Here is a 104,127-nt window from a genome sequence, read left to right as displayed (position 1 = left end):
AGAATGACGTAATGTCGCGTAAAAATTTCGTATTGTCGCGTAAAAATGTAGTGATGTCGGGTTGTCGACTTTATTTATGAATGTTGAAGCGGCCATGAATAATAGAGTGCTGTCCCTTGTATGACACAATAACTGGAATTTCGTATTTCGCCCCACCCCCACCACTACCTTTAATTCAGCCAGTGAAGGCTACCAAACTTGTATCAATTTTAATTTAAAAAAGTATATATGCATTCCGCCGAAAATATAATAAATACATTTAAGAGAGGATTAACTTTAGGCCTACTTTTCAGTATAGATATACGGAATTTTTGATTGCCCCCCATTTTTATTTCAAATACCCCCCCCCCCCATTTCACTTTTCAAGGCGAGTAAATATAAATGTGCCAGAAAATTATTTATATATTTGAAAAGAGTTATAGTCTGGAGTTCTCTGTTATAGTCTGGGGTTCTCTAGTTCGGTCCTATGGCGTTGGCCGAGAAAGTTCCTCTGAATTTTCCAGGTTGGTTTCCTCTTGTCAGTGGGACAGGGCGGACTGCCTGACCACGACCGACAGCTGTCTAGTTGTTCGGATGGAAAAAAGCACGTGGTTTCAACGCCCTAATCATAATACTTATATAACCAGCGTCAAACATATATCCTGTTTCCCATATGCTACTAATCGACTGGGTTCCATACAACCCAAGATGTCTTGGCGGCCGTGGGAGAGATAAATATTGGGTCGTGTCCCCACGGGATCTGGCTTCTCGTGCAAAATCATAGTGATCAGTCTGTCCGTTTGCTTTCTATCCCGAAGGGAGAGAGAGAGAGAGAGAGAAATGGGGTTTAACGTCCACTCGACATATAAACTAGTTCGGGACTAATACATGGTTCAATTTTATTTCAATAATTCACTTGCGCGTAGGGGTCTTTAGCAGTGGGAAGAAACCGTAGTGTCGGGTGAAAATGTAGTGTCGGGTTAAAAATGTCGTGATGGCGTGATGTCGGGTTGTCGGGTTGTCGCCTTATGAAGGGCGACACCACGACATCACGACATGATACCAATCAGCCACCATAAAATATAGTAGAAACTGACAAGAAGAAATATTTAATTCATAGAGTGAATATAGAAAAGCCATTAGTGTTTCAATTCTTTTATGAATTTGAACCAGCGTACATGGTCCTTTCGTGTAATTATTTAATATGAACTCTTGTTGATTATACCTCTTTGATTGATGGTATCTGTGTTATATATATAATATATATAATTATGTGATCTATGAATTATGTGATAATATTTATGTTAGATATTAGTACAAATGTTAATTACAGAAAGAGAGAGAGAAATAGGGTTTAACATTCACTTTCCACAAACTAGGTCATTTCGGGACTAACATAATTATGGTTCAATTTTATTTTAATGATATTCGTTTGAAGATGTGTTATGTATTCTATGTAAATTATGTATTAAATCAATGTCCATATAAATTATGTATTAAATAAATGTCTAAATGTATATCAATATGCATTAAATAAATGTCTATATAAATTATGTCCATGCAAATGTTTGTGTAAATGTTTCTTTTTTGGCTGTTACGACCAAATTTGTTGGCCGATATGACCAAATTGTGTGGCCGTTATGATCAAAATGTTGGTCGTTATAACCAAATTTTTTTTTGACCGTTTTGGTTTTTGGCCGTTATGTCCATCATCCGGTGATTTCCCTTCTTTGAACTCATTCTACAAAAGTCCCTAAATGGTGGAAATTTCCAACAGGATTGGTAATAACTTCTGTGCGTATACTTAAAAGGTCCCTAAATGACGGAAATTTCCAGCGGGATGGATAATAACTTCGTAGTAGGCAGTTATTTTGGGTGAGTGTCACACAAAGGGTAGCTACGAGTACGTCGCTAAAAACGTTGTGAGGGTTGAGAAATGAGGTTTGTTATCTATGTGGGGAGTGTCTATGCTAAATAATAATAATAAGTTAGGCCTTATGATCCAAGATCCATTTATAATTTAATGACCAACAAAGGACCAAGGTAGGCCCAACACGGAAAAGAAAGTATAATCAATATTCAAAATAAAATAATCCCCATTAAAGGCTCAATACCACTCTTGGTGTAACTGAATAATATGACCCAATCTTTATTCTGGTCAACAAATTGTACTATTTTAGAATATTTCAATTAATTGATGATACAAATTTCATCTTAACACACCTTATTTAAAAATTTTGAAAAATTCAACATAATGGTTTGAAACGTCTAACGTAAACCTTTTCAAATGAAACTTCGATTTAAAAATATTTTCGAACCCTCTGGACAAGTAAAATAGGATGTAATGGATAATTTACACAACAGGTAGGACACTTAAACATCTAGTACTTAGATAGAGATATTATTTATTTTCTGGAGCTTTCAAGCCAGCAAGAGTGTTATTGTCCCTTTAAAGGAATGGAGTATACATACCAGATGGTGAATCTACCAAATATATCCTGTGAGCCTTATAAAGATTGTACCCTGGTGTTGTTGTAGCCCTATGAATATATAATAAAAATCTTTTTTGTTTTATTTCGAAGAAAGCAGAGAAGTATTAGAATTAGTTCATCTGTCAGTCTGTCTCACTACTTTGATGACTCTATCAAGTTTGATGATGAACATTTTCTCTGTAGGCCTATACTTGTAGAGTGATAAGCAATTTGATTGATAAAGACTTTGGGACACTTTAATTAGGGTTTCACACTGCGTAGCTTGTGTGAAACACTATTGTTTTTGTTAAGATTATTCTTATTATTATTATTTTTTTTTTTTTCCAATTTGATTGTATCTCAGAAACTACATGTCAAATCGATACGATTTCTCCGGTTTTATTGAGAGAGTGGGTGTGACTTAAAGATTAAAGGTATTTTGGGCATTCTGTGACAACGCGAAATGTCCGAAATCACCGAAGTTGTCGTTTTTTAAAAAAATGTCGTAGTATTAACAATAATTATCGAATTTTAACATATGATGCATTTTGACATAGCCGGAGACCAGGCACATAGCTGTGCTACTTTTGATTTTTGATATTAAGCGCCAAATTTCGAAAATTTAAAATTTTACAAAAAACTTTTTTATTTATGAATATTTTTATATGGCATTTTAACCAGGGTTGAACAGTTATCCGATTTGACTAAAAATGTCAAAAATTTTTGTGTCCGTAATTTTCCTTGGTCGCCATTGGCTAATTCAGTTTTTCAGTCCTAGATTAATTATTTATTATTCGATTTGTACAAAAGAAAGTTCATATGCTGCGTGGTCCAAAATGTCATTTTTTTTGTTACCGGTAAAGATTCGTGTCGGCACCGGAAGTGAAGTAAAATCAGCAAAAACTACAATTTTGACAGATTTTGACAGTTCGGTACAACTTTTTGAAAGGAAATATTATTTTTTCAAAATTTGATATTACCAAAAGTATACGCCATGCAAAGGCGCACAAATCATCGGACTCAGTTTTTTTAATTTTGATTTCGTTTTCCGGCTATTTCGATTTAAAGGTGAAAAAAGGTGTAAAATTAAGCTATTTACAACCCATCCACCGTCTTCATATTTCAAAATATTTCATCGTAACTTTCATAACCTCGTAGCAATAACCCATACAAAGAGAATGTATGTCAAAATTAGTTTGTAATATCAGCAGTTGTCGAGAAATAGGCAATTTTGCATGAGTCACATTTCGTGCTATTTTGCCTGTACAAGAATCAATTATTATTCAATTTTCAATTTTCTTTCACCATTTGATGCTGAATGCCACGTTTGACTAGATTAAACCATTTTAACACCTTTACTGTCACCGGAAATGACGTTGTTTTGGCAAAAACCAAATTTTAGCCTTCAAAACCAATATTGTTTTCAAATGAGTCGTATATGTTATTTGTTTAAAAGTATGATATTTAATTTCAATCAACAAATAGAATGAACCCATACGACCATATAGATACCACAAAATGGGTTCTAACTTGTAAGGTTTCAGAGAAATAGACGATTTTCTACTAGTCACATTTCAAGGTTTTTGGTCTATAACAGTGTCAAATATTATTCGATTTTCATAAAATTTTCACCATGTGATGCCTTATGCCATTTCTGATTTCATAAAACTAATTTAACATTTTCATTCTCACCGGAAGTAATGTCATTGTAGCAAAAACTGTATTTTTAGCCTTCAAAACAAATATTTTTTTGAAGTGAGTTATATTTAGTATTCGTTTACCATTATGATATTTCATTTCAATGGAAATATAGATTGGATCAATACGATCATAAATATGTCAAAAAATAGCTTCTAACATCTTCTTTTGCAAAGAAATAACCAATTTCGTCAGGATCACTTTTTAAGACTTTTGGCATTTTTATTACAGTTTATGGGTTCTAAATTAATTATTTATTGCCTGATTTGTATAAAACAAAAGCTCATATACTCCATGGTGCAAATTCTCAACTTGTTTCTACCTATAAAGTTTTATGTCGGCACCGGAAGTGACGCAATTTTGCCTAAAATTTAAATTTTGATGGGTTGGGAGGTCTTTTCCTAAGGAAAAATCTTGATTTCTACAAATCTTATCAATGAAGATGAATCCTCCTACTACAGGCGCAAAATATGTCGGACTTAGTTTTTTGGGGCTTTTTTTTTATATCAGTTTTGTATTTGCGCCATTTGGATTTAAGGTTGAAAAAAGGAGTAAAAATCAGCTATTTACAACCCATTCATCGTCTTCATATTTTAAATTATTTCTACGCAACTTTCATAATTTTGTAGCATTAATCCATACGAGGGCAATGTATGTCAAAATTAGATTGTAATATACGCAGTTGCAAAGAAATAGACAATTTTGCATGCGTCACTTTTCACGTTATTTTGCATGTAAAAGCGTCAATTATCGTTCGATTTTCAATTTTTGTTACCATGTGTTGCCTCATGCCACCTTTGACTAGGTCAATACAATTTAACATTTTCACTGTCACTGAAAATGACGACATTTGGGCAAAACCCCATACGACCATACAGATATCACAAAATGGTTTCTAATTTGTTCGGTTGCAGAGATATAGGTTTTGGTCTATAAAAGTGTCAATTATTATTCGATTATCATAAAATTTTCACCATGTGAGGCCTTATGCCGTTTATATTTTCATAGAATTAATGTAAAAATTTTATTATCACCGGAAGTAATGTAATTTTGGCAAAAACTGTATTATTAGCCTTCAAATTGTTTTGAAGTGAGTTATATTTATCATTCGTTTAACATTATGATATTTGATTCCAATGGACATATAGATTGGATCAATACGATCATATAGATGTCCAAAAATTTCTTCTAGCACCTTCCCTGGTCGAGAAATTCCCCATTAAAAAGTCAGCTAACTTAGCGGTAAGTTAGTAACAAATTTTGTAAGGGTCACTTTTTTGACATGTAACAAATGTATAAATGAAATTAATCTTGCTGGGTAACTGGCACCGGAAGTGACATAAGTTCAAGGGTAATGTGGCACCAGTGAAACCCGTCATTACTGCATCGCAGTTCTAGTTTTGATTGTAATTGAATTAGGGCGGTAAATGGTGTATTTGATGCCTAGCCTGTATTTTTATTACTTTTCAATATTGACAGATTTCGATGATGTGCAGTTTTTGCGTACGGTAGGCTAAAAAAGAGAGAGAGAGTGAAATGGGGTTTAACGTCCACTCGACACAAACTAGGTCATTTCGGGACTAACACATGGTTTAATTTTTTTATTTCAATAATTCGCTTGCGCGTACAACGTACAACCGGGGATTTGAAACCACGCCAGTTGACTCAATGACAGACTTTATGGTACAGCGCCACGTGCTAAGCTTTCAGCCACCCAACCCCCGGTTAGGCTAAAGAAGTGATAAGCAATTTGATTGGTGAACAAAATAAAAAGGATAAATCTAGTGATCGTCTCCATGCTTTCAGTCAATTTTGTCCAATTTCTAGTGGGGAATCACGGTGGCTAAGTGGGTAAAACGCTGACACGCTAGCCTGGAGGTCGGATGTTCGACCCCTGCATTGGCTGAGAAAGTTCACCCAGATTTTCCGCCGTGGTTCCCCCTTGTCAGTGGTGCAGGATGGAGGGCCTGACAAGGACAGCTGTCTAGTCATTCGGATGATACGAAAAATTGAGGTGCTGTGTACACATTGGCGTGCACTTAAAAGATCCCTTGACAGTTGGAATTCGATATAAGAGTAGGCCGTAGTGCTGCTGTATGGTGTATGCCCGTCTTCATTAGCCCAGTTCAAAGCAAAACAGTAGGACGTTAAACCCTATTTCATTTCATTTCATTTCCAATTTCTAGTAATTACTGTACTCCACACTACCGCAGACTATACATTTATCATCTGTTAAGGAGCCACAGTGAACAAGTGGGTAAGATCTTGTCTAGCTAACCTGGAGGTACTGTGTTGGCCGAGAAAGTCCATCAGGATTTTCCGGCGTTGTTCCTCATTGTCAGTGGTGCAGGACCGAGGGTCTGGCAAGGGACACTTATAGTCGTTGGGATGGGACGAAAAACCGAATAGGCTGTAGCGCCGGTATCCAGGCAAAATTTCTCTCATAGCGCACTGTATGATGCCTGTCTTAATTAGCCTAGTCGGCGCAAAACAGTAAGACGTTAACCCATTTTATTTCATTTCATTTTTATCATCTGATCAATTCAAAATTTATATATATGGCATTATGAGATGAATAATTAAAATGATTTCGTCTAACTTCTAGGGTTATTGCCCTTGTCCATTTCAGAATTTTCTTGTAATTAATTGAGACCAGAAGTAACAAAATTTATTTTCCAATCTTCTTGACATTTATGCATTGTTTCAATTTTAAATTAATGAAACACAGAATCCTTTTAATTACTTCTCTAGTTATGTCCCTTGTTCTCCTTGTAAACGCTTATTATTTCTCTATAGACAAAAGTTATTGTCAGATCTTCTTGGAATTTATATTCAATGTTAGCATTAGTGACAGTTAATTGAATCAAAGTAATGGCCTCTGTTCTCAAAATCCTGCACTTGTCTTCAAAAAAATGAACAATGTTGTATAGCCTATTTAATATAGTATTTTGAAAACTATGTCACGTTTGATTTTGTTTCCAATTTTAACACCCTGTCCAACCATTCAACCTGACGAAGAGCGAGTCGTTTATATCAACATAATGGTCCCGAGTGCCCAATCACCAAATTGAGCACGCAGTAGTGATACCAGTTGACTTCATAATGATGGTTGCTATGTAGAAGTGTCAAAATTCTAAATAGAAATAAGAGGCAATAGATTTAAAATTTATGCTGAACAAATTGGATTATTCATTGTCTTAATTTTGAAATTACATGAATAGAAGTTAGAAATTAGACGATAGCCCATTACCAAATTTAGAATTTTGAATCTGATATACCGCCATATCGATCTGCATATTAGTAGCGAAATGAACAAGTCTTATCAAAGTCATCCTCGGTTACCCAGTGTACTCATTCCGTTCTACTCCACTATACCCAGGGTTAATCCATAGGGTTTCCACGATTTCAAATTATCTGCCCTGGCCTAGAATGTAGCTATAGTCTACGAACCAATCAGAAAACAGTTTACAAACGCCTTCGTTTTTATACGCCCACATTGAAATGTGGACGTATATTGCCGTCGCCCCCGTCCGTCCGTCTGTCCGTCTGTCGGTTCGTCGGTCCGCCCGTCCGTCCATCGTCCACAATTTCTTGTGAACGCTCTAACGCCAAAAGTTATCATCCGATCTTTCTGAAATTTACATGCATTATTTAAATTAGTGAAACGAGGAAGCCTATTGAATTTCAGCGATTTCCATTTATTACGTCTAAAGTTATAGCCCTTGTTTCACTTTATTGAACCTTGTGAACGCTCTAACGCCAAAAGTTATCATTCGTTCTTTGTGAAATTTATATGCATTATTAAGATTACTGAAACGAAGAAGCCTATTGAATTTCGGCAATTTCCGTTTATTACGTCTTAGAGTTATGACCCTTGTTTCACTTTATTGATCCTTGTGAACACTCTCACGTCAAAAGTTATCATCCAATCTTTCTGAAATTTATATGCATTATTTAGATTGCTGAAACAAAGAAGCCTATTGAATTTCAGCAATTCCCGTTTATTACGTCTAGAGTTATGGCCCTTGTTTCACTTTATTGATCCTTGTGAACGCTCTCACGTCAAAAGTTATCATCCGATCTTTCTGAAATTTATATGCATTATTTAGATTGCTGAAACGAAGAAGCCTATTGAATTTCAGCAATTCCCGTTTATTACGTCTAGAGTTATGGCCCTTGTTTCACTTTATTGATCCTTGTGAACGCTCTAACTTCAAAAGTTATCATCCGATCTTTCTGAAATTTATATGCATTATTTAGGTTACTGAAACGAAGAATCCTATTGAATTTCAGCAATTTCCGTTTATTACGTCTAGAGTTATGGCCCTTGTTTCACTTTATTGATCATTGTGAACGCTCCAACGCCAAAAGTTATCATTCGATCTTTGTGAAATTTATATGCATTATTTAGATTAGTGAAACGGAGAAGCCTATTGAATTTCAGCAATTTCCGTTTATTACGTCTAGAGTTATGACCCTTGTTTCACTTTATTGATCCTTGTGAATGCTCTAACGCAAAAAGTTATCACCCGATCTTTGTGAAATTTATATGCATGATTTAAATTAGTGCAACGAAAAAGCCTATTGAATTTCAGCAATTTACAATAATTACTTCTAGAATTATTGCTCTTGTTTCACTTTGTTAAACCTTGTTAATGCTCGATTGATAATAGTTATCATCCGATATGTATGAAATTTATATGCATCATTTAAATTTGTGAAACAGGTCTATTGAATTTCAGCAATTTCCGTCAATAATTTCTAGAGTTATGGCAATTGTGAACGTTTGAATGACAAATGTGATCTGTATGAAATTTATATGCATTATTTAAATTAATAAAACGAAAAAGCCTGTCAAATTTCAACAATTTCTGTAGATTACTTCCAGAGTTAAGACCCTTGTTTCAGTTTGTAGAACCTTGTAAACCCTCAAACGACAAAATTTATAATCTGATCTGTATGGAACTGTCTTGTAAAGGCTCCCAATTACCTACAAAGGAATAAATATGCGACAACCCTTGACGACCGCTCGGACGATTTAGCTGCTGTGGGCGTGTGTTTTGTTGCCTGGCAACCTATCTTTATAAGGGTAGATAACAATATTTATGTCCATTTACTGAATGATTTATGTAAATAATGTATATATTTTATAATTTATTTATATTTAATTGTATTATCAAAATCTGTAGTATGTGTTGTTGATTTCATGTATAACATCTATATGTTTGACTTTTGTTATTATTATTATTATTCGTTCTTTGTCTGAAATATGTCATTCTGTTATGTTTATTATTATTGAAATCATACTTGGCAATTTGATTCACAATAACTTGACTACGATATCACGTGGACATAAAATTCCAGGAACGAACGAACGATTCTAAATAAAACTAATGACCCTACATTATTATATCAACGTCTGGTCTTCGTTAACATAACATATGCTTGGTTGTTAATAATTACGCATTTAGAATAGGCCGACTCCTAACATTGTCCGATGAGAGTTACTTACCTTTGCCAACTTCCTTTTCAAATAACAATTTATGGGATTGGTCGATAAAAATAGCACAATCATCAAGGGCGGATAACTTGAAAACATGTCTCCCCCATAGATTAACCCAGGGTATAGTGGAGTAGCACGGAATGAGTACACTGGGTAACCGAGGATGTATCAAAGTTCAATAATTTCCATTAATTTCTTTTAGGATAATTATTGCCATTGCTCAAAATGGAGAAACTTGTGAATTAAACACACAGAAGTGATCATTTGATCAACTTTAGATTCACATTTTATTTGTGGACAAATTTTGATGAAACTTGAAATATCCCAAAGATCTTATTTCCTTTCAATATTGGAATGTATTAGACTATAACTGCATAGATTATGGCCCCTGATTGTACGAAAGATCACGTTTTAAGCCTGTGGACACTCTGAACATTTTTATCCGATTTTGATGAAACTTAAATGTAGGTTTATAATCCAAAGATTTTGGTTCCTTTCACAGTTGGCATATATCGGACAGTAACTTCCTGGATTATGGCCCTTTATTGTAAGAAAAACCACTTTTTTAGCTTGTTTTCTATCCATCTCTTGTGAAATGTGGGCATATCTTGCATGGCAACCGCTTTTTTAAAAACTATTAAATCCCTAGATGTAACAAAATATGTAGTATGTTTGTTTTTTTTCAGATTGATTTTAACAAATATTTGATTGATATTTGATATGTTACGGACAAATGTTAGAAGAATATTTAAAGAAAACAAATATATGTCCCACTCACAAGGAAGAGATATCACGCCTGGAGAGGAGAGGCTAAATAACATTCATCATAGAAACAACAATGTGACTGATATAGACGATGATGGCGCTACAAGTCCTACAATACAGTCACAGTATGATGAAGTGACAAATAATGTTTTTCTTCCATCAGGAGGTCAAGGTCGTTATGTACGAGTTATAGGTGAAGACCGTCCTGTATGGATCGCTAACAATGGCCCAGCACTGGAACCTATGGATGAAAGTGGAGACAATGAATCTGAAAGTGTTCCCAGATACAGTCAATCCATCATAATGCATCCATATAATATAGAACAAAACCGATACGAAACTTTTCGTTCCCAGTGGCCAAGGTCGGCACCTGTCACTCCTGACGAACTAGCTAAAGCAGGATTTAAATATATTGGACCAGGTGATCGGGTCAAATGTGTATTTTGTCACGGTATTCTCTCCAATTGGGTTCCTGGGGACCGTCCATTCGAGGAACATAAAAAACATTTTCCGAACTGTGTTTTTGTTTGTGGAATGAATGTGAACAATGTTCCATATAATCGTCATGTAGCTACAATACAGAGATCAATACCAGCTAGAATAGAATCAACATTAGTACGACCTGCTACAACGTCGTCTGCTCAAAGCCCTAAACATCCTCAATATCGTATTAAATCAGACCGTTTAGTAACTTTTAATGAATGGCCATCACAAATACGACAAAAACCTGAAGATATGGCTGATGCAGGACTTTTTTACCTGGGTAAGTCATATTGATTGATCAAACTATTGACTGATCAAGTAATCAATGCAGAGTCGGATATATTATCTTTAAACCGGAGACTCAGTACGAGGGCATGTCCATCAAATGGGCACAAAACCAGACCCAACTTTGGTAAATAATAGGGTGTTGACAATATTAGTATCAGTTGGTAAATGAATTGTTGACAATATTAGTATCAGTTGTTAATTAAATTGTTGACAATAGTATCAGTTGTTAAGTAAATTGTTGACAATAGTATCAGTTGTTAACTAAATTGTTGACAATGTTAGTTAGTATCAGTTGTTAACTAAATTGTTGACAATGTTAGTATCAGTTGGTAAATAAAATGTTGACAATGTTAGTATCCATTATTAAATAAAAGGGTATTGACAATATAAGTATCAATTGGTAAATAAATTATCATTACTACTAAACTTCATTTGAGTAATTTTCGATTTCTGTTCCAGAACGCCAATTATAATAGAAAATTTCCAATATCAATTATACTTTTGTCTTTTTTTCAAGGTCAAGGTGATAAAGTGAAATGTTATTTTTGTGATGGTATGTTACACACCTGGGATCCAGACGATGAACCCTGGATAGAACATGCGAAATGGTTTCCTCATTGTGAATATATTAAATTGATAAAAGGAGAAGATTTTATCAAGGGAGTACAAAATGGAGAAATAACCTCAGTTAAGACACAATCACAACAGGTATATCTTTAATCATATGTAAATGGTACTCATTGTGTAGTCTAAATATTGTCAAGAAAATTTCCACCTGGGTGCCTGACTCTGCAAAAGTTTGTGCTGCACAGAAAACTCAACTTGATCATTTTCCACCAGGTTGAAATTTTATATGAAACCAGATATAGTCTCGATTGATTATACCAATTTTATTATGTTTTAAGTATCAAGGTCCTAACTTGTGGTCTGGGTGACTGAAGCTACATGTTTCCCAGGCATTAATTATCTTATTTTATTCAATGTATTAACATACATACCATGTTATGTATAATTTTATTGTCATTCGTCTTTTGTTGAAGACAGCAGGGGACTATGTAAATGGCTTATTCTGTCTGACTGTCAATTATCTATTCAAATACATTGTCTGCGATATCACTTCTGTAGAAGCAGATGTTGAATAAAGCTATTTCACACTCCGTTGCGCTTTTTGTAAAACAATAACTCTGTCTCTAATTGAGATAGTATGTTCAAACTTGGTCTAGGTGTTTGTTAGGTGAATACCTTGACCGAGTTCAATGATGAGCATTTTTCTGTTTAGGCTAAACATAGATATGCAATTCCTTGATCAATACCATAACACTGCTTCTAATTGAGGTAGAATGATAAGCAATTTGATTTGGAACAAAATTGCTCTAGATTCTAATTGAGGGAGTAATTTCAAACATTTTATAGATGGTCATTAGGTGAATGTCTTGACTGATTCTAAGTAGAGATAAGCAGAATGATGCTTTGCACAAAGGTAAATGAGAATATCAGATTTGTTGTTGGCATTGGATATTTAAATGAATTAAATATTCAGATAGCATTCTAATAATGATTTTGAATATTTGAATAGTAAAATCAGCAATTGATGTCACCACTTAAATAATTACCAAATAGATTTAATATTTAATTTATTATATTTTATATTTAGAATGTGGCAGGAAGTGGCAGTTCAACTCGACGCAGAGGTACGTCTGTTGTTTAAATATAGATAGTATTTAATCACATGATTTAATAGTGCAACTATACGTTATTTTATCGTTCTGTAAAACACCACGTATAACCAACTGCCATATATAACCCACATCTAATTTTGATCTCTAGAATTTAGGAAAAATTTAAATTTTTTATGAATTTCAACAACTACACTCAAAGCCATTGAAAACGCAATGCCAAATTCAAAGTTTATTTACTGCAACTTTTAACAAATGTAGATAACAATTGACAAAATCGAGATAACTGTGGATAATTTCATGAAAAAATTCACTACAAATGCAGAAAACCGAAGTGTCAGAGAACCATGAAACAAAGCAGGGGTCAGCTGAAGTCAATATTGGGTATGTCCACCCTGAACTCTTACACATGCCTGAAGTCGCCTTGGCATGGACTGGCACAGATGTCTCACTATAAGCTGTGGGATTTTTTGCCAATGATTTTGGAGTGCCTGTGCAAACTCTGCAATGGAAGCAACACTGGACGAAGGATGGCGTCAACATAATGTTGAGTGTTGAGATTGCCTTGGACCACCACCAACTGGGACCGGAAGTTGACGTTGATAGAGGCCCAAACCATGACGCCACCTCCCCCGAAACGCTCCCTTTCCAGCACGCAGTTACGAGCAAAGCGTTCATGTTGACGTCAGTAGATATGGTGACGGCCATCAGGAAAACTGAGGTTGAATCGGGATTTATCAGAGAAGATGACATTTCCCTATGGTGTGTTGTTCAGATTCCCCTGATTGGCGGCCCATTGATATCTGGCAAGTCGATTACGATGCAAAAGGATTTGACCTTGGTAAGGTAGACAGCAGTGTAACCCAAGAGCAGCCAGACGCCTTCGGACTGTTTGAAGGCTGATCTGACGTTGCCGTGTTACAACAGTTCCTCTGTCAGTAGCAGTAGCTGACTTGAACCTGTTGCTCAGATGCTGTAGTCGGATGTGACGATCTTGAGCAGCGGTTGTTACAGGTGGCGCTCCAGGTTGGGGTCGATCAGCAACTCATCCAGTGGTGTGGAAGCGTTGTCTGAGGAGAGCAATGGTCGATGGGTGGACATTAAAGTGTCTGGTGACGGCTGCCTGTAAAGCCCCCTGATCCAGCATGCCAATAGCTCTGTTCCTATTTTCTTGTGTAAGACGTGGCATTTTTCCGAAGTAATGAATGTTGAAATTTTGATCTGTATTTAAAGGGCCAGAGTGCTGGGAATGCACGTGCAAAATGTGTGACATAGGACTGCTTAAAATCGCGAAAAAAGACAAGTGTTGCGTTTGCATGAACAAAGTTCATTGCCGAGAACTGATATTGGGTTCAAACCCAGAATTCCACATAAAGAGACTCATCACAGGTTTCACCTATGTGCCATAAGTAGGAAAACCCAAGAAAATGTTTACCAGAAATATTTCACGAATTAGGCATTGCGTTTTTAATGGCTTTGAGTGTATATTTATTCGTATATCATGGTTTGAATTAAACAGTCAGCAACACTCAATAAGAAATCAACTATTTACAGCACATGTTTTGAACAAGGTCATCAATCTTTTCTTTGTATTGAAAGTGGTGGAAAAATATTATCTTAGAACATCATACTAGAATGGCAAATGGGATACTCTAATAAAACATTTTGAAAATGAAATTTGCACAGATGATATTAACTAGTCACTGCACAAAAATACAAATATTTTTAAAGTAAATGTAATTTGTTTCTTTGCATCATGATATTTATGTGTAGTTCATTAATTATTAGATTTGGAAAAGGAACCAGCAATACGGGCTGTTTTAGAGGATGGAAATACTATGGAACAAATCTTAAATGCTCTTGTTAAACTAGGGATACATTCAGATTCTGATACAGGTATAACCTTAATATATTCTATTAAAATATTCACTAATGTAATAAGGTTAAAATCAGATACAGCTATTAGTTTTTATACACCCACATTGAAATGTGGATGCTCTAGAGGCTAAAGTTAATATCCGATTGACTTTAAATTTATATACAGTGTTTAAGGCCATGAGACGAATAAGCCTATTGATTTTCAGCGATTTCCAATAATTACTGCCAGAGTTATGGCCCTTGATCACTTTGAAAAATCTTGTGGACGCACTAGAGGCTAAAGTTAATATCTGCTAAAGTTAATATCCGATTGACTTTAAATTTATACACAGTGTTTAAGGTCATGAGACGTAAAATTCTATTCATTTTCGATAATTACTACCAGAGTTATGGCCCTTGATCACTTCAAAATATCTTGTGGATGCTCTAGAGGCTAAGGTTAATATCCGATTGACTTTAAATTTATACACACTGTTTGAGGTCATAAGACGAAGTATCCTATTGATTTTCAACGATTTCTGATAATTACTGCCAAAGTTATGGTCCTTGATCACTTTGAAAAACTTGTTTACACTCTAGAGGCTAAAGTTATCATCCGATTGACTTCAGATTGATACACAGAGTTTAAGATCTTGAGACGAACAAGTATATTGATTTTCAATGAATTTTTATGACTTGAACAGCTAAATCCATGATATTAAAAGTTTCGTATACTAAATGTTAGCATGTGGCAGAACCTTATAAAAACCACATAAATTCTAATGGTTTTCTGATAATTACTTCATGAGTTGTTACTCTTAATCAGATTTTAGTGTATTATAAATGTTTCATTTCCCAAAAAAGTAAAAATATGCGACAACACTTGTTGACTGCCTGGACGATTTTGCTGCTGTGGGCGTATGTTTAGTTGCCTGGCAACCTATCTTTCATTGATTGAATTGTATTAACATTTGAAGAAAGAAATCCTCATTTTATGTTACATTATAGAACTACCTAATGCTGAAACCATCTTAAGAAAGATTATGCAAATAGAAGATAGGAAGAAAAATGAGAGAATGGATTCAATAAATTCACAAGATGATGAAGGTATGTAGATTTCAAGTCATTTACTAGTAGTAGTAGTAGTATGTAATTAGAGAGGTTGGTTATGGTAGTATGTATAGTGCCTTGTGCAATAGTGGAGCATGTATGGCCACATCTTCAAGGCTTTTACGTAATACTCTACATTTTTTGTCGCTAATTTTGATTGGTCTAGAAAATATCATAAACTTATGTACTGGTATTCCTTTTTTATACGCCCACATGGAAATGTGGTTGTATATTAAGAAGTCTGTTGAATTTCATCAATTTCTGTTAATTACCTCTAGAGTTATGACCCTTGTTTCACTATTTTGAACCCTGTGAATGCCAAAAGTTATTATCCGATCTGTATGAAATTGATTTGCATTATTTAAATAAGCGAAACGAAGAAGCCTATTGAATTTAAGCAATTTCTATTGATTATGTCTAGAGTTATGACCCTTGTTTCACTTTGTTGAACCTTGTGAAAGCTGAAACGACAAAAGTTAGTATTCGATATGTATGAAATTTATATTCCTTATTTAAATTAGTGAAACAAAGAATCCTAGTGAATTTCAACAAATTTCAGTTTGTAGAACCTTGTGAACCCTCAAAGGACGAAAATTATAATCTGATTTGCATGAAATTTGAAATTTTCTTATAAATGCCCCCCATTACTTACAAAAGATTAAATATGTGACAACTGCAGCCTGGACAACATTATTGTTTACATGTCTGTGATAAAGACAGATAACATGCCTAAATGTTCGATAATTTCAGACTATTCTAGCACCAACTAGATTTTGCAAAAGTCACGTTCTTTGCTTTAGGAACGTGGTATAGCCCATACTACAGTCTTTACTTTCTGATTGGCTGTAACTTTTAACAGAAAGTATAAAGATGCTGTACATAAACAGATGACAATACATTGTAAATGGGAATAACAAACATGCATGGAGTTAATTTAGAGGATTTAGAAGATATAATTTTAGATAAAGAAGAGGTTTCTGTTGCTTGTTGTTTGAGGGTAGTACCCTGAACTCTAATTCAGGTGCAAGTGATTATTCAATTATAGATTGACAACTTGCAACACATTTGAAATAGAACCAATGATTAAACTTTAGTTTCATTTGAAGGAAATCATTTTTTGGGGTTATGTTTTCAGAATACTCATCGTTGGTCGAAGAAAACAGAAATTTAAAAGAACAGAGATTGTGTAAAATATGTTTAGAAAAAGAAGTCAGTATAATATTTTTACCCTGTGGACATGTTTGCTGTTGTGGAGAGTGCTCATTGTCAGTTCAGCTATGTCCTATTTGTCGAAAAGAAATAGAGATGAGAAACAAAGCTTTTTTATCTTAAGCAAAAATTGAAGCAAACTTTTAGGGTTATTTGAAATACAATATATGATATTAGTTACATTTATTTTCTTCTTGAAATTTCCATCACCTCTTTATTTTAGTGAAGTATGCAAATAAGTGTATTATATGGATTGTTTAAGATAATATATTAATATTGTATTTTAGATGTATATTTCTTTAACCTAACAAGTGGAATGTTTTGACTTATGTTTTGATACATGTTACCTAGTGTAGGGTACTAACTGTTGTTTATTAATTAGTAGCAGGATACCCGGCTTCCCCCGGAGCCTAAATTCACATGCTGCCCAAATTCACATGGTACCCAAATTCGCACGGTGCCCAAATTTGCCTGGAGCCAAAATTCACCTGGGGCCCACATTCACCTGGGGCCCAGATTTGCAGGAGGCCCAAATTTGCCCTGAACTCAGTTTGCCCGGGACCCAAATTAGATAGCCTAAAACATTCACTGGGTCATGCTGGTTAATTTTATACGAGGCTACATGTGTAGGGGTGGAGCACGGCGACAAAACCTGATTCGTCTGGGGCCCAAATTCTATGGGCTAAATCATTTATAGGGTCATTCTGGTTAATTTGATGCCACGTATATGTAGGGGGTGGAGAGTAGCGACGAAGCGTGGCCATACACACATACATACATCTTTTTTTAAATTTATATATATGATAAGAAAACAAATTGTAATTTAATTGAAACCAGATGTCATTGACATTGCTATATTTTATTAGAAGTTGTGCAGATCCTGTGAACATATTAACCTATGGATTCAGTTTATAGGAATTTTACAGCGCCAGGCATATAAGAGGTGTTTTGTATTTATATAGTATCACTGGTTGATAGTAATGTCACTGCCAGAACATTGCTGTGCTAGAAAATATGTTAGATTACATAAATACAGAACATGAAAATGTAATCTAGAATAATTATGTATCATGAGACAAAAGTGCTTAGTGTGCTGAATCTGACCAACTTCATTCTAGATGAATGTCACATTGTAGCACTATCTATCTATGTAACTTTACACTTGTAACTCAGCATTTAGTTATAGAGTACCTGACAAGCAATGACACACCCTATAAACATTGATTTCAACAAACAGAGAGTGCTTGTTCATACAGTTAAGCTGCCAGATACTTCTTTCAATGATAATTTTCTTGAAATTCGGGAATGCATCAGTTTGGCTACAGTATGCATGAATTTCCTAAATTTGATTATCAGATTTCATGAATTATTCCTTTTATAGATATTTTATTATCTTACTGCTTAAATTTATGACCCTTACACAATATATTAAAGCTAGCAATTTTATAAAGCCTTCTTTTCCTCACTGTCTCTTAATCTATTTAGTATCCATTTGTGCTCAAAACAAGTATTAACAATGTCAAGGCTTTTTCCCCTTGTAAACTCACAATTACGTGTGTTATTTTTTATGTGTCATTGTTTTTAAAACCCACAATAGATGTTATGTTTTTGTGTAATTAGTTTTTATACACCCACATGGAAATGTGGTTGTATATTGTCGTCACCCCTGTATGTATGTCTGTAAGTCCGTAGTCCACAATTTCTTGTGAACACTCTGCAGACTGCATTTATCATTTGATTGTTTTGAAATTGATATAAATGTTGTTTACATTAATGAAATGAAGAATCATATTTAATTTCAATAATTTCTGTTAATTTCTTCTGGAGTTATTGTGGATTGTTTTGTGATCTGTATGAAATTTATATGTATCATTTAAATCCGTGAAACAAAGAAGCCTATTGAATTTCAGCAATTTCCGTTAATTACATCTCGAGTTATGGCTCTTGTTGAACCTTGTGAACACTTTTAAGGACAAAAGTTAACATTCGATCTGTATGAACTTTATATCCATCATTTAACGAAGAAGCCTATTGAATTTCTGTTAATTACTTCTAGATTTATGGCCATTGTTTCACTTTGTTGCACCTTGTGGACGCTTGATCGACAAAAATTATCTTCCGATATGTATGAAATTTATATGCATCATTTCAATTAGTGAACAAAGAAGCTTGTTGAATTTCAGCAATTCTAGAACTATGGTCCTTGTTTAACTCTGTGGAACCTTGTGAACGCTCGAACAACAAAAGTTATCATCTGATCTGTATGAAATTTATATGCATCATTTCAATTAGTGAAACGAAGAAGCAATTGAGTTTCAGCAATTTCTGTTAATTACTTCTAGAGTTATGACCCTTGTTTCACTTTGTTGGACCTTGTGATTACTTGATTGGCAAAAGTTATCATCTGATCTGTATGAAATTCATATGTGTCATTCGAATTGGTGAAATGAAGACGCTGGTGGAATTTCAGCAATTTCCAGTAATTACTTCTAGAGTTACGTTGAACCTTGTGAACACTCGAACATCAAAAGTCATCATCCGATCCATACGAAATTTATATACATCATTTAAATTGTTGAAATGAAGAATCTGATTGAATTTCAGCAATTTCCTTAATTATTTCTAGGATTATTGCCCTTGTTTCACTGTGTTGGACCTTGTGAATTCTCAAATGACAACAGTCGTCATCCAGTCTGCATGAAATTTATATGTGTCATTTAAATTAGTGAACGAAGAAGTTTTTTTGAATTTCATATATTTCCGTCAATTACCTCTAGAGTTATATGGCCCTTGTTATACTTTGTTGAACACTGTGATTGGTCGACCAACAAAAGTTAGTATTGGATCTGTATGAAAGTTATATGCATTATTTCAATTAGTTAAACGACTTTCAACAGTTTCTGTAAATTTCTTGCAGAGTTAAGGCCCTTGTTTCAGTTTGTAGAACCTTGAGAACCCTCAAATGACGAAAATTATAATCTGATCTGTATGAAATTGTTTTGTAAATTTCCTCAATTACCTACAAAGGAATAAATATGCGACAACCTTTGTTGACAGCTCGAACGATTTAGCTGCTGTGAGCATTTTTTTTTTTGCCTGGCAACCTATCTGTTATATTATTGGTAGATACTTACAGTGCTGGTCATTTTATTTTTTATAGGCTAACATTGATCGCGTAGTCCTAAGGAAGAATCTCTTCAAAATTCAAAGTTACACATTGATTTTGCGAAAAGCCTAAACACTACACTTAAGATTTTGGGGGATTTTTGTCAAACTTGCTAGGATTGTTTATTTAGTCCTGATATTCAGTGTTTTGCTACAGTTTTTTTTACAGAGCTATTTACTCTTTCACTGAGAACTTTAATACTCTGTAGACGTGAAAGTTTGAGAAACAAAAGAATTGACTTGCCTAGCAATTTTACACATGTTTATTGCCCCTGAGAACTTGAAAGCCACCCTTCAAAATTCTGCCTGTGTTGAATGGCAATACCATATTGTTGTTTGTTTTTTTTTTTAAAAAAGCAACATAAGGTTGTTGTTGTCATCGGAAACAATTTAATGGTTTTACCCTAAGAGTTCTTTAAGATAAGTTTTATAGAATTAGAAATGTAACTATGTAACTTTGAATAACAGGAATAAAGGTAGTACTGAATGAGCATCAAGGTAAGGTTAAATATAAATTTTATTCCAAACACAATTTTGTGGAATACCTTCAAAGTGTACTTTGTTTATGTGTACATTCACAATAATAAATTAGAGCACAGGGAAAATAGAGACAAAACATATGTACTTATACATGTTCTTCAAAAAAAAAAATGAAATAAATTCATTACAGACCAACGTGCCCATATCAGTATGGGCGACCCATAAAGCTGAGTGACATTGGTTGGGCTTGCCCTCCCCCCCCCCCGCGCTAGCTATGGGCCTAAGTAAGTTTATCCATGTGTATTTCAAATATAATGTAAACAATATATTAGTGTATATAGATTTAGTCGGAACACGCTTGATATGAATTTCTTAACAATATTGGAGTGATGTTTATTGTAGTCTTGATATTCCAGGTCTCTTGTTCAGCCAGCGAGAGATTGAAACAACTGATAAATTAAATTTGAATTCGTGCTTTGGGAGAGTTACAGCATGGATCAGTCGCAACAATTGGACGATTTCTATTGGACTTAATATCAAATCTTATCAGACTATTATGATGACAGTTAAAAGAATGGTTTATCTAGACTATTTTATTCATATCACTATATTGTTAATATTCATTTAAATAATCATTAACGGTCATATAATAATATTTTTACTGATATTAATAAATCTGAGATATTTTAAATATTTATAATTTGTTTTTGTAGCACTCTTTATTGCTATTTAACAGAGTTTTCTCTACCAAAATTTGTTCAAACATATTTCATTGCATGGACAATATATTGTACCGAGTACATATAAAAGGATTAGACAGACGTTATAACAACTTAAAGATTTTCTCTGTTAAAGATACATTATGGGAGGTTATGGCAGTTCTCACTATAATAGTTAAAAACTAGATAATGTAAAGGGAATTTGATGAAAATTTCAGTCAAATTCATACCCTGAACCGAGATTTTAGCCATTGAATTTTCGGCCTAGCCTCGATCATCGTTACTAAAAAACATAGTCTCAATTATCCATTTCATGATAAAATCGGGAATGGAAGTCGAACAGCAAATCGGAGCCTAATCCAATAAACATCGCAGGCTAGCGATGAAATCGAGAGTTGATTACGGTCTGGATAAGTTAATTAATGTCTAATTAATAATTTAGATAATATTTCAGGCCTAAAGAAAGATCTGCAATAAGCAGAGTTAGCTCTAGCTTAATGTATGTTTAATATAAAGATTTTAGTGTACTATAATAAACTACATGTATATTTACTTGTATGTACATGGTTTTTAAACTGTTATTTATTATTGGCAGCATACCTATACATAAGCATACAATTATGGTTTTATTGGTAGAATGTTAGCTTCGTTAAGTTTTATATTATGGTTGTGATATATGTTACTGCATGCACTGAATAACTGTAAAACAAGATACGAAGTAAATATCAGGAAGAAGATCATATGCTAGTTGTATTTATTTCCATATACATCTTCTTTGTTTTCTAACAGTAAATAGAATACAGAGTAGTTTTCTTGTATATCAATGATATTATGAAACACCCCTCACAACAGTTGATAACATTATAATGATGTCACTAATAATATAAGGTAAATGAGGTTTAATTTGTATGTTAATACAATAATAATCTCAAAACACATTTATTTACACCCCTTCAGGTCACATCAAATTTTATGACCGTTAATTTCATTGCTAACAGAACACTAGTCTCGGTCACCCAGAACCTCCTAGTCTTCAACATACGGAGGGTCTGGGAAGGTTGTCAATATTTGACGTAAAGTCCATTGCCCATGCGTAACCGGGAGTTTGGTTTTTAATGTGGTTGATTATCCAGTCTCTTTAGCCAAGTCAAGTAAGAGTTGCGCCCCTTCCCACAATAAATAGAGGATGCAATCAAATGGATTTTTTGAAATGACATTCTTAAATTAACATGGGCGTAAACATCTTGTTTTAAGAGGAGTTACCTCCCTTAGACATTGTTTACAATAATGTGAAAGACCGGATTATCTAGCCAATTTTTCTCAAATGTTGACAACCTGTCCAGACTAATATTCGTAGAATATTTTTCTGGATGATAGACTAACAGAACACCTCCAGTTTACTATTATATTGATGTAGCCTTTCTTCTAGTCGTCAATTAATGATAATTTATTAATAGTATACTAATGATTACCTAACTATAGTTTAGCAAGGGGATCACATTGGACCACACCTCCATTTTGCTATATTGATATTGAAATAGCATTTCGTCTGGGCATTAATTAATGATTGTAAGAAGATTAATAGTTATTATCTAATTATAGTGTAGCCGGAGGATTGTTTTTGCTATTCATATAGCATTTCATCTGGACATTAATTAATTACTATAAGATGACATATATGGGCATTAATTAATGATCGTAAGAAGATTAATAATTATTATCTAATTATAGTGTAGCCGGAGGATTGTTTTTGCTATTCATATAGCATTTCTTCTGGACATTAATTAATTACTATAAGATGACATTATAATTTTTACCTAATTATAGCACAGTGTATACATGTAACTTATTGTATAACCGATTTAAATATTTAATTGTTTTAATAAAGATAGGCCAGGGTCTAGTAATCTTTAAATCCTAATAAATAGTTGATGTGGAATATTGTTTTATTATACACCCACATTTGGTCATATATTGCAGTTATCGGTATGTGTTCAACATTTCTTGCTTGCACTCCCGAGACTACTTTAATCCATATATCTTTTAAAATTATTGATATGGGTTACCTATGCCATTAAAATGAAGCGGCCTATTAATTTTCAACATTTTTCAATATTCACCACCCAGAGTTACGTCCCTCGGTGACAAAATCAATTGTGATTGTGGCCGAAGAGCAAATACAAATTATTTTTGTTAATTTACTCATAAAATATTTTATTTGCACTAAACATTGACAGATTTTGAGCCAAGATTGAATGGTGTGGAAAATGGGGTTTTGTTGATGTTTCTTGATAAATTCAAAAGCAATCTTCAGTCATTATATTCATCTGCCGGGTGAACAACCTAAATATTTTGTGGCTCACATTAGAATTAGGAATGATATTGTTATTGTTATTACTATGTTTGCAAACCTGTTTAAATAAATGATCTAATATGATGGTAATATTCGACTTCCAGAGATAAGGATACTGGAACCTTACTTATACGGATGATGAATTTCAATTACACAAAGCTTGAGGAGAGATTGATTAAATAATTTTGTTGTTTATAAAATTTAGGTGTGTTTATAGACAACAAATATATAAACTTTATATACTCTTCTTCTGGGTTGGGACCTCTTTTGAAAAGCTATATATTTCTGGAACACAAAGACTTAGCCTGATTAGATTAAACAACCAGCGGTTGCCAGGCAAGATATGCCCACATTTTGCAAGAGATGGACAGAGAACAAGATAAAAACAAAAGCATTTTTTCGTACAATCAGGGGACATAATCCAGAATTTATGGTCTATAATGAGCAAATATCGAAAGGGACTTAAAAGATATTTGTTAAGTTTCATTAAAATCGGATAAAAATTGTGACCTGTAGAGGGTCCACAACCTTCGTATTACATACTATTACACAATTTGCGTACAAAGAGCGGCCATTTTGTCGGGCAGTTAGTTTCTATTATGGTGGAATAGTGATATATTTAAATTGTTTTTTAAATCGGATAAAAATTGTGACCCATAGAGAATCCACAAGCTAAAAAAACACGATTTTTCGTACAACCAGGGGCCATAATTCAGGATGTTAAAAAGACAATTTTTTCCTTAATTTTTTTCTCCCCTCTTCCTGCATTTTTGGGTTGAAATTTTGGTCTAGAATTTGAGAAAAGGTATCAAATTTGCAATTTCATAGCAGTTTTGGGTAATAATGATGATATTACAGCGGAGGGATAGGGGGTGTAAAATGTCTTTCTGCAGAGCAATCATTCTGTCGGAAGTGAGATTTTCACCCAGTATACATCAAATCCCCGTAGCAAAAAATCTAAACGGTCAACCCACTACAAAATTATGATGAGGATATTGCCAAATGTGGTCCCCATTGTGCCTATAAAGATTGGAACCAACGGAATGTTGAGCAAAAAGCTACAGCCTGTGATGTTACAGCCATTTAACATTGAAGTCAGTGGGTAAATAATTACTAGTCTGAGTCCATCTACGCGAATATCGAAAGGCAAGCTGATTAAAATACAGATCTATATTTCATTTCGTTTTTTATACTTTCGATAAGTAAAACGAAGTTTTGAACTATAAAAACGAAATAAAATAGGATCTGTGCTTTAATCAGATTGATCGAAATGAACCAAGTTTCGTCAAAATCGGATCAAAATTGTGGCCTCTATACAGAACCTTGATATACCATCATTTAGTCCAGCAGTTTTAGTCCGATTTTCACGAAATACGAACTCAACCATCATTAGGGTTTATGGTGATGAATTAAAATGTTTGGGTTTGTTTTAAATCTGATAAAAATTGTGATCTCTAGAGGGACCACAAGCTAAAAAAACATGATTTTTCGTACAATCAAGGGCCATAATTCAGGACGTTATATCCGATCCGATATTCGCGAATATCGAAAAGAACAAAGTTCTTTGGATAAACATGTATACTCTTCAAAAAAAAGTAGGGGATATTCAGAAACAATACAAAACTGCGGAAATGCACTGCTGTTTTTATTACAGGTAACCAGTGTATGTTAATAACAGGCCAATTGCCTACACATCGGCAATACTATATACCGGAAAACTACCGGAAAACACCATGTTATACTGAATAACGGAAAACACACTAAATACCGGGAAAACACACTAAATAGGTAACAAAGAGCCTGGTCCTCTGTTTGCGGGGAGTTAGGGCTAGGGTTAGGTTTTTCCGGTGGGTTAGGGTTAGGTTTTTCCGGTGTTTTTCAGAGGACCAGACTCCGAGTTACCTATTTAGGATATTTTCTGGTATTTAGTGGTTTTCCGGTATTCAGTATAACATGGTGTTTTCCGGTAATTTCCCGGCTGTTTTCCGGTGTTTTCCGGTATATAGTATAGCCCCCTACACATGAACATATACAGTTATTATTATTATTATTATTATTATTATTGTTCGATTTATATAGCGCTTCATTACACATGAGTGTTTCTAAGCGCATTCACAACAAAACAGTTCAAAAACATTTTTGAAATAAGTATGTTTTTAAGTTAGTCTTAAAGCTCTGGATGGAAGAGGACTCTCTAAGAGTTTTTGGAAGATCATTCCACAGTTCATATGGGCGGCTTATCTGACGGTCCCATTTCACTCGCAAAGAGATACACCGTCAAAAGTGAAAATGGACGTTTTTGATTTTTGTCTTAATAATGAGTAATTGCTCCACCAATTCTCAGACATTCAGCAATTCGTCGTGGCATGCTCCTTATCAACCGTCCAATCACGATTTGGGGCAATCTGACCCACTCCTCTTGCAGTTCCACGGCCAATTCTTGCAGTGTTGTCCGTTGACGTTGACGTCGACGAACACGTCTCCCGATCAAATTAAACGTAACACACTAAAAAAGCAAAGATACGCTAAACAGAACAGTAAAGCTTATGCAAGAACCGATAGGAAAGCAAACATGGATAGATAAACCAGCACACGGCAGTTTTCATCAACAGTGCAGCTCAGTGGTTCTGTTGGGGCGATAAGTTCTTCATCTGTGAACATACTCTCAATGCATGTCAAACGTCCATGACTATTTATCATATCGCAACCCGCATAGGTATTTGCATTTCAATATCCCCCACTTTTTTGAAGAGTATATTTAAAGTTTCATCAAAATCGGATCAAAATTGTCACCTCTAGAGAGTCCATAACCTTGATATACCATATTTTTTTACACTATTTGCGTACGATCAGGGGCGGTCATTTTGTCCAACAGTTTTGGTCCGATTTTCACGAAATTCTAACTCAACGGTGATATATTCAAACGTTTTTTTAAATCGGATAATAATTGTGACCTCTATAGAGGGACCACAAGCCGAAAACGCGATTTTTCGTACAATCAGAATTAGGGACCATAATTCAGGAAGTTGCATTCCGATATATGCCAATATCGAAAGGAACCAAGATATTTGGGTTATAAACAGGCATATCAAGTTTCGTCAAAATCGGATGAAAATTGTGACCTCAAATTATTTCTTGACAAGAGGGGTGGGTTATAGTGTTATAAATGGTTCCACTACAGATGTCTTCCGTCTTGCTACAACCACAGAAGTGGACCGTCCTAAGGCCTTCCTTTGAGCAAGTTTTGTAGTCATTTGACTACAAAAAAGTTACTGGCCTATAACACCAGTAATTTCCAATTACACTAACTCCAAACTGTACTGTACATAGCTTAACATATAATAAACCAATTTCCATGGAAATAAAGGTGAAACCTTACTGTATATTTATATGATTTGATTAAACCCAACTGCAAAATTTCTGTTCATTTTAAAATGGCCGCCGAACCAGAATCACGTTGTGTCATGTCACTCGAAGACACAGAAAAAATGTTCGGTAGGATAAGATTATGATTTCAGTGTTCCACTCTTCACTATTAACATAATTACTTATTTCCATACAAACTGTGATGATATGTGTTGCAAATTTTGCAATTGAACCTAATTTTACTTGCTCAAAGCCTCGAATAGTGTATTTTACGTGCATTCCAATGTATACACGGGACCTCGGTTTTTCGTCTCATCCGAAGGACTAGACAGCTGTATGGTGGCCTATCGTTATCATTCAGGATTTAACAAAATTTCTTTAAAAACCTAAATAAAATGAAAAGCAAAATCAAAATCAAAAGTAAATTAAAAGCAAAAGTTCAACCAAAAGCAAAAGTTAAATCCAAAGCAAAAGTTAAATCAAAACTAAAAATTAAATCAAAAGCAAAAATAAAAATAAAAGTAAAAGTAAAAGTAAAAAGTAAAAGTAAAAGTAAAAGTAATAGTAAAACCAAAATGTAAATTAAAATCAAAACACAAATGAAAACTAAAATCATTTTTAAAAGTAATTTGAAAAGTTCAACCAAAAGCAAAAGTTAAATCAAAACTAAAAATTAAATCAAAAGCAACAATAAAAATAAAAGTAAAATTAAAACCAAAATGTAAATTAAAATCAAAACACAAATGAAAACTAAAATCATTTTTAAAAGTAATTTGAAATGTAAAACAAAAGTAAAAGTAAAAAGCAAAATAAATTAAAAATATTTGTCGGCCTATCGCTATCGTTCAACTTTTTTTCACGCAAAAGTAAAATAAAAATATTTTGTCGGCCTATCGCTATCATTCAACGTCCTTGACCCCAATCGGTAACCGTCGGCTATTTCCGACCGCTTCGACTCGACGGTTTGTTCTCCCGCGGTACAAATAAAACTGAATGAGAACAGTATTTTCTTATGGAATGCGAAAAGTATAAAGATTTGCGAACACAATATATATATATATATATATCCAACCGTAAACATTACTGATCGAACCTTATATCGAATTCCAACTGCCAAGGGATCTTTTACGTGCATGCCAATATGTACACGGGACCTCGGTTTTTCGTCGGAGAGAAGAAGCACTCCGACGCTCACGTTGGGCAAACAATGACAAGATACCGCGTCAAGAACCGAACCCGCTAATCCAGGCAGCTGAACGTTTGACGTGTTTGGCCTATTTCCGTCTTCATTAGCCCAGTTTAGGAGCAGAATAGTAGGACGTTAAACCCCATTTCATTTCATTTCATTTCTTCTCTCCGAAAAAACTCATAGCGACAACCTGGCCTTGGGTATAGCTACGTCTCGAGGGCCACCCATCGAAAGGCGGTGGTAGTGTAGAGGGATGTGCAACGCTGCTTAATCAGTAACTTCTACCATTACACTAACGAATGTGTAAATATGTATATAGAATAGAAAAGAACAAAATAGAATTTGATTGCATCGGAACGCCCTTTTAGGGCGGCCATATACAATATGTAAAGATGAAAAAGTTATACACGGGCATCAATTTACAGACAGACAATACAAACCATACATACAGTATATATAATATAGAAAAAAAAACAGGACAAAAAACAAAACAAAAACAACATGCGCGCATAAAATAGATACAGTTAATATAATTAATATTATGTAGACATATAAATCACAAATTCTGCAACACTGATCGGGGCAATGATGCTTGATGGATTGAAGAGATTATTAAAACAAAAGGTTCGATCAGTAATGTTTACGGTTGGATATATATATATATTGTGTTCGCAAACCTTTATACTTTTCGCATTCCATAAGAAAATACTGTTCTCATTCAGTTTTATTTGTACCGCGGGAGAACAAACCGTCTAGTCGAAGCGGTCGGAAATAGCCGACGGTTACCGATTGGGGTCAAGGACGTTGAATGATAGCGATAGGCCGACCAAATATTTTTATTTTACTTTTGCGTGAAAAAAAGTTGAATGATAGCGATAGGCCGACAAATATTTTTATTTTGCTTTTTACTTTTACTTTTGTTTTACATTTCAAATTACTTTTAAAAATGATTTTAGCTCTCGCCACAGAACACTCGCTAAGTGATAGAAAACTTATATTTAGCTTATATTTAATGTCATAGCTGTGTGTGTGGTTTCCTGTAACCTTTGCATTATAAATGTTATAAAGATATAAAAACATAGTAAACCAACAAAGTGTTTCGCAGTTAATTGATCATTTACACGGGCCGTTTTCTGGAAGTTCCTGATTAGATAGTCACGTCTGTCCCCATAGTGCCACGTAATGGTTTTTAGTGCCGTGACGAAGGATAGTAACGACGTAACCCTACCTGTGTGTCACATTTACATGGCCAGGTATCTGATAAAAGTCAATGGATTACAAATGTAAAGAATTAATTATTTCAAATAGGTTTAAGCTATATTTGAGAAAATAGAGAATCGTGTAACTCATCATATTTCAAAACCATTAAGCATAGGATTTTAGATAGTTTTAAACAATTATGTGTAGAGCGTATTTGTAATTCACCAATTAAAGGTCTCTTTTATCAGCAGTTCACTTCTAATCTTAACTTACAATATTATTTGTCCAAATCCATTCCATATAAATATGCTAATTGCACTACACTAAGATCTGGAAAAGGTGTTATATAACCTGCGTTCTGGATGGCGTGAGGGGTTAGCCAATGAAACCATCTGTTACGGCGACTTCTTAGCGTGCGATACACGGAATTGTGGGTAAACCAATAGAAACGTCAACGCTGATTGATTAATCAATGTCTGACGTCATAGGGTCAAAAGCCTTGCGTACGACCTTTGACGCGACCTTTTACTAAAACCGGTTAGATCTTCATGTAGTGTAGGTCATCAAAAGTATATTTAAAAAAAACGAAATATAGATCCGTATTTTAATCAGATAGTGCTAATTATTGTATTTCAAAAATCCGATTATCTGCACATTACTTATTTATAGAAACAGGTAGATACAACAGTGTTGCTAAAACTGAAAGATTTTGTAAATTTTGTTATCATGATGATGTTGAAGATGAGTACCATTTTGTATTAATATGTAAAAAATATAAAGATATTCAGTGTAAATATATTAAACCATATTATAGAATGAATCCAAGTGTATATAAATTTATTCAACTTTTTATAATCTAGGAAATTTAGTGAATTAAGTGAATAGAAAGTCTGTAATAACTGTCATTTAAAATAGACAAGGACACACAAAATCGCTTTCAAAAACACGCTGATGTCTTTGTCCGCAAACGATCCACAAATGATGGAATTAACTCCGCGGGATAAAAGGTCCTGTTGCGTTTGTGTGTTGGACGACTAATTGAAACACTAGAAAGCTTGCACAAGAGAAAGTTTAGTGAAAAGCTTGTCCTGTGCCCAGATTCAGAATTTGTCGCCGACTCCAGATGTTGCAAAGGATCGTGGTTTCCGTGTATACTACTAGGTGCAGTTGTGAATGGGGAGGGGTGGTGAATCAAACCCAGAAAAGTGGGGATGGACACTTGCGAAAGACAAATTAGAGCCAAAACAAGTTCTAGAGACAATCCCCAAAAGCATCAATTGTGGCTTAGAAAGTAGAATGTGACACAGCAAAGTGCATCAGTAAGCGACACGGTTTTAAAGTGTACTGATTCAGACAGCGAATGTAAAGGTTTCAAGTGTTGTGCATGAGCAAAAAAAGTTCGAACTTGAATAGGGTAAACTCTATTTGGGACATGTGATAGACTATAATAGTCAAGCAGTAGTAAGAAGTTTTATTTTAATCCCTTCAAGTGCCTGTGTCTACTAAGACTTTACAAGGAATGGTACAACTCAGGACTGCACTCATGTTTCTATCCGTAATAAATTTATAAGGTGAGAAATCAATATTAAAGGAGTTCTGATACTCAGAGGGTACATTTGGTGGTCATTTTGAATTTATTTAAATTCGGCCTTTTCCCCGACCCGAAAATGAGAGAACTTTTGATATGTTGTAGAGCGATCCAACGAACAATCCGGTACCAAGAAACCTGTTACAATTTGTTCTAGGTTGCCCTAAATATAACATATCATTCATAGATCCCAGCACATCCACATATCATTCATAGATTAATCCCAGCACATTCACTTATTATTCATAGATAAATCTCAGCACATCCACATATCATTCATAGATTAATCCAAGCACATTCACGTGACATTCATAGATTAATCCAAGCACATTCACATAACATTCATAAACAGGGCCTGTATTCTGGTCTCAACTTCTGTTCACCTTTCTACAGAATTCTATAGGATTTTGGGGTGGGGTGTGTCCAATTTTCTATAGGATAAAATTCTATAGTATTCTGCAGAATTTGGGGGGGGGGGCTGCAATGTAGGAAATAACGGCCTCAAATATTCTGTAGCGCATATCCTATAGTTGTTCCTATGAATTTATGGGGAAATTTCTATAGGTTTTTTATTGCACTTTTTTATTGTACGAAATTGGGTCATTAGAATTCTATAGATTTTTTTATTAATTCTTATTTTTGGAATAAATATAGTTGGCCCATGATTTGTTCTAATTTGATAAGTTTATTTTTACTGTCGTGGATTAATTTGAGTACAGAATCTGCTATAATCATTAAAATCTAACTATCAGTCTCACCCGACAGTCAGACTGTGTTCAAATACACTTTGTCTTTATTTCATTGACTTATCTTAAGAATAATTTATTATCTGTTATTTTTGCTGTAATAATCTACATTTACTGGCATTTTTGGGAGGGTGAGGTGAGGAATTTCTTGGATTGTCAACATGTATCACTATTTCATTCATATTATATACACTACATTAAAAAACTTTTACATAATTCACACAAGTGCATCATTAAAGTCTAGTAAACTAAAGTATGAATAAAGAAACATCACCAAATTATAAAAATCTGTAGTATAGAACATTGTTACACGATTTGTTAAAATGGTTTAAGTGTCGTATACATATAAATTCTACAGAAAACTATAGAAGGCTCATCTGTTATATGTTTCTTCACAAAATCTATACAATAAAATGTGTTTTCCATAGTTTTCTATTGAATGTCATAGAAAACTGTGGATTACACAACTGACTTGAGACAATAAGTTAGTTCTATAGGAACCACAACTGGGAATACAAGTTAGTTCTATATATAGTAAACTATAATTTTTACCACAAAACTATAGCATTACTCAACTGGCTCGAGGGTACAATTTAGTTCTGTAGTTTTTACTATAGTTTTTACCATCAAATCTATAGGAACCACAACTGACAGAACTAAATGCAAGTTAGTTCTATAGTAGACTATAATGTTTACCACAAAACTGTAGGATTACTCAACTGGCTCGAGGATACAAGTTAGTTCTGTAGGAAACTATAGTTTTTACCACCAATTTTATAGCAGCACCAATGAATCTATAGGTTTATTTTTCCCCAATAGTTTCTTACAGTATTCTCTAGAAAATTAAACTTGGAAAAAACTCTTCTGCCGATCCTACACAAAGCTGTAGTAAATGTTTTTGAATCTATAGCCATGTGAAAAAAAACCCTACAGAATGAGTTCGTTTTTCCGTAGTATTCTATAGCATTTTATATAAACTTCGATATGAACCTATACTTTTTCTGTAGGATTTCATAAAGGTATGTATCTATCTGGAATGTCTGATTCCGATATAAATCCAGCGCAAACGGGATTGTCTTTCAATCTATTTCATTTAGACCCTCTAGTCCCATATAGCTATCTTAAAAGAGATGATCAATGTCCAATCAGCATTTTATATGATTAGAATGATTAGTATCAAGGATAAGAGTCAATTGTTTTACCAAAGAAACAATAATGTTTTGTAATTCCGATATAAATCCAGCGAAAACGGGATGGTCTTTCAATCTATTTCATTTAAACCCTCTAGTCCCATATAGCTATCTTAAAAGAGATGATCAATGTCCAATCAGCATTTTATATGATTAGAATGATTAGTATCAAGGATAAGAGTCAATTGTTTTACCAAAGAAACAATAATGTTTTGTAAAATATATTGTTTTCCCATATACTATTACTAATAATTTTTGACCAAAGTTTTGTCAGTTTTGTCCCTTACTTTGGTGTGCCCGTAAAAGAACCCTTGCCAGTGGGAATTCGGAATAAGAGTAGGCCCCATATAGTCATATCACATTCATATGCCCGTCTGTATTCTATCTTGATTCCATTCCATCTCATTGTTTACTAAAGGCCCGGTCCCACTGCACTTACGGATGCAAAGAGGATGTAAAACGGGGAAAAAACGTCCCTCCGTTTGAAAACGCCATGCATCCGTTGTGTACTCATTGCATACGTGTTTCATACGCTCTAACCATCGAGCATCCGTTCACTATGATTTCATCCGCGCAAAAAGTTTTGAGCTGCACAAAACTTTTATAACGGATGAACTTTCTGCTGTGTACGATGTAAATGCGCGACATATACGAGCACCAAACGTTCCATGTCCGTTATCATCCGTTAAACGTCCACCGTATCCTCTCTGCATCCTCTGGGCATCCTCGCAACTCACATCCGATCCAGCTGAAAACGGAAAGAGGGAGGAAAGATAAGGTACATCTCGTATATAAAGTTTTCAAAACGGACAAAGCGTTTCAATCTGGGATGTATCTGGTATATTGAAGGATGTCTGGAGTTTGCCTAACCCCTTCGGAGCTGTCATCCACTTCCATCCGCTTTCATCCGCTAGGATTCCGATGAACATCCATTTAACATCCCCGCTACATACTTCCCACGTTCGTTCTTTTCCGTTCTGTTTTCGCAAATTTTCGTCAATTTCTAGAGCGGATGAAAACGGGTGGAGCCACCCCCGAAAGTTTGCTCGTCCGCTGTGTCCTTTTTGCATACGTTTTGTGTCCATCGGCCACTAGGACCGGGCCTTATGATGGAAGGGAGACAACTACATTTAGCGCACCTGTTGACGCCAGATGTCTCTTCTGTTAACGTGTTTAGTAATCATCTATGGCGGCAAAGGTAAAGGTCGTCAATATTCTTATGACATGAATGCAAATGGATGATTAACAGAAGGATAACGTGCCAAGTAAACGAGAACCAGTTACTCTTGCCGATGAATTATTTGTTTTTGGTATGTAGGCCTATGTCTTTTCTAAGTTTTCATAACTTTGTTGGATACCGTACAATAATTTTAATTTATAATAAACAATTGTGTAGGTCTCTTCTCTTCTCAGACTTCTGCCGTTTCGGCTGAACTATCTGAGCAATAACAATTTTAACACCCTTCCTAACTACTGAACTATGTGTTATCTCCGGTTCCTTCAAATCGATGTCACAGTAACATATTCCCATTAAGAGAAGAAAACAAACTATATTCTTTTTGAATATTTCTATATTAACATCCACAATTTTTTCCATAAATGTACTTGTAGATGTAAACAGAAATGAAATGAAATGGGGTTTAACGTCCTACGTAGATGAAAACAGTCGGGGAGGACGATTCACACATGAATTTATTGATACTGCTCGTACCACATACTAATCCAATATATTACTTTGAAAATATAACCAAATACCATGTCATAATTTTGAAAAAAAAATAACACAAAACATCAATAATTTGCTCAAAGTATATGGTCAGTTCATCCCACGATGTATATCAAACTTATCATTAAATAAACTGCTAAACACTAACCTATTGTTAAATAAACCCACAATTAATCATATATTGTTAAATAGGTAGCACATCATTTTGGTTCCGCATCTTTTCGGAGTCAACACAGACGACCTTTCAGACTCAACCTGCCGACGTTACATAATCGGATGAATAATTACATAATCGAATCGCAATCAACACATCGATGCCATTATCGCTGATTGACATCTCACGTTTTTCTCATCCACTAAAGAACTGTAAGGTTTCTTTGTGCATACTACAATAACATAGGGATTATCGGTTAATCAGCTTTAATTATCTCACTTAATGTTTCTGATGTTTTCCAAAAAGAGTTCTTTGTATGCACTAATTTATCGATTGGTACTGCTATCTATGGCAAGCTTGTTGAGGAATGCATGTCAACGTGTAGCTTACAGATTATCGTTAAAAAATTCTAGGGTTTTGTAAAAACAGTGCATGTCGTCAATGTCGAGTAAATATTTACTTTGGTTTTTTGTGTAGGTCATTTTGAAATAAATTCTACAGCGTATTATTCTTTTTTAAAAAAATAATTTTTTTAACGGGAAACAATGATAAAGAACTGTAAGTACAACTACATGTATGTTTTATCGTTTGGTAAAGTCTTTTAATAATCACGTGTTTCATGTTAATGTTTTCTTTCGTGTTTTGAATTGGCCGATTCAACATTGAAAATTTTGCAGTTCCTTGAGAGATCTATACAGTGCATGATCCATGATTCCACGTGCTGTAAATTTTAGCTTCATGTTATTTTTTTATAAAATCGCTTTTGGTTTATTATAGATTGATTTGACAATTGATTTCAACCTTACATTTCAACTTATTCCTGAGTCCAAAACGTCACCTACCTGGGTCCGAAATGTCACCTGTCCGAGTCCGAAACGTCGAAGCCATACTTTTTTGAATCCAAAATGTCTTAAGTCCGAAATGACATGTAATCGTTAAATACATGTAAACACGTAATTAATTGTTATGTATTAATAATAAAAACATACATAGTTTTTACATATCGATTCCAATACTACTGTCTGTTCCAGGGGATACTCTTGACTCTAAAATTCCTCGCCGTTTCTTCAGTTTTTAATTTAAATGGCCAAAAGTTGGTGACATACCTGAAATTGTCATCCCGTTGCTCTCTTCGTCGAGCCTTAATGCCTAGAAGTTTGATAAAATTAACTATACTCTTGTAAATTTCACAAATTTTGACATAAACATTACAGTAATACTTATTAGATTTCACATTGTGAATCATGTGTTGAACACTCATGTGTTTTGGTCGGTTACGTTCTTATTCCACCTGCTTATTTCGAGTAACTGCCCATTAAGCTACTCGGTTTTTGAGAGCAAGGTCTGGAGTGGTGACTTTTTTTTATAAACACTTTATTAGTTTTCCAAAGTACATAGGTTCTGATCAGCTGTAAATAAATATTTAAAATATATTTAATCTAAATTATCCCCCTTTGACGATACAGTTTTTAGCGTATAGACTAGATAATGATTATCCGGTTGACATAGAATCAACGGCATAGTATACACGACGGCACTAGCTATAATAATTATTGATACAAAATATTCTTTCATCGCAATTTAGCTGATATATATCTGGATAGCCCTCGTAAATAAGCAGAGAAGGGCGGGAATTGATTTTCGTATTCCGTTTTCCAGCAAACTCCCACAAAATTGCCTATTTCTGGCAAATGGCAAAATTTCAGAATGATTCATGGGTTTTCGGTTGATCTTATATACCAACCCTATGTGTGTATTAAGGTTTAGAAAATACATATATTATATAAAGCATGTTGTTTTTAAGAGTGTTGTTCTATACCCTTTAATAATAATGTTTAATAATTTCATTTAAATGATAGTGTAGATATTCATTCAAGCATTGTAAGTGTTTCACACGTCAGCATAGCCATTTCGTGTATATTTTTTACACGTTATGACTGCATAGCACTTATAGTGTTCTGGGCTGATTCAAAACCTTTTTTTTTTTTTTTTTTTGCTAAATAAATGCCGGTATTTTAATATTCCTCACAGTTCACTGGATCATAGATATTCTTAATATTGCATTACAATAAGTTAGAAAAGACAAAAAAGCGAATCTTAGAAAATATAACCCCATGAATAATTGATTATTGTTATCTACAATTTATTATTTCATGATGAAAATTATGCGAGAGGTCAAGGGATATACCAAAGTATTATGCAGTTATTTTGAGAAACAGAATTATATACAATATACAAGTCCAAAAAATGAGATTGCCTATGCATTAATTACATCCGTAAAATCTGTTTTAAAGGAGGATCCATCTGCAAAACTAGAAAAGGACAAAAATGATATAATAAGCGAGACCATCCACAGTCACATATGCTGTGTTCTGCAATGCATAACCTTGATTGAACAAATGAAATGATGTAATTGATGTTTAATGGGACTCCAGCATCAACTGGGCGATTATGCACCAGACATAATTATTATATAAAAATTGTTTTTGCTTTTGTTGCAGACTTCATGAGAAATTAGGTTACGTATACAATTAGTTTGACCATCACCCAAGCCTAAATTCAACTTTAAAATTTCCGAGGGTTCTCAAGACAAAGTTTTAAGCAAAGGAATAACTACGGAACCCGTGATTACTATCGCATTTTTATTATAGACTGAGTTATTATTGTTTACGCCTATAGCCTCCTTTTCAATTCCATCACATGTCATTTCAGGATAAAATTTGTATGTAGTTTATATCAATATCAAAATGCTACAGCCCTCGGGGGCCAATTAAATATTTAAGTCAGTTGGACAAACAACTGTGGTCTTATTAAATCCGGTAAAAATGAAAGTTAAAACAACTTCATTAACATTCAAGTTGGCCGAAACGACTAGCGCCCCCGCCCAAATCGACTATTCGAGATAACTAGGTCAAACATGGCTGATGTTCAGTAGCGCGATGTAAACAAACCACGATTTTTCAAGAGAGGGAGGTTATATAGCTTGATCTGAAATTGGTTCCCTCGTGTAAGAAAGTATTGGGATGGGAATTCCAGGTATGTCACTAAGTTTATCCCTTTTAATTAAGAATTGAAGAAATGGCAAGCAATTTTCGTGTCATAGTGTCGCCTGGAACAGACAGTAAAAGAAGAAGGAGAGTTAATTGAAAAGATATTTAATGCATTGGAAAGATATTCATTTGAGATGAAACCTTTGATTACCAATATTAACAAATATCATGGACAAATATATAGGCCTAATGTATTGCAACATTTATACAAATATTAACCCAATACTAGGGTGCCATTCACAGCCAAAGAATGGCTGAAATAAAAGTTGAACCGAGGATGTTCACTGTTGGTCCATAGATTTACCCAAAATAAAACACGAAAACCCCTTTAATTATCCAAAACACCCCTTATTTCGAATAAAACATGTATAGATAATTAATATTCCGTAAACTTTACTCAAAGCAAGAAAGACAACTTTTATTGTTCGGGTAAATTTATGGACCCTTCACTTTCGAATGACGAGAGATCAAGATATTACACGACAGAGATGCAGCATATGCATTATCAGCAAAAGCTTGTCTTAACCTATAAATAGCCATTAAATGTGACATTGTCTCTAATCTATCAAAAAATAAAAGCCCCCCCCCCCAAAAAAAAAGAAAAGAAATAACGTTGGGTTAACATAAAAATACTACTTTTCTGCACCAACTGGGCAAACGAAGAAGGGCATGTGCCATTCAGTATGCCATGACTCATGAAGAAATTTGTGGCCGAACCTACACTTATTTTGAATTCTAATTGTCAGGTTTTATTTAACTACATGCCAACACTTACTGAGACCTTGATTTTGTCCTATTTGATCGACTAGACACTCAACAGCGATGTCTCAAAGAAGTACTGTAGTGTCAACAATTCTGAATTGCAGTAATATGTTGGTTGTTAATGTTACAGGAACTTTTAAATAAGTGAAATGAAGAAGCTTATTGAGTTTCAGCAAATTCCAGTAATTACTTCTAGAGTTATGGTCCTGTTTCACTTTGTTGAACCTTGTGAACACTCAAATGACGAAGGTTATCATCTGATCTGTATGAAATTTATATCCATCATTTAAATTAGTGAAACAAAGAAGCCAATTCAATTTCAGCAATTTCCGTCAATTAGTTGCAGAGTTATAAGTTCATCTTGATTTTCCTACGTGGTTTCCCCTTGTCAGTGGTGCAGGGTGGAGGGCCTGACAAAGACAACTGTCTAATCATTCAGATAGGACAAAAAATCGAGGTCCTGTGTATACATTGGCATGCACTTAAAAGATCCCTTGGTAATTGGAATTTGATATATATGTAGGCCATAGTGCCGTTGTCTGGGCAAAATTTCCCTTATAGCACACTGTATGGTGTATGCCCGTCTTCATTAGCCCAGTCGGAGTAGGACTTTAAACCCCATTTCATTTCATTTGTAGAATTATGGCCCTTGTGAACATTTAAATGACAAAAGTTATCATCCGATCTGTATGGAATTTATATGCATTATTTAAATTAGTAAAACAAAAAAGCCTGTTGAATTTCAACAATTTCTGTAAATTACTTCAGACCCTTTTTCAATTTGTAGAAGCTTGTGAACTCTTAATTGCTTAAACGGCGAAATTTATAATCTGATCTGTATGAAATGATCCCCAAAAATTACCTACAAAAAAATGAATATGTGACAACCCCTGTTGACTGCTCAGACAATTTAGCTGCTGTGGATGTATGTTTCATTGCCTGGCAACCGATCTTAGTTGTTTGAAATAATAACTGTGCGTTTAGAAATTTTTGTCTCACTTTATTATGAATATTACATGAAACCAGTTCGTTTGGTAAAAGCTAGGGTTGGGCTATAATGAAAAAAAATATTGTGATAATGATTTATCAACTATGATAAATGGTAATGAAGCGCTATATAAATCGAACAATAATAATAATAATAATAATATTGTGATAATGTGTGTTGTGTAAGAAGTCAAATTTTTAATTTTAATAACATGGGCAGAAAATCATCGCTTGATGTTATGTCAGAGACGGAAAACCATAGACTGGAGACATGTCTATGTTTAATCCTACAGATGAGATTTACCATGACCTACTTTTATGTTCAGTCGATGATTGATATGATTTGTTGTCTGGAGAATTAAGTTTAATAATAAGGTGATTCTAATCTTACAAAATGGAAATTATACTTAATTCTCGGTAACTTACCACTGTTTGAGTAAAGATATATCTTTGGTTAAAAGTAATGTCTTGTAGATTATTGGCTTCAATATTTGTTTATTGATTTAAATGTGTCAGATTGTGGTGCTTTGTTTGACGGTGGCTAGAAATTGGATTTTAACCCATTTAAGTTATTTGTTTGTTGGCAAGTTTGTTGTCGTGGTGTAGGTCACATGTCCACAATGTACTCTGTGGTACCAGAAGTTTTCCAGTGTGTAAAAAATTTTGTTAAAAGAGTTTATTTTGATGTATATTGCTTCAAATTTCAGAAAAAAATTATGTGGCCCAATTATGCAGTTGTGTGATTTAATTTATTTTACATCTTACTAGTTTACAAAGTACTAATTTAATTAAATGTATGCATTTTAATAGCTAATGGACATCATTTTATTTCAAAACATTTTCGTGTGTGTTGATTTCTATAAGTTCTAGAAATGTCGTACAAAGACTGCATACAATTTTGATACACTCCCAATAGTAAGAAACCAAATGGGCTTGAAAACAGTATGAGGTCACAAAGTATTTTGTATCAAAATCTACAGCAGAATAATGGGTACATGGGTGACCAAAGAGTAATTGATTATTACAGAATTAAGTACAGTGTACATGTAAAGTAACTTGTGTGATAACTAGGACATTATTAGGATAAAGGTTTTTCCTATTAACAAATAACAATGGTAAGGTTTTATCAAAATGTAACAAATAACTATGTCTATTGATGATAGTAATTATATCCAAGATCATATTATCGTTTTACTGTATAATAACATGTAAAATAGGTTATAGTTGTCACCTTTTAAAGTTTAATTGGCCATTTCTTATAACAAATCATATTTGTGATAACTTTGACACAGTAATCAGTATTACCCTGTTTAGTTGATGATTTTGGGCTTGTTGTTTAAATAAAGATCTAATTTATAATTTCTATAACATCTGAAGCCTAAATTAAGACTTGCAATAATCAGATTTTGCTCTTGCATAATGTATGTTTAATACTACTCCCCGGGATAATATCTGACCATTTACATATATGTTTGATAGAGATACATATATGTTTTTGTTGAATAATGCACTACATATGGCACCAGTAAAATACAGTAGTACCTTTTATTTTCTATTGACTAATGTTTACATTGAATCTTGGTATAATAATCACATTTTACAGCAGACCTTCTTGATAACAGCTTACTGTAATGAAAAGGATGCTTACATAGGAAGTAGGTTTTTTTCTTTAAAAAAAATAAACTCCATTTTGACATAATTTGGTGAATGGGCTCAGAATCCAGATCAAATTCTTTTTGAATTTGCATACATGTACATGTACATGTACCTACTGATTGATATAGCTTTTTTAAATGGATCAGGAGCAAATCGCTTTGGATTTTATCTGACAGATATTACTGTTGGTGTGTACAGGTTTTAAAGAAGCATCATACTTTTAATAAGAATATAGAAGTACATGTAATTAAATTTTATATTATTATCACATTCAAAATAATCATAGACGTGCCCAATTATCATAATTGCAGGAACTGACCTACTTTATTGTAAACTAGTTTGCATGACCATTTTGAACTCCTTACAAATAAAGTCATTGTCATGGTTTCTTGGTTCTTCTTTAAAGATTCCAACCAATTATATATGAATTATTATACATTTATTGGTGAGTGTTAGTAGAAATATTGATATAGTAGAAATATTGATATAGATAATATAAAAAAAGTACTGTATCTCTACTATGAAGAAAATCAATAAAATCATCAATCATATTGACAGCAGTGACACAATTACTAATTACCCACTCTAGAGCTAGATTTTTTTTTTTTACTTATTTTATTTTTCATCTTTTATTGTCAATAGTAATTGGATTCACAGTGAGATACACTTATATTATCAGACATACTCTGCTCACAAAATCATAAATAGTGAATAAGAAAGATCTGCTGTAAATATAATAGTAATCATTTAAATAATCTCTAAGAACCAATGGCATGCTGTTCCAATGTCCATGGACAGACATGTATTAATAATAGATACATGCCCCAGCAGTTTCTAATAGGGCAATATGGACATTACCTTAGTTTGAAGAGATCATATAATTTACTTAAGAAAGTACATGTACCAGTAATTATTCAACATGTACATGTGGGTATTATTTAATTACCGTATGTGTATATATACAGTACCACTTTACGTATAATAACACAATGACTCACTATTAGTGTCTGCATGTATAGGATTGTCTCTCTTTATGACTGTACGATACTACCTTACAGCTCATAACATATTAATTCTATATTATTGATTGTAAATAGTCTTACATAACTAAATGTTTTACACATCTATGTATGGATACAAGAATGTAAAAATTCTATAGATCGCAATTACATGTAGGTTACTGGGTACTCTAATTTAACAGAAGAATGATTCTTGTTTGGTTATATTAACCCAGTCAGAACAGAAAAGTAGGACGTTTAACCCATTTCATTTCATTTGTTTTGTTATACATGTATTTATAGAAGTACATGTAAGCTGAGGTATTTTATTTAGATTTGCAGGAACTGTTTGTTTGGTCATAAAGAAGAATTCTATCAAGTTTCAAGATTTTTCATTGGCAAATTTTAGAGATTCATGTATCTTCTCATTTACAACTTCTAAAAGATTGTAAATGTGAAATAACAACAATATTATTCAAAAACCCATTGATAAATATTCATGTAGAGCATGTTAGATTTTAAAAAAAAAAAACCCCAAAAACATTTATTGTTGTTTTTACATATTTTCAGATTTGGATATGAATACAGGATGAATGGTGTTACTACAGAGGAACTGGCCTCTAAAATATTTGACCAGTTTGTGAGTGCTGTGACTTGTAAATCTGTCCTGAATACATTCCATGAATTATGTAGTGTACTAGGACTGTTACATGTAGATCATCACAATTTCTACCGCCTTTTAAAGTCACGCTTGACATCATGGAGAGCCAAATCAATCTGGGATAAATTTGATAAACGGGCCGCTCATCGTGATTATAAACGAGGAGAAGCATGTCGTCATTCAAAGGTTTGTTCTTTCCAGTGTGTTTGAAAATATCAGTGAAAAGTGGTTATTTATGAAATTTTAAAAAATTGTGTTTTATTTTTGACATACAATTTGTTTGTGTTTAATTTATAATATATGCTCATTACCTTATATATAATAAACAAACATACTTCCAATAATTATTAAAGCTGTTTGTTACCATCAAAATTTTATTTATGGCCAACATTGATTTCAAATGTTAGGTTCATTACCGTACCTAATCTTTCAACAATAAACTGATGGTTAATTTGAAAACACAGGGGTTAAAAGGAACTGAACAAAATCGATCTCGTACTTCTTTAATTCCTCTGATAATTGGGCCTTCTGTAGACAGCTACAATTTGATGGGATATTAATTTTCTTCTTTGAGTCTTATCCTTAAATGCTCTGGTTAATGTGCAAGTAATTAATGAGTATCATCTACATGTACTTATTTTGGAGTTAAGGCAGGCAACATTAGCCTCACTTTTGCTATGCCCATATTTACAAAACAATTATATGCTATGGTTAAGCATTTTATTGGAAACTCTACATAGATCAGACTACCAAGCATGGTTAAATTCATATTAGTGCGATCTAATGATTAAAGAGAGTTTTATTTTGTGAAATGTGTGTTGTGATGATGATTGATAATTTAATTCATATATATATTAATTGATTACAGGTGCTGGTTATAGGAGCTGGACCATGTGGATTAAGGATGGCTATAGAAATAGCTTTACTGGGAGGTAAAGCTGTGGTCTTAGAAAAGCGTGATCGATTCTCCCGTAATAATGTACTTCATCTCTGGCCATATCTCATCACTGATCTCAAGAACCTTGGGGCCAAAAAGTTTTTTGGAAAATTTGCTGCTGGAGCCATTGATCATATCAGTAAGTTTGATATATGGTTTTAATGCAGAATGTTATTCAGAGAAAAAATTGTTGACTTAATACTTATACAATTTCGTTTAGTAAGAAATCCTAATGGTCTCCAATAAGTAATAATTCTAATTATAGTTATAAATGTAAGTATTTACTGGCACTGATTTGTTCTCCCTATGGATAAATTGTCTGTTATGTCCAACCTGAAACTATAAAATAAACAATGAAATATTTAATATAACAGTTCAATTATGCTGATTGTACAGCAAGATAATCCTTAGCAGCATAGTTATATTTGGAGTCTTTAGATCAGATTCTGGGAAATTTGGACATTGAACAAAATAGAAGAATTTAGCAAAGTAGTGCTGAAAAGTTTTAGATTGCTCTGAATTTAGATATGGTAATTCTTTAATTGAAGTGTTATTTTCATTTCAGGTATTCGTCAACTACAATGTATATTATTAAAGGTGGCTTTATTATTAGGTGTAGAAGTTCATGTTAATGTAGCTTTTGGAAGTATTTTAGAACCTCCAGAAGATCAAAGCAATAGTAAGGAGATTATTTAAAAAAAATAGAAAAATGAATTGTTCTTGTAAAACTGAAATTATTGTGTTTGGCCTGATGAAATATAAATGCAAAATTTAGTGATTTTTTGTGATCGCCTGTAATATTAATCAGATAAATTAACAGCCAAGTCTAGTTATATTGGCCAGAAGTAAAGATTGAATGATTTCTGTTCATGTAATTCATGCTTGCAAAGATTTTTTTAAACTTGCCTGTTGCAATCTTGTATGTGAAGATGAGGTGTGATAGGATTATAAGACATAACTCTGTAAGATATAAAGTCACTCAAATCTCAAATATTTTCTAAATAAGTAGACATTTCCGATAGAAACTCAAAGCATTAGAAACTAATAATCATTTTTGTTAATTAATTTTAACAAAAAAAAGATTGGGAAGTGTTATTTAAATAGTAATTTAGACAAAAAAAATTATTGTAACAAGAAAAGGGCTATATTTCAGACTTTTCTAAGATGATGAAGATGACGACATGAAAGCATTAGAACTGATTGTTTAAAGTCTGAAAGTCTGTATTTTAGTATGTTCTGTTGATGAATAGTTACTTGTTATATTACAGATGTTGGATGGAAATGTACAGTAGATCCTGCTAATCATCCTGTATCAGAATATCAGTTTGATGTTCTAGTTGGAGCAGATGGTAAAAGAAATACATTATCAGGTAAATATACATGTAGTAAACAGTGTTTGTATACGCCCACACTTTCATATGGACCTATATTGTCATCGCGTCCGCCCATCCACAATTTGTTTGTGGACATTCTACAGGTCACAATTTTTATCCGATTTTGATAAATCTTGAAATATCGGTTTATCTCTAAAAGATCTTGGTTCATTTCGATATTGGCATGTATAGCATCGTATTGTTACTTCCTGGATTATGGTCCCTGATTGTACGAAAATCACGTTTTTAGCTTATGGACACTCCAGAGATTACAATTTTTATCAGGGTTTGGTGAAACTTGAAATGTATGTTTATAACCCATAGGTCTTGGATCCTTTTGATATTTGCGCATATTGATCCGTAACTTTCTGAATTATGACCCCTGATTGTACGACAAATCATGTTTTTTATCTGGTGGTCCCTCTAGAGGTTAGAATTTTTATCTGATTTAAAATACATTCCAGTATATCACCGTTACACCATAAGGATGGTTGAATTCAAATTACGAGAAAATCAGACTGAAACTGACAGACAGAATGGTTACTCCTCATATGCAAATAGTGTAAAAGTATGGTATATCAAGGTTGTGGACCCTCTAGAGGTCACAGTTTTGATCCGATTTTGATGAAACTTTAAATTCATGTTTATATCACAAAGATCTTGGATCCTTTCAATATTTGAACATAAATGTATCGGTCTCGGTAAATTCCTGGATTATGGTCACAGATTGTACCAAAAAAAAAAACGCGGCTTTAGCTTGTGGACCCCTAGAGGTCACAATTTTTTTCGTATTATAAAAATTGCTTATATATATATATTATCGATACACCTTGATGATGGTTGAGCTGAAATTTTGTGAAAATCCAACTGAAACTGCCCGGCAAAATGGCCACTCCTTGTGCGCAAATAGTGTATGTTTATAACCCAAAGATAATCAGAACTCCAAATAACAGAATTAAATAAATATTATATTTTGATTAGATTTAGTATCATAACAGCTCAAATTCAAATCAATATTCATGAACCTATTTCCTTTCAGGTTTTAAAAGAAAAGAGTTTCGAGGAAAGTTGGCGATTGCTATTACAGCTAATTTCATCAATAAGAATACAACAGCAGAAGCTAGTGTGGAGGAAATCAGTGGTGTTGCCTTTATCTTTAATCAGAAGTTTTTCTTGGACCTTAAAGATAAAACAGGAATAGATCTAGAGAATATAGTTTATTATAAAGATGAAACACATTATTTTGTCATGACAGCGAAAAAACAAAGTTTATTGTATAAAGGTGTTCTAAAAGAGGTAAGAATGATAGACACTGGCCATGTCATTAAACTTGTTATATCAATGAAATGGGTTTAACGTCCTACCGTTCGGCACTGACTGGGCTATTTGAGACAGGCGTGCCTTGTGCTATGTGGCATGTGGTAAATTTTGTCCGAACAGCGGCACTACGGCCCACTCTCAGCGAATTGGTTTTTGTAATGACTATACGTTGTCCCTTATCAGGCTCTCCATCCTACACCACTGACTAGTGGGAACCACGCTGTAAAATCCCATTGAACTCTTGGCCAACACCAGGATTGAACAAGTATTTCCAGCTTACTCACTGATCCACAACAACTCCAGCTTGCAATAAAAAGGCTGAGATTACGTGAAAATTTAATGTGGACTGACATCTTAAAGACTGTGTGCGGAAACTGAATTCATTACATTAGGTTGTATATTCAGTAGATTATTTAAAGATGGGTTCCCACGTACAAACTGGGTGATTTAATGGTATATATGGACCAAAAACATATTCAAACTAATTAATTTGTCATAATTATGCTTCAAATCCTTCTCAAACATTGTAATTGCGAAGGAATGCCCTGCTATTAAAATTCGATGAAACCAGGTCATGTTTACGTCACGTCTTGGGAGTCAGAGGAGAATTCATTGCATACATAAGACGATGTTGTCTTTAATCGCTTACTATTTATTACAAATATCGAAACCTAATTAAATTCTCGGATTATCCACTACCCGCGTCTTTTTCCGTCATTTTTATCTCAGAAAGTATTGTACGTCTAACTCTTCATAAAGTTTATCAACTTGTACATCAAGCGCTCAATGTTCGCTTGTGACCTTTGACATCGTGCGTGCAGAAGGTCATAATCGTTGGGCTGTTGATTAGGGGAACCCTTACATCTTTGTCCTGTATACGCTCCATGAGTGTTTTTCGGGGAATCCAGTATTTTTCTAGTAAGATTGGATATTTCTACTTTCCATATATACCAAAATTGCCATACTTTTATTGGAAATAACCACCCGATAAATACTTTTCTGGGAACCCATCTTTAACAGACTTATCTATGCTGTAAATATAATGTTCATACAGTGAAAATTGCAAATAAATTCTATATTTTTTAACATGTCAGTCAGGTAGTATGTCAGTAGTTTTAGTATGATTTTCTCATGTGATAATTTATTTGTATATTTATTATAGGATTATGCAGATACAATACAGTTACTATCAAGAGAGAATGTTAACCATGATGCTTTATTAGCATATGCTACAGAAGCAGCTGATGTTTCAACTAATTATCAACTACCTAATTTAGAATATGCTGTAAATCATTATGGACAAGCTGATGTAGCCATGTTTGATTTTACATCCATGTTTGCAGCTGAGAATTCATGTAGAGCTATTGAGAAATGTGGACATAAATTATTAATAGGCATTGTAGGCGATAGTTTACTTGAGGTGAGGAGGAACACATAATCTTCAATAAAAATCATTTACAGCTATGCTTTATCCATGAATTAACTATACAGTTAATTGGGAGTCGTGTGTGCAAAATTTAAAGCAATTTTAGCACACCATAGTTCGGACCATTAATGGGATTTCAAAAATTTTTTTGTCGAACATTTATTCCCAAAAATAAAGGGGCATAACTCTTATCATTATTTAAGCAGGTGTTTTCAAACCACAATTAAGAATCACGTGTCAACAAAATATTCAAATTTATTCTTAATAAAAGATAGGTGCACCTCGTTATTTTTCATGTTTAATTCCCGTACAGTATTCAAATTTATGCCAATAATATTCTTACAAAATTACGTGACATCGTAATACCATAGAATGAAAGCCTGCCGACTACCGCCGATCTGTACCTGTTTCAAATTCCTCCAAAATTACTGTATTTTTCGGGTCATAAGTTGATAAATTTTTCAGCAGAAGTCCGTTTCGACCTATATATGGAAGGTAAAAAATGACATCCCGAAATTTATTTGGCAGTAAACGTCGCTCTACCACAACGAGCGAGTGACACCAACTGCTAAGTAATCGCATTCGACCCTAGCACGCGCTATCGTCTAAAACAATTAACTACTTACATTATTCGCAATATTTGTCAACATTTCTTGGCGTGTTTATTTATTTATTTATTTAAAAACATAAACCCCCATTCAAAATATGATCATAAATCCGAGAATATGCAATCAAAATAGAATCTTTTCTCCAGTATCATACGTATGAGATTCGGCACGTTTACATCTCTAAATTTCAAGTGACTTGTGAGATTTCTACTTTCATTTCAGTTATAGCACTATAACCGCCATGCGTGTGTGTGAAATAGCTTTATTTAACTTTGGCTTCCACCGAAGAAATAACACAGACAAGTTATCGGATACAATGTATATTGATTTAGGGTGTTAAATACTATTAGGATATATGACATATATGACTAATTCCTACCCGTTGTGGGCCAACATCAAGGAGATTGAAACATCCAACTATGGAGAAATCACGGGTTAATCACGTAGATTAAGTTTATAATCACTCTGATTGGATTGATATATAGTCTGACAAAGGAGAAGCAATGACTTCTGTTCACGATTGAATTAATTAATTGTCCGACAAAGGATTAAGTCAGCCAATCAAGGCAGATTAAGTAGTTAATCAAGGTAGGTGTCAGTGTTTAAAATTTACGTCGGTCCGTCGGCCCAGCGCCGATAAATAACTTGGCGGGCCGACATCTTTTTATTTTGAAGATGGTGGGTCGGCCCTGTGAGCCGACTGTTTTTGTCGGGAAAAATATGTGTCATGGATATTTTGTTCATGGTTCTATCAAATTCTCCTTTGAAAATATTTATATCGTCCCTATTTATATCCGTAATATATTTCATCCAGATATTTAACTGTATTTCATTATCGGAAATAAAAATAAAATCGTTGTAATTGTGAGGTTGTGCTTGCAAATATCAGCACGCTCCCAGAGTTTGGCAGAATATTATTTAACCATTTTGATCAAGTGTGGCATAGATGAGTGTGTGTTCCAATAGTATGGCTTACTTACTGTCTTATTTGTCTTTATCCGATATTGAATACACATGCAAAATCCGGCATATTATATTCCTTCAATTGTGAAATCCAAACGTGTGCTACTAAACTAGGTCAGTCCATCTACTGTACTGTCATGAATCCAAGAATAAAAATTCACATGATATAAATTCTTTGTCTTGTAAAAATGAAATTGAAAAAGCAGAGCTGAAAATTCCCTGAAAACCTAACTACTGATAACAATACAATTCCAGTGAGGTAAAAACGAGTGGCCTTTCCCGCCATTCTTTCTAAATCTCGTGATTTACTAGCAGACTTGATTATCAAGTCTATTTCTTTAATGACGATTTCACTACCGTAATGGAGACCCAAGTCTTCGAAAACAGGCACGTACAATATGTCATATATAGAAAGAATAACAAAGAGTTTATGGTTTCATAAATATGAAACAGGTCAGTTTAATAATGATAAAAAATGATGTGTCGGCTGCCAAACAGCAGTGATAGTTTACTTTCATTTTGAAAGAGGTCACGGTCTTTCATTTCACAGTTCCACACGTCATGATGAATGAAACAAATAAAATGATTGTTGCTACCGGACAGTAAATTTAACATGTTTTTTTAAATGTAAGACGTTAATCTATGTCTGGAAGGACCTGAACGCCAGTTTTATTTCATTTCATTTAAATGAACAATATTTTCTGTTAATTCTCGGAGAGTACGTGTAAAGGGCCATTTTAATCCGTAAACTTCAGATTTCTATGTGAATGGAATTTCGAGATATTATATTGTCAGTACTAGTAGACCTATATATAATCATTAAGATTATTACAACTACAAGTAAATATTTATTTATTACAGAAAAAATAAATACCATGTCTGGGGTAAAATAGAGGTGGTATGATTTTTATCATTCTATACACGAAGTATTAACATTAAATCCTTCAAAACTTAAAATTGTAATGTGTACAGTCAATCAATATTGAATACATATTTTAACTTTTAAACCTGTCCCAAATGGCTAGAACTTAGAAATAAAAGCATTTGGGGTGGGGTAGTGTACATCTGTTTTGTTAATATTTATTGGGCCCACAACTTAATGTTAGGACCTACAACTTTCATGAATGGCTTCTACCAGCGAGTCCTATTGGCCTACAACTTTTCTTGACAAATTTTATACACTGGTAGGTGTATAGGCGGAATAACACGATAAATACGTCAATTACTTAATCAATCAACGATAATCGGGTACACTCAGTACACTATATTAATTTTGAAATTTTGAATATTATTCACCATGTCTTGATGTCCTGTTCGGACAATTTAGGACGTTTGGAAAATAGCGTCGGACATGTCCGGAATATACGGGCGAAATCCCATCACTGGTTCGGACAGATTACGTAAATGATATCCCAGGTAGTGGTTTTCAAGAGGTTTATTACTTTACTCTAGCTAGGTCAATGCATGGATTTATTTTAAGTTATTAGATTAGTCAATTGGGTTACTTTGAATGGGACAGAAGATGATGTCTATGAACATCATTTGAGAGATAGAGGAATACCTTGCAAACTTCAATATTATGTAGTTTGAATCTCCAAAAGGAATATCAGTCCAAAATGGTTCAATTCCATTTGGTATTTACAAAGATATGAATTTAGTATTGGTCAACATTTGGTATCATCTGCAGACATTATACATGTTTTCTGGTCAAAACATATATGAATATAATAATTTTTGTTTCAGCCATTTTGGCCAACTGGTTCTGGATGTGCAAGAGGATTTCTAGGTGTATTTGATACTGCTTGGATGATCAAAAACTGGGCAGCTGGTAAAATGACACCTCTTGAAGTTATAGCAGAAAGAGAGAGTATATTCCAACTATTATCTCAGACAACACCCGAAAGATTACATAAATCACACCACCAATATAGTATAGATCCAAATACAAGGTATGATTTACTTATATTTACTGTAACAGACCATTATCACAACTGTTGCCAATTCATTCAATGATTTCACCCACCACAGTATCCATTAACCTGTTTAAATAACATGTTTCCACTGGATAGGTATCTTCAACATCCCAGATAATGTTGCAAACAATGTGCCTGTCTATTCTTGTTTAACATGTGGGGAACTTTCTCTTCAAATATTCTGGGAATAAAAAACAAAAAACAACTCATTATTTGAGGTTTGTGGGTGGGGAAATACAGGTATAAATGTTTTCTTCAAATGTCCACACATTTGTAATGACGTTAATGACTTTCAAATACATCATCCATATATGACATCCTTAATACAGTGCCATAATACATGTACCAATTAAATAATATTTTGACTAATCACCATAGCTGTTATGTTTGAATATGTAATGATTTTACTCGCACAATATCATGCATGTGAATACTGATCACTCAATTACAATTCCGTCATTTCGAAATATTGAGGGCTGACAATATGGAGATCCCTTTTAGTGAAGATTTCTATATTAGTTAAAATGATTGTGGAAAATATATTAAACTTTCTCTCCAGTGCAGTGTTTAATTAATGACAATTTTCTATTTATCTCTATCAGATATCCAAATTTAAATACATGTAGAATAGTGAAACCATTTCAAGTACGTCACTTGTATGATGGTGGGGATGCTACTAAATTAGAAGAAGAAATACCAAGTAAAAGAAGAAGGCATGGTAGGTGTATTTAATTAAATATGATCAATTCTCAACACAAAATTACCTGAACATAGATTGAGCATGTAGAGGTATATTTGTGACATATAAGATATAGGTGTTAAAATATTCAACTTATTTTGATGTAATGAACATAATCAACAATATCAGCAAGGAAAAAACTTCAAAAGGTTAAATAGAGTTCTGTTTATTGTGACTACAGAATACAAACATGTCGCCTTTTGGCATTGCATTGTTTTCGAAAGAAAATCTTATCGACCTAATGGAGACCTTTTATGTACTTGTGATATTATCTTGTACATTCATTTTTTTTTTTTAAATGTTTCTTGTCACACATATTGAATATATGTATAGAATGTGCTCAAGTGGAAATCCTGCTTTATTTATTTTGCATCTGCATGGACCAACAAATTACAATGTCTGTATTAAATATTAAATTTTTGAATATATATATTTCTAATAATCACTATATGATAAATAGCTGGAGATGGTTGTAATGAATTATATTTCGATCATCTGAATAAACATAATATATAATTTTAGAAAAAATGGTCCTTATTGTCATCAATCTTGGTTAGTGGTTTAATATGATAATACAGCGGATTGCGAAACTGTGTGTAAGAAGAGACTGAACTAAAAAGTATAGAAATATACTTTTCAATTCTGTGACCATTTTAATACCGATAATTCCTCTTTACTGTTTGTTATGACATTTGATGACTTAATATGCTATGGAAATGGTAGTTTTTTATTGTTATTATGATATGTATTTTAGATGAAATGGTAGATGGGTATAGTTTATTACGATGGTGTCAGAAAGTGCTCAACAATAATATATATCGTCATGTCCATATCATAGATTTTACAACATCGTGGAGAAATGGTCTAGCTCTCTGTGCACTTATACATGTATTTAGACCAGAATTAATGTAAGTTATTATATAGATATTGTATAGATTATTTATGTACATATACATGTTTTGATGTAAGTTAAACAGTAGGTAATTTGACTGTCTTGATCCAAATATAGGCAATATATAGTGATAAGCTGTTAATTAGATTAATATCAGTGTTATATGATATTCTGCTTTCATCCATACTAGAACTCTCTTAATTTGGTAAAGAGTCTCACTATTATTGCATAGAAATCAATGGTATTTTATGTCACATAATTGGTAGGAAATAAATCTGCATTATTTTGATATCTTGAATAGAATTATATATGGTTTATTTGATGTTTGCTCTAAATAATGAGTTTTGTTTGGGGTTAGGTGGCCGAATGGTTAATGTGTGTGCTTTGTATCATTAGATCTGTCATTGAGTCAAGTGACATGGTTTCGATTCCCCACTTGCATGTGGCAAGGAGTAGGGTCGTCTGTCCAACCTTGTGGGTTTTCTCTGGGTCCTCAGGTTTCCTCCCACTGTTAAAGACCCCTATGAACAAGCAAATTAATGAAATAATAGAATTGAACCTTATGTTACTCCTGGAAGTTACCCTCTCTCTCTCTCTCTCTCTCTCTCTCTCTCTCTCTCTCTCTCTCTCTCTCTCTCTCTCTCTGTGAATTTTGTTGGTTATCTTAATAACTATCTAATATTTTTTTTCTTTTTCAGTAATTTTAATCAATTATTAGACTGTGATGTTTTGCAAAATAATCAGTTGGTAAGTTGTATATATCTTTATGCTGATTTCATTGAAGATCAAATATTTAAGGAATATGCACAGCCATTCTTAAACGAGTTACCATAGACAACCAATACTGAATTTAGATTTTTCTTAGCCTTGCCTTTTTAATTGCTACTTTGATGGTTGGCAGCAACAGCAGGATCAGAAAGATAAGGCCTTGTTTTTTTATCAGGTTTTTTTTTTTTAAACTTCCAAATGTTTGTAGGTTTTTGAGAATTTTCATACAGATTACTAGCCTAACTTTAGACCTTCGGAAGTTTAGGAAATTGACAAGAAACTGGGCCTTTGTATTCTCTCTCCTAGACATCAGACCTGAAAATAACCATAAATAACTAGAGAAAGAAGTAAGACGTGAAACTCTGCTTGATACACATGATTAGTTTGAATTGTTTTTGAATGTGTATTTTATCTGTTGTGTTTTTAGGCATTTTCATTAGCGGAGACAGAGCTTGGTATACAACCTGTTATGACAGCTGAAGATATGGTTAATTGTGATATGCCGGATAGATTGAATATGATGGTGTATCTGTCTCAGTTTTACCGTGCATTTAAAGCAGAACCATTACCACTTGGTAAGTAGTTTATTATATACATATATATAGAACAGGAAAGCTAATAGTGTTTAGTGTGTGCGGTACTGAGGTATATACCCAGTACCCGATTGTTTTGTTTCAATAAAATCATCTTTTGAAAATATTTATATTGACATTATGTCATTTTTGCAACATATTTTATGTAGATTGATTAGAATATTTCATTATCCAAAATAAATATAAATTTGTTGTCTGTAAGAAATTATTGTTAGTCATGACAGTGGCATGTTTGATAGGTGTGTGGTTGCACTCATAATTTCTCCTGCAAATAGCAGTTACTTTCACACTCCTTATCGAATAGTTTTTCACCAAATGGTATTAGTCTATCATCATCAAGTGCGGAACAAATAATTGTATGATCCAATAGCATGCATTACCTGCTTATATGTGTTTGTCTAATATTAATTTACATATACAATATTTTATGCCGTATTTAAAAAGCGAAAAACAAAATTAAAAGCCAATTGATGGCAGCTGTTTTCCTTTCAGTTTATAAATCTGCATTCAGTATATAGACTTATGGATATGAGACTGGTTTATAATTGTTCTCATGAAATATGTTTATACATGTTGAATCAAAGAAATCTTTTATAATTAAGCATTACTGTCTCCAATCTGATGTACAGAAATTGCGGAGACTTCTATGTTTAATTTGTAAAACAATAGTTATTAAAAGATCGGTAAAAATTGCCAGTTAACAGCAAAAGCTACTGATGTCATAATTATTGATGTTGTAATTGATAGTCTGATTATCTCTACTGTAAACATTTATTGAGGTAGGATCAACTTTAATGAGAACTTAATTTTGGCTGCATGGGTCACCCTACCATGGAGATAAAGTCAAAATTTGTTGTGGGCAAATGAAGTATATTTGCTGATGAACTCCCAATTTGTGCATCATCAATCTCATTCATTTTACATCAGAAAGATTAGACATACTATAAATATAACAAATTATTTTATATGTTGTAGTTCCAATTACCAGAAATCTTTCAAAAGATGAGAAGAATATTCGCTCACCTAAACATCGTACATCATTCCTCCAAAAACTTAGCTCAAGGATCAAATCTAAAAGGGTAGGTTTATTTTAGACATTTTAAAAGTGTTTTTCTACCTAAGACAATACAAGTAACTGTTCAATTTAGATCGAACAAGCATAATGATAATAATAATTAGCATTTTAAAATGTTAAATATGTCTATTAGTGAAGAATAAAAAGATAGACGTATTTCTCTGACACTTCTGTCTCTCTTTCTACAAATCATCGCTTGCAGAATGGTCTGAGAATAATTGATTTACAGCGTTTTCGGATAATTGCTGTTAAGAGTTATGACTGACCCTTGATCACTAAAAAAAATCTTGTGCACATTCCAAGGGCTAAAGTTATTACCCACTTGACTAGAAATTTATACACAGTCTATTAACTTTCAACAATTTCCCATAACTGTTTGTGATAGTTCTAGGAAGAACTAGAAGCCTATCAAATTTTAATTATTTCTTATAATTACTTCATGCGTTGTTGTATTTGATCAGTTTTTATTGTCCCATAAATGGTCTAATTACCTACAAAAGAACAAAATATGTGAACAACTTTTATAGACTGCATAAGTTCCATTGACTGGCAGCCTATCTTTATTTTAGAAAAAAGATGATGATCCTGAAAAACTATTCAAGAACAAATCACCAGAAGAAAAACTAGAGCAGGTAGAGTAGATGATTACTGATTTATATATTGTCTTTCTGATATATTGAGTTGCAGAGATATTCATAGTGGGAGATTGTCACGCTCCCTAGAACACCCACCAGCTGCAGAGTTGTGTCGAATGGTTCTGAAATAAATCTCCATCATATTCCACAGAGAAAGGGGGTTGGATGGCTGAATGGTTAGCGTTACGCGCTGTATCATAAAGTCTGTCATTAAGTCGACTGGCGTGGTTTCGAATCCCGGAATGTACGTGACAAAGAGTAGGGTAGCCTGTCCAACCTCGTGGGTTTGTCTCTGGGTCCTCCGGTTTCCTCCCACTGCTGAAGACCCCTATGCGCAAGCGAATTATTGAAATAAAAGTAAACCATATGTTAGTCCCGAAATGACCTAGTTGTGTCGAGTGGACGTTAAACCCCATTTCTCCCTCTCTCCACAGAGAAAGTTTTCAAAAATCAAACAAAGTTTTAAACAATTCGATTATGAAGTTGGTTCTGGGTCAGGTTGACAAGTTATATCATGGAGATAACAACACAGTTTATAATAGAAAAAATGTTACTCTTCTTGTTTTTGTGTCAATGAACAATCCCACCAAGTATTAAAACTATATCCTAAATGCAAATAGTGGATAAAATCCCCCCAACATGTATGAGATTTATAGGGAGATAACCCTGGGATTTAGAATTTTGATAGGGTTCACCTAAACGAACAATCCTTCAAAGATATTTCAATTTTTTTCTTTATTTGATGTTCATTTAATCTCATTTTGTTAAAAGCAAAGAAACGTAGCGCTGACCAAATACAGTAAGTTACCAATGGATGAAATAGCCAATAAATTAACAGTAACAGAAAAGAAGCCATCACCCTATGCTTTGAAATCCAAGGAAGAAGCTACCGGAGCTGTCAGTGTTAATGCCATGGCTGAAATACTGGCTGCAAAGTTCCGCGGTGACCCTCCTGTTGAACCACAGCCTCCGTTAAAGAAAATGGTAATACATACTACAATATGCACAATTGAGTTGACATGTTGTTTTGTTAAATCTTTAAAATAGCAGTATTCTATAAAACTAGTTCAATATTTACATTGGATAAAAACATTCTTGTTCTATATTACAGTCATATGCAGCTTACTGTATCCTATTTCTCAGATATATAGTTTGAAAACTATTACCTTAGTTAGCAATCAAAATGGCATACTCAACAATTGGTTTGGTTAAAGGCTGATTAATACTGACAGATCTATTTTAACTGGCATACACTAATTGATTCTTTAACACACAATGTCAGTTGGATAACTAACATCTGTTTAATGACTACCTTTCTTCAAACCAGGACCCTTATTTCACTGATATCTGTCACATTGAAAATGAATGGCTGAGCTGTGATTTGGTTTATAAATTGAGATAATCCTTATATTTGTCATATTTTTTGAAAAAGTGTCTTGTTAATCTCATTAAATCGAAATAAAAGAAAAAATAACTAAATAAACAAAGAATTAACTGGCCCTCGAAATTATAAATTGAGAGTCCTATCTCAAACCACTGTGTTCTACACCTTTCATTTGGTGAAACAATTCCTGTTTTAGGTCCTAAATAAAAAACTTTGTTAATATAATTTGATCAATATATGTTACTAATATGTATATATATATTAAACTATAAGAAATAAATCTAATCTAATTACAGAAAGGTCAACCTACATTATTAGCAGCCCAACCAAACAGTGAATTTTGTAAATTTTGTGCTAAGAGAGTATATATTATGGAGAGGATGAGTGCTGAAGGTGTATTTTTCCATCGTGGTTGTTTAAAATGTGATTTTTGCGGTACTAATTTACGTTTAAACAATTATTCCTGTGAGAGGGAACCAGATGGTAAGTGACAATAACTTCTAAGAATTCACGGGTGGCTTGATAAATATTCCTTCTCGATATCACTGTTGTATATCGTTCTGTTATACTTCACTAACCTCGGAGTCCATTCACGGGGTTTTCACGAATTCAAATTATCTGCCCTTGAACGTAGCTTGATTCATTGTTTACATTCGGGACAATAAACTTAGTTCCAATATAGTGTGAGTTACTTCCCTTCGCCCGTCGATTGGTCAATAAAAATAGCAGAAGTATCAAAGGCAGATAATTTGACTGTGCGTCTCCCCCATGGATTGACCCAGATGTTATTGGAGTAGAACTGGGAATACTGAGAATAAATGAATATGAGGTCCTGGTGTTAACCAAGACAAGAAAGTCTGTATGGATTGACAAGGTAGCTGTTATATATTCAAATGTTAAACATTTTAATGTAAATTTATAAATATTTTCAGAGAGATTAAACTTGTACATTATATTGTAAATATTGTTTTCAAGATTAAGCTTTTACATTATTTTGAATCTTTAATAATGTTTACTACTATCAAAAGAGCATATAGACATGAGAGAATACGGGACCTTTTCATCAAATAAACTACCACAGCAATCTGGTTAAAACACAGATCCTATTTCGTTTCGTTTTTATAGTTCAAAATTTTGTTTTACTTGTCTTTACTACACTTGGATCTGGAAGAGTATTTTTCACGGAACTGTGGGTAATCCACTAGTAACATCAATGCTGATTGGTTAATCAAATGTCAGACGTCATAGGGTCATAAGTCAGTCTTTTGACCCCTGACGTGACCTATCGCTGTAACTTAATTGTCAGATCTTCATGTAGTGTAGGCCATCGAAAGTATAAAAAAACGAAACAAAATATATACTATTCAAAAAAAGTAGGGGATATTTGATTTTTAAGTGTTATTAAAGTCACCTAATGAAACTGACGAAGAAACAAATGGCAAAATGAAATGAAGTTCACATTCATCGATTTATTCCAAATGATCGTTAGACTAAGTAAGGCACAGACTGACCATAATAAGGGTAAAATGATACCCGGGGTCAAACAGCAAAGTTACCACAGCATCACAACCAAGTCAGTAACGGGTAAATCCTCCTCTGTTTGCCAAACAAGCATTGATCCGACGTGGCATACTCCTAATGAGACGTCTAAGGTCATTTTGGTCCAGATTGTCCCATTCCTGTTGCAACGCAGCAGCAAGTTCTTGGACATTGGCAGGACGTTGTTGACGTTGAGGTAACCTCTGTCCAAGCATGTCCCAGACATGCTCGATGGGGGAGAGGTCGGGACTCAGTGCTGGCCAAGGTAATGTGGTGATGTTCTGTTGTTGGAGGTAACCTGTAACGATCCTGGCCCTGTGACATCTTGCGTTGTCATCCTGGAAGATGAAACGGCGGCCATGACGTCGTGCGAACGGCACAACATGGACTGCCAAGATGTTGTCCCGGTAGTACTGGCCTGTAACACGCCCTGCAACAACATGTAAAGCCGTTCTTCCAGCAACAGTGATGCCTCCCCACACCATAACAGAACCACCCCCAAATCGATCATGTCTGATGACGTTAACGTCTTGGAAGCGCTCGTTTTGACGACGCCACACCCTCCTACGTCTGTCCAAAAAATCAACAGTGAACCTTGACTCATCTGAAAACATCACATTGCTCCAGCGTCGATTATCCCAGTGTTGATGATCCCTACACCAACGACGTCTTGCCTGAATGTGATGATCTCTCAAACAAGGGATCACGCGAGGACGTCGGGCGCGAAGGTGACCCCTATGCAGTCGATTCCGAATCGTCTGGCCACTCACTCTCACACCAGTGTCTGTTTGAAGACGAGCGCTGATCTGATTTGCTGTGATGACACGATTTCTCAAGGCCAAGGTACGGATAAATCGATCCTGGGCTTGAGTTGTCGCCCTTGGTCGACCTGAGCGTGGTCTGTCCTGTACAGATTGTGTATCACGGTATCTGGACCATAGCCTGCTTATGACAGACTGAGAAACATTCATCGTCCGCGCCACAACCGCCTGTGTTGTGCCGATCTGTAGCATGCCAAGGGCACGTAACCTTTCATTTTGGGTAAGCCGACGCATATCAAAATTTGTTTTCTGGTCACTAAAACAATTAAACTGATGTTTCCACCCTGGAATTCAATGCCACAATGACTGTAACATTCAAAGTCAGAGTCGTGCAAATCTTGGGTTGGACCCCCATGATGATCCCAAGCATCACCTGCATTCCATGCGGTAGCTATTGGTGCGTTTGGGCGTCACATGTAACTGGAAATGTTTCTTCTGTTAGGTTCTATAGTGACTTTTTTCGTAGTCATTTGCATATTTTAGTATTATGCCCCCAAAATCAAATATCCCCTACTTTTTTTGAATAGTATAGATCTGTATTTTAATCAGATTGACTACCACAGTTAATGCAACGGTTATTGTCAGTGGGTCATTTTAAATTTCAACTCAAAGCATTCTTGATTCAAAACCCTGATCTGTATATAATCAGTGAATATAATAACCAACAATGCCTTCAAAACTGTTCTTCAATATTAACATGCTTTATAAATGACAAAATTATTATATCCTATTATACCTATATTTGTTGATTTTATTACAGTACGGTTTTTCTGTTTTCGACATGCGTTAATTGAACAAAGATTAAATGCGAAGAGAAAGAGAAATAATCAGTATGATGATGATGAAGCCCATAAGGTAAGTAAAAGACACAGGTTTTGTATCATATCTATAATGATATCCTTCATTTCTCAATAATTGCTTATTTAAGTAGAAATATTAAAATTTTCAGGATTGTGCATGTGTAGGTCACAGCTCATGAACTCATAAGCGGTGGACACACTAGCCGAATCATTCGGCCAAATTGCAGCTGAATGAGTAGACACACTAGACGAATTTACCAGTTGAAGTCACATGCTTAAACATGGCAGTGAACCAGACACATTAGGCAAATATATCAAACACTTTTGACTCGGGTTAATCATTCGGCCAAGTGACACTGGACACACTTGGCGAATTTTGACGCCGATTGATTCGGCTAGTGTGTCCCCCACTTTAAACGGCTAGGAAATTCTCTATAAGAATATATTATTGTTGAGTTAGTAATTATCATCAGTATAAAGTCAGTGGGCCTAGACAGGGGATGTAATAACATCGCAGGTTCTTAGAGAACAATAGAAATTGATTATATTCCTTGATTCCTTTCAAATTAATAAGATATTTCAATATAATTTAGAGCATTTATTGTGTAAAAAAATGGTGATTTTGTAGCTTTTAATTATATTATATTACAGGAGAATGTACCTAAAGATAAAGATAATAGTCCAAGTATAGATATGACCGATGTAGATCCTATAATACCTATTATTAAAACACCAGGTTCTCTATTAATGTTTTATATTTACTATCATAATAAATTTTTACCTTTAAAGTATTAGTACTACTTTCCATCACTAGAGAAGCGAGACTAATGGTGTGTTCATTAGTGGTTGTTATTACTGTATTTGTCATTGGACGAATTCTAAAAAACATCTGATACCATGTTGTGAAGATATAGTGGGAGAAGATACTTGAGATAAATGAACAAATTTTGGAAAATAGGCAAAGACATACTGCACATTATATTCATTTTAGAGTGAAATGTGTAACTAACAAACATATTGAACTATGTTAAATTGTATTTTCCATTATCAGTAAAGAACATGAATGTTTTGTGCATACAACATTTAACCATTAACGAATACACCATTATTAAGATGTTTGCAACAAAAGCAGGCTGTGTATTACTATGGTATGTTTCAGCCATATTTTTCTTTGATATATATTGCCTATTGTAATTTCTTCAATGTAATTATTATATTTCAGATTCAATACTTAGTCCATTAAGAGTAAAAAATCTAGATTTACTTGCTAAAAACAGTAGAACACCAGAACGTGTGGAGTTTGAAAATACATTTGATGGTTTAGAGGAGGAAACGGAAGAGGAACAAATTGAACATAATCTACGAGCTTCATTATCGTCTGATACATTACTTGACGATGAAGATTATGATAGTAGTAATTCTGATTCTGAGTAAGTATGTTGTTATTATTTATTCTTTTTATTAGAGCTGGTTCATTTTCTCTTCTAGAGAGTAAATCAAACTTTCAATTTGAATGTCTAGAATTGTGTAGAAAAATATAGCTAAACTAATATTAGATGGACATGTATATACTTCTAACTTCTTTATCATTTAAACCAGTAGTAAACCATCTTCATTCAAATATCATAGTTATCAGCAGGTTTTAATGTATAGTATGATAACTGATAGAAGAAAAGTTTCATTGGTAGACATTGTAATATTTTGATATGAATAGTAATGTATTGTGTATAAAAAGTGTTGTGTGTTTTGTTACAGTGAATCTCTGTCAGATACAGAGATGGCCAGGATACTAGATGAATGGTATAACATAATCTTATTACAATATACACATACATTATATTAGTATTAACCTTATTCCAAAGGCCCTGCTTGATTTGTTCATATCAACTGACCACAGTTCAAATCAAGCAGGCCCATGTAGCGGACAACTGTGTTAGATTTAACATATTATGATCAACAGATACTCTGTATCCATACATTCTTTCGATGATAATGGTAACTTGTCATAATTTTAAAAGAAAACATAACTTTATAGGCAAACTGAGCAAAGACTATTTATTTAAGATGACGTTTGGTCAGTAATCCACTTATATAGAACATTGTGTCTGTAAGATGTAGTTGTACTGTAAAAGATTCTTTTTGACTGTAATTTTTGGTATAAACTTTGTTAAGCAGTAAAGACTAAAAGAATGGAATTATTTAGTTTGATGTTGAAGGTTATAATACTAATATGATGTGTATATTACTGTTTGTTATAATGTTGTACTGTAACTTGTTATATTTTATTAATATCTTAATGTTTTATTAAAGATCGTGCATTATAATACCAAGGTAACATTTGAATTAGGGTGTGGTTCAGTTTCATTTTCAAAAATCATTGTTTTCATTTATTGTTTTCAGTTTTATTTTGGTATTTGTTGTTAATATGTTTTTAAGTATCAAGGGGTTAGCATGTTTCTGTTGTCTATCTCATAAAGAACTTGGTGTAGACATTGAAGTCATTAGATTACGACCTGATAGTCATGATATTCTTTTATTTTCTCTATACTAGGCATTTGATCTTTCAGATTTTCTTTATTATTTTATGTCCCACAATAAATTTTTAACTTAATCTCTGGAATTCGTATTAATTTAAAAGATAATTTCTAAGTGATGACAGGATAGAATATTTACTAATTTGTGTAAGATATATGGTTGAATGGTGAGAAGGACAATACGTGGGACAACTGCTAGCAAGGACAATTGCTTGTCATTGTTTAATTTTTGTATTATGTTCTTTTTGTTACCATAATAGATTAAGAATAACCAATAAATACTTCAATATTCTATTCAGCACTAATCATTGATATAGATATGTTATGACAGGTGAAAACTTTAAGCAATACCAGATAGATATTCCAATACATGGCAACTATTGAACTTAATACAATCAATGTTCAGTACACACTCTCTATTTACTCAATTGTACTGACAATTTTACTGCTCATTTTATTATAACATTTATTTGCTCAAATTGTGCTCAAGTATGGTTTCCTCCAATTGTGCTCAAATATGCTCAACTTATTTTATAACTGTTTTCGATTGAAATACTCTTCAGGAAGAAAAAAATGAAAGTAAACTTTCAATTGTAGTTATTTCTGTTAATAACTTGTTTGCAAAATTTTTTTAACAGTTATGTTATTATGTTTTGATAATCATTACATGTATAGATACAAGATAGGACTTCTTCATCATTTGATAAACTACACTTTAAAAATAAAATAATTGCCCTGCCCACAATTAGCTGTCATTTGACAAGTTGCAATTATTCTAGACCCCTTTGGACAATAGGAGGTTCTGAGTAAACTATTAATTAATTTAACAAGTACAATTTTAACTTTTGTGTATTGTCAATATTCATTAGAAAATGATTTTGGTCTCATAACATTTTGAACAATATTCTGGGGATACAGAGACATTAACCATCATAAAAACAGTTTAATCTACGCTACACATTACACCATAATGTCGGTTGGGTTCGAATTTTGTGAAAATTGGACCAAAACTACCGGAAAAAATGGCCGCTCTCGTAGACAAATAGTATAAAAATTTGGTATATCAAGGTTGTGGACCCTCTAGAGGTCGCAGGTCGCAATTTGGATCCGATTTCGAAGAAACTTGAAATACATGTTTATAACCCAAAGATCTTGGTTCCTTTCGATATTCGCGCATATCCGATCGTAGCTTCCTGAATTATGGCCCTTGATTGTGCGAAAAATCAGGATTTTAGCTTGTGGTCCCTATAGAGGTCACTCACAATTTTTATCTGATTTGAAAAAAATATTTGAATATATCACTGTTACACCCTAATTATGGTTGAGTTAGAATTTCGTGAAAATCGGACCAAAAAGCCCAACAAAATGGCCGCCCCTCATATGTACATAGTGTAAATATACATGTATGGTATATCAAGGTTGTGGACCCTCTAGAAGCCACAATTGTGATCCATTTTTGATGAAATTTTAAATTTATGGACAAAATGGCCGCTCCTTGTACGCAAATTTTGTGAAAGTATGTAATACCAAGGTTGTGGACACTCTAGATTTTGATGAAACTTGAAATGAATGTTTATAATCCAAAGATCTTACGATATTTGAGCGTATTGGATCTTAATTTCCTGGATTATGGCCCCCGATTGTACAAAAAATTGATTTTTTTTTTTTAGCTTGTTCTCTATCCATCTCTTGTCTCTTGTAAAATGTGGGCGTATCTTGCCTGGCAACCGCTGTTTTTTTTATAAGAATGTAAATCTATAATTTGATCTTACAGGTCTGGAGCAGAAGATGAAGATGTGTTATTAGATGTACAGGAAGGATTGGGTAATCAATCTATAACATGGGAAGAAGCTTGTCAACTAGCTAAAACTTGGTCTACACGACACTCTACTGATAACTTAAAACAGGCAACAGAAGAAGAAGAAGAAACACCATATACTAAACTAGAAGAAGATGATGATGATGATGATGATGATGATACAGAAGTAGAAGGTATATATTTGTTCCCCCGCACTTGAAGAAAGCAGGGGACTATTGAAATTAAAAAGTGTTTATAATGTGAAATTGTGAATGCCTAATTGGATGATGATCATCATTTCCCGTAAGCAATTTGATTGGTGGATGGTTTAGGACTCAATAACTTTGAGAGTGATGAAACCTGGTGTATAGTTTTACAACATCAAAACTTTAACTGAGTTCAGTCATGAGCTTTTTGATGGCTTGATGCTTTACAAAAAGATAAATGTTCAGTTGATGTGTCATCCATTTTTTTGGGGATTGAGGTTGGGGACTTAAGACTCACTGTTGTCTTGTTATCAGTTTTAGAATTAAGTATTATATTTATTTACGAAAGGTTATGCTTTAAGCCGATTAATACTATTGTTGTTACAATACCATACATTCACTTAACTATAGGAGAAAGCCCAAGATCAACATCCATGTTAATGGAAGATAAACTTAAAGTTACAATTTCATATTTTCTAAGAAAGTCAAAACATAATTATTTCTATGTCTTTTGCTTAATAGGTTGTCAACTCACTATTATACGATCATAGGTGTCATTCTCACACTTAAAACTCATTTACACCGGAAATAATAACACAGTTACCTCCCTTGTTTTCTATTCTCCACCATGGAGTAGCTAACTTCAAACGTTTGAATTTGTCGATGGAAATGATATTTTTGCCAATTTCTCAACTGGTAATAGTGAATTGTAGGATTAATAGGATTATTCTTTAACAAGGTAGGACTGTTTATAGATACCATCTATTTTAAGGCTTTATTTTAATAAATTTTAAAAATATAACTTAAAAATATGAAATTGCAACTTTAAGGGAAACAACATTTTCTTTTTGTAAGGCTTTTTTTCCTGAGTTTATCTTTCTTCAGCATAACTTAGTGTGAGAGCTCTCTCAAACATATATACCTTTTTATGGCAGAAAGGTTATAAACCTTAAATGGTTCCATATGCATGGTAATTTATAAAATATTAAATTCCATCAAGCTATGCTTGGGATAGTTTAGAATTTAGAAGAACCTTTATTATCAACAAGATGTAATGTTGGAAGCTGACCAATAGAAATAATGAAAATGATCTTTGTTGGCACAGTTTCATTACCAGTTAAACAAGTTTCACATCCATTGTTCCCGTCTAACGCAATATTTATAAATTAACAGCTGAAGTGGAAAAAATTATATTTTATTTTGTTATATTTGTAGATTCTGAGTATGAGAGTGAAGATGATACAGAAACAGAAGAAGAACTAGCTGTAGAGGAAAAGAAAGGAATCAATATTTCAAATAATAACAGCTCCCCTATCAAATCACCACTCAGTCCATCTGGTGTAATAGCAGCTAGAGCTAGTTTCTTCTCATCACCACCACAAGTTGTTAGAATAGATGCTTTTAGTATGTTTAAAAATAAAGAAACCAAAAAACAAGAAGAAGAAGATGTAAAGATTATCAGAGCTGCAGATGAAGTAGCATCTGAGGAAAAAGATGATTTGTCGGAAAAAGATGAAGATAGCCGGTGTTTAGCCTCAGAATCTATCTCTGAAGATATTAGTACTGATAAATCTAAAGTTACTGTCATGTCCGTAGGAGATTTAGTAAGTACAGATGAAGAAATGGAGGATGATGAATCAAGTGATGAGTGTAAACAAGATGGAGATGATGAAGAAGAAGGTAAGACAAGTCAGCAAGACACTGATGTTGATGAAGATGAGTTATTAGGAAAGACAGCAGTGGGCAAAGAAATGGAGCGCATTTTGGCTGAGATTGATAAGGATGACTCTATTAGTGATTCCGAACTGCTTGGTTCAATAACAGAACCATTATATGACAATGTACAGTTAGAACCTGATGTACAGACAGTTGAAGATGAAGTGTTTGTTAACTCGGAAGAAAAACACGTTGGTGTAGATCTAGATACAGCCACCAGTGGTGATACATTAAAACAAGTTTTAGATAGTGTACGTAACATGGAAACATCCTCTGATGAAGAAAATGAACGAAGAAAAGATTTGGCACTCACTATGTTAGATGAAAAATTTGTGACTGATCGACGCAGGAAGAAAGGAAAAAGAATAAAAAGAAGTGAGTCTGTGAGTTCTGAATCGAGTTTTACTATATCTACACCTTCTGGTTCACCTAAATCATCAGCAAGTTCATTAGCTGATGTGATGGAAAATAACAAAGTTTACATAGATAATGATGATAAACCAGATGTAGATATGTTACGTGATTATACAACAACTTTAAGTATGGTTCTAGATGAAGAATCAGATAATGATAATCAACCTGTTATAACAGATAATCAAATAGCTGAAGATAAAGATACTACTATTCATAATGAAGATGAAGATGCTGATGATACGTTAGAGACTAACAACAGTAGTATCTATTTTACGCCAGAACTCAGTGCTATCGAAGATAAATTTAATACTCCTGTAGAAGATACTGACAATATTGTAATAACTTCTATGAAACCCCCTATAGTTAATCTTCAAAAACAAATAAGTCATGATAATGCAAAAGAACAAATTCAAGTTTCTGAGAATATTCAAAAACATAGAATAGATGTCAGTCATATTCCGGGCGTTGAACATAAAGAAAACATAACAAACAAACCAATTGCTGAAATTAAAAGTGCTGAAAATAAAACGAAAGATCAAATTAAAGGTGGCAAGCGTGAGGATATTGGAAACAAAACCAAAGATTTATCTGAGGTTACAAAGGAAGGAATTCCTGATGTGTTGATTACTTCTCCTAAATCTCCACCAAATACAACAATATGTGAATCACAATTTACCAGTGATATAAACAGAAAAAATAAGATTTCATCTTCAACACCATTAAAACACCACCCAATTAAACCAACCTCTTCAAGTACTGTAACTCCTTCAACTGATAATACTAGAGAAAAGAAACCACTTCGTAAATTACCTGATTTACCACCTGTTAATAGATGGACACCTGGTAGATCTCCAGTTAAGCCCTCGGCCACATCAACATCACCAACTAAACCAATATCTACTGCTTTAAATACCACTAATGTATTATCTGTAAAACCTGTATCTACACCATTCTTTACACCTGTTGGTAGACCAGTGAAAAAAACACAAAATAAACCAGTATCACGTAGTTCTAGTAATTCTAGTGTTTCAGATTCAGGTAGAAGTCGATCAGGATCTTTAACTAGACGTAAAGGTGTTCATGTTGATAAAGCTCGAACAAAGATTTCATTAGACAGAAATAAACTTTTGTCTAACCCTAAAACAATATCTAAACCGAGCTCATCCGAAAAATCTTTCCCAGCAGAAAAAGGACGAAAGAAAATTCAGTTAGATAGTAGTTTAACTGAGGGTGATACTCTGAAACGTGAGATAAGGAAAAGTGCTGATGAATATATTGATGATATACCATTTGCTGATGATGGTGATCATGATAGTGATGATATTTTCTCAACACCAGCTACTTCTGTAAAACAGAGACCAATATCTAAAGTTCACAATGAAGATGTGGCTAAACAAGTTAAAAAACGCTTATTACCTGTACCACCTGTATCTAGAGTAACAACTAATACTGCTGATAATAAAACATCTAAAGTGACAAAAACTGACCGTAGTAAACCGTCGTCAAGTTCTACTGATACAGCTGTTGTGTTTGTCAATAAAAGTTTTGGCAGTCCATCTGTTGTTGTGCGTAATCTGAAAACAAAAGATACTAAAAATGATCTTAAAAAAGATAGTGACAATTCTTCCGTAAGTACTGGTAGATACACTAAGAAAAAATTAAAAACTACTGATTCAAAACTGTCGAATACTCCTAAAACAGATCCAAAAGTGAAATTAAGGAAATCAGAAGAAAAATCTGATAGTGACTCTCAGAGTAAGAAAGAAAAACGTAAATCACTTCTTGCCATGTTGAAACCAAATAAATCTCCTGAAAAATCCAAAAGTGTTTCAGATATAAATACACCACAGTCTAGTGCTAATAGTAAATCAAAGAGTAAAAAAGGAGTTAAAAGTGAAAGTAAATTTGATAAAAAGAAAAGTAAATTAAATGGGGGTAAAGATGGTGTCGATACGAGTCTATGTGATAATATGAAAGGTTTAGAAATAGGTAGTAGCAGTGTATTTACGTCTAATAGAAGTAGAAAACCATTACTATCTACATCTATACATGCTCCTACAGCTGATAGTAAGTATTTATATTAACTCACTCTTTGATCAGGGTCAAAAATAAACTTGTTGATTTCATCTGATTTTATATTTGTGGGAGGATAATTTGTCTTTGTTCATTGAAAAAAATAATGTCACCTACACGTACATAGTACATATACCAAATTAATTTTTATACTATTCATTACTGTACATCACATGTATATCCTCATTTATAGTTTGAGAAATGCATACTGTAGTTGTTGAGTTTGTAACTATTATTTTTGTTGCATGTAAAACTGTAAACATATTTACATTTATTTTAAGTTGATGAATTCTCAGACTCTGATGAAAGTATTATGTCAACCAGTACAGTTCACTCAAGAAAAAGGGTATGTATATAGGTCTACATACAAATGTTCATCAATGGTCTTCATTACCATATACATCTGTAGAGGAAATATAAGAAACATTTGATACCCTGTCCTGTTCAGGTTGTGGACACTGATCATATTGGAATAATATAAATTCACAAACAGTCATTTTAGGCAACTAAATAAATATTTTGTTCTTTTGTTTTTACATTATAATTACCAGTTTATTTCCACTAACAATGGAAAGTGTAAGACATTTCATAAGGAAGTATATAGTCATATACAGTATACCAAATGATGTTCTGTCATGAAACACCTGTTTAGTGCAATTAGTTTTTAGAATTTGGACTATGTTGCACGAAAAGTTCAGAGTGAAGAGAATTTGTTCAGTGTAATTAGCTCTCGAGGTAATTTAATTTTCTGAACGAACAGATAAACCTTTGTTGATCACCATGTCATTGATACATGTATTCATTTCAGGATAACTACATGTCAATGTCATTAGATCCAGAAGCTGATGCAAGGAGAGCAAGACGCATTCAAAGGAAAATTGATAAACAGCAGAAACTGAATGAACAGAAACGTTTACGAATGGCTCAAGAATTACAGCGTCAATTAGAAGAAGTAGAAGTAAAACAACGTGAATTAGAAGAAAGGGGTATACAGGTGGAAAAAGATTTAAGAGGTGAGTTAAATCAATTTATATTATCTTCAATCTATCGGTATTCATGTATTACCGGAGAATTCTATTTTTGCCAAAGAAGGGGAACACCAGAGAGTTGTATATTCAGTTCAACATCCAGATGGTTGTAGAATAAATATCATTGAATAAGTCAACCCATCTGTAATTGGGTACAGATAGAAAAGTACAAGGCAAATTTAATGTAGTCCCAATATTCTGTATGATGCTGAGAAATAACCTCTTTATAACGAACAAGAACACCACAGTTTAGTGTCTTAAGACCGGGGTAATGAAATGTAAGTGATTCAGCAACTGTCAAAGCCAACAGATAATGTGAAATAGTAATTTTTTCTACCAATAATGTACCTAAACACTGTTTTTCTCAATGATCGAAAATAATGTATCTAGACACTGTTTGTCTCAATAATAGACTTAGAACTAATATGAAATTAAAGGGAAAACTAAAAAGATTCATTATAGTGGAACTAATAAGACAAATTAATGTGTCATGGTGTGATATGTTTGATATCAAGTGTAAAGTGTGATATGTTTGATATCAAGTGTGATGTATGTAATATCAAGCAGTGATTGGATTTTGCCCGTATATTCCGGACTTGTCTGAATCTTTTTTCCAAACGCCCAAAATTGTCCGACCGGGAATATGCCCAATCAGACATCAAGACATGGTGAATAATATTCAAAATTCCGAAATTAATATAGTTTACTGAGTGTATAACTACCACTCAACCAGATTATCGTCGATAATACGCTGGATTGATTAGGTAATTAAGTGATCAACGTATTTATCGTGTTATACCGTCTGCAAACCTACCTTGATTAACTACTTAATCTGCCTTGATTGACTGACTTAATCCTTTGTCGGACAATTCATCAATCTAATCTTAAACGGAAGCCATTGTTTCCCCTTTGTCGGACTATTCATCAATCCATTATAATTTTAATATTCGTGTTAACCTCGTGGTTTCTGCATTGTCGGACTATTTAATCGCATTGATGTGAGCTGACAATATGTATAAACTAGTCATAGAAGTCACATATTGTAAGAGTATATAACGCCCAGATCAATAGACAGTCATTATAATTCGTCTGCGATATCACTTCGGTGGAAGCGAGCGTTAAATAAAGCTATTTCACACAAACACATATCCGAAAAATACTAGACATTGCTAGCACGCGGTTACAGCACTCAGAAAACCTCGGCAGATTCCGTTACTCTAAAACTAGCTTCGGCTGTATGACGGTAAGTGATATGTACCTACGAACTTGCCGGTTGTAGAAAGAAGTTATCAAAATTGCGTCGTTCGAAGCGTGTTTAGAATTTTCAGAGCAAAGTTGTCCTTGTTTGAAGAAAATCTGATTAAACTTGAAAGAAAAACAGCTTCAAGACGGTTAAAGTACGATAACTGAACCGGTATTAGAAATCTCGAGATACGCGTGAAATTCTGAAATGAATACGTGACATAATACACGCTTCTAATGTCGAAGAAAAGATTCTATTTTGATGGCATATTCTTGGATTTATGATCATATTTTGAATGGGGTTTATGTTTTTAAATAAAGAAATAAGTAATCTAGGCAATGTTAACGAATATGTCGATTGGAATAGTGTAAGTACCTTATTGTTTTAGACAATACAATGCGATTATTTAGCGGATGGTGTCATTCGCTCGTTGTGGTAGAGCGACATTTATTGCCCAAAAAATTTGGGATATCATTTTCTTACCCTCAGTACATAAGTCGTAACGGAGTATAAGACGAATGCCTGACTTCTGCTGAAAAATGTAGCGACTTATGACCTGAAAAGTATGCTAATTTTCGAGGATTTTTGTGTGTTGTCTAAAAACTGCCATCTTAAATAACGATAAGAGTTATGTCCCTTTATTTTCGGTAAAAATGTCCGACAAGAACATTTTTGAAATCGATCAAGTGTGATGTATGTAATATCAAGTGCGATGTGTTTGATATCAAGTGTGATGTGTCTGATATCAAGTGCAATGTGTTTTATATCAAGTGTGATGTGTTTGATATCAAGTATTATGTGTCTGATATCAAGTGTGATGTGTTTGATATTCAGTGCGATATGTTTGATATCAAGTGTGATGGGTTTAATATCAAGTATAATATATTTGGTATCATGTGTAATGTGTTATGAAATGTATTTATCTATATAGAAAGTGGTAAAGATGATGCTGATTTGATGCAAGAATGGTTTAATCTAGTACATGAGAAGAATACTATTGTTAGATTTGAGTCTTCATTGATGATACAGTAAGTAGATTTATCTCTTGTAATATCATACAGTGAACACAATCATAGTGTCATATCATGCATCTCTAATTTCATATATTCGATTCAATTAAACCTTGATTTATAAACATGTATTTCAGAGCTAGAGAATTAGAGTTAGAAGACAGACAAGCACGTTTAAATGGATTATTACGAGACAGAATGTCTATTGAAGGTAAGATTTTGTAATTTGTACGCCAGGTCTATCATATACATCTATTAAAAAATAACGATGTCTTCATGCTTTCCTTGATATGCAGTTAATTAGTTGGTGTGTTATTTACACAGCTATCTATATTGATCTTTTAGAGGCATTTAGTAACTGGATAGAGCAATAAACTATAACACATACTTATGGAAGAACAATTACTGATTTATTTGGGCGACGTTTCGAAACGTCGCCCAAATAAATCAGTAATTGTTCTTCCATAAGTATGTGTTATAGTTTATAGCTATCTATATGAGACAATAAATTGGCAATGGTTTATATTGTAATAACATGTACTTGTAGTTAATAATCCTCTTGAAGGGATGTACTATATATAGTTAACATTATTTAAATATTAGTTTGAATGTGATCTATATTATATTCTATATTTAAAATCAATTGTTTCAAAGATTGTTGCATGGTTGTCATAGTTTTCTTGCATTTGTTAGTTCTGAAACGTCCAGTTTTGAATATTTGTAAAATTCTCACATTCCACACTTGTTGTTGGAAATGTGTGTATCTTTTTCATTTTGTATTGCATATGGTATGTTTTTTTCTAAGCACATCTATTCTGAGTCTTATTTTGCATTTTTGTGTTTATATTTATTTCTGTTAATCAAATTTGCAATGATTTAAGCTTGAAACTTTGAATTAAGATATTGTTTGATTACGGTTAGTCAGATATAATTAGTATTACGTGCTATCCAGACAGAAAACAGGATAGTACTACTAGATATGCTTTAATACTTTCATAAAAATAAGAGTCTGAGATCATTGATAAATCAATTACTCATACAATCTGAATAATATACATAATTAAGAAAGTTCTCTCCACAGTGGCTTAGTGAGTTTTATTTTCTATGTTGGTGTAGGCAGAGAAAGTTCCTCAGGATTTTGTCAGTAGTGCAGGAGGACCTGTCAAGGAACAGTATCTAGTTATTAGGATGGCACAAAAAACTGAGATCCTGTGTGTGTACACATAAAGGAGCCCTTGATAGTTTGAATTTGATGAAAAGTAGGCGGACATACTGCTGTCCAGGCTAAATTTCTGTCATACCACGCTGTATGTTGTTGCCCAACTTAAACCCCATTTCATTTATTAGAATAGGTTTTTAACATGTATATTACAATCTGATCATTCATTGTCTAAATGATGTAGTTCTAAAATTAACATTGTTATAAACAAAACACACAAACATTAACTGGTAAAAATAACATTTCTTATCTTCTTAATATTTAATACATGACACAGGTTTTAGGATCACTAATTTTACTCAAATGTATGCTTAAAATCACAAAGTTATCATTTGGGCCTCTTAGAATTGTAAAATGAAGTAGAAACCAAATAAAATGGAATGAGTGATATGGAATAAAGCAATAAATATATTTTCAGGATTGAGAATGAAACACAACATGCAAAAATCCAAGTGGGCATGTTGTCCTGGTGAATTTATCAAGTTTATTAAGAATCATGCCCTAATACATTATTTATTGATATGAAATTTCAGACGTTGATATTATTCCCTCTGTCAACAACACTACTTGCTACAGTCCATGCTGATTAGCTATAAGTACAAATACATGTAGTATAATATGTAAACTTATATTTCCATATCCAACAATTTGTCGTTGTTTTCTTCTGTAGCCATATTTCTTGCTTCACTTTTAATTAAATTACAACAATCAAGTGATTTTTTGTTGTATTGATTGTTGCTTTTCATTTTATTTTATTGTGCTTTAATTCATTTCATTTTGTTTTGTTTGATTTCCATTCTGTTTGATAGTTCCTAGGGAGCCTTAAGGATTACATCAATGATCTTGAAACTCTTCCTAAATGAATGTCAGAATTAAAAGTGTAGGCTTATAGAAACTTGTTGATAAATCTCTTGCATGAAGTATAGTTTGCAATTTGGTGGCTGATGTTTTCAGACGGACCTAAAGATGACAGCAAGATAAATGAAGAGAAGAAGATATTGGATGAATTATTACAAGTAGTTGAACAAAGAGATTCTTTAGTAGCCATGTTGGACGAAGATAGATTAAGGTAGCGTAGTATAATAGAATCTGAGAGTCAAACTATCACATAGAGCTTTTAAATAGTAGATAATTACAACTTGCATTTTGTTCTTAATAGATCAAGCTTTTCCCTTCATTCTGTTGGCCATTTTTGATTAGATTTATTTCATGCAGTGATACTTTCAAATGATCAATTTTATTTCAGTAATCAATACTAAGGTTTATAAATATGTAAGTGATATAAAACATTGAAGTTAGGTGTGCATGTTTAAATGTCTACTAATAAAGATTTGATGTGTTTAACTACTAAATTACATTAACTTTTTATAATATCGTGTAAAGCCACAACGAGTGTTGTGGGTTCGACACTTGAAACTTCAGGATTTTCTAGCTTGGTCCCAAGTAACATCTGAATGACTGATAGGAAAAATATATTTCTTGTTATTTAGATAGGACCAATAATCAGGTTTGTTTAATATGTAATGGTTCTGCAAAGCAAAGATCTTTCTCAAGGAGAATACTTAGAATAGACTGAAATCTACACATGATTTATTGAACTGTGGCATACAAGGGTATTATTATTCAAAGAATGAACTTTTATTAAACATGTCTCTTGATGATATTGGAGTGACATCTGAATAAACAGAAAGAAAATAACACTGGGTTTTAATTTGGTTATCTATCATTGATTAAAGCCTTCTACAACCCTTGTTTTATTTTCATACAGTATTCATTATGTAAAACTCTTTAACAATATCATTATTTTTAATTCACAGAGAAAAAGCCGAAGATCGAGACTTGGAGGAAATCATGCAGTCTAAAGGATTTGCCTTATCTCCAATGAGTTATGTTAAGGACATGAAATCTGGATTAAAAGCTAATGGAGTGTGATATAAATACTAACTGTGTGTTAAGTAATTCATTTATTCTATGTGGTACAGCATTATTATATTATATATATTTTGAAAGGTCAACATCATACAGTTTAATAGTTAAACTGTTAATTACATATTGTAATATTCAGGTACAATCACCTATATACATGTATGTGGGTTTTAGGGGTTTTTTACCAAATTTCTCATTTTTGAAATTTATATATCTTGATCAGCTCATCGCTTATTATATTATAATGGTGCTTATCACATGTTAGAAGAAGAATTAGTAAATTTAATATTTTACATTGTAGGGCTTTCATAGAACAGTGTCTAGTCACTCAAGCCATGTTCTGGACCACTGATTTAAACTGAAAATGTTCTTTTTTTAGACCCAGTCAATGTTAGATAACATGATTGTAGTAAAAACTGAAATCATCCTGCCAAGACAAAATGCCCTTCTTTAGTTGTTAGTTCTATTATTGTGTTCATGGTCAGTTATGGTGAATATGAATGAGGAAAAGCATTCATTTTGATTACATGATAAATTATTATAAAGCAATTAGGACTATGCATTTAAGATCATATACAAGTGTAGTGAATGAATTTATAACATGGTATAATGAATAAACCAAGTAACTTATTTAATGTAAAAACTTTTTTTGTATATTCTATTTATTTGGGCTCATTAATATTTAAATAAAAATATTGTATATTTAACATGTATATAATTATTTGTAAAACTGAAATGAATTACAAGAAATCCATATTGTTTAATATTCTTGAGTTCAAATTCTCAAAATCTTAACATATAACTACATCTTTCATTGTAAAATTCCTAATTTTGGGGCTTTTGATATTTTTATTACACCCTGGAATTAAAACATAAATAATAATATATTATAAAATGTTTCATAGGTTTTAGATAAATTTAGTCCCTCTGTTGAAATAAAGCTTTATTGTATAAATAAACTAGAAATTGTATATATACCTGTACATTTTGCTTGTTAAGTTTTTGTCTTAAGTTAAAGTTTCCCAATCATACATATTAATGTGAATTAGTGTACATTTTCTCCAGGGGTTAAAATTGTAAGGAGATTGTGTAAATAAAATCCATCTAAGCTCCTTTATCAAGGTCACCTAAATTGTTATTTACCCATGTGTTAATGTCTCTGTCTATCATTTGTAATTTTCAGAAAATATCAATATGTACTGATATTGATTATTTAACATTTACTTAAAAAACCAAATCATAATATCAACAGCAAATAATAATCCCCTGGCTTGGATTCATTCAGATTCAGATTAAAAAGAGACCCATCAAACAATTGTAGGATGCCATCATATCTTTGTAATTACTGAAGGGAATTGAATCATTTTCAGGCTGATATCTTTTACGGAGTCAACTTTCACAATATTGTTGTTTCCTCAAACCTTGAAATAATGTTCAGAGACTTTAATGAAACAAAATGGTTATTATAATCAAAATAGTTTTTATTTATGACATTTGAAAACTTTGTATAATTTGGAAACTTTAATTGTGTAAAATAGCATTGTGTTGTATTAAAGACATTGTTTGTTAATAATTTGTTAATTTAAAGAAGTTAAAGTAATACTATCTTTTGTAATTTGTATACCAAAAATCTTGAATATGGTAGTGGTGTTATTCGCTTTTCTATATCTTGTTTGAGTTTAATTTATATAAGGTCTCTAGTTAATTACGTGATCTATATATTCAATTCTCTTGTAATAATTAAATACTCTATAATAAGAATGGAAGAATTGTGTGACTACTTATGATACATCTATGTTATATATATATTATCCGTGGTTTGTAATTTATTCATTGATTTGGTCACTTGTGTATCTGGTCATAAATTTTTTCCAGACAATTCTAAATTCTAATATTTTTCTATGAAGGAGCTAACCCTCTTTGATTTAGGTCAAAATAAAATATTGATAAGAAGTGACAAAATCAAAACAATGACAATTTTTTGTTTAGAAAGTATTAGGCAATGGTCAATTTGTTTATTAATTTCAGTTTTATTTTGGCTTAAACACAAGATCAGGGTCTGTATTCAAAGGTTTTCTTAAAGTTCAGTAAAAATACTTAAAATTTTTCCACTTATCCAAGTGTCTTACCTTAAATCGGTATTCAAAGGCTGTATTTTACCTATACTTGGCTGTGTGAAAACTTAACTGCACACTTAAAATATGGAATACCAACACTAGCCAAAAAGCATGAATTTTTAACTTATGGAATAACCCCCACTGCCAAAAATCACGAATTACTCACGTCGCACGCAAGTTATGTCCCCTTAAGAGCACCACTATACTCTATTAAAATCTTAGTTGTCATTACTAGGAAAATATTTGTCGAAATATTATATTGTAATGAACGAAAATAGTATGGCTATAATTTATGATAAATTATGATAGTACGCATTCGTTGTCGGAACAGCAGTTTTCATGTATGTTTTTCAAAAACAATAGATTTTAATAGCAGTTATCGAATAGTGTTAGTATTATGATGGATATGGTAAATTTTATTATTTTAACAATGTATAACGAATAGAAAATAAAATATTAGGAATACACAGCAGTCAGCAGTCATCATCATATATTTGTAAATTTATACAAACCAAGACAAGAACATATGGCAATCAAAACTACAATGGAATGGCATCCTAATGTGAAATTTACAAATAAATGTAACACGTCAAACTTTATTATATGACAGTTGTGGAAAACATGATTGATTAAGCAATACGAACATGATAGATGATTGGGGGGAAAAACCGGGACCATTTCAGTGGTAGTAACCTAACACTATTATGGCTCTACAAAATCAAAGCTGATGATGAAAAAAAAAACGTTTGATGCATCTACTTTTGAACTGTTATAGCAAGAATGGCCAACTCTCTATAAAAATCTCCCATAATGTATCTTTAAGTGAAATCTAGTAGTTAATTAAGTGACTATATTAGTCTTAAGATATCCTTTGAATACGAGCCAGGTCTATGTCCTGACCCAAAGTTTTAGACAGATCCAATCAACATATCTAGCTTAATTAAATGAACATTTTTTTTCATTTTGAGATGACTATGAAACATGAGAAGTTTCTTCGCTGTCAATGTAACATATATTGAATATAATAATTTGTCTATGCCTTTATTCTATATTGCCTTAATTAAACTGGCGCCAGTTATAGAGTAATTGCAGGTCTTTCTTTAGGCCTGAAATGTTATCTATATTATTAATTAGACATTAATTAACTTATCCAGACCATAATCTACTCTCGATGGTATCGCTAGCCTGCGAATTTACTGGATTAGAACCCGGTCTTCTGCTTCTGATTAAATCAAAAAATGGATAATTGAGACTATGTACCAACTTTAGTAATGATGATAGAGGCTGGGCCCAAAATTCAATCGCTAAATACTCGGTTCAGGTTAAATTAATTTGCCTGAAATTTTCAGCAAATTTACTTTACATTATCTAGTTTTTAACTATTATAGTGAGAACTACCATCTCTTTATCTAATCTCCCATAATGTATCTTTAATATTTTAGTAATTTATTGGATTGTATTTTAGTTTAGAAAGGGGACTATTAAAATGTGTTTGCCTGTCTGTCATTCATTTTTATACGACCACATTTCAATGTGGGCGTATATTGTCTTGTGGAAGCTCTAGAGGCCAAAGTTAATATCCGATTGACTTTAAATTTATACACAGTGTTTAAGGTCATGAGACGAAGAAGCCTATTGATTTTCAGCGATTTCTGATAATTACTGCCAGAGTTATGGCCCTTGATCACTTCAAAAAATCTTGTGGACGCTCTAGAGGCCAAAGTTAATATCCGATTGACTTTAAATTTATACACAGTGTTTAAGGTCATGAGACAAAGAATCCTATTGATTTTCAGCGATTTCTGATAATTACTGCCAGAGTTATGGCCCTTGATCACTTCAAAAAATCTTGTGGACGCTCTAGAGGCCAAAGTTAATATCCGATTGACTTTAAATTTATGCACAGTGTTTAAGGTCATGAGACAAAGAAGCCTATTGATTTTCGGCAATTTCCGATAATTAATGCCAGAGTTATGGCCCTTGATCACTTCAAAAAATCTTGTGGACGCTCTAGAGGCCAAAGTTAATATTCGATTGACTTTAAATTTATACACAGTGTTTAAGGTCATGAGACGAAGAAGCCTATTGATTTTCAGCGATTTCTGATAATTACTGCCAGAGTTATGGCCCTTGATCACTTTAAAAATCTTGTGGACGCTCTAGAGGCCAAAGTTAATATCCGATTGACTTTAAATTTATGCACAGTGTTTAAGGTCATGAGACGAAGAAGCCTATTGATTTTCAGCGATTTCCGATAATTACTGCCAGAGTTATGGCCCTTGATCACTTCAAAAAATCTTGTGGACGCTCTAAAGGCTAAGGTTAATATCTGATTGACTTTAAATTTATACACAGTGTTTGAGGTCACGAGGCGAATAATCCTATTGATTTTCAAAGATTTCTGATAATTACTGCCAAAGTTATGGCCCTTGATCACTTCAAAAAATCTTGTGGACGCTCTAGAGGTCAAAGTTAATATCCGATTGACTTCAGATTGATACACAGAGTTTAAGATCTTAAGACGAACAAGTATATTGATTTTCAATGAATTTTTATGACTTGGAACAGCTAAATCCATGATACAGTATTAAAAGTTTTGTATACAAAACGTTAGCATGGGGCAGAACTTTATAAAAACTAAACAAATTCTAATGGTTTTCTGAGTTGTTGCTCTTAATCAGATTTTAGTGTATTATAAATGTTTCATTACCGAAAAAAAGTAAAATATGCGACAACTCTTGTTGACTGCCCGGACGATTTAGCTGCTGTGGGCGTATGTTTCGTTGCCTGGCAACCTATCTTTAATGCTTAAGGTACCTTCCACAGAGGGTGATATTGCAGATATACCATTTGGAATACAATAACTTTACTGTACTTCTAGGTGAATATCTTTACAGAATTCAATGCTGAGTATTGGGGGGGGGGGGGGGGTGCTGAAATTGCAATATTTACTCAAAAAGTAAAATTTAATAAATGGTATGTCTCTTGAGTAAAAAATGTGTTCAAATAGTATAATATCATGACTTATTTATTTTCTTTTGGTTATTTAGTTAAATAAAGGTTTTAAGTTCAGTTGATATCTTTTGATAAGATAGTTGCTTATTGGCTCAGATTTAACCCTTTTCCGTAACCCATGCCCTAATAACAGCTTGATAATGTCAGGTGTGTCGTTTAGTTAGGTAGTAATGCTACATGATTGTGCATAGATCACACATTATCAGATAATTTAAAGTGACCTATTAGCTATTAGTCAACCTCATTTCATTTGATCTCGGATTTAAAATCATTTCATATTCTCATTTTATAAATAATAGAGTTGTGTGATCTGTATGGATTATGAAATGCCAGTAGACTTGAAGTGTTTTTATTATTGGTTAAATATAACAATATATATTATTGTAATGCTATCTAGTCAGTTTATATGTTAACCACATGTATAACATAATGCACTGCTTTCTATTGTTGGGTCCAGCAGTATTTGTTAGGTCATTCATCTTACCTTATTGGTTGTGAATAAAACTAATAATGGGTACCTGCAGTTTTTCTTTATCTTTTGCCCAAACAATCTGCTCCATGAATACATGGACACATAAAAAAAATATTGTTCTCAGATACTCCAGCTGCATGTACTGTGGATGTATATTGTCGTCGCCCCTGTCCGTCTGTTCACATTTTGTTTATTGACCCTCCACAGGTCACAATTTTTATCCGATTTTAACAAAACTTGAAATATAGGTGTATCTCCTGTTGAAATTGGCATATATCGGACCATAATTTCATGGATTATGGCCACTGATTGTACGAAAAATCATGTTTTTAGTTTGTTTTGATGAAACTTGAAATGTATATTTATAACCTAAAGATCTCGTTTCCTTTCTATATTAGCGCATATCGGACCATAAGTTCTGGATTATGGCTCCTGACCACACGCTAAAAACATAATTCAGGAAGTTACGATCCGATATGCGCAAATATTAAAAACAACCAAGATGCATTTCAAGTTTCATCAAAATTAGCTTATGAGGGGCGGCCATTTTGTCCGGCAGTTTTGGTCCAATTTTCACGATAATAATAATAATTGTGACCTCTCAGGGACCACAAGATAAAAATGTGATTTTTCGTACAATCAGGGGCCATAATTCAGGAGGTTACAATCCGATATGTGCATGTATCGAAAAGAACCAAGATCTTTGGGTTATAAACATGCATTTCAACTTTCATCAAAATCAGATGAAAATTGTGACCTCTAGAGTGTCCACAAGCTAAAAACGTGATTTTTCGAACAATCGCGGGCCATAATCCATGACCTTATGCTCCGATACAAGCCGATACCGAAAGGAAACGAGATCGTCAAAATCAGATAAAAATTATGACCTGTAGAGTGTCCACAAACAAATTGTGGACGGACAAACAGGGGCGACGTCATAATACGTCCACATGAAAATGTGGGCGTATAAAAACCGTTACACCTCAATGAAGGTTGAGTTTGAATTTCTTAAAAATCTGACTGGACAAAATTGCCACTCCTTGTACGCAAATAGTCTAAAAGTATGTAATACCAAGCTTGTTGACCCGCTAGAGGTCACAATTTTTTGTCTGCTTTTGATGAAGCTTAAAATATATGTTTATATTGCAAAACGTTAAACAGACAGGGGTGACAAAATACTAGTTGACTGACATCAACGATTTTAGTCGAAAACACTATGTATACTTCGAGAATTTTGAGAAGTATTTATTCCGCATTGATTCAATTGAAAAGGTTTATTTGTTCTTGGTGTAGAACTGCATTAAACAATAGTATACTAATTTTAGATATGGTTACCATTCAAGGCAGATATCTCAAAGTATGAAGTAGATGGATGGGGGTGACAACAGTATACTCCCACAAGCAGTTTGGGCATATTGAAAACCAAAACACTTCCACATTGAAAACAGCAATGAGGCATAGCCTGCTCATAGCAACTTGATTGTCATTTCAGAATCCTTACAAAATATCAAGTGATGGAGAATTTATTGAATCTTTAATATTCTACAATACTCTGAGAACTAAGTATATTTTACCTAAGACAATTGTAAATCATAAACATAACAAAAGGTAGCTTACCAGGCAAGGTAACATACGCTCACCAGCAGCTCTGTCCTCCAACAAGATTTTTCGACAGGGATTATCTTTAGTAGTAGTTATTCATGAGTAATGTACGTTTATCAGCAATCATATTAGTTGGGGGCCATACTGAACCGTTTAGAAAACGCTAAAAATATACAGGTACGCTCCTCACCCCAATACAAAGTATTCCTAAAAATTTGATGAAAATTAGAAGCGTGACTATCAGTCAGGGGCCATATAATTCTATAACTATATGTACTTTTGAGAAACGAGATGGGGAACCATATTTACACAAAAACTACTGGTAACTAAGTTAATAACTTAGTTCTATGGTGTACATAAAGGTAAGTGTTGAATGACGGCAGGGAAAACAACATACAACCATATAAAAACAGATAAAACTTATATCAAAAATTACAACATCTTCTTAATTAAAGTCATAATTACAACATAAATGCAGTTACATAAACTAAAAGTAGAAACAAAAAAAAACACCAATTTAGAGGTTCACTTGAATCAAAGGGCAACAACCCTGCAAACAATTGATGTATTGTGTTAATATTGAAACTCATTGAAAATATAAAGAAATATATATATAGTTTTACAATATGAATGGAACAGATAAAATCAAACAAGTATGTCTGAATAAATATACCAAATTTTTATTATGCAACACATGGACAAAAAAATACTCCCTTTTCACCAGCTAGATAAAAGGACAAATTATGGACATGTCTGGTGTATAAATAAAGATTTTTATAAAAATTAAAATTGGTCCTGATAAATATTTTTATAAAAATTAAAATTAATTTGTCGCCCCGATATAAAACAAAACATGTTAAGCACTGATAATAAATGCTATACATACTTAGAGAAATGGAATGAGATCTTCGTTTAAATCCAGGGCCCTTATTCACGAAAACTTAAACTAAGATACAATCGAAATTTTAAGAAATACTGCAATTCGATTGGCTGACCAGTAAAATCAATTTGCATATTGGTCACCCAATCTAATTTCAGTATTGCTTAAAATTTCGATTGTATCTTAGTTTAAGTTTTCGTGAATAAGGGCCCTGATATCAATGATTGTATTTATTCGGTACAATTAAAAATTTGGGTCAAAACAAAGTTTTCAATCGGGGATTTATCAGAAGTTTTTTTTTCAATTAGTGATAAACCAAGCTCTTTATCATTAAATTGGTTATATCTCAATTCTCAACACAGGCTTTTATCTATTGATGTCAAATTTTCATTAAAGACATAAAATCCAATGAAATCTACTATTTCATTTTTGACAAATATTTTCTAGTAGTATCATATGCTTACCTTTTAAAATAACTAAATCCAATATTTACATTACTAGTGGACAATTGCACCTTTGCAGAAACAGGCAGTTGTTTTGAAAACCAGATAGCAGTGTTTCCCAACCTTAGGTTGGTTGCAACCCCATTACAGAAATTAGCATCTGATTGCCACCCCTCGAAGAACAAAGTAATCCTTTATCATTCATTATTAGGTGTTTCGGACCTTCGGTCGGAACATTGTTTTTGTAATGATTTTTATTGGGTACTGTTTAGTTTGTTGGGGTTTTTTTTTGGGGGGGGGGGGGGGTCCTAGTGGGATTTTGCAGCCATAACTGTGTATGGAGCAAACATTCTGCCAATATAAAATTCATTAAATATAAATTGGGTTATTTTTGACAAACAGGAAGTGTTTTACGGATGGGACAAAAAATAATCTTAGATTGTCCCTATCTCCATTCTTTCTTCTTCGGGTTTTCATTTTTTGATTCTTTAGACGTATCCCATATGGGCTCTGACGGCTTTTCGAAATCCGCTTCATTAGTTTTAGCGTCAAAGTTTTTTATCATCATTTTTTCGACATTCTAGATGGCGTCTCTCTGTCACTATTTGGGGTATCAAGTTGAAACCTGGTAGGCATAAGGAATTCTTCACAATGGCATATTAAGAATTTTTGTGATGGCTTCCAAAAACTTCTGGAAATTACAGATGCCTTCCGATTTTTTCCAAACATGAGCAGTTCTCTCCATTTTAAAAATAGACCAAAAATGACATATGGTAGTGTTAGCCCAAGATATTATCTTTCATTTTCAGAGACCTTGTTTCATAACATTTTCAACCTTTTGGCCGCCATATCGGATTTTACAAAAAACCTTCAAATCAATATTCAGTTGCCATTCCGATTTTCTAAAACTTTATTTTGTTTTGAACCTACTCCAAATGGCAACAATTCTTAGGGAGCTGATTTTTTAATTTCGATTTCGTTTCCTTCCAGTTTCACTTTGAATTTTGTTTGACTTTTGATCTTCTGTTTGGTGACCTAACCTTTCAATGACCCTTGATCTTTGTATATATTATGATGACCCTGATGTCAACTAACCGTTAATATCAAAAAGTTCGATCTTGAAGTATAACTTCCAGTTTTATTAAGAGTTCAAAATGACAGGTTTTTCCACTTTAATTGGTATTGGCTGTAACTATACTCATTAATTCATGGTGTAACTTGATTGTTGACGGGACAAGGCGTGACCTGACCTACCGAAACATGTCAGTACTCCTTCGGAGTTTTGTTTATATTTATTATTGTTTTACATATTTGACAACTTATTCTTGGCATTTTTACACCTTTATAAAAATGGAGGAATGACGATTGGCAAAATGGGAAGAGGTGTATAGATGACAGATTTATATGCTTTTCATAAAACAACTTTTTTTTAAAAGTTTCAGTGTAGTCCGCCACGACCCCACGAAAGGTGCTTGGTAACCCCAGCTGGGGTCGCAACCTAGAGGTTGAGAACCAAGGATATATAGCATAATATTTACTTGTACTTGTATTCAAAAAATTTAACATTTCAAAAATTAGTTCTTCATTGTAAACACTGTTATTATGTAATTAATTAGCACACCTGAGTATTAAAAACAAAACATTATGAAGAATGGACTGGCTTGTACAAGAAAGGTGGCAAAATTATTATTCCTTTATTTGTCTAAGACACACAGATGGTGGCGTGAATAAAATAGAAAAATAGTGTAAATCTTAAATACTCATAACTTAATATTAAGTGCAGAAAAACTGCACCACGCAACACATATCACACACATAATACGCAGACATTTTAAGTAATAAATAATAGCACTATCAATTTAAGTGAATGGATGTGCACTCACAAAAAGTAGAACATGAAAAAAGATTATTTCCCAAACATTTTATTATTCTAGTGCAGGGGTGGCTAACCTTTGGTGCTATTAATGATTAGACATGGCGTATTGCATCCCTGTGATAATAATAAAGTTAAGACAGTAAGCCTACTCATTATATTTAGCGATTATATTATTTCGTGCACATCTTTTTTAGTGAATGGTAGGAGAAAAATATTATATAATTTAACTGTATCACTGCATCAAATATGATCAGCTATATACATGTAAAAAATGTCAATCTTGGAATGTTAAAAAAAAAGTATGTAAGTTTCGAAATTTAGCAGTGCATTGAAAAGACAAAAAAAGTTGTTTTAGAATAGTTCTTTAGAATAGTTCTTTCTTTACATACAGTTAAAAATAGTTATCTGTGGTTATTATTATGTGTCTATAAATATTACACATTATATAGAGTAGCATCTGGTGTGTTACTTTTTATTATGGGAAGCGTGTTTTACAATTTTTAAAAACCAAATTTGTCCTTTAGTCAAATATTCTGACATTAAATTTATCATTATCTATATTCATTTAGGGTATTTTCTTTATTGGGGACTAGTTTAGGGAAACAGACTATGTTCATATTTGTTGAAAGTTCTATTATCATTGATAGGTATTATGTCATCAATGAATCAGAAGGTATAAATAATATAAGCTTTTAGCTACTTAATATTCAGCTTTTCGGGGTGTTTTTAAAAACAAAATTCATGTTTATATTTAAGGCTTAGAGAGAATTGATAGATTTGAATAATATTTGCTTACAACAATTATTACAGGCCATGTAACAGGATATTACTGTTTGATAGGTTTTCCGAGAAGATTTAAAATGTCAGACTTTGTGCTGTACAAGGAATTTTCTTCCGACAGTTTAATGACTAAACCATAGATGACAGAAAATCCTGCACCAAGAACCAACACTACTTCTATAAGTGATAATAATATTGTTAAAATACTATAGTACTCACAACTTGGTATAATAAATACTAATACAATCATTATCACACATAAAATAGAAAAAAACATTCTATCATTTCGAATCTCTTTCATTCCTGTGTCTAGTTTCTCCAGTGCATCTTGTAAATGCTGATTTCTACCAACCTGTGTTATGGATTCAGCAAATCCTGAAATTATAATCATGTAAATTCTATACTTTACTTTTGATTTTGTTTTTCAAGAGTACTCTTTCTCTTCTTTGGTTTGACATCTGACCCCTTCCAAAATTTAATCTTTTTAAACAAATAAATTCAGAAATAATATCATCAGCTAACAATGTCCAATAAGCTTTTGTCTATTAGTAATAGTACATAATAGTGTTGAGATTGTAATGTAACTGATTATAATTTAATTAAATATTCAGGGCTTTATGAAGGAAATCTTGCAGGAGATAATATATAAATTACATTCAGGTTAAACCTTGGCACTATATATCGCTTAGTTTGTATTGAGGGTTAAACCTTGACAACATGTATGGCATGAGAGAGAGTTTAATATCCACTTGACACAAACTAGGTCATTTCGGGACTAACATATGGTTCAATTTTAATTCAATAATTCACTTGTGCATAGCAAAACCCTGAGAAAACCCATGAGGTTGGACAGGTGACCCCCTCCTTGTCACGTACAACCAGGGAATCGAAACCATGCCAGTTGACTCAATGACAGACCTTATGAATACTTATGATACAGTGCGCATGCGTTAACCATTCGGCCATCCAACCCCGCTATCGCAAGAGATATGCTATAGTTTTTATTGAGGTTAAACCTTGGCACTAGTGCCACTTTTGGTTTTGTTTCTCAGGTAAATTATTACATATTTTAGAACTAAAGCAGTATGTTTAACATGTAAATATTTATATATATATCTTTAAAATAATGCACAGAGTCATTCAATCATTTACATTTTGTATCAGTGGGAATCAGACTGATGTACCCTAATTTGAAGTCAGTACAACCAATTAACCCCTTAAACACTAAAATTAATATATGTAATAAATCCTATAAACACTACAAGCAATGAACAAGTCAGTTTAATCACTACACTCTACTGTACCTTTTGAATTGGGTGATTTGTCTATTGTAAAGTTGGCAACAACTGGTTCATGATCAGATATAGGATAACACTGTCCGGGTACTTGGTGATATAATACATTACATTCTTCTACACTTACATTATAACCTAAATTATAACAAGATTTATAACTTATAATAAGATTTTAAACTTATAATAAGATTTATAACTTATAATAAGATTTATAACTAATAATAATATTTATAACTTATAATAAAAGATTTTTAACCTAAAACATAACAAGATTTATAACTTATTATAATACAAGATTTATAACCTAAAATATCACAGGATTGATAAACTAAAATATCACAGGATTGATAATCTAGAAAATAACACAATTTATAACCCAGAAAATAACAAGCCTTATGGTCTATAAAGAAAATATTAAGAATTAGAATATAACATGACTTATAACTTAAACATGACAAGCCTTGTGATGATCTAGATGAAAATAAGATTTAGAAATAAACAAGATCTATAATTTAAAACACAACAAGATTTATAACCTATGTAAAACAATAAATAATTAATATGTACAAGTGCCATAGCTACCACTTATGAGATCTGATTAATGACCCATATACTAAAAGTTAAAGATACATTATGTAAGATTCAGGTAAAGAGCTGTCCATTCTTACTATAATAGTTAGAAAATAGATAATGCAAAATGAATTTATTGAAAATTTCATTCAAACTGCTCCACTGTGAGCGAAGATATTAGCTTTTGAAGGTTTGACAAGATGTGTTCATTAATTGCAACCATGGCACTGATTTTTCGAAGCTTAGCCTCACTTCCTTTTTAAATTAAATCAAAATATGGCTGAACCATTCTAATCTACTGAACATCGGAGATATCCGATGGCATCAAGTGTTGATTATGGTCTTGTCATGTTAATAAATGTCTAATTAATAATTTAGAAAACATTTCAGACCTAAAGAAAGACCTGCAATAGGCAGATTTAGCTCTTGCATAAATGTTTAAATATTCTACATATAGGTATTTACTATAATTTCACAACTACATTTCCAAACTACTCAGAATCAACATTTTTGAATGGGGCCTATATATAGCTAGTATAAATACAGATAAACTGTTCTTAAGTATATACTCACCATTATTATATCTATACAATAGATAATCTATTCTCTGACCATCGGGATAATCAGTTGCTGATGTAAAGTAATTCTCTTTTCTGTCACATGTGAAGCCTTTTTCTGTTTTTGTAGATTTCTACAATTAAACATAATAAATATTTTAGTAATCAATACATACAGTTAGCTATTGAACCTATAGCCTATGACATTCTACCGTTTAAATAAAACATTGATAATAATCATCCTGCTACTGGCAATAGGAATTACAGTCGTCATCTATTTGTACAATTGATAATACATGTAATAAAATTGACACTGTCAAAAAAGATATATCACAAGTATTTATACTAGTTAATGTTGACTATTTCTGTTTATAATAACCTCATGTGACCAAAAACTAAAATATTTGTTGAGTCTTTATTTCACAGCAATCAATGACATGGACCATTCCCAGATCTTTTTGATTTGTCAGTTTTCAATTCTTCACTGGTTGCCAAGCAACAAAACATATGCCATATTCAAACAGCTAAACAACTAATAAAATTTCAAAAAGATCAGATCATAATTAATGCCTGCCTATAACATGCTAACAAGATTTTGTAACAAATGGGGAAACAAGTCGAGGTTATTCTCGGAAACTGGTTAAAAATCCATACGGTTCTTTCTTTTAATAGGATAGACATCAATAAACATTTCAGAAAGATTCGATCGAATAACAAAGCTGAATAACTCTGGAGGTGTTTATAGAAAACCAACAGTCAGAAAGAGTGACAGCAACATATGAAAACATTAAAATGTCTTCTACTCCAGTGTTTTCATCAGGAAACGTGAATGAGTGGAAGATAAGGCAGTATAGAACCATATTAAATGTTGAATCAACTAAAAGAATCTTCTTGTAAAGAACTTTACCCGTATTAAATGGAGATATAAGTATTTTGTTAACAGTTTTACCTTAGTTATCCAAGCATCTGCTAACAATGCTGTAGATGTTATAATCTTATAACCTAAATCATCTGTCTGTAGATTCAAATCTCCACCAAAAATAGTCACATGACAGTTTTGAGAGGTATGCTTTATAAATTGACTTAATTCAAACGATTGCGAAATCCTGTGAGACAAATATACATCATTTGTACGGCTATATTCGGCATGTAACTAAATGGAAATAAGATAATTTATATATAGTATTTTGTATAAAGGTACTAACATATTACACAGTGAAAGATTTCACTTAGAAATTTGCAAGGAATATGACTGTCTTTTGGCTAATCATTAAATTTCATTTTTGCTGTTTTAACCCATTTTGGTGTTAAAATTGTTTACAATTTATCTCTAGTTATCAGCAGCAGAGAAGAATTTATTTGGGATTCAGGGAGGGATCACAAGATGGGGGATCACGTGGCTAAGTGGGTAAGACGCTGGCTCGCTAGCCTGGAGGTCGGGTGTTCGATCCCTGCATTGGCCGAGAAAGTTCATCCCGATTTTCCAGTGTGGTTTCCCCATGTAAGTTATGCAGGATGGAGGGCCTGACAAGGACAGTCGTCTAGTCGTTCAGACGGTACAAAAAACAGAGGTCACGTGTACACATTGGCGTGCACGTAAAAGATCCCTTGGCATTTGGAATTCGATATAAGAGTAGGCCGTATGCTCGTCTTCATTAGCCCAGGTTAGGAGCAGAACAGTAGGACGTTAAACAAACCCCATTTCATTTCATTTTTGGATCACAAGATTTAAACACTAACTGTAGACAAGTGTTGAAATTCTGTTGTTGTTTCAGAATTTAACGATAAGATTAATTTTTTATGGTCATGCGTTCAATTTGCATTCCTGTACTCTTCTGTTAGTTCCAACTATCAAGAGACTTTTTAAGTGAATTAAAACTGGGCACACACTTTCTTCATCTATATAAGCTGGTCATTATGAACATTATAAGTTTATGAGCAAATCATTGTGAATATTTTGATGGTAGTTATGAGTTGGTCAGTATAAGTTTATACAGTATATTTTGATGGTAGTTATAACAACATAACTTACGTGAGAAATATATAGATTAATATCAAAATCTTCTACTTGTATTTTACATAAACCAACACCTTTACCACCAAACCAATCGCCATGCTGGATTTTATGAGGGAATCCATTGATTTGAAAACGATGAAATAAAGTTTCTACGATTGGAAACTTTGAAAAAATGCACAATCCACTTCCTATAGCACCACTGAAAAACAAACATTACAGCATATCACATTATAGCTCTAGGGATCAAATGTACATCAAATGTTCTTTTGGTTAAATTTTGTTCATACTAATGTCTTATATTTGTTTGTTGTAACTTCCATACTCATGTTTGAACATGCAGTTGTGAATGTCAGATAATTTTGTTTTACTTGTTGTTGTCTGTTATATCCTTTGTAAAGCACCACAAAAGAATCAAATTGACTGAATGTTCAGCGCTCTAGAAAATAATTATTATTATTATGGAAACTGGAGTCGTGGACGTCAGAATTTAAGATAGTTTTTTACAAGCTCCATTACAACTGCAGCGCAAGTTTCATTTTATTTAACTTTCTATATTATCACCCATAATTCTGAAGAAATGACCATAAGGTATACAATATACCCGTATAGAAGAGGGTTGGGTTGTAGAGCGGCCTCACTCTTTAGATCAAGTGTCATGGTTCAATCCCAGACTTGTAAGTGACAAGGATTAGGGTCGCCTATCCAACCTCAGGGTCCTCCAATTTCTTCCCACAACTAAAGATAGGTTGCCAGACAACGAAACATAAGCTCATAGCAGCTAAATCTTCTGGGCAGTCAACTTTTGTTAGTAATGAAACATTTATAAAGTCAATCAAAGCGATTATGTATAGGTGTAAATATGGTGTATAAATATAAGATAGGTTGCCAGGCAACAAAACATACGCCCACAGCAGCTAAATTGTCCGAGCGATCGACAAGCATTGTCGCATATTTATTCCTTTGTAGGGAATTGGGGGCCTTTACAAGACAGTTCCATACAGATCAGATTATAATTTTTGCCGTTTGAGGGTTCACAAGGATCTACAAATTGAAATGAAATGAAATGAAATGGGGTTTAACGTCCTACTGTTCTGCTCCTAACTGGGCTAATGAAGACGGGCATACGCCATACAGTGTGCTATGAGTGGAAATTTTGCCCGGACAGCGACACTACGGCCTACCCTTATATTGAATTCCAACTGTCAAGGGATCTTTTACGTTCACGCCAATGTGTACACGGGACCTCGGTTTTTCGTCTCATCCGAATGACTAGACAGCTGTCCTTGTCGGGGCCCTCCATCCTGCATCACTGACAAGGGGTGACCACGCCGGGAAATCTGAATGAACTTTCTCGGCCAATGCAGGGATCGAACACCCGACCTCCAGGCTAGCAAGCCAGTGTCTTAACCACTTAGCCAGTGAGATCCCCCCTACAAATTGAAACAAGGGTTTCAACTCTGAAAGTAATCTACAGAAATTGTTGAAATTTGACAGGCTTTTTTGTTTCACAAATTTAAATGATGCATATAAATTTCATACATATCGGATGATAAGTTTCTCTAATCTAATTTAAATGATGCATGTAAATTTCATACAGATCGGCAGATAACTTTTGATGTTAGTAGAGCAATAAAGTGAAACAAGGGCCATAACTCTAGACGTAATAAACAGAAATTGCTGAAATTCAATAAGCTTCTTCGTTTCACTTATTAAATAAAGCATATAAATTTCAGAACGATCGGATGATAACTTTTGGCGTTAGAGCGTTCACATGGTTCAATAAAGTGAAACAAGGGCCAAAACTCTAAACGCAATACACAGAAATTGCTGAAATTCAATAGGCTTCTTCGTTTCACCAATTTAAATAATGCATATAAATTTCAGAAAGATAGAGCGTTCACAAGGTTAAACAAAGTGAAACAAGGGCCATAACTCTAGAAGTAATAAACGGAAATTGCTGAAATTCAATAGGCTTCTTTGTTTCCCTAATTTAAATATTGCATATAAATTTCACAAAGATCAAATGTTAACTTTTGTCATTATAGCATTCACTTGGTTCAACAAAGTGAAACAAGGGCCATAACTTTAGACGTTATAAACGGAAAATATTGAAATTAAATAGGCTTCTTCGTTTCACTAATTTAAATAATGCATATAAATTTCAGACAGATAGGATGATAACAAGGGCTGTAACTCTAGAAGTAATAAACGGAAATTGCTGAAATTCAATAGACTTCTTCGTTTCCCTAATTTAAATATTGCATATAAATTTCTCAAAGATCGAATGTTAACTTTTGGCATTAGAGCGTTCACAAGGTTCAACAAAGTGAAACAAGGGCCATAACTCTAGACGTTATAAACGGAAATTATTGAAATTAAATCGGATTCTTTATCTCACTAATGTAAACAACATATATCAATTTGAAAACAATTGGATAATAACTTTTGGCGTTAAAGCGTTCACAAGAAATTGTGGACGATGGATGGACGGAGGGGGGCGACGGCAATATACATCCACATTTCTATGTGGACGTATAAAAATCATGACCTGATGGCTGATGACCTTAAACACTGTGTTGAATTTAAAGTCAATCGGATATTAACTTTAGCCTTGAGAGCGTCCACAAGATTTTTCAAAGTGATCAAGGGTCATAACTCTGCCAGTAATTATCGGAAATTGGTGAAAATCAATAATAGGCTTCTTTGTCTGATGGCCTTAAACACTGTGTATACATTTAAAGACAATCGGATATTAAATTTAACCTTGAGAGCAGCCACAAGATTTTTCAAAGTGATCAAGGTTAAAAATGCTAGTAATTATCGGAAATTGGTGAAAATCAATAGGTTTCTTCGTCTCATGACCTTAAACACTGTGTCTAAATTTTAAATCAATCGGATATTAACTTTAGCCACAGGAGTGTCCACAAGATTTTTTAAAAAGTGATCAATGGCCACAATTCTGGCAGTAATTATCGGAAAACGGTGAATATTAATAGGCTTCTTCGTCTCATGACCGTAAACACTGTGCATAAATTTAAATTCAATCAGATATTAAATTTAGCCTTTAGACAGATGGATGGGGGCGACGACAATATACGACCACATTTCAATACGGGTGTATAAAAACCTATGCGTAAGCGAATGGGCGTTCTCACTGAAGGAATTCCCACCCAACGTCACTAGTAGAAACTTGGTTCCATGCGACCTTGTTGATGGTAAGAGAACTGTGTTTCGACATATCGTGATTAAATTCTATTTTAACAGCAAAAACTATTGTTTGTCCATAGACCAGTTCCTAATGAATGTACAGGAAAACAATGCTGTAAGGTAAACAATGAGGTCACGTGGGACTGCCTCCCCTGTGGTGTCTCCTATAAATAATACCCTGTTATCTCTAGCGAGGATGCCCATTTTGACCTAATTTGTGTTATATGGATGTTAAACCCTATATCTCTCTCTCACAATAAAGGACCTGCATAAAAACAAGTTATCTACGATGAGATATAGATGTAAACAATGTTATTATACTCACCTATGAAAATAATGAGAATAGGGCAATGAACTGCCTAATTTATCAGACAGTAGTTTATAATCTGAATTACTCCAAACCTCAAAATATAAATAATAAAACAAACTTCAACTATTATCTTATACCTTTACCAGTTAACACTTGACTCTTGTGATGTGATTTTAAAAGCAACATTCTGAGGAAATGCATAACTGCATATACAAGGTTAGCTTAAGTTACAAACAAAGACAAGATTATGATCTTATATAATATTTAATTTATGTACTGGTACATCAATCAATAAGATGATAAAAAATAATAATGTTTGTTTTACCTCTTGTAAAAACAAAATGTCATACTCTCCATTACTCAGTAAATTTCCAATAGCTAGCATACGTTGGTGTCGATATTTACATACAATGGGTACTTCAATTCCCCTAAAATAAACACAACAAATATATTCCAAGTTTTATTTTCTGCCTTAATCCTGCTTTACATTAACTTGGCATATATTCAAATAGACAAATCCCCATTGTCTGATCAAACAGGCCTATAATATTAGTTAATATTCTGTTAGCTTTAATTGTTATTCCATAACTTCAAGCTTCAAGAAATGTAATTGGTTCTTGAAAATAGCATTTTTTTTGTGAGGACTAATTAGTTTGCGGGTGAGGTACAGTACTTCTTCATACAAGCAAATCTTACTAAATGAAGGGAATGATATATAGCTCAGAATTTCTGAATCTCAAAAGCAGCTTATCTTCGAAGAAAAACTTTGATGTCGACCAAATTTAATACTTTGAATAAAATCTGTAAAAAACTGTAGCCTGTATCTCATTAACAAGGTTTTCAGAAAAGGGTGCTAACTCACCCTAATGCTTTTAAGCTAGGGGGTAAAACACTAATTCTGTTACAAACTGTAGCCTCTATTACATTAACGAGCCAATTGTTGTTAGGCATGGGAGATGACATAATACGCCCCTCCACTTAAATGTGGGCATATAAAAATATAAAATGAGAAACACTAACCAACAGTTGAGTGTTAGAACTTTTAATACAACCATGACTTTTCCTTTTATAAACCAATAACTTTTGATACAACTAAACTGCGTTCAGTTCAGATTGAACATGTGTTTACTTCGATAGCTGAAAGAAGAAAGTATTATAATTTCACAGTGTTAACATGTTCTATGTAGGCTATTATTACAAAGTATTGGAATTAATAATGTCAACAAACAAGTGGGTCATTATGCAACTAATGTTTAATTTGTTTTGTTATTAGCTATCTTTCATTTGTTAAAAACAAGAACTGAAATGCAATGAAACGGGCATATGTCATACAGTGAACTTTGAGGGAAATTTTGCCCGGATGCAGTGGCACTACAGCCTACTTTTATATCGAATTTCATGTGTAGTAAAGGGTTCTTAATTTACGTGCACAAGAATGTGAACATAAGACCCTGGTTTTTCATCACATCTGAACAACTATTATGTTCAGAACCTCACGTCTGAATGACTATTACAATCATTGTGTTGTCCCATAACCCTAGGACCATTGACAAAGAGGAGCTATGCCGGAAAATTGGTCAACATGGATTGAACACGGGACTACCTGCAATTCAAACAAAAGACAAATAAGATAATATGTCCAGTAGGCCTACCAAAACACAGGTCCTATTTTGTTTCATTTTTTATAGTTCAAAATTTTGTTTTATTTGTCTGTACTACACTATAGGATCTGAAAGAGTTGTTATATAACATGCATTCTGGATGGCGTGAGGTATTAGCCAATGAAACCATCTGTTACGGCGACTTCTTGGCTTACCATGCATGGAGCTGTGGGTAAACCACTAGAAACGTCAACGCTGATTGATTAATCAATGTCTGACGTCATAGGGTCAACAGCCACTCTTACGACCCCTGACGCGAGCTTTCAGTAAAACTGGTCAGATCTTCATGTAGTGTAGGCCATCGAAAGTATAAAATAAAAAAAAACGAAATATAGATCTGTACTTTAATCAGATTGGTACGGCGTACTCCAGTCGACATACTTGATGAGAGCCTAATACTATTTACTAATAAGTAAGTTTAAGTAGCCCCATTATACAGATAGTCCATCTTCAACTTCAAATGAAAGTAAATTTCAATGCATCTTATTTGGCGTAATCTATCAAAATTTATTTTCTGCAGCAACAATCCAATACTTCATCCAATGAGTGACCAAGGTCCAATCCATCAATTATTATAGCCATAGTACCTGCCATCTGCCGTGGCCATGTACTGATGTGGTACTGGTAGGCTAGCGTACAATGGATTTTTTTAGTTTGTCATCCTACACATCTTTCTGCAAGTAAAACTTTTTGACATAAACTTACATCAGATTGCATATATACCACCTCTCATCTCAGCTAAACAGAAACACTCAATAAAATTGAGCAGGTCTTACACCTGAATGTTTACGAATAGACCTAGGTGACAGTAGGTGTTTTTATTGCGGTGCGGAGCATGAAATCAATGACGTATCTGGTAGCAATAATCTGTGCATATTTGAGAATTAAACGAAACGAAATACTGAAGTAAACCTGTGATTAATAACTACAACAGAAAAAACTCACGAAAATGAAGTAGGTCAAGGCTAGATCTAGATTTTTTAAAAATAACTAATAATAGAAATAGAATTAGTCTTGTGTTGTAATAGTGATTGGAGCCATAAATTTTTGTGGTTGGAGCAGTGGAGAACACACACTAGAACGATGGTCGAGCACAGTGACGTGGTCGAGCGGTTTGATCTATTTGATAAGGCCATCTTCAAGTTTGGTCACAGGTCACGAAATGTAAACAGGGCTAGCGCTAATCCCAACCCTGACCCTGGAACTAGCCCTAACGCTTGCCCTTAACCCTAACCTACAATCTCGCCAACAGTCACGTGCCCTAACATTACTTACACCTCAGTGACCTTGACGAAAATTGAGCTGGACTTAACAAATAGACCTAGCAATGGTGGAGCACCTGGCTTCATTTTATGGAGGCAGACCACCATTAATTTCCCCATTGACTTCAATGTTAATTCTGGCCTCTTTGCTCACCTCCAACTTTTCCCCAAATTTTCGTTGGGCTAAATGCTTTTCACTACAGACAGAGGAACAAATGGTCATATCTTTGCACTAAAATTTGTATGGGGTTGACCACCAAAATTTTGAGATACACAAACTTGAAGAAGCATACTAAAAACATGTAACTAGTTGCCGTACATATCACAGTAGCCAACCTGATAACCCCGTTACCCTTCCGCCTCAAAATCATGAATATTTACCCAAACCTGGCAGAAAATGTTAATTCAAACCCTCTTCGTCCATTCTAGACCAAAACACCAACAAAAATGGGCATGCAAAAGGGGAGAAAAGAGACAGAGAGAGGGGTACCGAGATGGTGAAATTTAATGGTGGTGGGTACCGATCGATGGTGATTTAATGGCTCTGTGTGGTACGTCTGCCTCCTATGATTTTAGCGACTCCTGCATTCGGAGGTCTTCTGTTGCCCGAGTGACAACATATATCTTTATTTTATTTGAGAGAGAGAGAGAGAAAGAGAGAGAGAGAGGGAGATGGGGTTTAACGTCCATGCATGGACCGACATGGTTGAATTTTTTTTCAATAATTCGCTTGCGCGTAGGGGTCTTTAGCATTGGGAGGAAACGGGATAACCCAGAGAGAACCCACGAGGTTGGACAGGCGACCCTAATTACTCCTTGTCGCGTACAACCGGGGAATCGAAACCACGCCAGTCGACTCTGACAGACCCTAAGATACAGCGCGCACGTGCTAACCATTCGACCATCCAACCCCTTATTTTATTTGAAGAAATTTGGTTCTTTTTTTAAACCTCTCGTCGCCGGCGTGGTTTCCCCTTGTCTGTGATGCAGGACGGAGGGCCTGACAAGGACAGCTGTCTAGTCGTTCGGATGGGACAAAAAACCGAGGTCCCGTGTACAAATTGGCGTGCACGTTAAAGATCCCTTGTCAACATTGGTTTTTTGTCATCAAACATCAAAAGTTAACAATAAACTTACTACAATCAAGCCAAATATACTCTTCAAAAAAAAAAGTAGGGGGTATTGAAATGCAAATACCTATGCAGGTAGTGATATGATAAATAGTCGTGGACACTTGAGTAGTTCACAGATGAAGAACTTATCGCCCCAACAAAACCACTGAGCTGCATGTTCGACACGCAATAGCGCCATACACGTGGGAGGAGTTCATTGTCAAATTTGACAAGGGTTGATGAAAACTGCCGCTTGCTTGTTTATCCTATCCATGTTTGTGGGGCCTAGAAATTGACAAAAGTGGGTCGCAACGCATATAATACTGTAATATGAATGTATCTGGCCTCGTCCCTCGAGTCTCTTGATACAACTGGGGCTGAAGCGTATTATGGTACACGATTCGTGTACCAATGGTAAAATGTTTATTTTGTCTTAAATATTGGATATCAAAAGCCCATCTTTTCCCGGTAAGATCACAACATGAATGTTGATTTAATTTGAAAAACAAATCGTGTTTTCAATGTTGAAGATTTTGGATGATATTGAGTTAGAGACTTAGCTACTTAAAATTTGATCGGGAGACGTGTTCGTCGACGTCAACGTCAACCGACAACACTGCAAGAATTGGCCGTGGCACTGCAACTTGTGCAAGAGGAGTGGGCCAGATTGCCCCAAATCGTGATTGGACGGTTGATTAGGAGCATGCCACGGCGAATTGCTGAATGTCTGAGGATTGGTGGAGCAATTACTCATTATTAAGACAAAAATCAAAAACGTCCATTTTCACTTTTGACAGTGTATGTCTTTGCGAGTGAAATGGGGCCGTCAGATAAGTCGCCCGTATGAACTGTTTATGTTCATGTGTAGGCAATTGGCCTGTTATTATCATACACTGGTTACCTCTAATAAAAACAGCAGTGCATTTCCGCAGTTTTGTATTGTTTCTGAATATCCCCTACTTTTTTTTGAAGAGTATATTAATATGATTAAAAACAGTATAGGCCTTCGCTTTAAAGGGCCCAAAATCTGGATTTCTTTCCTACCCTCTTTAAAAACTTTAAATAACTTAAATCTTTTCAGGAAAAAACTTCTTCTTTACCTTGAGACCTGTCTATATATACTATTCAAAAAAAGTAGGGGATATTTGATTTTTAAGTGTTATTAAAGTCACCTAATGAAACTGACGAAGAAACAAATGACAAAATGAAATGAAGTTCACATTCATCGATTTATTCCAAATGATCGTTAGACTAAGTAAGGCACAGACTGACCATTATAAGGGTAAAATGATACCCGGGGTCAAACAGCAAAGTTACCACAGCATCACAACCAAGTCAGTAACGGGTAAATCCTCCTCTGTTTGCCAAACAAGCATTGATCCGACGTGGCATACTCCTAATGAGACGTCTAAGGTCATTTTGGTCCAGATTGTCCCATTCCTGTTGCAACGCAGCAGCAAGTTCTTGGACATTGGCAGGACGTTGTCGACGTTGACGTAACCTCTGTCCAAGCATGTCCCAGACATGCTCGATGGGGGAGAGGTCGGGACTCAGTGCTGGCCAAGGTAATGTGGTGATGTTCTGTTGTTGGAGGTAACCTGTAACGATCCTGGCCCTGTGACATCTTGCGTTGTCATCCTGGAAGATGAAACGGCGGCCATGACGTCGTGCGAACGGCACAACATGGACTGCCAAGATGTTGTCCCGGTAGTACTGGCCTGTAACACGCCCTGCAACAACATGTAAAGCCGTTCTTCCAGCAACAGTGATGCCCCCCCACACCATAACAGAACCACCCCCAAATCGATCATGTCTGATGACGTTAACGTCTTGGAAGCGCTCGTTTCGACGACGCCACACCCTCCTACGTCTGTCCAAAAAATCAACAGTGAACCTTGACTCATCTGAAAACATCACATTGCTCCAGCGTCGATTATCCCAGTGTTGACGATCCCTACAACAACGACGTCTTGCCTGAATGTGATGATCTCTCAAACAAGGGATCACGCGAGGACGTCGGGCGCGAAGGTGACCCCTATGCAGTCGATTCCGAATCGTCTGGCCACTCACTCTCACACCAGTGTCTGTTTGAAGACGAGCGCTGATCTGATTTGCTGTGATGACACGATTTCTCAAGGCCAAGGTACGGATAAATCGATCCTGGGCTTGAGTTGTCGCCCTTGGTCGACCTGAGCGTGGTCTGTCCTGTACAGATTATGTATCACGGTATCTGGACCATAGCCTGCTTATGACAGACTGAGAAACATTCATCGTCCGCGCCACAACCGCCTGTGTTGTGCCGATCTGTAGCATGCCAAGGGCACGTAACCTTTCATTTTGGGTAAGCCGACGCATATCAAAATTTGTTTTCTGGTCACTAAAACAATTAAACTGATGTTTCCACCCTGGAATTCAATGCCACAATGACTGTAACATTCAAAGTCAGAGTCGTGCAAATCTTGGGTTGGACCCCCATGATGATCCCAAGCATCACCTGCATTCCATGCGGTAGCTATTGGTGCGTTTGGGCGTCACATGTAACTGGAAATGTTTCTTCTGTTAGGTTCTATAGTGACTTTTTTCGTAGTCATTTGCATATTTTAGTATTATGCCCCCAAAATCAAATATCCCCTACTTTTTTTGAATAGTATATATATATATATATGGGCTTGTTTTGATGTTGTATAAGCCTGGCTTGTGTACCAACATCTCTTGTAAATAATATCATGTGAAGTTTTCCATGATGATAGCCTGTAGGCTATGCTAAGGCTTTTTGGGTAATTTTTTGTTTTTGTCTTTTTGTTTTGTTTTTTTGGGTTGTTTTTTTTTGGGGGGGGGGGTATATAGATAATAATAATAATAAATAATATGACCGCGTACACTTCCATGCTAGTATGCATGCTCAAGGCGCTACTCAGTCGGGGTGCCATAATAGGCCGCATTGCAAATAGATGAGTTTTTAAATTAGTTTTGAATGTTTCTAGACTGGATGACAGTTTAATGTTCAGCGGTAATGAATTCCACAGAACAGGCACAATATGAACAAACGATCTGTATCCAAATGATTTGAGTTCATATTTTGGAATTATAAGACGATGCTCTTGTTGAGAACGGGGTGCACGTCCAGGAAAGTATGGTAATAAAAGATCTGCTAGATAGGAAGGTTCATTTCCTTGTAAACACTTATACGCAAGGTATAAAAGCTTAAAATCTTGATTTAATTGGCAGCCAATGAAGTTCTTGGAGTGCTGGTGTAATGTGCGAATAATACAATTGGGATATATTAATATGGCATCGATTAATCCCACACTTACTAACAATTCTTTGCTTTTGCTTGCTAAGTAAGGGGTGCTATATTTAATATATTCTGATATTTGGATTAATGTATATTGCAAATATCTCCTTAGAATTCAGTAAAGATAATGCGGACATAACGTGTTTCTATGATAAACTTAGATGTATTTGTAGTAGGGTGTTGTGTTCTCTTTAAAATATTATGGACAGTTTTCATTGTCCTGTGTATCCAGCTATAGTCTTTTATTTCCAGTTGTTATAATTACTTAAGTTTATAGTTTAAAGATACTATTTTAAGATCGTGAGTAGATTTCGTTATCTTGGAAACCTGGTTTGTTGATCCTGGTTAACAAGTTCACTCTCCTATGATCGCATGATCTTTCAAACTTTCAACATCTTTCATCAGTTACAGCACAATTGAACATATTCAAGGTAGGTTTAATATTTGTTTGACTGGACTAGACATTTTAAACTATGTACATAATTCTAAACTAATTAATTAAATAAGTATTTTAGTAATAAATACAAAAACAATATAGCAAGTTAATATCTTTAGAAAAAAAGACAACTTTATATTTCACAATTAAATAATAAATGATTAAATATATTATCCCCTTTGTAATGTCTTGTTAATTGTGATGTCTAATTATTTTATAGTGTTCCTAATTGTGTTTGTCCGTAAAGTCCACCACTATATGGTCCTATTTATTTACCTGTAAAGCATCTTTCCTAGGGCATGTTTGATATATATATATATATCCAACCTCGTGGGTTTTCTCCGGGTCCTCCGGTTTCCTCCCAATGCTAAAGACCCCTACGCGCAAGCGAATTATGTAAATAAAATTAAACCATATGTTAGTTCCGAAATGACCTAGTTTGTGTCGAGTGGACGTTAAACCCCATTTCTTTCGCTCTCTCTCTATTTTAACTTAATCTTTACCCTATTAGTAATTAGTAGAATTTCTCACTTATAAATATGACCTGGACCCTTATTCACGAAAACTTAAACTAAGATACAATCGAAATTTTAAGAAATACTGCAATTCGATTGGCTGACCAGTAAAATCAATTTGCATATATCCAATGAAGTTGCAGTATTTCTTAAAATTTCGGTTGTAACTTAGTTTAAGTTTTCGTGAATAAGGGCCCTGTGCTGTTCACTTTTGTAAATAATCATTTTGTATCTTTTCAGTGTTTTTGTTGAGTATATTTTGTCCTGTAATAAACTGTTGTGTTATCAATCTCCTGCGACATATTGTTGATAGTGGTGTTCACAGAACTTACGGATACAGATGAGCAGGGGCGTAATTAATCTAATACCCGCCAGATATATTAACCAATCACAGCCCGAGCTTGTATCGTGAACAAATAGTTGTTTTTTTCTTGCCACGTGATCTGAATTGCAGAACGCCATACTAACATAAAATCAATTCATTGCCAATGCCATGGGTCTCGTGTCAATTAAATTAATTTATCATCCAATAATACATTCTACAGTAAATATCGCTTGTGTGATATATTTCATAATCTACTGCGATATCTCCTTAGGAGATATCGCTTTACATGAATTTGATTGGTCAGTTGAAAAGGAACTACTTTTTTTTATTTTCAAAAA

At 33.7% G+C, this 104,127-nt stretch overlaps 3 protein-coding genes across 4 annotated transcripts; 2 read left to right on the top strand and 1 right to left on the bottom strand.

Moving 5' to 3' along the window:
* Positions 1–1,688: 1,688 nt before the first annotated feature.
* Positions 1,689–22,140, top strand: LOC126811486 (baculoviral IAP repeat-containing protein 3). The gene is made up of 7 exons (XM_050537144.2): positions 1,689–1,854; positions 10,338–11,179; positions 11,705–11,895; positions 12,842–12,878; positions 14,652–14,759; positions 15,729–15,827; positions 16,966–22,140. Exons 2-7 carry the CDS (start codon positions 10,372–10,374, stop codon positions 17,160–17,162), a joined length of 1,440 nt encoding a protein of 479 aa, XP_050393101.1. The 5' UTR covers positions 1,689–1,854; positions 10,338–10,371; the 3' UTR covers positions 17,163–22,140.
* Positions 22,141–34,214: 12,074 nt separating this feature from the next.
* On the top strand, positions 34,215–81,691 carry LOC126811481 (F-actin-monooxygenase MICAL3). The gene is made up of 27 exons (XM_050537131.2): positions 34,215–34,345; positions 42,939–43,215; positions 43,898–44,105; positions 44,532–44,645; positions 45,235–45,336; positions 46,379–46,635; positions 47,822–48,079; positions 51,400–51,605; positions 52,232–52,347; positions 53,123–53,276; positions 53,959–54,007; positions 54,456–54,603; positions 55,597–55,700; positions 56,266–56,328; positions 57,103–57,315; positions 58,012–58,198; positions 60,836–60,930; positions 61,527–61,611; positions 62,098–62,305; positions 65,184–65,401; positions 66,629–69,610; positions 69,898–69,962; positions 70,425–70,629; positions 72,819–72,915; positions 73,035–73,108; positions 75,071–75,185; positions 75,934–81,691. The coding sequence occupies exons 2-27, from the start codon at positions 42,958–42,960 to the stop codon at positions 76,046–76,048; spliced, it is 6,696 nt and encodes a 2,231-aa protein (XP_050393088.2). The 5' UTR covers positions 34,215–34,345; positions 42,939–42,957; the 3' UTR covers positions 76,049–81,691.
* A 1,462-nt stretch (positions 81,692–83,153) lies between these two features.
* LOC126811488 (putative neutral sphingomyelinase) lies at positions 83,154–97,927 on the bottom strand. Of its 2 annotated transcripts, none has more exons than XM_050537147.2 (9): positions 97,790–97,927; positions 96,204–96,320; positions 95,509–95,611; positions 95,199–95,275; positions 91,682–91,865; positions 90,599–90,802; positions 89,666–89,783; positions 88,532–88,657; positions 83,154–87,602 (listed from the first exon to the last, which is right to left on the bottom strand). In XM_050537147.2, the coding sequence occupies exons 2-9, from the start codon at positions 96,236–96,238 to the stop codon at positions 87,274–87,276; spliced, it is 1,176 nt and encodes a 391-aa protein (XP_050393104.1). In that variant the 5' UTR covers positions 96,239–96,320; positions 97,790–97,927; the 3' UTR covers positions 83,154–87,273. The 2 variants fall into 2 exon arrangements, with proteins under 2 accessions (XP_050393104.1, XP_050393103.1); XM_050537146.2 differs by lacking the exon at positions 97,790–97,927 and adding an exon at positions 97,550–97,685.
* Between the last annotated feature and the right edge of the window lie 6,200 nt (positions 97,928–104,127).

The sequence above is a fragment of the Patella vulgata genome, chromosome 2, assembly GCF_932274485.2.
Source record: "Patella vulgata chromosome 2, xgPatVulg1.2, whole genome shotgun sequence".
In the NCBI taxonomy this organism is placed as follows: domain Eukaryota; kingdom Metazoa; phylum Mollusca; class Gastropoda; family Patellidae; genus Patella; species Patella vulgata.
The sequence above is the reverse complement of the archived record's forward strand: the minus strand, read 5'-3'. Positions and strand labels throughout refer to the sequence as shown.

Bases quoted from the DNA above. Each gene is read 5' to 3' on its own strand.
- LOC126811486 (XM_050537144.2), top strand. From the start codon at position 10,372: ATGTTACGGACAAATGTTAGAAGAATATTTAAAGAAAACAAATATATG. The intron at 11,180-11,704 runs GTAAGTCATATT...CTTTTTTTCAAG, and splicing joins TGCAGGACTTTTTTACCTGG to GTCAAGGTGATAAAGTGAAA. The intron at 15,828-16,965 runs GTATGTAGATTT...TTATGTTTTCAG, and splicing joins AAATTCACAAGATGATGAAG to AATACTCATCGTTGGTCGAA.
- LOC126811481 (XM_050537131.2), top strand. From the start codon at position 42,958: ATGAATGGTGTTACTACAGAGGAACTGGCCTCTAAAATATTTGACCAG. The intron at 62,306-65,183 runs GTAAGTATGTTG...TTGATCTTACAG, and splicing joins AGTAGTAATTCTGATTCTGA to GTCTGGAGCAGAAGATGAAG. The intron at 70,630-72,818 runs GTGAGTTAAATC...TTATCTATATAG, and splicing joins GGTGGAAAAAGATTTAAGAG to AAAGTGGTAAAGATGATGCT.
- LOC126811488 (XM_050537147.2), bottom strand. From the start codon at position 96,238: ATGGTTGTATTAAAAGTTCTAACACTCAACTGTTG. The intron at 88,658-89,665 runs GTGAGTATATAC...GTTATAATTTAG, and splicing joins ATTGTATAGATATAATAATG to GTTATAATGTAAGTGTAGAA. The intron at 87,603-88,531 runs GTACAGTAGAGT...TTATAATTTCAG, and splicing joins CAAATCACCCAATTCAAAAG to GATTTGCTGAATCCATAACA.